At 49.4% G+C, this 103,391-nt stretch overlaps 4 protein-coding genes and 1 pseudogene across 6 annotated transcripts; 2 read left to right on the forward strand and 3 right to left on the reverse strand.

Annotated features, from left to right (window-relative positions):
• Window positions 1-28,465: 28,465 nt before the first annotated feature.
• Window positions 28,466-31,589, reverse strand: LOC133362087 (bromodomain-containing protein DDB_G0280777-like). Its single transcript, XM_061581051.1, has 2 exons — window positions 30,398-31,589; window positions 28,466-28,905 (listed from the first exon to the last, which is right to left on the reverse strand). The coding sequence occupies exons 1-2, from the start codon at window positions 31,400-31,402 to the stop codon at window positions 28,864-28,866; spliced, it is 1,047 nt and encodes a 348-aa protein (XP_061437035.1). The 5' UTR covers window positions 31,403-31,589; the 3' UTR covers window positions 28,466-28,863.
• A 5,924-nt stretch (window positions 31,590-37,513) lies between these two features.
• On the reverse strand, window positions 37,514-51,931 carry LOC133362090 (E3 ubiquitin-protein ligase COP1-like). 3 transcript variants are annotated; one of them, XM_061581054.1, is made up of 9 exons: window positions 51,804-51,931; window positions 49,120-49,268; window positions 45,623-45,682; window positions 45,298-45,395; window positions 43,868-43,929; window positions 42,592-42,711; window positions 41,445-41,594; window positions 40,703-40,816; window positions 37,514-38,613 (listed from the first exon to the last, which is right to left on the reverse strand). In XM_061581054.1, exons 2-9 carry the CDS (start codon window positions 49,254-49,256, stop codon window positions 38,452-38,454), a joined length of 903 nt encoding a protein of 300 aa, XP_061437038.1. In that variant the 5' UTR covers window positions 49,257-49,268; window positions 51,804-51,931; the 3' UTR covers window positions 37,514-38,451. The 3 variants fall into 3 exon arrangements, with proteins under 3 accessions (XP_061437038.1, XP_061437039.1, XP_061437037.1); XM_061581055.1 differs by having other exon boundaries at window positions 51,833-51,888; XM_061581053.1 differs by having other exon boundaries at window positions 49,120-49,291; window positions 51,804-51,848.
• LOC133362091 (oocyte zinc finger protein XlCOF6-like) lies at window positions 50,338-74,252 on the forward strand. The gene is made up of 7 exons (XM_061581056.1): window positions 50,338-50,793; window positions 52,105-52,195; window positions 62,110-62,172; window positions 62,502-62,625; window positions 63,716-64,568; window positions 71,065-71,070; window positions 73,087-74,252. The coding sequence occupies exons 1-7, from the start codon at window positions 50,719-50,721 to the stop codon at window positions 74,221-74,223; spliced, it is 2,349 nt and encodes a 782-aa protein (XP_061437040.1). The 5' UTR covers window positions 50,338-50,718; the 3' UTR covers window positions 74,224-74,252.
• Window positions 74,253-79,371: 5,119 nt separating this feature from the next.
• Window positions 79,372-89,110, reverse strand: LOC133362088 (tumor protein p73-like). Its single transcript, XM_061581052.1, has 9 exons — window positions 89,088-89,110; window positions 87,865-87,921; window positions 87,324-87,598; window positions 86,474-86,565; window positions 85,915-86,027; window positions 83,379-83,497; window positions 82,780-82,912; window positions 82,081-82,174; window positions 79,372-79,791 (listed from the first exon to the last, which is right to left on the reverse strand). The coding sequence occupies exons 1-9, from the start codon at window positions 89,108-89,110 to the stop codon at window positions 79,372-79,374; spliced, it is 1,326 nt and encodes a 441-aa protein (XP_061437036.1).
• A 3,388-nt stretch (window positions 89,111-92,498) lies between these two features.
• LOC133362092 (uncharacterized) lies at window positions 92,499-103,022 on the forward strand (annotated as a pseudogene).
• The last annotated feature ends 369 nt before the right edge of the window (window positions 103,023-103,391 follow it).

Raw genomic sequence — 103,391 nt, forward strand, 5'->3', positions numbered from 1 at the left:
TGTGTGAGTAGTATGTGGGTCTCTACTGTGTGAGTAGTCTGTGGGTCTCTACTGTGTGAGTAGTCTGTGGGTCTCTACTGTGTGTAGTCTGTGGGTCTCTACTGTGTGTGTAGTCTGTGGGTCTCTACTGTGTGAGTAGTATGGGTCTCTACTGTGTGAGTAGTCTGTGGGTCTCTACTGTGTGAGTAGTCTGTGGGTCTCTACTGTGTGAGTAGTCTGTGGGTCTCTACTGTGTGAGTAGTCTGTGGGTCTCTACTGTGTGAGTAGTATGTGGGTCTACTGTGTGAGTAGTCTGTGGGTCTCTACTGTGTGTTCTGTGGGTCTCTACTGTGTGAGTAGTCTGTGGGTCTCTACTGTGTGAGTAGTCTGTGGGTCTCTACTGTGTGAGTCTGTGGGTCTCTACTGTGTGAGTAGTCTGTGGGTCTCTACTGTGTGAGTAGTCTGTGGGTCTCTACTGCTGTGGAGTAGTCTGTGGGTCTCTACTGTGTGAGTAGTCTGTGGGTCTCTGTGTGTGAGTAGTCTGTGGGTCTCTGTGTGTGAGTAGTCTGTGGGTCTCTACTGTGGGAGGTAGTCTGTGGTTCTCTACTGTGTGAGTAGTCTGTGGGTCTCTACTGTGTGAGTAGTCTGTGGGTCTCTGTGTGAGTAGTCTGTGGGTCTCTGTGTGAGTAGTCTGTGGGTCTCTGTGTGAGTAGTCTGAGTCTCTGAGTAGTCTATGGGTCTCTGTGTGAGTAGTCTATGGGTCTCTGTGTGAGTAGTCTATGGGTCTCTGGTGTGAGTAGTCTGTGGGTCTCTGCTGTGATAGTCTATTGGTCTCTGTGTGAGTAGTCTAGGGTCTCTGTGTGAGTAGTCTATGGGTCTCTGTGTGAGTAGTCTTGGGTCTCTGTGTGAGTAGTCTATGGGTCTCGTGTGAGTAGTCTGTGGGTCTCTGTGTGAGTAGTCTATGGGTCCTCTGTGTGAGTAGTCTATGGGTCTGTGTGAGTAGTCTATGGGTCTCTGTGTGAGTCTCTGTGTGAGTAGTCTGTGGGTCTCTGTGTGGAGTAGTCTGTGGGTCTCTGTGTGAGTAGTCTGTGGGTCTCTGTGTGAGTAGTCTATGGGTCTCTGTGTGAGTAGTCTATGGGTCTCTGTGTGAGTAGTCTATGGGTCTCTGTGTGAGTAGTCTATGGGTCTCTGTGTGAGTAGTCTATGGGTCTCTGTGTGAGTAGTCTGTGGGTCTCTGTGTGAGTAGGTCTATTGGTCTCTGTGTGAGTAGTCTATGGGTCTCTGTGTGAGTAGTCTATGGGTCTCTGTGTGAGTAGTCTATGGGTCTCTGTGTGAGTAGTCTATGGGTCTCTGTGTGAGTAGTCTATGGGTCTCTGTGTGAGTAGTCTATGGGTCTCTGTGTGAGTAGTCTGTGGGTCTCTGGTGAGTAGTCTGTGGGTCTCTGTTGTGAGTAGTCTGTGGGTCTCTGTGTGAGTAGTCTGGGGTCTCTGTGTGAGTAGTCTGTGGGTCTCTGTGTGAGTAGTCTGTGGGTCTCTGTGTGAGTAGTCTATGGGTCTCTGTGTGAGTAGTCTATGAGTCTCTATGAGTAGTCTATGGGTTTCTGTGTGAGTAGTCTATGGGTCTCTGTGGAGTAGTCTATGGGTCTCTGTGTGAGTAGTCTGTGGGTCTCTGTGTGAGTAGTCTATGGGTCTCTGTGTGAGTAGTCTATGGGTCTCTGTGTGAGTAGTCTATGGGTCTCTGTGTGAGTAGTCTGTGGGTCTCTGTGTGAGTAGTCCTATGGGTCTCTGTGTGATGAGTCTGTGTGTCTCTGTGTGGTGAGTCTGTGGGTCTCTGTGTGGTGAGTCTGTGGGTCTCTGTGTGGTGAGTCTGTGGGTCTCTGTGTGGTGAGTCTATGGGTCTCTGTGTGAGTAGTCTGTGGGTCTCTGTGTGAGTAGTCTATGGGTCTCTGTGTGAGTAGTCTGTGGGTCTCTGTGTGAGTAGTCTATGGGTCTCTACTGTGTGAGTAGTCTGTGGGTCTCTGTGCGAGTAGTCTATGAGTCTCTGTGTGAGTAGTCTGTGGGTCTCTGTGTGAGTAGTCTATGGGTCTCTGTGTGAGTAGTCTGTGGGTCTTTGTGTGAGTAGTCTATGGGTCTCTGTGTGAGTAGTCTGTGGGTCTCTGTGTGAGTAGTCTATGGGTCTCTGTGTGAGTAGTCTATGGGTCTCTGTGTGAGTAGTCTATGGGTCTCTGTGTGAGTAGTCTGTGGGTCTCTGTATGAGTAGCCTATGGGTCTCTGTGTGATGAGTCTGTGTGTCTCTGTGTGGTGAGTGTGTGGGTCTCTGTGTTGTGAGTCTGTGGGTCTCTGTGTGGTGAGCCTGTGGGTCTCTGTGTGGTGAGTCTATGGGTCTCTGTGTGAGTAGTCTGTGGGTCTCTGTGTGAGTAGTCTGTGGGTCTCTGTGTGAGTAGTCTGTGGGTCTCTGTGTGAGTAGTATGTGGGTCTCTACTGTGTGAGTAGTCTGTGGGTCTCTGTGTGAGTAGTCTATGGGTCTGTGTGAGTAGTCTGTGCGTCTCTGTGTGAGTAGTCTGTGGGTCTCTGTGTGAGTAGTCTGTGGGTCTCTGTGTGAGTAGTCTATGGGTCTCTGTGTGAGTAGTCTGTGGGTCTCTGTGTGAGTAGTCTGTGCGTCTCTGTGTGAGTAGTCTGTGGGTCTCTGTGTGAGTAGTCTATGGGTCTCTGTGTGAGTAGTCTGTGGGTCTCTGTGTGAGTAGTCTGTGCGTCTCTGTGTGAGTAGTCTGTGGGTCTCTGTGTGAGTAGTCTATGGGTCTGTGTGAGTAGTCTGTGTGTCTCTGTGTGAGTAGTCTGTGGGTCTCTGTGTGAGTAGTCTATGGGTCTCTGTGTGAGTAGTCTATGGGTCTCTGTGTGAGTAGTCTGTGGGTATCTGTATGAGTAGCCTATGGGTCTCTGTGTGATGAGTCTGTGTGTCTCTGTGTTGTGAGTCTGTGGGTCTCTGTGTGGTGAGCCTGTGGGTCTCTGTGTGGTGAGTCTATGGGTCTCTGTGTGAGTAGTCTATGGGTCTCTGTGTGAGTAGTCTGTGGGTCTCTGTGTGAGTAGTCTGTGCGTCTCTGTGTGAGTAGTCTGTGGGTCTCTGTGTGAGTAGTATGTGGGTCTCTACTGTGTGAGTAGTCTGTGGGTCTCTGTGTGAGTAGTCTGTGGGTCTCTGTGTGAGTAGTCTATGGGTCTGTGTGAGTAGTCTGTGCGTCTCTGTGTGAGTAGTCTGTGGGTCTCTGTGTGAGTAGTCTGTGGGTCTCTGTGTGAGTAGTCTATGGGTCTCTGTGTGAGTAGTCTGTGGGTCTCTGTGTGAGTAGTCTGTGCGTCTCTGTGTGAGTAGTCTGTGGGTCTCTGTGTGAGTAGTCTATGGGTCTCTGTGTGAGTAGTCTGTGGGTCTCTGTGTGAGTAGTCTGTGCGTCTCTGTGTGAGTAGTCTGTGGGTCTCTGTGTGAGTAGTCTATGGGTCTGTGTGAGTAGTCTGTGTGTCTCTGTGTGAGTAGTCTGTGGGTCTCTGTGTGAGTAGTCTATGGGTCTCTGTGTGAGTAGTCTATGGGTCTCTGTGTGAGTAGTCTGTGGGTATCTGTATGAGTAGCCTATGGGTCTCTGTGTGATGAGTCTGTGTGTCTCTGTGTTGTGAGTCTGTGGGTCTCTGTGTGGTGAGCCTGTGGGTCTCTGTGTGGTGAGTCTATGGGTCTCTATGTGAGTAGTCTGTGGGTCTCTGTGTGAGTAGTCTGTGGGTCTCTGTGTGAGTAGTCTGTGCGTCTCTGTGTGAGTAGTCTATGGGTCTCTGTGTGAGTAGTCTGTGGTCTCTGTGTGAGTAGTCTGTGGGTCTCTGTGTGAGTAGTCTGTGGGTCTCTGTGTGAGTAGTCTGTGGGTCTCTGTGTGAGTAGTCTGTGGGTCTCTGTGTGAGTAGTCTGTGGGTCTCTGTGTGAGTAGTCTGTGGGTCTCTGTGTGAGTAGTCTATGGGTCTCTGTGTGAGTAGTCTATGAGTCTCTATGAGTAGTCTATGGGTTTCTGTGTGAGTAGTCTATGGGTCTCTGTGTGAGTAGTCTATGGGTCTCTGTGTGAGTAGTCTGTGGGTCTCTGTGTGAGTAGTCTATGGGTCTCTGTGTGAGTAGTCTATGGGTCTCTGTGTGAGTAGTCTATGGGTCTCTGTGTGAGTAGTCTGTGGGTCTCTGTATGAGTAGTCTATGGGTCTCTGTGTGATGAGTCTGTGTGTCTCTGTGTGGTGAGTCTGTGGGTCTCTGTGTGGTGAGTCTGTGGGTCTCTGTGTGGTGAGTCTGTGGGTCTCTGTGTGGTGAGTCTATGGGTCTCTGTGTGAGTAGTCTGTGGGTCTCTGTGTGAGTAGTCTATGGGTCTCTGTGTGAGTAGTCTGTGGGTCTCTGTGTGAGTAGTCTATGGGTCTCTACTGTGTGAGTAGTCTGTGGGTCTCTGTGTGAGTAGTCTATGAGTCTCTGTGTGAGTAGTCTGTGGGTCTCTGTGTGAGTAGTCTATGGGTCTCTGTGTGAGTAGTCTGTGGGTCTTTGTGTGAGTAGTCTATGGGTCTCTGTGTGAGTAGTCTGTGGGTCTCTGTGTGAGTAGTCTATGGGTCTCTGTGTGAGTAGTCTATGGGTCTCTGTGTGAGTAGTCTATGGGTCTCTGTGTGAGTAGTCTGTGGGTCTCTGTATGAGTAGCCTATGGGTCTCTGTGTGATGAGTCTGTGTGTCTCTGTGTGGTGAGTCTGTGGGTCTCTGTGTTGTGAGTCTGTGGGTCTCTGTGTGGTGAGCCTGTGGGTCTCTGTGTGGTGAGTCTATGGGTCTCTGTGTGAGTAGTCTGTGGGTCTCTGTGTGAGTAGTCTGTGGGTCTCTGTGTGAGTAGTCTGTGGGTCTCTGTGTGAGTAGTATGTGGGTCTCTACTGTGTGAGTAGTCTGTGGGTCTCTGTGTGAGTAGTCTGTGGGTCTCTGTGTGAGTAGTCTATGGGTCTGTGTGAGTAGTCTGTGCGTCTCTGTGTGAGTAGTCTGTGGGTCTCTGTGTGAGTAGTCTGTGGGTCTCTTTGTGAGTAGTCTATGGGTCTCTGTGTGAGTAGTCTGTGGGTCTCTGTGTGAGTAGTCTGTGCGTCTCTGTGTGAGTAGTCTGTGGGTCTCTGTGTGAGTAGTCTATGGGTCTCTGTGTGAGTAGTCTGTGGGTCTCTGTGTGAGTAGTCTGTGCGTCTCTGTGTGAGTAGTCTGTGGGTCTCTGTGTGAGTAGTCTATGGGTCTGTGTGAGTAGTCTGTGTGTCTCTGTGTGAGTAGTCTGTGGGTCTCTGTGTGAGTAGTCTATGGGTCTCTGTGTGAGTAGTCTATGGGTCTCTGTGTGAGTAGTCTGTGGGTATCTGTATGAGTAGCCTATGGGTCTCTGTGTGATGAGTCTGTGTGTCTCTGTGTTGTGAGTCTGTGGGTCTCTGTGTGGTGAGCCTGTGGGTCTCTGTGTGGTGAGTCTATGGGTCTCTGTGTGAGTAGTCTATGGGTCTCTGTGTGAGTAGTCTGTGGGTCTCTGTGTGAGTAGTCTGTGCGTCTCTGTGTGAGTAGTCTGTGGGTCTCTGTGTGAGTAGTATGTGGGTCTCTACTGTGTGAGTAGTCTGTGGGTCTCTGTGTGAGTAGTCTGTGGGTCTCTGTGTGAGTAGTCTATGGGTCTGTGTGAGTAGTCTGTGCGTCTCTGTGTGAGTAGTCTGTGGGTCTCTGTGTGAGTAGTCTGTGGGTCTCTGTGTGAGTAGTCTATGGGTCTCTGTGTGAGTAGTCTGTGGGTCTCTGTGTGAGTAGTCTGTGCGTCTCTGTGTGAGTAGTCTGTGGGTCTCTGTGTGAGTAGTCTATGGGTCTCTGTGTGAGTAGTCTGTGGGTCTCTGTGTGAGTAGTCTGTGCGTCTCTGTGTGAGTAGTCTGTGGGTCTCTGTGTGAGTAGTCTATGGGTCTGTGTGAGTAGTCTGTGTGTCTCTGTGTGAGTAGTCTGTGGGTCTCTGTGTGAGTAGTCTATGGGTCTCTGTGTGAGTAGTCTATGGGTCTCTGTGTGAGTAGTCTGTGGGTATCTGTATGAGTAGCCTATGGGTCTCTGTGTGATGAGTCTGTGTGTCTCTGTGTTGTGAGTCTGTGGGTCTCTGTGTGGTGAGCCTGTGGGTCTCTGTGTGGTGAGTCTATGGGTCTCTATGTGAGTAGTCTGTGGGTCTCTGTGTGAGTAGTCTGTGGGTCTCTGTGTGAGTAGTCTGTGCGTCTCTGTGTGAGTAGTCTATGGGTCTCTGTGTGAGTAGTCTGTGGGTCTCTGTGTGAGTAGTCTGTGGGTCTCTGTGTGAGTAGTCTGTGGGTCTCTGTGTGAGTAGTCTGTGGGTCTCTGTGTGAGTAGTCTGTGGGTCTCTGTGTGAGTAGTCTGTGGGTCTCTGTGTGAGTAGTCTGTGGGTCTCTGTGTGAGTAGTCTATGGGTCTCTGTGTGAGTAGTCTGTGGGTCTCTGTGTGAGTAGTCTATGGGTCTCTGTGTGAGTAGTCTATGGGTCTCTGTGTGAGTAGTCTATGGGTCTCTGTGTGAGTAGTCTGTGGGTCTCTGTATGAGTAGCCTATGGGTCTCTGTGTGATGAGTCTGTGTGTCTCTGTGTGGTGAGTCTGTGGGTCTCTGTGTTGTGAGTCTGTGGGTCTCTGTGTGGTGAGCCTGTGGGTCTCTGTGTGGTGAGTCTATGGGTCTCTGTGTGAGTAGTCTGTGGGTCTCTGTGTGAGTAGTCTGTGGGTCTCTGTGTGAGTAGTCTGTGGGTCTCTGTGTGAGTAGTATGTGGGTCTCTACTGTGTGAGTAGTCTGTGGGTCTCTGTGTGAGTAGTCTGTGGGTCTCTGTGTGAGTAGTCTATGGGTCTGTGTGAGTAGTCTGTGCGTCTCTGTGTGAGTAGTCTGTGGGTCTCTGTGTGAGTAGTCTGTGGGTCTCTGTGTGAGTAGTCTATGGGTCTCTGTGTGAGTAGTCTGTGGGTCTCTGTGTGAGTAGTCTGTGCGTCTCTGTGTGAGTAGTCTGTGGGTCTCTGTGTGAGTAGTCTATGGGTCTCTGTGTGAGTAGTCTGTGGGTCTCTGTGTGAGTAGTCTGTGCGTCTCTGTGTGAGTAGTCTGTGGGTCTCTGTGTGAGTAGTCTATGGGTCTGTGTGAGTAGTCTGTGTGTCTCTGTGTGAGTAGTCTGTGGGTCTCTGTGTGAGTAGTCTATGGGTCTCTGTGTGAGTAGTCTATGGGTCTCTGTGTGAGTAGTCTGTGGGTATCTGTATGAGTAGCCTATGGGTCTCTGTGTGATGAGTCTGTGTGTCTCTGTGTTGTGAGTCTGTGGGTCTCTGTGTGGTGAGCCTGTGGGTCTCTGTGTGGTGAGTCTATGGGTCTCTGTGTGAGTAGTCTATGGGTCTCTGTGTGAGTAGTCTGTGGTCTCTGTGTGAGTAGTCTGTGCGTCTCTGTGTGAGTAGTCTGTGGGTCTCTGTGTGAGTAGTCTGTGGGTCTCTGTGTGAGTAGTCTGTGGGTCTCTGTGTGAGTAGTCTGTTGGGTCTCTGTGTGAGTAGTCTGTGGGTCTCTGTGTGAGTAGTCTGTGGGTCTCTGTGTGAGTAGTCTGTGGGTCTCTGTGTGAGTAGTCTGTGGGTCTCTGTGTGAGTAGTCTGTGGGTCTCTATGTTGTTCCTCCAGTCTTGTAGGAGAGGAAGAAGAGGAGTAAGACCCGGTGCGGATCCCGCGGATCGGACTGCAGGAGCCGGGCTGACTCTGGCTCTGTGCTCCCGATCCGGATGCCGGAACTTGCCTGTGGAGAACAGCGACTGGGATCTGGAGTATTGCAGCAGTGAGTGTGTGGTACAGCACTGCAGGTGTGTGTACGTGTGTGTCTGTGTGTCTGTGTGTGTGTGTCTGTGTGTCTGTGTGTGTGTGTGTCTGTGTGTGTGTGTCCGTGTGTGTGTGTGTTGTGTGTGTGTTGTGTGTCTGTGTGTGTCTGTGTGTGTGTGTGTGTGTCTGTGTGTCTGTGTGTGTGTGTCTGTGTGTGTGTGTCTGTGTGTGTGTGTGTGTCTGTGTGTGTGTGTCTGTGTGTGTGTCTGTGTGTGTGTCTGTGTGTGTGTGTCTGTGTGTGTGTGTCTGTGTGTGTGTGTCTGTGTGTGTGTGTCTGTGTGTGTGTCTGTGTGTGTCTGTGTGTGTCTGTGTGTGTGTCTGTGTGTGTCTGTTTGTGTGTGTCTGTGTGTGTGTGTCTGTGTGTGTGTGTCTGTGTGTGTGTGTCTGTGTGTCTGTGTGTGTGTGTGTATTGACCTGGTCAAGGCCTATGATACCATCAATAGGCCTGGACTCTGGGTTGTTCTTCGTGCTTTCGGAGTCCCTGACCCTCTGCTCACGATCATTAAGGACCTTCATGATGGTGAGCGGGCCCGGGTAAAACTACGTGGCCGGGAGTCGGAGCCTTTCCCTGTATACCTTGGGGTGCGACAGGGATGTCCTCTGGCTCCCACATTATTTAACATCTATTTTGACCGCGTAGTTCGTGAAGCCTTCAATAGCTGTGTAGTGGGTTCGAATTAGGTGCACACACACGCAGCTTGGAGGCAACACTATTTATTAAACGGTAAGTAATATAACACTGTACATGAGGTGGTGACCACCTTCCTCAACTCACTAACACTCTGGAACGCGACACAGACTGGACCAGGCAGGCAACGGCCTGCCTGGTCCAGGACGACGACTCGGGACTTGACGACCGATGATGTCTTCACTTTGGAGTACAGTACAACAGCCTCGCTCTGCGTTCACACCACGCTTATATCTGCTTTGGCGTGGCCGGCTCCGTCCAGGCCACGCCTCCCTTCCCCCACCTCTGGGAAGGTCCGGATCCCTCCACCACGTGACCCCCCAGGCACCCCCTTGGGGCCCCCAGCCCTCGTACGTGCCGACACAGTAGTGACCGTTCTATGTCACTACAGTTGTACCGGGGGAATTTTCATTTGGTACAGATATAATGGGAGGCTGATCAACGCCCGGGTGCGATCAAGGGATGGCTCCCTATTGGTCAACCACGTTATGTATGCCGATGATTTGGTAATAGCTGCTCATTCAGAAGAGGAGTTGGAGACGCTGCTGCTGAGACTGGAGCGTGCCACTAAGAGGTGGGGCCTTACCATCAGCCCCACCAAAACTAAGCACCTGCCTGGGTAGTTTGTACCATCGGGCAGTCCACCCCCACAACTCCCAGTCGGTGATGGGGAAGTTGTGGAGAGAGTGGAGAGTTTCCCATACCTGGGCAGAGGTCTCACTCCGAATCAGTCGAGCGGCAATATCTTTTCATCGGTTGCGTAACGCTGTGTGGAAGCTACCTGGTCTGTCGCTCCGCACGAAGCTTCAGGTCTTCTCGGCCACGTTCATTCCCTCCCTTCTCTACGCTTGCGAAACGTGGACCCCCCTAGTGGAGCATCTTCACCGGTTGGAAACATTTAGGCTGGCCTGCCTACGATCCATCCTGGGTTTAACCAGGCTGGATTGTGTGAGGAGCTCACAAATCCTTGAAAGATCTGGGAAAAGTCCCATCGGTGAGCTCCTCCGGCAGGCAAGGCTGCATTGGCTGGGTCATGTAGCCCGCATGCCCAGCTACCGCATGCTTAAACAGCTTTTGTTCGGTCGGATCGAGGGGGCTAAACGGGCGCGGCACGGGCTAGAGAAGAGATGGAGTGATGTGGTACAGGAGGACGTGGAGGTGAGTGGACTTGCCGATGACTGGTACCAGCCGTGTCAAGAACGGGCTCAGTGGAGGAGGCTCGTGAAGGACGTTACTGGGCAGTTGGAGGCAGTCGCCCTCCAACAACAACGGAGGGCGGAGGAGCGACGCTCACAACAACGAGCGGAGCGCCGGGTGCGTCTGCCCTGTGACCTCCTGCCAGCGGGCGTTCGACACTTCACGTGGCCTCAAGGTGCACATGGCCTGGCACAAGCGTCGTGGTGACGTCACCGCCACTTAGTCGCGAATGGCGGTTGTTGTTGTTGTTGTTGTGTGTCTGTGTGTGTGTCTGTGTGTGTGTCTGTGTGTGTGTCTGTGTGTGTATCTGTGTGTGTGTGTCTGTGTGTGTGTCTGTGTGTGTGTCTGTGTGTGTGTGTGTGTCTCTGTGTGTGTGTCTGTGTGTCCGGCAAAACAACCTCCTACCTCCTCGCGGTGCCGGACGGGCAACACTGTCGTGGACATTGCTGTGGGGGGAGGGCCAATGCCCATTGGCCTCTCCCCTCATGGCGTCTGTGACCACCACAGTGGCTAAACGGGGGCTCTGGACGGGTGTGAGGGGCTGGTAACCCCTCCACCTTCAATTCATTACCACTAAACCACGAATTAAACATAAACCTGTAACAAATAAGCTTGTGCCGGAGGCCCCGGGGGGTCAGGCTTTTATGACGTCTCCTGGCCAAACCCCATTTGGCGGAGCCAGGAGATTGAATTTTCACCCTCGGGGCTCCTCCAGAAACAACAAAAAACCATTGCGGATGGCCACGTGGAATGTTCGAACGCTCACTGCGGAGGAGAGGCTGCCACTCCTCTGTCGGGAGCTGGACCGGTACCGCCTGGATCTCTGTGGCATTCAGGAGGTCCGGTGGACCGGTTCTGGCTCCTGCCACCATGAGGGGTGGACAGTCCTCTACTCGGGGCAGGAGACTGCCAAACAACAGGGTGTGGCTCTTCTTCTGAACAAAAGAATGAAGGGGGCGTGGGAGCGTGGCGGTGAGGTGTGGGAAGCTGTAAGCCCCAGGATACTTTGGGCTCGCCTTCCCATCAACCAGAGGCGAGGAGTGGTGGTCGTGGTTACTTATGCCCCCACCGAAGACGAACATCCGTGGAGGGATGCAAGCAAAGCCGATGAGTCAGACGCTTTCTATGACCTCCTGTCACAGGTGCTGGCTAAAGTGGCCACTCGGGACAGAGTCATCTTGTTGGGTGACTTCAATGCCCGAGTTGGTCATGATGCTGACACCTGGTCTGGAGTGATTGGAAGGCATGGGCCAGATCAGCTCAATAATAACGGTAGGAGGCTGCTAGATTTTTGTGCAGCCCATGGGCTTGTAATTACCAACACGCTCTTCCGGCATCGGCGCATCCACACAACATCATGGATACATGCCGGGTCCAAGCAAGAACATCTGCTGGACTACATAGTGACGGACCAGCGGATGCGAACCCATGTCCTTGACACCAGGACCTACCGTGGAGCTGATCTGTCCTCTGACCATCGACTAGTCATCTGTAAGATGCGCCTGCCTTTCTTCCACTCCGGTGGTGGGTGTACACCCAGGATCCCATTCCAACCAAAAGTGGCCTGGTCTCAGTTAGCTGATGAAAGTTGCAAGCGAGAATTTCATCATCGCTTGCAGCTGGGGTTGGCATCGTCCCCCACTCCACCTGATGTCGAGGGTAAATGGGCGAGGTTTAGGACTGTGACTCATGCAGCTGCAATGGCTGCTTTGGGTACGCGGTCCAGACCTCCCCAGAAACCCTGGCTGACAGAGGAGGTGTTCAGGTTAATTGAGAAAAAGCGACAGGCCCACTCTCATCGCCTACAGCATCCCACGTCAGAGAATGAGGAGGTTTACCGCAGCCTTCGCTCGGAAGTTCGGAGAGCCGTAAGGCGTTGTAAGGATGGGTGGTGGTCGCGGGTTGCTGAGGAGATGGAGTCTGCCTCAGTGGCCCGTGATCACAAATCACTATTTAACTCCATCAAAAAAGTAACCTGCAGCGCCACACCTATTACCATCATTAGAGGAAAAAACGGTGATCCAATCTCCGACCCCCAGGAACAGGTTTGCAGATTTGCTGAGCATTTCTGTGAGGTCCTGGGGGAGGGAAATTCTCTCAGCCAGGAAAACATCATGGCACAAAGTGGGGATAACCCTGCTGAGGCTGCGGTGCCTCAAATATTGGAAGAGGTCACCCCCTGTGAGTGGATGGCTGAGGTTCCAGCTGTTGAGGAAGTACTGAGGGCGATCCGGAGTCTGAGACCAGGGAAGGCACCGGGCAGAGATGATCTCCCAAGCGAAATGCTGAGGGAGGGTGGCGTTTGTGCACAGACTGCCCTATATGACATCATAACAACAGTCTGGACCACTGGACGGGTTCCGCAGGACTGGAAGGATGCCCTGGTGGTCCCCCTCTTTAAGAAGGGGGACCGCACAGACTGTAACAACTACAGGGGCATCTCACTCCTCAGTGTGCCGGGTAAGGTCCTGGCAAGGATTATTCAACATCGCCTTGCTAGGCACGCTGAGGAGGGGCTTGCGGAGCCCCAATGCGGTTTCAGGAAAGGGCGGTCCTGCACAGATGCCATATTTTCTGTCCGTCTGCTACAGCAGAGGTGTAGGGAATTCCAAAAAGACCTACATCTCTGCTTTATTGACCTGGTCAAGGCCTATGATACCATCAGTAGGACTGGACTCTGGGTTGTTCTTCGTGCTTTCGGAGTCCCTGACCCTCTGCTCACGATCATTAAGGACCTTCATGATGGTGAGCGGGCCCGGGTAAAACTACGTGGCCGGGAGTCGGAGCCTTTCCCTGTACACCTTGGGGTGCGACAGGGATGTCCTCTGGCTCCCACATTATTTAACATCTATTTTGACCGCGTAGTTCGTGAAGCCTTCAATAGCTGTACCGGGGGAATTTCCGTTTGGTACAGATATAATGGGAGGCTGATCGACGCCCGGGTGCGATCAAGGGATGGCTCCCTATTGGTCAACCACGTTATGTATGCCGATGATTTGGTAATAGCTGCTCATTCAGAAGAGGAGTTGGAGGCGCTGCTGCTGAGACTGGAGCGTGCCACTAAGAGGTGGGGCCTTACCATCAGCCCCACCAAAACCAAGCACCTGCCTGGGTATTTTGTACCATCGGACACTCCACCCCCACAACTCCCAATTGGTGATGGGGCAGTTGTGGAGAGAGTGGAGAGTTTCCCATACCTGGGCAGTGTGCTTATGACCGGCTCCAGTCTATCAGCAGAGGTCTCACTCCGAATCAGTCGAGCGGCAATATCTTTTCATCGGTTGCGTAACGCTGTGTGGAAGCTACCTGGTCTGTCGCTCCGCACGAAGCTTCAGGTCTTCTCGGCCACGGTCATTCCCTCCCTTCTCTACGCTTGCGAGACGTGGACCCCCCTGGTGGAGCATCTTCGCCGGTTGGAAACATTTAGGCTGGCCTGCCTACGATCCATCCTGGGTTTAACCAGGCTGGATTGTGTGAGGAGCTCACAAATCCTTGAAAGATCTGGGCAAAGTCCCATCAGTGAGCTCCTCCGGCAGGCAAGGCTGCGTTGGCTGGGTCATGTAGCCCGCATGCCCAGCCACCGCATGCCTAAACAGCTTTTGTTCGGCCGGATCGAGGGGGCTAGACGGGCGCGGCACGGGCTGGAGAAGAGATGGAGTGATGTGGTACAGGAGGACGTGGAGCTGAGTGGACTTGCCGATGACTGGTACCAGCCGTGTCAAGAACGGGCTCAGTGGAGGAGGCTCGTGAAGGACGTTACTGGGCAGTTGGAGGCAGTCGCCCTCCAACAACAACGGAGGGCGGAGGAGCGACGCTCACAACAACGAGCGGAGCGCCGGGTGCGTCTGCCCTGTGACCTCCTGCCAGCGGGCGTTCGACACTTCACGTGGCCTCAAGGTGCACATGGCCTGGCACAAGCGTCGTGGTGACGTCACCGCCACTTAGTCGCGAATGGCGGTTGTTGTTGTTGTTGTTGTGTGTCTGTGTGTGTGTCTGTGTGTGTGTCTGTGTGTGTGTCTGTGTGTGTATCTGTGTGTGTGTGTCTGTGTGTGTGTCTGTGTGTGTGTCTGTGTGTGTGTGTGTGTCTCTGTGTGTGTGTCTGTGTGTCCGGCAAAACAACCTCCTACCTCCTCGCGGTGCCGGACGGGCAACACTGTCGTGGACATTGCTGTGGGGGGAGGGCCAATGCCCATTGGCCTCTCCCCTCATGGCGTCTGTGACCACCACAGTGGCTAAACGGGGGCTCTGGACGGGTGTGAGGGGCTGGTAACCCCTCCACCTTCAATTCATTACCACTAAACCACGAATTAAACATAAACCTGTAACAAATAAGCTTGTGCCGGAGGCCCCGGGGGGTCAGGCTTTTATGACGTCTCCTGGCCAAACCCCATTTGGCGGAGCCAGGAGATTGAATTTTCACCCTCGGGGCTCCTCCAGAAACAACAAAAAACCATTGCGGATGGCCACGTGGAATGTTCGAACGCTCACTGCGGAGGAGAGGCTGCCACTCCTCTGTCGGGAGCTGGACCGGTACCGCCTGGATCTCTGTGGCATTCAGGAGGTCCGGTGGACCGGTTCTGGCTCCTGCCACCATGAGGGGTGGACAGTCCTCTACTCGGGGCAGGAGACTGCCAAACAACAGGGTGTGGCTCTTCTTCTGAACAAAAGAATGAAGGGGGCGTGGGAGCGTGGCGGTGAGGTGTGGGAAGCTGTAAGCCCCAGGATACTTTGGGCTCGCCTTCCCATCAACCAGAGGCGAGGAGTGGTGGTCGTGGTTACTTATGCCCCCACCGAAGACGAACATCCGTGGAGGGATGCAAGCAAAGCCGATGAGTCAGACGCTTTCTATGACCTCCTGTCACAGGTGCTGGCTAAAGTGGCCACTCGGGACAGAGTCATCTTGTTGGGTGACTTCAATGCCCGAGTTGGTCATGATGCTGACACCTGGTCTGGAGTGATTGGAAGGCATGGGCCAGATCAGCTCAATAATAACGGTAGGAGGCTGCTAGATTTTTGTGCAGCCCATGGGCTTGTAATTACCAACACGCTCTTCCGGCATCGGCGCATCCACACAACATCATGGATACATGCCGGGTCCAAGCAAGAACATCTGCTGGACTACATAGTGACGGACCAGCGGATGCGAACCCATGTCCTTGACACCAGGACCTACCGTGGAGCTGATCTGTCCTCTGACCATCGACTAGTCATCTGTAAGATGCGCCTGCCTTTCTTCCACTCCGGTGGTGGGTGTACACCCAGGATCCCATTCCAACCAAAAGTGGCCTGGTCTCAGTTAGCTGATGAAAGTTGCAAGCGAGAATTTCATCATCGCTTGCAGCTGGGGTTGGCATCGTCCCCCACTCCACCTGATGTCGAGGGTAAATGGGCGAGGTTTAGGACTGTGACTCATGCAGCTGCAATGGCTGCTTTGGGTACGCGGTCCAGACCTCCCCAGAAACCCTGGCTGACAGAGGAGGTGTTCAGGTTAATTGAGAAAAAGCGACAGGCCCACTCTCATCGCCTACAGCATCCCACGTCAGAGAATGAGGAGGTTTACCGCAGCCTTCGCTCGGAAGTTCGGAGAGCCGTAAGGCGTTGTAAGGATGGGTGGTTGTTGCGGGTTGCTGAGGAGATGGAGTCTGCCTCAGTGGCCCGTGATCACAAATCACTATTTAACTCCATCAAAAAAGTAACCTGCAGCGCCACACCTATTACCATCATTAGAGGAAAAAACGGTGATCCAATCTCCGACCCCCAGGAACAGGTTTGCAGATTTGCTGAGCATTTCTGTGAGGTCCTGGGGGAGGGAAATTCTCTCAGCCAGGAAAACATCATGGCACAAAGTGGGGATAACCCTGCTGAGGCTGCGGTGCCTCAAATATTGGAAGAGGTCACCCCCTGTGAGTGGATGGCTGAGGTTCCAGCTGTTGAGGAAGTACTGAGGGCGATCCGGAGTCTGAGACCAGGGAAGGCACCGGGCAGAGATGATCTCCCAAGCGAAATGCTGAGGGAGGGTGGCGTTTGTGCACAGACTGCCCTATATGACATCATAACAACAGTCTGGACCACTGGACGGGTTCCGCAGGACTGGAAGGATGCCCTGGTGGTCCCCCTCTTTAAGAAGGGGGACCGCACAGACTGTAACAACTACAGGGGCATCTCACTCCTCAGTGTGCCGGGTAAGGTCCTGGCAAGGATTATTCAACATCGCCTTGCTAGGCACGCTGAGGAGGGGCTTGCGGAGCCCCAATGCGGTTTCAGGAAAGGGCGGTCCTGCACAGATGCCATATTTTCTGTCCGTCTGCTACAGCAGAGGTGTAGGGAATTCCAAAAAGACCTACATCTCTGCTTTATTGACCTGGTCAAGGCCTATGATACCATCAGTAGGACTGGACTCTGGGTTGTTCTTCGTGCTTTCGGAGTCCCTGACCCTCTGCTCACGATCATTAAGGACCTTCATGATGGTGAGCGGGCCCGGGTAAAACTACGTGGCCGGGAGTCGGAGCCTTTCCCTGTACACCTTGGGGTGCGACAGGGATGTCCTCTGGCTCCCACATTATTTAACATCTATTTTGACCGCGTAGTTCGTGAAGCCTTCAATAGCTGTACCGGGGGAATTTCCGTTTGGTACAGATATAATGGGAGGCTGATCGACGCCCGGGTGCGATCAAGGGATGGCTCCCTATTGGTCAACCACGTTATGTATGCCGATGATTTGGTAATAGCTGCTCATTCAGAAGAGGAGTTGGAGGCGCTGCTGCTGAGACTGGAGCGTGCCACTAAGAGGTGGGGCCTTACCATCAGCCCCACCAAAACCAAGCACCTGCCTGGGTATTTTGTACCATCGGACACTCCACCCCCACAACTCCCAATTGGTGATGGGGCAGTTGTGGAGAGAGTGGAGAGTTTCCCATACCTGGGCAGTGTGCTTATGACCGGCTCCAGTCTATCAGCAGAGGTCTCACTCCGAATCAGTCGAGCGGCAATATCTTTTCATCGGTTGCGTAACGCTGTGTGGAAGCTACCTGGTCTGTCGCTCCGCACGAAGCTTCAGGTCTTCTCGGCCACGGTCATTCCCTCCCTTCTCTACGCTTGCGAGACGTGGACCCCCCTGGTGGAGCATCTTCGCCGGTTGGAAACATTTAGGCTGGCCTGCCTACGATCCATCCTGGGTTTAACCAGGCTGGATTGTGTGAGGAGCTCACAAATCCTTGAAAGATCTGGGCAAAGTCCCATCAGTGAGCTCCTCCGGCAGGCAAGGCTGCGTTGGCTGGGTCATGTAGCCCGCATGCCCAGCCACCGCATGCCTAAACAGCTTTTGTTCGGCCGGATCGAGGGGGCTAGACGGGCGCGGCACGGGCTGGAGAAGAGATGGAGTGATGTGGTACAGGAGGACGTGGAGCTGAGTGGACTTGCCGATGACTGGTACCAGCGGTGTCAAGATCGGCCTCAGTGGAGGAGGCTCGTGAAGGACGCTACTGGGCAGTTGGAGGCAGTCGCCCTCCAACAACAACGGAGGGCGGAGGAGCGACGCTCACAACAACGAGCGGAGCGCCGGGTGGCTAAAGCACAGCAAGTTGGCACAGTAGGGGGCACAGGTGGTGCATCAGCCAGTCATCTCGGTCATCTCGGTCAGTCGACCAGTGGCACCTGGGTCTGCCCCGTGACCTCCTGCCAGCGGGCTTTCGACACTTCACGTGGCCTCAAGGTGCACTTGGCCTGGCACAAGCATCGTGGTGACGTCACCGCCACTTAGTGGCGAATGGCGGTTGTTGTTGTTGTTGTCTGTGTGTGTGTCTGTGTGTGTATCTGTGTGTGTGTGTGTTTGTGTCGCCATGGCGATGTGCTCTGTCCGCAGGACGGTGTTCCTCTCGTGGCTGTCGGACCGACTCCAACGTGGCGCACCGTGATCCCATCGACTCTTCACACAGAGACCCATAGACCACTCATAGAGACCCATCGACTCCTCACACAGAGACCCATAGACCACTCATAGAGACCCATCGACTCCTCACACAGAGACCCATAGACCACTCATAGAGACCCATCGACTCCTCACACAGAGACCCATAGACCACTCATAGAGACCCATCGACTCCTCACACAGAGACCCATAGACCACTCATAGAGACCCATCGACTCCTCACACAGAGACCCATAGACCACTCATAGAGACCCATCGACTCCTCACACAGAGACCCATAGACCACTCATAGAGATCCATTGATTCCTCACACAGAGACCCATAGACCACTCATAGAGACCCATCGACTCCTCACACAGAGACCCATAGACCACTCATAGAGACCCATCGACTCCTCACACAGAGACCCATAGACCACTCATAGAGACCCATAGACTCCTCACACAGAGACCCATAGACCACTCATAGAGACCCATTGATTCCTCACACAGAGACCCATAGACCACTCATACAGACCCATCGACTCCTCACACAGAGACCCATAGACCACTCATAGAGACCCATAGACTCCTCACACAGAGACCCATAGACCACTCATAGAGACCCATAGACCACTCATAGAGACCCATAGACTACTCATAGAGACCCATAGACTACTCATAGAGACCCATAGACCACTCATAGAGACCCATAGACCACTCATAGAGACCCACATACTACTCATAGAGACCCATAGACCACTCATAGAGACCCATAGACTACTCACACAGTAGAGACCCATAGACCACTCATAGAGACCCATAGACTACTCACACAGAGACCCATAGACCACTCATAGAGACCCATAGACCACTCATAGAGACCCATAGACCACTCATAGAGACCCACAGACTACTCATAGAGACCCATAGACCACTCATAGAGACCCATAGACTACTCACACAGTAGAGACCCATAGACCACTCATAGAGACCCATAGACTACTCACACAGAGACCCATAGACTACTCACACAGAGACCCATAGACTACTCACACAGTAGAGACCCATAGACTACTCACACAGAGACCCATAGACTACTCACACAGAGACCCATAGACTACTAATAGAGACCCATAGACTACTCACACAGTAGAGACCCACAGACTACTCACACAGTAAAGACCCACAGACTACTCACACAGTAGAAGACCCCATAGACTACTCACACAGTAGAGACCCACAGACTACTCACACAGTAGAGACCCATAGACTACTCACACAGTAGAGACCCACAGACTACTCACACAGTAGAGACCCACAGACTACTCAGACAGTAGAGACCCACAGACTACTCACACAGTAGAGACCCATAGACTACTCACACAGTAGAGACCCACAGACTACTCACACAGTAGAGACCCACAGACTACTCACACAGTAGAGACCCACAGACTACTCACACAGTAGAGACCCATAGACTACTCACACAGTAGAGACCCACAGACTACTCACACAGTAGAGACCCACAGACTACTCACACAGTAGAGACCCACAGACTACTCACACAGTAGAGACCCACAGACTACTCACACAGTAGAGACCCACAGACTACTCACACAGTAGAGACCCACAGACTACTCACACAGTAGAGACCCACAGACTACGCACACAGTAGAGACCCACAGACTACTCACACAGTAGAGACCCATAGACTACTCACACAGTAGAGACCCACAGACTACTCACACAGTAGAGACCCACAGACTACTCACACAGTAGAGACCCACAGACTACTCACACAGTAGAGACCACAAGACTACTCACACAGTAGAGACCCATAGACTACTCACACAGTAGAGACCCACAGACTACTCACACAGTAGAGACCCACAGACTACTCACACAGTAGAGACCCACAGACTACTCACACAGTAGAGACCCACAGACTACTCACACAGTAGAGACCCACAGACTACTCACACAGTAGAGACCCACAGACTACTCACACAGTAGAGACCCACAGACTACGCACACAGTAGAGACCCACAGACTACTCACACAGTAGAGACCCATAGACTACTCACACAGTAGAGACCCACAGACTACTCACACAGTAGAGACCCACAGACTACTCACACAGTAGAGACCCACAGACTACTCACACAGTAGAGACCCACAGACTACTCACACAGTAGAGACCCACAGACTACTCACACAGTAGAGACCCATAGACTACTCACACAGTAGAGACCCACAGACTACTCACACAGTAGAGACCCACAGACTACTCACACAGTAGAGACCCACAGACTACTCACACAGTAGAGACCCACAGACTACTCACACAGTAGAGACCCACAGACTACTCACACAGTAGAGACCCACAGACTACTCACACAGTAGAGACCCATAGACTAAATTTCGATTTAAAGCTTTCGTGACTGCAGGGATTCATCTTCTTGGTTCTTTCGGTAAAGTCACGTAGAAGGGAAGTAATAAAATAATAAAAATAAAACATAATAAAACAATTCTCACGACGTTTCGGCCACAACGCAAGCAGCCGTCCTCAGGTGAAAACCAGGTCCGTCGAGGCGACAGAGTCTGAATGAAACAGCACACGAGCTTGGAGCATAGCAGCAGCAGCAACTGCAGCAGCAGCAGCAGAAACTGCAGCAGCAGCAGCAACTGCAGCAGCAGCAACTGCAGCAGCAGCAATTGCAGCAGCAGCAGTAACTGCAGCTCCCTTTGATGATGTTAATCCTGCATAATGCACATGCATATGCAGTACTAATCACATTCCTGCATTTCCCATAAATATGCTAAATTCCTTTTGATATGCAAATTCCTTTGTCAATGCGCCCAGCTTATATATATGCTCCAAGCTCGTGTGCTGTTTCATTCAGACTCTGTCGCCTCGACGGACCTGGTTTTCACCTGAGGACGGCTGCTTGCGTTGTGGCCGAAACGTCGTGAGAATTGTTTTATTATGTTTTATTTTTATTATTTTATTACTTCCCTTCTACGTGACTTTACCGAAAGAACCAAGAAGATGAACCCATAGACTACTCACACAGTAGAGACCCATAGACTACTCACACAGTAGAGACCCATAGACTACTCACACAGTAGAGACCCATAGACTACTCACACAGTAGAGACTCACAGACTACTCACACAGTAGAGACCCATAGACTACTCACACAGTAGAGACCCATAGACTACTCACACAGTAGAGACCCATAGACTACTCACACAGTAGAGACCCACAGACTACGCACACAGTAGAGACCCACAGACTACTCACACAGTAGAGACCCATAGACTACTCACACAGTAGAGACCCACAGACTACTCACACAGTAGAGACCCACAGACTACTCACACAGTAGAGACCCACAGACTACTCACACAGTAGAGACCCATAGACTACTCACACAGTAGAGACCCACAGACTACTCACACAGTAGAGACCCACAGACTACTCACACAGTAGAGACCCACAGACTACTCACACAGTAGAGACCCACAGACTACTCACACAGTAGAGACCCATAGACTACTCACACAGTAGAGACCCACAGACTACTCACACAGTAGAGACCCACAGACTACTCACACAGTAGAGACCCACAGACTACTCACACAGTAGAGACCCACAGACTACTCACACAGTAGAGACCCACAGACTACTCACACAGTAGAGACCCACAGACTACTCACACAGTAGAGACCCACAGACTACTCACACAGTAGAGACCCACAGACTACTCACACAGTAGAGACCCACAGACTACTCACACAGTAGAGACCCACAGACTACTCACACAGTAGAGACCCACAGACTACTCACACAGTAGAGACCCACATACTACTCACACAGTAGAGACCCACAGACTACACACACAGTAGAGACCCACATACTACTCACACAGTAGAGACCCACAGACTACACACACAGTAGAGACCCACAGACTACACACACAGTAGAGACCCACAGACTACTCACACAGTAGAGACCCACATACTACTCACACAGTAGAGACCCACAGACTACTCACACAGTAGAGACCCACAGACTACTCACACAGTAGAGACCCACATACTACTCACACAGTAGAGACCCACAGACTACTCACACAGTAGAGACCCATAGACTACTCACACAGTAGAGACCCACAGACTACTCACACAGTAGAGACCCACAGACTACTCACACAGTAGAGACCCACAGACTACTCACACAGTAGAGACCCACAGACTACTCACACAGTAGAGACCCACAGACTACTCACACAGTAGAGACCCATAGACTACTCACACAGTAGAGACCCACAGACTACTCACACAGTAGAGACCCATAGACTACTCACACAGTAGAGTGTGTCTCTATGTGTGTCTCTGTGTGTCTGTGTGTCTCTATGTGTGTCTCTGTGTGTCTGTGTGTCTCTGTGTTTCTGTGTGTCTCTGTGTGTCTCTTTAGGTCTCTGTGGGTCTCTGTGTGTCTCTGTGGGGCTCTGTGTGTCTCTGCGTGTCTCTGTGTCTCTGTGTGTCTCTGTGGGTCTCTGTGTGTCTCTGTGGGTCTCTCTGGGTCTCTGTGTGTCTCTGTGGGTCTCTGTGTGTCTCTGTGTCTCTCTGTGTGTCTATGTGTGTCTCTGAGTCTCTGTGTGTCTCTGTGGGTCTTTGTGTGTCTCTGTGTGTCTCTGTGTCTCTCTGTGGGTCTCTGTGTGTCTCTGTGTGTCTCTGTGTGTCTGTGTGTCTCTATGTGTGTCTCTGTGTGTCTGTGTGTCTGTGTGTTTCTGTGTGTATGTGTGTGTCTCTGTGGGTCTCTGTGTGTCTGTGTGTTTCTGTGTCTCTGTGTGTGTCTCTGTGTGTCTCTGTGGGTCTCTGTGTGTCTTTGTGTGTCTGTGTGTGTCTCTGTGTGCTACTACTACTGCACAGCAGCTCAGCGGTGTCTCACACACGCTGTGGTACAATATAAAGTAAGAAGTAAAGCTCACGCCCTACACGGAAACCTCTCTGGGTTAGATTCCCGACTGTGTTGAGTGGCGTTCGCTCTCCGCCTGCATTTGTGTGTGTGTGATGGTGTGTGGGTGAGAGTGTGTGATGGTGTGTGTGTGCGTGAAGCTTCAAGTCTTCTCGGCCACGGTCATTCCCTCCCTTCTCTACGCTTGCGAAACGTGGACCCCCCTAGCCTGGTTAGAAACATTTAGGCTGGCCTGCCTACGATCCATCCTGGGTTTAACCAGGCTGGATTGTGTGAGGAGCTCACAAATCCTTGAAAGATCTGGGCAAAGTCCCATCGGTGAGCTCCGGCAGGCAAGGCTGCGTTGGCTGGGTCATGTAGCCCGCATGCCTAGCCACCGCATACCTAAACAGCTTCTGTTCGGCTGGATCGAGGGAGCTAAACGGGCGCGGCACGGGCTAGAGAAGAGATGGAGTGATGTGATACAGGAGGACGTGGAGCTGAGTGGACTTGCCGATGACTGGTACCAGCGGTGTCAAGATCGGCCTCTGTGGAGGAGGCTCGTGAAGGACGCTACTGGGCAGTTGGAAGCAGTCGCCCTCCAACAACAACGAGCGGAGCGCCGGGTGGCTAAAGCACAGCAAGTTGGCACACTAGGGGGCACAGGTGGTGCATCAGCCAGTCGTCTCGGTCATCTCAGTCAGTCGACCCGTGGCACCTGGGTCTGCCCCGTGACCTCCTGCCAGCGGACGTTCGACACTTCACGTGGCATCAAGGTGCACATGGCCTGGCACAAGCGTCGTGGTGACGTCACCACCACTTAGTGGCGAATGGCGGTCGTTGTTGTGTGTGAGTGTGATGGTGTGTGGGTGTGTGTGGGTGTGTGTACCGGGTTCGATTCCCACTCACGGCCAACACCGCCAGTGAGGATTATCTGAACCGGTCCCGGGCCTCCCCTAGGTCGACTCAGCCTCAAATGAGTACCTGGTGTGATGTGTAAACAGCGTCACTAGGGAGACAAAGGCGGCCGGGCGTGATGTTGGCCACCCACCCCCTCGTGTGCCGTGCCGGCCTTCATAGGTGCTCGCTAACAGCACTTGCCCCTACAGTCTGTTAAGGCTACACGGGGGATCTTTGTGTGCAGTGAGTGTCACTGAGTATAATCATCATCAGCCTGGCACAGGAGTCAACCCATGTCACCTGCTGGGTCTGTCCCGTGACTTCCTCATGCACCTAGCCTGGCACAGCAGTCAACCCATGACACCTGCAGGGTCTGTCCCGTGACCTCTTCCTGTACCTAGCCTGGCACAGCAGTCAACCCATGGCACCTGCAGGGTCTGTCCCGTGACCTCCTCCTCCTGCACCTAGCCTGGCACAGCAGTCAACCCATGGCACCTGCTGGGTCTGTCCCGTGACGTCCTCCTGCACCTAGCCTGGCACAGCAGTCAACCCATGGCACCTGCTGGGTCTGTCCCGTGACCTCCTCCTGCACCTAGCCTGGCACAGCAGTCAACCCATGGCACCTGCTGGGTCTGTCCCGTGACCTCCTGCACCTAGCCTGGCACCGCAGTCAACCTATGGCACCTGCTGGGTCTGTCCCGTGACCTCCTCCTCCTGCACCTAGCCTGGCACAGCAGTCAACCCATGGCACCTGCAGGGTCTGTCCCGTGACCTCTTCCTGCACCTAGCCTGGCACAGCAGTCAACCCATGGCACCTGCTGGGTCTGTCCCATGACCTCATGCACCTAGCCTGGCACAGCAGTCAACCCATGGCATCTATTGAGAATAAATAAATATTTGTATTTAATGTATAATATTTGTGAACAAAATTTAAAATAAATCAAATGTAACATTTATATATAAAAAGATATATTTTTTTACATTGTAAATAGATACTATACCTAAAATATATTTTCGTAAATATTACAGCTTCCGTCCTAGGATGGGCAAACTGAGCTAGTAAAGTATAAGCTGACATATTTTTACATATTTTTTTTTGTTAAAATTAGGCGCGTTAGGTTGTCGTGAGGGACATTTACCTCAACTTTATCGGGATAAACGACGTGGCAACGATTAACAAGGGTTACTTTCACAACATTTACTTATACTTTCACGCGCGGAGTCACCCCAAGGCTTCCTGACCCCCACCGAATTGGCGGGAATTTTCAAACGTTTCGTAAAAAATTACCTGAAACCAGTTGCCCGTGTTTCCCTGTGCGACTGGTCGCCGGGGGGGACAGGACCTGGTTGCATTGTCCGCAGGTGCCGGTGGGCACACCTCCCACATTGCTGCCGCAACCGTGGATTCGGTTTGGTAAGCGGAGCTGGTTTGTACACCCCTCTCGCCGTGTGAGTTTGTCTCCTCTTTGTATCGCAGGGGCCGAGTGTGGGCTGTGCCTGGCGAGCCGGGCCGTGCGTCCGCTCGTGTCGGCCTCGCGTGCTCTGGACGTGAAGGACACGACGACCCGGTCGACTGCTCTTCGTGGGGAGTCAGCTTCCAGGCAGAGGTCGCAACCGGGTACCCGATACCCGTACCCTACCCGATAGCCGGCTACACGTACCCAGCCGGGTACGGGTAGCCGTTTGCGACCCTGGTGCGGCCGGGTACTGGTAGGCCGTGAGTCACTGGTGAGTCACCATTTGTCACTCATTTCCCAACGTCTTGTCTCTTCTCACAATTCAAGTTCATAGAATCAACCCACCCGCGCCTGCAACATGGCTTCATCCCAGAGGTCACAATCAGGTACCCGATACCCGTACCCTACCCGATAGCCGGCTACCCGTACCCGGCCGGGTACTGGTACGGGTACCCGTTTGCGACCCTGGTGCGGCCAGGTACGGGTAGGCCGTGAGTCACTGGTGAGTAACCGTTTGTCACTCATTTCGGGTAGGGTACGGGTACGGGTAGGCCGTGAGTCACCGGTGAGTAACCGTTTATCACTCATTTCGGGTAGGGTACGGGTAGGCCGTGAGTCACTGGTGAGTAACCGTTTGTCACTCATTTCGGGTAGGGTACGGGTACGGGTAGGCCGTGAGTCACCGGTGAGTAACCGTTTATCACTCATTTCGGGTAGGGTACGGGTAGGCCGTGAGTCACCGTTTGTCACTCATTTCGGGTAGGGTACGGGTACGGGTAGGCCGTGAGTCACTGGTGAGTAACCGTTTGTCACTCATTTCGGGTAGGGTACGGGTAGGCCGTGAGTCACCGGTGAGTAACCGTTTGTCACTCATTTCGGGTAGGGTACAGGTAGGCCGTGAGTCACTGGTGAGTAACCGTTTGTCACTCATTTCGGGTAGGGTACGGGTAGGCCGTGAGTCACTGGTGAGTAACCGTTTGTCACTCATTTCGCGTAGGGTACGGGTAGGCCGTGAGTCACCGGTGAGTCACCGTTTGTCACTCATTTCGGGTAGGGTACGGGTACGGGTAGGCCGTGAGTCACTGGTGAGTCACCGTTTGTCACTCATTTCGGGTAGGGTACGGGTAGGCCGTGAGTCACTGGTGAGTCACCGTTTGTCACTCATTTCGGGCAGGGTACGGGTGGCGTACGGGAACCCGTACCCGGCCGGGTACGGGTAAGGAATCAAAACCCGTTTGCGACCTCTGCTTCCAGGGCAGATGAGCCCGACCCGCCTGGAGGGCCGGCGTCACGGACTCGTTCGAAGACTCGACTCTCACGATCCCCGCGCGTTGCACGCTCCCACACCGCCGTGGCTTGTCGCGCTCGCGTGAGTCGTGGCAAGCGTTTGGCTGATCCTTTCCGCCATCGAGCTGACGGGCGTTGTTTACACGTTGTGGGTGGGAGATGTTTATTGTGGGGATTTTGTACGACGCGATTGTTGTGTTGTTCATTTCTCTCGCTGCAGTGGTTTCTTTTTCCTCTCTCTCGGTGTACATATTGTACAGTTGGGTTTGGGTAATTTATCGTGCTGTCTTGTTATTGTTGGAGCGCACCTGCTTGTTGTTCTGTATAATTGTACGTCGGTTGCTTACTTGCGGGGGAGTTGGCAGCCGGGACGGCTGGAAGCTACAGAGAGGGGGGTGATGTAGTGACTGTGAATGTCACCGTGTGCTGCCGGGCTTACGAAGCTACGGCGGATGATGTGTTGGCATTACGTGCAGCCCGCTCACTGGGCGTAGTACCAGCCCTAGCGGGGCTTCGGTGAGCGCTGGTCAGTGCGGAGGCACCGCGTGCAGTGTGCGGTGCGGGCTCCCGGTGAGGGAGCGTCAGCCAGCCAGGGTTGCGTTGGGGCACGATACGCTGATTGACCTGCCGACACGTCACCGGATGATATTGCAGGGGGGCCACCGGTGGACGGGGGCCGCTGGGCGGTCACGTGGTATAGAGAAGCCCTCGGGATCCTTCGGGAAAGAGGTGGGCGGGGCGAGGGCCGGAGCCAGCCCAGCCCAGGCCGATATAACGGGGGGGCCCGTGAGGCGGTCGTGGGTTCTTCGTGTGGCCGGTGAAGAAGATTCACGTCGGGGAGAAGAAGCCTCGAGCCACGCGCTCCGGGAGCCAGCAGCTCATGGTCCGGGCCGGGATAGCGAGCCGTGTCTAGTTGTGCCGTAGCGTGGGATAGATGGGCACTCAACATAGTAGTAGGTTTTTACCCTTTAAACTGGTACAAAACTGACACCTTTATACAAGGGGTCATGTTTGCAATAACCACAACACAAGCAGCCAAAATGCAAACAAAAAGAAACAACTCTGATGATGATGATAATGATATGCACTGTCCTTGAAGTTGATTGGTCCACACCCGAGACAACTTTTCTTAGAGCCTAGTCTCCATTGGTGTTGGACCAGATGACGCCAAAAGGCGCACAACTCAACACCCAAGTGTAGCTCGTATTGTGTTACGTTGAGTCGGTGAAACAGCGTTGCTCCCAAGACGTCTTCCGACTCAGTTGGATTCACTACGGGTGTCATATAAAACATGGAATTAAACAAATGCAACAAGCCTCCAGGAAAATTCTTCTTTAAGCGCGGTGAGAGAAAAGGCACAAATGTTTAAAGAGACGCAACATGTCATTTATTGCAGATAGTTTCACATCAATAATTTCATCTCAGTCAACATTCACCGTGTTTTTATTGATCCCCCCATTATTGGCAGACATTGTGTCAAAGGCAGAGGCGCAGCCCTGCAATTCCTGCTCGTGCCACCGCTGGCAGATGGGGCACCACTTGAGGCGGGGGGAGGGGGGGGTAATTTTTACTCTTTCACGTTGGCCAGACATCTTTGAAGAGGACTTTGTACGCGACATAAATACGTCATGAACCTGTGAGCAACTGTTACACTTCTAGCAGGATACTCGTAAGCTGTGCTTAGGCCGGACAGGAACTAAACGATGTTTGTCGTGAGTGTTGTACCGCAACATTTTCCAGCTATATATTTTCACACAGCTCTACTACTTAAGATTTATGTTCCATTAAAAGTTAAGATTCCGTTTAAAAATCACGACTTACGTCGGTAACGCTGAACACACAAAATTCATTATGAACGATCAAAGACAACAACTGTCTGACATTGCCACTCAAAAAGTGTTTTACAGAAATTCAGGCAATTTAAAACAACACGTCACCACAATTTCTTGGCTGTAAGTTTTGTTTCTGTGTAACCAGTTTTCAATACTTCAAGTCAAATTGTGTAAACGCACACAATCAACACGTATCCCACGACAATTGTTTGAACACTTTAGGTTGGTAGTTAGCACCTTTTAACGCCTCTGAATTTTCATCTGATTCAAACCCCGAGCCATTTCAATGTTTGCATCTCTCATTGCCACTGCCAAAAAATTCATTCCCTCAAGTTTAAAAATATTAACGATGCAGATATTACGATGCACTTTCTAAAGACGTGTACTATTTTACTGTTCAACGCCTGACAGAGGTCGGACCACACGTTAATGGAAGCCTCATTTTTGTAAAGAGAAAAGTAAAAAAATTGACATGGCTTGGTGATGGCCGTTCTCTCTTCTGAGGCGCTCTCTCGTCACCGTGGCGTGCGAGATGACCACCACCACCACAACCACCACCACCACGTGACTTTTATTTCGTGTTGCGCTGCATTTAGCGCCACAGCGTGCGGATTTACAGCGTTCATTCGTTTGTTTGCTGGTGACTTTGTGTATTTCATATCGGAATCGCCTCCAGTGCTGTTGCTGCTGGAGGCAATAAAAGTTGTGTACAAGTCCAAAGTCTCTGTCTCTCTCTGTCTCTCTTCTCGTCTTCACTGTCGCTGCCCGTCGGAGCTCGGCGTCTACGGCTCCTCTCCTAGGTGGGCGTCCCCGGCCCGAACGCTCGCAGGAAGCCCTCCTGTGTGGCAGCAGAGAAACAGAACGGAAAGAGAGCCCCACCACCACCATCATCATCATCACACAGCTTCTGCTGCTGCTGCTGCTCAGAGCCCCGAGCTGTAAATGCTCTGCTGATACGCGTGGCATTGTTCTTGTGCTGGTCGCCTTTTGGCATTGTTCTCTGATCTGATACTGGTGGTGAGTCACTGGGTAGAGAGACACTGGGTAGTGAGACACTGGTGGTGAGTCACTGGTACAGAGACACTGGGTAGAGAGACACTGGGCAGTGAAACACTGGGTAATGAGACACTGCTAGTGAGCCACTGCTAGTGAGACACTGGTGGTGAGACACTGGGTAGTGAGACACTGCTAGTGAGACACTGGGTAGTGAGACACTGCTAGTGAGACACTGGTGGTGAGACACTGGTGGTGAGACACTGGGTGGTGAGTCACTGGGTAGTGAGACACTGGGTAGTGAGACACTGGGTAGTGAGACACTGGGTAGTGAGACACCGGGTAGTGAGACACTGGTGGTGAGTCACTGGTACAGAGACACTGGGTAGTGAGACACTGGGTAGTGAGACACCGGGTAGTGAGACACTGGTGGTGAGTCACTGGTACAGAGACACTGGGTAGTGAGACACTGGGTAGTGAGACACTGCTAGTGGGACACTGGGTAGTGAGACACTGGGTAGTGAGACACTGGTACAGAGACACTGGGCAGTGAGACAATGGGTAGAGAGACACTGGGTAGTGAGACAATGGGTAGAGAGACACTGGGTAGTGAGACACTGGGTAGTGAGACACTGGTACAGAGACACTGGGTAGAGAGACACTGGGTAGTGACACACTGGGTGGTGAGACACTGTGTAGTGAGACACTGAATGCGTGGAATGTTCGAACTCTCACTGCTGAGGAGAGGCTGCCACTCCTCTGTCGGGAGCTGGACAGGTACCGACTGGATCTCTGTGGTGTTTAGGAGGTCCGGTGGACCGGCTCTGGCTCCTGACATCATGAGGGGTGGACAGTCCTCTACTTGGGGCAGGAGACTGCCAAACAACAAGGAGTGGCTCTTCTGAATAAAAGAATGAAGGGGGCGAGGGAGTGTGGCGGTGAGGTGTGGGAATCTGTAAGCCCCAGTCTACTTTGGGCTCGCCTTCCCATCAACCGGAGGCGAGGAGCGGTGGTCGTGGTTACTTATGCCCCCACCGAAGACGAACATCCGTGGAGGGATGCAGGCAAGGCCGATGAGTCAGATGCCTTCTATGACCTCATGTCACAGGTGCTGGCGAAAGTGGCCCCTCGGGATAGAGTCATCTTGTTGGGTGACTTCAATGCCCGAGTTGGTCATGATGCTAGCACCTGGTCTGGAGTGATTGGAGGACATGGGTCAGATCAACTCAATAACAACGGTAGGAGGCTGCTCGATTTTGTGCAGCCCATGGGCTTTCAATTACCAACACGCTGTTCCGGCGCAGTGGTGTTGATGGTAGCGGTGTGTAACCCCTCACCCAGCCTCCCTGTTCCATGAGCCAGGTCTTGCGTGTGGTCAACAGCACAGCGGCCACCGCGTCCGTCAAGGGCCAAGTCTCCTCCGAGTCGCCCAGACGACCGGAGGCCCTCAGGTTCTTGACGAGCAGCGCGCAAAACACCACCATGGACAGCACGCAGCCCCAGCTCATGGGCCCCGCGGTGAGAACCTGCCAGGCCAGGGTCATGACCAGCCGGCGCGGGTCCACTTGCTTCGCCAGCTCCTCCGCGCGCCTCACAAAGTCTGGGATGGAGGCTTCGAACTCCGCCAGCAACGCGTCTCCTCGGGTGTCGAGCGCCTCCTGCAGAAGCTCCACACGCATCCGCACCAGCCGCCGGGAGGTCTGGAGCAGCGAGCGCACCTCCCGCAGCTGCCGCTGTATTTGCCGCGCCTGCCGCTGCAGCTCCTGCCACTCCTTGAACTGCTGCAACTGCTGGAAATGCTCCTGCTGCATTTCGTGCAGCTGCTTGAACCGACGCATCAGCTGCACCTCCTGGAGCTGATACTTCTTCTGCAGCTCCTGCAGCAGCTGCTGCTGCTGCTGCACATCCAGGAGCTGCTCCTGCTGCTGCAGCTGCTGCACAAGCTCCTGTTGCCGCTGCACCTGCTGGAGCTGCTCCTGCACCTGCTGCATGTGCTGGAATTGCTGCTGCCAGAGCTTCTCCATCCACTGCTGCTGCTGCTGCTGCGACAGCAGGAGATGTTGCTGCACCGCCGGGAGCTGCTCCTGCAACTGCTGAAGCTGCTGCTGCAGCTGTTGCTGCAGCCCCTGCTGCAGCAGAGGCTGCTGCTGCTGCACAGGCTGCTGCTGCTGCTCCGTCTGCTGCGTCAGGTGAGCCACGTAGCCGGAGATGAGATCGCCGGTTACGATGGTCAGCAACTGCATCGCTTCATCCTCCTCCTCCTCCTCCTCGCAGCCACCGCCCCTCGCCTGAATCTCCCCCGCAGAATGCGACGCGGCTTGGGCAGAGACCGCAGGCTGCATGGCGGTGTAGGCCTCAGTGGCGGGTGTTGACTTCGTTGTTGCTGATTCCGCTGCCGCTGTTGCTGTGGGAGGGTCGTTGATGTCGCGAGGCAATTGAGGAGGTAGAGGAGGTAGAGGGGGTAGAGGAGGTAGAGGAGGAGGTAGAGGAGGTGGCAACTTCGCGACTCGATGGAAGCTGTTGGCTTCTACCTCCATTGCGATTTGGTTAACGGTGATGTCGTCGGATCGATCCGTGGATCGATTCCTCCATGCGATTACGTTAGAATCGACTTCGATTGCAAGCCGTCGGTCGATTCTGACCTCGATTCACGATCCTCACCGGGGGGGGGGTCACAGAGACCCATAGACTACAGAAGAGATAAATAATAAAAAATAATGTAAATAATAATAGAAATAAAATAATAAATCACGACGTACAGTTTTTTTTTTCTGTGCCTTTTTACACCTGATGAAGGAAGTTTGTGTTGCCTCCGAAACGTCGTGATTTATTATTTTATTTATATTATTTATATTTTGTATTTTTACCTACGTGACTTTACCGATAAAACCTACTCCTGGCAGTCACGAAAGCTTCAAATGTAGAATTACTGATAGAGACCCATCGACTCTCTAAGCTGTCTTGTGGTTGTTGTTGTTTGACTTGCATCCCACTGGGATGTTTGCACACAGCGTTGGTGTACACGGTGACTTTTGTCTGCAATATTTTGCTGTGTTTTCTTGGATTTTCTGTTTGCACTCAGTCACATAGTCACTTTAAGATGTTTTTTGTTCATGTTTTTGTTTTTTGTTTGTTTTTTCATTTTGCACGTAGTCACTTTAAGATGTTTTTTGTTCATGTTTTAGTTTTTTGTTTGTTTTTTCATTTTGCACGTAGTCACTTTAAGATGTTTTTTTGTTCATGTTTTTTTGTTTTTTCAGTTTGCACCCGATTCAAGAACCGAATGGCTCACAGGGCTCTACCTAGTACATGAACTTGAACTTGACTCACGCACAGAGACCCATAGACGACACCACGCAGACAGCCAATGACACCTGGGGGCTCTGCCCACGTGGTGCGTAAGCCCCGCCCCCTCCTGACACGTGACCCGCGCTGGGCGTGGCCAGACGCTGTCACGTGGGAGCTGCAGTGGTGCCACGTGTCTCTGTGCTGCTGCTGCTGCTACTTGAAGCCGGTACGGTTATAACAGCAATTGATTAACAGATCACTTGCCTTGACGGCTTAGCGGATCAATTTAGACTTAAAACTTTCGTGACTGCAGGAATTCATATTCTTGGTTCTTTTGGTAAAATCGCGTTGATGGAAAATAAAAAATAAGAAAAAAAAATGGAAAATAATAAAAGCAAAACACGCCATTTTTTCAATATTTTATTATAATTTTTTTCTATTTACGTGACTTTATAACAGAAAGAACCAATAATCTATAGAGGGTTAGCCGATTTAATTCGTTAATCGATTTGTTGTCTGTTGGGATTTTTGCACACAGAGTTGGTGTAACTGTGATTTTTTGTCTGCAATATTTTGCTGTCTTTTCTTAGATTTTCTGTTTGCACTCAGTCACATATTCACTTTAAGATGTTTTTTGTTCATGTTTTTGTTTGTTGCGGTTGTACCCGATTCAAGAGCCGAATGGCTCACAGGGCTACACCTAATACTTGAACTTGAAGTGGTGGTGACGTCACCAGGACGCTTGTGCACACACCACACACACAGTCACACACACACAGTCACACACACACAGTCACACACCACACACACAGTCACACACACTCACACACCACACACACAGTCACACACCACAGACACACACACAGTCACACACACAGACACACACACCGACACACACAACAACAACAACAACCCCCATTCGCCACATTTTCTGTTTGCACTTAGTCACATAGTCACTTTAAGATGTTTTTTGTTCATGCTTTTGTTTTTTGTTTGTTGCGGTTGCACCAGACTCACAGGGCTACACCTAATACATGAACTTGAACTTGCAGTAGTGCAGCTCAACAGGGAGCGGATTCAGCAAGTTGCAGCAGCCTCTTTCGAAGGCGCAGCGACGTCTCTCCAGCAGCAGTAGCAGCATCAGCAGCAGCTGCAGTAGCAGCAGCTGCAGTACACGTGCACAATTCATTCCAAGGTGGGTTTGTGTGGTGTGTGTGTGGTGTGTGTGGTGTGTGACTGTGTGGGGTGTGTGACTGTTTGTGGTGTGTGTGTCGTGTGTGACTGTGTGTGACTGTGTGTGGTGTGTGACTGTGTGTGGGGTGTGTGTGTGTGGTGTGTGACTGTGTGTGGTGTGTGACTGTGTGTGGGGTGTGTGTGTGTGGTGTGTGTGGTGTGTGACTGTGTGTGACTGTGTGTGGGGTGTGTGTGGTGTGTGACTGTGTGTGGTGTGTGACTGTGTGTGGGGTGTGTGTGGTGTGTGACTGTGTGTGGTGTGTGTGACTGTGTTTGTGTGACTGTGTGTGGTGTGTGTGACTGTGTTTGTGTGACTGTGTGTGACTGTGTGTGACTGTGTGTGACTGTGTGTGTTGTGTGACTGTGTTTGTGTGACTGTGTGTGGTGTGTGACTGTGGTGTGTGTGACTGTGTGTGACTGTGTGTGTGTGGTGTGTGCACAAGCATCGTGGTGACCCACCCCCCCGTGTGCCACAGTGCCGGCCTTGATAAGTGCTGCTACTCGCTGACAGCACTTGCCCCCGACAGTCTGTTAGAGGCTATATGGAGGATCTTTGTCTTTGGCAGTGGCGGTGCAGAAGGTGCGTGCAGGAGGTGCGTGCAGGAGGTGCGTGCAGGAGGTGCGTGCAGGAGGTGCGTGCAGGAGGTGCGTGCAGGAGGTGCGTGCAGGAGGTGCGTGCAGGAGGTGCGTGCAGGAGGTGCGTGCAGGAGGTGCGTGCAGGAGGTGCGTGCAGGAGGTGCTTGCAGGAGGCCGAACGGCGCCCGGAGGAGACGCGTCCCACGAAGAGCTTCCATGAAGAAGTGCGGGAGCGAGGCGAGGGAGGGATGGGACCAAGGAATTGTGCGCGGGAGGTCGGAGGGAGGGCAGCGAAGGGGGGGGGCAGGTGAAGGTCAGCGAGGGGCAGGAGCTCGGCCTGAGGGGCACGGAACCGGGGCGGAGTCGGGGAGCGGGAGGGGAAGAGGGGAGAGAGAGACGGCGCAGCAACAGTCGAGGGCCAGAGACGCGGCGAGCGAGAGACGCAGAGACGAGGCGGCGAGGGGAGCACGGCAAGAGAGAGAGAGAGACAACCATCAGAGGAATTTCATTCAACGGTTCTTGAGGCAGAGGCTAGGGGGGTCCGGTTCGGACGGAGCGAGAGAGACGGGGCGAGATGAGGGGAGGGGCAGAGACGTCGCGAGAGATCGGCAAAGAGAAGGGGAGGCGAGGGGAAGACAGGAAGAGAGAGAGAGACATCAGAGGGCGCCGAGCCTTCGTCGATTATAAGCGAGAGGTTAGGGGGATTCAGTTGGGAAGGAGGGAGAGAGACGGGGAGGCAGGGAGGGAGAGAGACGGGGGCCCAGGGAGGGAGGGAGATGGGGGGGCAGAGAGAGAGAGAGATGGGGGGACAGAGAGGGGGAGAGATGGGGGGGCAGAGAGGGAGAGGGGGGCAGGGAGGGAGAGAGACGGGGGGGCAGAGAGGGGGAGAGATGGGGGGGCAGAGAGGGGGAGGGGGGCAGGGAGGGAGAGAGACGGGGGGGCAGAGAGGGGGAGGGAGAGGGGGACAGGGAGGGAGAGAGACGGGGGGGCAGAGAGGGGGAGAGATGGGGGGGCAGAGAGGGGGAGAGATGGGGGGGCAGAGAGGGAGAGGGGGGCAGGGAGGGAGAGAGACGGGGGGGCAGAGAGGGGGAGAGACGGGGGGGCAGAGAGGGGGGCAGAGAGGGGGAGAGAGAGGGGGGCAGGGAGGGAGAGGGGGGCAGGGAGGGAGAGAGACGGGGGGGCAGAAAGGGGGAGAGACAAAGGGGCAGGGAGGGAGAGAGCTGTAGATGCCACTGGTTCTTCACATTCTGTAGATGTAGATGCCACTGGTTCTTCACGTTCTGCAGATGTAGATGCCACTGGTTCTTCACGTTCTGCAGATGTAAATGCCACTGGTTCTTCACGTTCTACAGATGTAGATGCAACTGGTTCTTCACGTTCTGCAGATGTAAATGCCACTGGTTCTTCACGTTCTGCAGATGTAGATGCCACTGGTTCTTCACGTTCTGCAGATGTAGATGCCACTGGTTCTTCACGTTCTGCAGATGTAGAAGCCACTGGTTCTTCACGTTCTGCAGATGTAGATGCCACTGGTTCTTCACGTTCTGCAGATGTAGATGCCACTGGTTCTTCACGTTCTGCAGATGTAGAAGCCACTGGTTCTTCACGTTCTGCAGATGTAGATGCCACTGGTTCTTCACGTTCTGCAGATGTAGAAGCCACTGGTTCTTCACGTTCTGCAGATGTAGATGCCACTGGTTCTTCACGTTCTGCAGATGTAGAAGCCACTGGTTCTTCACGTTCTGCAGATGTAGATGCCACTGGTTCTTCACGTTCTGCAGATGTAGAAGCCACTGGTTCTTCACGTTCTGCAGATGTAGATGCCACTGGTTCTTCACGTTCTGCAGATGTAAATGCCACTGGTTCTTCACGTTCTACAGATGTAGATGCCACTGGTTCTTCACGTTTTGTAGATGTAGATGCCACTGGTTCTTCACGTTCTGCAGATGTAGATGCCACTGATTCTTCACGTTCTGCAGATGTAGATGCTAATTCCCTTTGGCACGTGTTTCCTCTCTATTCTCTTGAAATACCTACTAAGAGATGTCTGCACAGTTGTTCTCTTCATCTCTGCACAAATCAACTTGTGATGGGCAATCGCATCGTTGAACTGCGGTAACGGGACATACGGACAGGTTTGTACGTATCTCTGAAAGTTCCCAAGTCGAATGTTTGTAAGTAGAGGTAGTCCCTGTACTACATCGGGCACAATCTGGGGGCAGGGGTGGGGGTCAGGGAATTGGGTGATGCAACAGATGTTCATTAGGGATAGAGGGGTTGGTTGTCCCTGTGGAGGCGGCATTGCCGAGGGGACAGGACAGGAAGGGTGGGTCACCCTTGACACGTGAAGGACACGGCTTCGAATCCCGTCTAGTGAGCAAAACGAACAAAGACGCAAAGGTCACCGTGAACCGATGTCACGACTCCCCCGCGCTGACGTCATATCGAGTTTCATTTAAGTGACGCCACTATATTTTCAAAACGAGTGTGATTTTTACAGTATTTTTGTTTTAAGACGCGAGGTTGCCACCCGTCCTTGCTTTGATGTAATATCCCTGCATTGATGCATTTCATTTCATTAAATTGATATCACTAGATTGCCACGGTTATCATTTGTAATTCTTTACGACGCGAGTTTGCCACCAAGATCATCCTCTTATGGAGGTCAGCTCCCGTGGGATATCTCCAAGTCTTCGCAGAAACGTGACTTGGCAAGTCCTGGTTTGTTGCCAGTCGCGTGAAAGTTTGCCACTCATTAGCGTGCATGTACACGCACAGTCATCCTCCCCCGTCTCTCTTATGCTGTTGTGAATACAGGGGGGGGGGGGTGCTTCAAAAACATGTGAACACTTCTTGGTTCTTTCGGCAGTCACGTAGAAGGGAAATAATAAAACATTAAATACAATTCTCACGACGTTTCGGCCACAACGCAAGCAGCCGTCCTCAGGTGAAGAACAGGTCTGTCAGGAAGACAGCGTCTGAATGGGCTGTTATTTTATTACTTCCCTTCTACGTGACTTTACCGAAAGAACCAAGAAGATTAATCCCTGCAGTCACGAATGAAGCTTTACATCGAAATGTTAACACTTCTGAGACTTTGCAACAACACCACAGGAAAACGTGGAGACCTGCACCTGAGAAGATTGCAGGCGCGCGTTGACAACGTTGGCGAAGACTCTTCGGCTTTCTGAAGCTATTAGGACGGAACCACGATTGACCTCTGACAGTGGCGATGATGTTCACAATGGGTGAAGGGGCTGAGTTGGTACCCGCGACGGGTTTCGCAAATTCACAACCTTTCCGAGTGTATTTCCTTACGTTGAATACAAAAAAAGGCACGGAATAGCTTGCGATTTTAAGCGCTTTAATTTTGAGCGTACACGCAACGAACAGAAACAATGAACGTTCACTTTACAATCAAAATGCAATCAAAATGTTTTTGAGATATCAAAGATTGCATTTTCAATAAAAACTGCAGAAGAAAAATATTAAATAAATGTGGATATCTACATAAAATGATATTATAAGCACACTATCCTAAAAATACAGCACCATATTTTAACACTAAAGCAGTCACTGACTCGCAACAACTTGCAATCAGAAGTGACAGAGTTAATTTCGGGTAAAATCGATGAAAATGGGGTATGCCGATAGCATAAAAAATTAACCCGTAAAAACAAAGTTTTTCACTATAAATCCTTTATATGCGTGGCATCGGGGCGGCTAGAGTCCTCTCGTCCTCTGGCTTGAGATGGCTGCCACCTATGGGTCAGATGAGTGTCTGCCACCATTAAACAATTGGTAATTAAATATTTAAATTTCTCTAAACTGTGTAAAATTTAGGAATTTTTTTTTCAGGAAAATGCATTGTCACGCACAACGAGTCTGTGTGCAAAATGTCAGCTCGATTGGATCACGGGAAGTGGGTTAAAAAACGACCGAAAGATTTGCACGGTCCTAAGCAAGCAAGCGAACTTAATATAAAGGATTAAAAATGAGATGTGATTGAGCAAATCTGAGATCAGATTTGGAATCGGCACCCTGAAATTAGTCTAGAACAGCTGCAAAAGTCCAGGCCAGAAAAACATGCTGTGTTGTTGTTGTTGACCAGTGTTAACGGCGAAAGTGTCCACCCCCCCACCTCCTCTCTGAAAATTGATGAAAAGCAGCGACTTAAAACTGAACACCCAAAACATTTGAACTGCGGTGGCTAGAAGTCTCCACCCTGGCTACCATTTCGCCAAGAACAATGGAATGTAGAACAACGTCGCTCAAAACAAACTCCGATTCTCTTTTAATCCTCCGATTCAGAAGTGGTGTCGACATCTGGACCCTCAAACCACTCAAAGGGTGAGTGTCGCCGTTTTGCAGGAAGCTTGATGGAAGGTGATGCAGAGGCCATCTTCCCTTGTTTGATCTTTGCTGTCAACGTGGTTTTTCTTGAGAACTCAATCGCCTGTAACAAATGAACACATCGAAGACAATTGGGCATCGTCAAGAGTCTAAAGTGGTCCTCCTGCTCAAGTGAGCGTGGCTTGGTGTTCGTCTCTCGTGACGAGGTGCACGGCTCCTGCGGTGGATCGTGAGAGATGGCGATTGCGCGGGGAGGTCTTCGTCCGGAAGTGGAATGATTGTGGCCGATGAAGTCTCAATGCCACAAAAACAAGAATGTGAACGTGAAAACGAGGGCTCAAAACATCTGACACGAACACAATATTATTGTAAACATTAAACAGCATTTACATAAGAGGGGGGGGGAGCACTCAAAATCTCCACACTGATAGAGTCAAGAATCCATGGCTACACTGCCATCTCCTGACCACCTCGTAGGCCAAGCCTGGCAGTCCCCGGCAGTCTCCCACCGACTCAACCCGCGTCATGTCCGAGATCTACGTTCATCAATGGGCCCATTGCAGATTGGTCAAAACAGTCGGCTTGAACGGGTGGGGTGACCAATCAGGTGACTGCATTGATGCCGCTACACGTGGACTGGGAATGAGAGCAACCGCCAGAAGAAATGCAGCGAGACACGTGGGAAAGAAAAGAAGTCACGTCACTGCAGGCAGAAGGAGCTCTGGTGGGAGTTCTACAGAGGGTGACCGCTGTACACGGCGTCTTGGAGGATGGTGGGAATACACCCGCAACTTGACCCCAGCACACACAAGCAGGCGAGCAATGAAACGGTGCGCCCATTTATAGAGAATGAGAAGATGTATTGATACTGGAGGAATGCGATGAGATATGAAGCTGTTTTCACAGATGTCCAGTACTATTAACTTTGTATTTTTATATGACCAGGTGAGGCCCACTGAGCTGTATAGCTCTTGTTCAGAAGTGTACTGGCCACAAATGACAGCTCAACTAAGTGGCCTATCACGAGGACATGTATAGCAGCCAAACGTGGAGGGGAAAATCGGAGAACCTGGAGAAAAATCCACGCGACCACGGGGAGACCTCCTGTATGCCAGGTGAGGTCGTTCACATTTCACAACAACAAACAATACAAAAACACAATAGGAGCGCAAAGTGTAGGGAAGGTAAAAAGTTTTTTTTTTTTTAAAAACCTAAACCATTTTTTTCTTAATTGTTTTTTTTACCCTTTTATCTGGCAACAAAACTGACACCTTTTTTACGAGGAGCCATGTTTGCATAGACCACAATACCTGCAGTCGGAATGCAAACAAAAAACACAACTCTGATAATGCATGCACTGTCCTTGAAGTTGATGTTTATCTTACCAGGCAAGGCCCACTAAACCATCAGCTTCTCTCACAGAAGCGTCCCGGCCACAAGCGCGAGCAGCTCTACGAAGCGGCTCACCACGTGAAAGATTGTTGAAGAGCAACAATGATATTTTGGAGTAAGAGAAAAAAGTGCGTGACATCATCATCATCTGCAGTCACGAAAGCTTTAAATCGAAATTTAACCGCCTCTACGGGGAGGGTTTCCACATAACTTTGAGATCCTTCAACAAGCTCCGTGATAAGAAGGCTCAGCTAATTGAGTCTCTCACCTTTCTGAAGAGATGCCGCGACTCTAAGGTAATACCAAACGCTTTTACACTAACATCTGCTGCTGTAACTTCTTCTAGTTGAGTAACTGCAGCTACATATCATTAACATTCCTTTCCTTTGTTACTGCTAATCCCTGCACCCCCCCTTGGTGCTGTTGATCCTGCATAATGCATGGGCATAATATGACTTTGAAACCCCCCCGCCCACCTCCTACGTATTTCCCATGAATATGCTAAATTCCTCTTGATATGCACATTCTTTTGTTAAGGCGCTCTTCTTCCACCTCCAACGCAGCTTATATATAAGCTCCTAGCTTGGCAGTGTCTCATTCTTCACCTGAAGACGGCTGCTTGCGTTGTAGCCGAAACGTCGTGAGAATTATATTATTTTATTATGTTTTATTTTTATTATTTTATTACTTCCCTTCTACGTGACTTTACCGAAAGAACCAAGAAGATCATCATCATCATCAGCATTGTTTAACCTGCCGCGCCGGGAGATCAAACGGCACTGCGAGTCTGGTGCACTCACCGTCTTGACACTCGTGACAACGACGGCAGATCTCATCTTGCCTGCTGCCCTGGCCTGTTCAGTTCGCTTGGACGGCATCACGCCCGACACACTTGCGAGCAGCTCTTCGTCGACCTAACGTATAAACGTGAATATTAATGAACAACAAATCACGCAAAGATCCTGCAATTTAAAACATTTATTCGGCCTTGCCGGAATACGAGTGCACTGTACGAGCAAATCTACATTTGCATTTTTTTTATTTTGGGAATTCAGAAACCCGTCCCTTGGTCACGGGCATGCTTTGTGAGCACTCTCCGTCTCTGGCACATTCATCCTACGTTCATTGAACAAATGCTCCAAGCTCGTCAAGATGTCTATTCCACCTTCCCACATCCAGTGACCCTTTGAATCTGATTGATGGTGATGGAGACTCGCATTAAACTGCAGAAGTGATTTTAGTTTTTAAATTGTAAATTTTTGTTTAATGTTATTGTCAAATGAATGGCTTAGATTACAATGACATAGTTTATTAGATTACAGCAATTATTTAATTATCTGGGAAAAACTCTCCCCCCAGTTGATGGAGCTCTGAGTTTGACAGCGCACCAGCACATTTGGAGAATGCTTCTATCCAGCGTGAACATCCACACATGACCCAATCATCCCTAGCGCTCAAGCGAGCCGCTTTGTCCCTACGAGAGTGGATCGAGTCCCATTGCATCGTCCAAAGAATTTCAATCAAAGCAGTCGCATTACTCACCGTAAAATCCATGCTGTCCGAGCCCTCAGAGTCCGACAGATGCAAAACTTTTCGCTTTTTCTTCACGACCTCCCCCGTGACAAGGGGCTTGGGGATGCCGCCCTTGTAAGGCGACTTGGCCACTGTCACCGGTGCGAGCAAAGGTGGAGTCTTGCAGATCGCACGGACACACAGAGATCCCCCAGTTAGGCCTGCAGGCTTGCGGGAGTGCCGTGCTGATCGCAAACAACTGACGTCAGCGCTTAGCCCAGCGGGGTTTATTGAACAAGACTGACTGATGACTAAGACCCGGCAGGTAAAAACTGGTCCAGATCTTGGTAGCTTGGATGAATACTATATTCTTAGGTTTTTTCGGTAAAGTCACGTAGGTAAAAAATTTAAATTAATAAAAGTAAAATAAAACAAAATAAAATAAAAAATCACGACGTTTCGGAAGCAACACAAGCCTCCGTCTTCAGGTGGAACCGTCACAGCCACGACAGCCGTATCAAGTAAATGAGAGATCACAAGAAATACCACTCCGTATATATAATGGTTGAGGGGGGAAGGGCCCGGAAAGGCACACTTTTTTATTAATATGGTAAGGTGAGGCTTAAGACTAAGAATACTCTGGGCGATTCTCAGCCGGAGTGAAATCGCCCAAAAAGAGGCGGTACTCCACAGAACGTGACATGACGCTGATTGGACTATATCCAGAGGCACAGTGACGGCTAGCGTGACTCTGTGGTTGAATGAGATTGGTGGTGCGTCGCCCAATCGCCCTAATGAAGAAACCGCCCCTGGTTGCAATCGAAGCGTCGTAATATGCCATTATTTAATTTACTATTTTATCTTTAGACATGACTTAACCGAAAGAACCAAAGAATAATTCCTGTAGTCACGAAAGCTCCAAAATTAAGATTGAATCATGTTTACATTAACCACAATACTTGTAGTCAAATGCAAACAAAAAAACAATACTCTGATCATTTATGCGTTGTCCTTGAAACTGATTGGTCCACACCAGAGACAGCTTTCTTTAGAGCCCAGTCTCATATGGTGTTCATCAGTTTTGTTGCCAGAAAAAAGGGGGAAAGCCCTCTCGACAAGCGAGCTCTGCGGCACCGCACTGCTCCTGACGCCGCCGTCACAAACAACGCCAACTCACCGCTTCCAGCTGCATCTTCTTCTGAGTGAGCAGCTCCAGAATGCGGTTCACGTCGGCCAGCTCCAAGCCATCTCGGTCCAGCGCCAGCAACTCCTGGATAGTCTGCCGCTGATGGACGCTCTGTGAGGAAGAGGGGGGGGGGGGGGCGGCAGGGTGGAAGGGTCACGTGACACGGTGATCAAGAGACGTGGCCGGTCACCTCCGTGAAGTGCGAAAAGCACTTGCCGGGAGTCGTCTCAGCAGGGTTCTGGTGGTACATGTTGTTTGTCGTTTATTGTGAAAATTCCATCACAGTTCCTATGTGATCACTGTTTCATTGCTTTATTTTGGTGATTTCGAAAAGTTTACTGGTTTGGCCATGTTTGTGTTGTTGTAGTACAGAGAAAGACTGATGGCCTTAATCTAAGTTGTCTGGTGGTGGTTATTGTTGTTGTTTGACTTGCATCCCACTGGGATCGGTGTACGGTGTTTTTTCTACAATATTTTGCCGTCTTTTCTTGGATTTTCTGTTTGCACTTAGTCACAAAGTCACTTTAAGATGTTTTCTTGTTCATGTTTTTGTTGTTTGTTGCGGTTGCACCCGATTCAAGAGCCGAATGGCTCACAGGGCTACACCTAATCAATGAACTTGAACTTTCAGCAAAGTTCATTGCGTTGTCCACGCGACACCGACAGACCGTAGCGCACGGCGCGTCTTCGGCCAGTAACCTCCAACCGTGGGCCATGTAGAGGACTATTTAACAAAAATGTTACATTTTAGTTTGGCCAGCTAAGGTCCACTGAGCTACATACCTCTTTCTCAGTAGCGATCTGGCCACATCTCCTTTAGCAGTGGCAAAATATAGTGATAGGTTTTTACCCTTTCAACTGGTACAAAAACTGACACCTTTATACAAGGCATCATGTGTGCAATAACCACAACACAAGCAGTCAAAATGCAAACAGAAAGACACAACTCTGATGATGATATGCACTGTCCTTGAAGTTGATTGGTCCACACCCGAGACAGCTTTTCTTAGAGCCCAGTCTCCATTGGTGTTGGACCAGATGACGCCAAAAGGCGTACAACTCAAAGACAATGCACTATCAGAGTATTGAGAGCTCGGGGTAAGCATTTACACTATGAGACATCTCCTTTACCAGTGGCAAAATCTAGTAATAGGTTTTTACCCTTTCAACTGGTACAAAGGTGACAGTTTTTGTACCAGTTGAAAGGGTAAAAACCTATTACTATAAAATGTGCCAGTGATGTTTTTCCCTGCACATCTCCAATCACCGGTTGTTCCATCTCGATTCGATTCTCTAGCCGCTGACGCTGCTTCAGGACCAGCTCGTTCACTGCGAAAAGACGCGTGTGGGGGAAAAAGCTGTTAAATATTAAACAACGCGAGCATCATACTCTTAGGTTATTTAGGTAAAGTCAGGTAGGTAAAAAATTAACCCGTAAAAACAAAGTTTTTCACTATAAATCCTTTATATGCGTGGCGGCTAGAGTCCTCTCATCCTCTGGCTTGAGATGGCTGCCACCTATGGGTCAGATGATTGCCTGCCACCATTAAGCAATTGGTAATTAAATATAATTAATTTTTTCCTAAAAAGTGTAAAGTTATGGAAAAAAATTTTCACTAAAAAAAATTGTCACGCACAACGAGTCTGTGTGCAAAATGTCAGCTCGATTGGATCACGGGAAGTGGGTTAAAAAACGACTGAAAGATTTGCACGGTCGTAAGCGCGCAAGCAAGCAAGCAAACTTAATATAAAGGATTTAAATAAAAAACGACCGAAAGATTTGCACGGTCGTAAGCGCGCAAGCAAGCAAGCAAGCGAACTTAATATAAAGGATTTAAAAAGGAGAGTACTGTTAAACGCTGGGGATGTCAACGCTCGGTAAAGTAGAATAGTACCTGTTAAATAAGATGGTCCAAATATGTGTCGTTAAATCTTTTTTGCATGGTTAATAACATCTTTCCCATTATTACTCAGCTTGTACCCATCATCACAGTTGAAGTTATTCTAGATTTGAAGCTTTCGTGACTGCAAGGATTCATATTCTTAGGTTTTTTCGGTAAAGTCACGTAGGTAAAAAATTAAAATTAATAAAAGTTAAATAAAAATAAAAGATTTTAATTTTATTTTTATTTTACTTTTATTAGTTGAAGTTACGTCTGTGTTTGTATATCTGGATGGCTTCGTGTAAAATTCCGTCACAGTTCCTATGATTGCTTTTTCATTGCTTTCATGGCTTTATTTTGGTGATTTCGAAAAGTGTATTGTTTTAGCCATGTTTGTGTTGTTGTAGTACAGAGTTAGACTGATGGCCTTAATCTAAGCTGTCTTGTGGTTGTTGTTGTTGTTGTTTGACTTGCATCCCACTGGGATTTTTGCACACAGCGTTGGTGTACGGTGTTTTTTCTGCAATATTTTGCTGTCTTTTCTTGGATTTTCTGTTTGTACTCAGTCACATATTCACTTTAAGATGTTTTCTTGTTCATGTTTTTGTTTTTTGTTTGTTGCAGTTGCACCCGATTCAAGAGCCGAATGGCTCACATGGCTACACCTAATACATGAAACTTGAACTTGAACAAACCTTTGATGGTAGCCAGGAGGTTTGCAGAGCATCAATCGTTGAAGGCCTGTGTTGCATTGCCGTGAAACAAAATTTGCGAAAAATGCAGGTGGATGGAAAATAAGTAAAAAACAACTCACAGAGGAAGTTTGGATATATCTGCTTTGAATTCTTAATGGCGGAACTGCACTTTGGGCAGCTATTGTTCTCCTCCAGACTCCGACGGATGCATTTGCAACTGAAACGCAGACAAAATGCAACGGCGAGTAAATTGGCAATCGCCGTTATCAGCATCATTGGAAAATTTACCAATCACCGAATATTGTCGCGCATTCGCCGGACGGTGGAAAGAAATGGAATGCAACAACAAAGTACAGTAAAACCTTGGATTGCGAGAAACTTGGTCTGCGAGTGTTTTGCAAGACGGAACAGAAGCAATTCTCCTCCGAGCAGACACGCACATACCAGAAGCTGTGGCCACACTTGGTCATGTACGGCTCTTCTATCGTGTCCAAACAGATGGGGCTGAACATGCAACAGCACAAGGGAGACGAGCAGACATTGGCAACAAAGGAAGAGTTTCCAACACAGCCCTTGTGTCGTGACATAAGAGGGGAGGGGCTGCTGGGGGCTCTGGGACCCTAGGCAGATAAGCCCTTGGCGACAGGCACTAGGATCCCAGGCTACCCAGACGCTTAAGCCCCTTGGCGCTAGGCGCTAGGATCCCAGGCACCCCAGACACTTAAGCCGCTTGGCGCCACCAACAGGGGGGGGCTGTGTGTGCTCTGTGGGATATCTGGGGGCGCACACAACGCCACCCCTCGTTGGGGACGAGGCATAAAAGGGCAGCTCCCTGGACGATTGGGGCCAGTTGTAGCTCAAGACCCAAGACCCGAGACCAGCCATCTCAGGACCCTGGGACACTGTGAGGGCCAGTGGTGGGACTCTGGAACTCCCGGCTCTACGTCCTTGTGAGGGCGAGTTCCAGAGCGTAGCCAGAGTAGTGTATCTAGGCTGTGTACCTAGGCTGTGTACCTAGGCTGTGTACCTAGGCTGTGTACCTAGGCTGTGTACCTAGGCTGTGTATCTAGGCTGTGTCGCTAGGCTGTGTACCTAGGCTGTGTATCTAGGCTGTGTCGCTAGGCTGTGTACCTAGGCTGTGTACCTAGGCTGTGTACCTAGGCTGTAACAGAGTATCAGGACTGTTGGAGTGTTGGATTGTAATAAAGAAGTTACCTCTACAAGTGTCTCCGGAACCCATTACATTTGCATCACAATGTCATGGTAATTTCAGCTCCCAATGCTGATGTACATTTGTTGATATAACTGATGCCACGTTTGCCAACATCAATCATTACATGTAGTCGCTGCCATTCATTTAAAGTAATTCCCTGCCTTCATCCATAACGCTTTAAGAAAAGATATGTTTGGATTAGTATGAAACATAATGGAACCACATCTCAATATCAACGCACTACTCTTCTCATTCAGGTGATCTAATCCATAGAACTCTTACAGCCCAACCAGCCTTCATAGATGTTCCCAAACAGCACTTTACCCAACAAACTAAAGAGGGCTATGGTGGGAGACGTATCTTGTTTTGTGTGTGTGCACATACACAAAGACAAATATCCCCCGTATAGCCAGTACAGACTGTTGGGGCAAGTGCTGTTTGCGAGCACCTATGAAGGCCGGCACGGCACACGAGGGGGTGGGTGGCCAACACCAGTGGCGATGTTTACACACTGCACCAGGTGCTCATTTAAGGCCGAGTCGACCTAGGGAAGGCCCAGGATTGGTTCAAATAATCGTCACTGGTGTTGACCGCAAGCAGGGAATTGAACTCGGGTCGCCAGGTTCGTAGCGCAGCGTAGCGCTAACAGCTGCGCCACCGCTCCCCACCCACTACACTATACACTACTATACACTACACTATACACTACACTATACACTAGTGCTGTACTAGTATACTATACTATACACTACACTATTATACACTACACTATACACTACACTATACACTACACTATACACTAGTGCTGTACTAGCATACTATACTATACACTACACACTACACTATACACTACACTACTATACACTACACTATACACTAGTGCTGTACTAGTATACTACACTATACACTACACTATACACTACTATACACTACACTACACTATACACTACACTATACACTAGTGCTGTACTAGTATACTACACTATACACTACACTATACACTACACTATACACTACACTATACACTACACTATTTCAAACACATGTGCACATACAAATTGTATGGACATGTATTTGTGTGTGGGTGTGCGTGTCTAATTTAGTCTGCGAGTACGTATTTTGTATCTTGTTTTTACGCATCCGTGTAATCTCTGCGTGTCTGCACGTAATCTGCATGGTGTGTGTGTGGTCTTTGTGGCTGTGCGTGGCCGCGTTTAGTCTGCATGTGTGCGTCTCTCGTCTGTGTCCGGACGCATTAGTAAGTCACATACGCGAGTCACCTCTGGCAATCACTTGCCTGCTCACTGCAGTGTGTGTGTGTGCGTGTGGGCCAACAGCGATTGTAGGGAGGGGGGAGGAGGTTAGGCCTAACTTCACAGGCTATTTCGTGTTTATCACAATGGGAATTTAAAAAAATTAACCCGTAAAAACTAAGTTTTTCACTATAAATCCTTTATATGCGTGTTCAATGCGCCACAACCCAGCCCACATTGGTCTTTGAAACGGGCGGCTAGCGTCCTCTCGTCCTCTGGCTTGAGATGGCTGCCACCTATGGGTCAGATGATTGCCTGCCACCATTAAGCAATTGGTAATTTAATATTTAAAAAAATTACCTAAAAAGTGTAAAATTTAGCAAAATTTTTTTCACGAAAATAAATTGTCACGCACAACGAGTCTGTGTGCAAAATGTCAGCTCGATTAGATCACGGGAAGTGGGTTAAAAAACGACCGAAAGATTTGCACGGTCGTAAGCGCGCAAGCAAGTGAACTTAATATAAAGGATTTTAAAAAACCTTAGCTTTTTTTTCAGGTACTCTCATTTCCTGGCACACGCAAAATCATTATTAAAACGGATTTGGTAAATTTAACACAAACGAAACAGCATTTCCCCACACAAATCCGGCTTGTCGCCTGATGAAGCCAGTTGCAACTACTGGAGAAACGTCGTACTCCGATTGTAAATGTTGTGGCTTGGCTCTCCAACACACCGGTTAGTGCTGAACTAGTACACTATACACTACACTACTATACACGACACTACACTATACACTACACTATACACTAGTGCTGTACTAGTATACTACACTATACACTATACTACTATACACTATACTATACACTACACTATACACTACACTATACACTAGTGCTGTACAAGTATACTACACTATACACTACACTACTATACACTATACTATACACTACACTATACACTATACTATACACTACACACTATACACTACACTATACACTAGTGCTGTACTATTATACTACACTACACTATACACTACTACACACTACACTACTATATACTACACTATACACTACACTATACACTACTATACACTACACTATACACTACTATATACACTACACACTACACTATACACTACTCTATACACTAGCACTGTACTATTATACTACACTACACACTACACTACTATACACTACACTACTATACACTACACTATACACTACACTATACACTACACTACACTATACACTACACTACACACTACTATACACTACACACTATTATACACTACACACTACTATACACTACACTATACACTACTACACACTGCACTACACACTACACTACACACTACACTTAAATCAGTGAAACCTGAACCAGCCCCCCCCCCGACTAAGTGGTCCCCAACACGCGGCGGCGGCGGCGAGCGGCGTGGTCACGTGGGGACCAACAGCAGCCGCGCACTGAACCCACCACGCCCAGTCGCTCTCCTCGACGAGCCCGCGGCGGGAGGGCGCCTGCGGCCTACTGCGCTGGCCGCCTCGAGGCGCGCCTCTCCCGGCAGCCCCGCTAGGCGAGCCCGAGGCTTCGGCCCAAGAGCAGGCCGACATCGCCGGGGGAGTCTGTGAGAGAGGCACGCGAGACGCTGGTGATGATGACGACGACAGTGACACGTTGTTTGTTGTTGTCATTCAAACGTCGTGAAGGAGGAAATAGAGAAACGTCGACACCACGGGGCCCGGATCTCCCCCACTCACACACAGTGCGCTAACAACTGCACCACCACTCCCCACACACACACACGGTGCGCTAACCACTGCACCACCACTCACTCACATACAGTGCGCTAACCACTGCACCACCACTCCCCACACACACACACGGTGCGCTAACCACTGCACCACCACTCATTCACACACAGTGCGCTAACCACTGGACCACCACTCCCCACTCACACCACGCGACAGCCGAAGTCACGTGCAGAGAAAATCGATTCAAGGTCAAATAATAAACTCGGATCGATTCCTATTGGGATAACAAGTGAATCGATTGTGGTCAAAAATGGAGCCGATGGAATCGATCCCTAGTGGGACTGCATTGGAATTGACAGTGGTGGTGAGTGCAAGATGGAATCGAATACATTTTCGATTACGTGGGAATCGATTATGGTGATTTGTTCTAATGAAATGGATTCACATTAGGATAACGTAGGAATCGATGTAGCTAGTGATTAGAGCGGATAGAATCGATTCCTATTGGGATACCATGCGAATCGATTGTGATAGAAACGGTGAGCGGTTTGAATCGATTCCTATTGAGATAACATTGTAGTCTATGGGTCTCTGTGTTGTGAGTCTGTCTATGGATCAACCTTCATCATCACCACCCAATATCACCCCCCCACTACCCCCCCCCACGCACCCATTTTTAATATTTTATTATTTACCTTCTACGTGACTTTACCGAAAGAACCAAGAAGAAGAAAATAAATCTATATATATAAAATCGCAAATCTGTCTGTGTGTCTGTGTGTGTGTCTGTGTGTCTGTGTGTGTCTGTGTGTGTGTCTGTGTGTGTGTCTGTGTGTGTCTGTGTGTGTGTGTGTCTGTGTGTGTGTCTGTGTGTGTGTGTGTCGCCGGACCATACGCAGTTTCATTGGACGAAATGTGAGGGATGTGCGAGACGCGATTGGTCCGTTTGGTTTTCCACGACGGTTGCCGCTGGCAACGGGTAGCGACGCATTCACCGCGGGGTGGACGCCATTTTTAATTCCCGTTAAAAATATGCGCATTAACACGCGACTCTGAGGTAAATTCATCAAAGTTTCACGTCCTCTTCACTCCCCCCCCACCCCAATGTGTGCAATTACTATTATAGGGTCGGTAGATAATAAAATTATAGCGATTAGACAGTATTATTGTAGCGCGGGGGGGGGGGGTAGCAGCCCATCTGTGTATATATGTAAGGTTATTAAGAAACATATTTTTCACCCGGGCAACGCCGGGTACTTATGCTAGTAAAATATAAAAATGTAATAAAAGACAAAAAAATAAATTAACAAATAAATAAATAATGCCCCCGTTGACAGGAAGAGGGAAAAAAATCCCCTCCCCCCACAATTTGGCGCCCTTTGCACGACGCGACCCGGTGAGCAGCTCAGTTCTAGCGGCGTGAACACGCGGGGCGCATCGTGGGTGATCACCATCAACATCAACAACATCATCATCAACAACATTAACTACATCATCATCAACATCATCAACATCATCATCAACAACATCATCATCAACATCATCATCAACACCATCATCATCAACAACATCATCAACATCATCAACAACATCATCAACAACATCATCACCAACAACATCATCATCATCAACATCATCATCAACACCATCATCATCAACAACATCATCAACATCATCAACAACATCATCATCACCAACATCATCATCATCAACAACATCATCAACAACATCATCATCAACAACATCATCATCACCACCACCACCATCACTATCACCACCACCATCACCACCATCACCACCACCACCATCATCACCATCATCACCACCATCACCACCACCACCATCATCACCATCATCACCATCATCACCACCACCACCATCATCACCACCACCACCACCATCATCACCATCATCACCATAACCACCATCATTACCACCACAACCATCACCACCACCACCTCCACCTCAACCACCATCACCAGCATCACCACCATCACCACCATCACCGCCACCACCATCACCGCCACCACCATCACCACCACCATCATCACCACCATCATCACCACCACCATCATCACCACCATCACCGCCACCACCATCATCACCACCATCATCACCATCATCACCACCACCACCATCATCACCATCATCACCATCATCACCACCATCATCACCACCACCATCACCATCATCACCATCATCACCACCACCACCATCATCACCATCATCACCATCATCACCACCATCATCACCACCACCATCATCACCACCATCACCGCCACCACCATCATCACCACCATCATCACCACCACCATCATCACCACCATCATCACCATCACCACCATCATCACCATCACCACCATCACCACCATCATCACCATCACCACCACCATCACCACCACTCGCCTTCTCTCTGTGTCTCTCTCGCTCCGCACCTCAATCCACTCCCTCCACTCGCCCTCACACCAACAAACTCCCCCCCCCCACAAGTAGCCACGTGACTGCCCCTCCCCCCATCACGTGACTGCCCCTCCCCCCCATCACGTAACTGCCCCTCCCCCCCATCACGTGACTGCCCCTCCCCCCCATCACGTGACCCGCCCTCCGCCAATCCCCCCCCTCCAGCCCTCCACTCCCCCTCATCCATCTACCCCCCCCCCATCCCTCCACCCCCCCATCCACCCCCCCATCCACCCCCCCTCCACAGGCTGAGAGTGACGCGTGGCGGGAAGAAGACAAGAGACCCCCACGCGCTTGGCATGCGAGAGGTGGCGGGATCGATTCCCGCATCTTCCAAGGTCAATATATTTTTTTAAATCAAATTTTAAATGGGGGTTAAATTTGACCCAGCGTCTTCCGGAAGACTCTGACAGCACGCACCGCACGTACACACGTACACGTGTGTGTACGTGTGTACGTGTACGTGTGGTCATAATACACACACGTACACACACACACATGTGTTCTTTCGGTAAAGTCACGTAGAATGGAAATAATAAAATAATCAAAATAAAACAAAATTATTCTTTTATTATACAAAAAATAATAATGATTTTATTATGTTTTATTTTTATTATTAAAATAATAAAAATTTAATAAAAATAAAGCATAATAAAAGAATAATAAAGTAAGTATTTTATTATACGTTTGAAATTTTTTATTTTATTTTTTTCTACGTGACTTTACCGAACGAACCAAGAAGATGACACACACAGCTTGCACGCTACCAACGACACTAGGACCCTCTCGATGCTACAGAGACATCAGCGCACCTGGTCGCGTGCTCACGCCACTTAATATGTTCAATTCTCCCATGTTTAGGTCGCCGGATCGATGCCCGCCTCCTCCACGGGGAATATTTTTTTAAATAAAATTTTAAATGTAACGCCCCAGCGTTATTGTTGGGGACATGTTCACATTGGTGAAACAGCTTTAGAAGACGATGACCTCTCGTCGCCCTCAATTTTGAATTAAGATTTGCAGTTTACTAAACCCGCATCTTAGTTGATGTAAAAGTGCGGCGCGAGTTGCTCGCTGCGCTGAAGACTCCCGCCTCTGGGCGGCAGGCGGCGCTCGTGAGAACGCGAGAGGCGCCAGCTGAGAGCTGCACCCCGAGGAAGCCTCTTGGCGGCTTGTTGTTGTTGTCGCAGTGAAACACGTTCATTAGCTTCAGCGCAATCGCTTCTCTGCTCGTGAATGTAAAAACGGAGTTTCCTTTTTGAAAAATGTTGTTTGCGTGGAGGATGCGGGGATCGAACCCGCGACCTCCCGCGCGCTGAACGAGCAGCGCCCCCATCTCAGCTGCTGCCCCAGACACGAGGAGTGGAGCGAGATTTCGGTAAAATCACGTGGAAAGAAAATAGATTTGATGATAAAAAAATATTATTAAACTCTTTAATTCCTGCAGTCATCAACTCAGATGGTGGAGCGCTCGCTTATTGAATAAAAAAAATATTTATAAAAAATATATCGAGACAAGGCAGGAGTTGAACCCACAACCTTGTAGCCCGCAGGCAGCCGCGTTAACCATTACGCCACAGAGCCTGTCTCTAAGATGCGGGTTCTTACTTTGATGCAAAGTCATCACAGATTATTAATGGAAATAATAGAATAATCAAAATGAAACATAATAAATTAATTATTTTATTATGTTTTATTTATATTACGTAGAATGGAAAAATTAAATAATCAAAATAAAACATAACAAAATATTTATTTTATTATAATACAAAAAACATATTTTATTGTTTCATTTTTATTATTTTATTATTTCCATTCTACGTGACTTTACCGAAAGAACCAAGAAGAAGACACACACAGCTTGCACGATACCAACGACACTAGGACCCTGTCGATGTTACGGAGAGATCAGTGTACCTGGTAGCGTGAGCACGCTACTAAGTACACTGATCTCCGTTTAGGTCGCTGCATCGATGCCAGCATCCTCCACGGGGAATATTTTTTTTAATCAAATTTTAAATGTAACGCGCCAGCGTTATTGTTGGTGACATGTTCACATTGGTGAACCAGCTTGACGTCTCGTCGCCCTCAATTTTGCTGTTTTGAAGCCCCTGTTAAGGCGAATGAGATGTGACGAGAAATAAAAAATATTTATAAAAAATATTATCGGGCCTGGCAGGAGTCGAACCCACAACCTTCTAGTCCGCAGGCAGCCGCGTTAACCATTACACCACAGAGCCCACGTGACGCTCAGCCTCCGAGGGGACCTTGAGATGACGCTCCCCACGTCGCTCGCTTCGCGTGCGAGAGGCGGCGAGTTCGATGCCAGCACAAGAGAAGTGACCTCATCTCAAATGCACGTCCAGTACAAGGACAGACGGTGTGAAATGTCCTACTAGCAACACAGAGCTCGCTAACACACACGACTGGCACACTAGTAAGTACACTAGGACCCCTCGCGATGTTAGGGAGAGTTCAGTGTACCTGGTAGCGTGAGCGCGCTAACAGTTGCACTGATCTCTGATGTTTAGGACGCTGGTTCGATCCCCGCATTCTCCACGGGGAATATTATTTTTAAATCAAATTTTAAATGTAACGCGCCAGCGTTATTGTTGGTGACATGTTCACATTGGTGAACCAGCTTGACGTCTCGTCGTCCTCGATTTTTGATTAGGATTTGCAGTTTAAGAAAAACGAATCTTTGTTGATTTAACCCACAACCTTGTAGTCCCCAGGCAGCCGCGTTAACCATTACACCATAGAGCCCGCTTGACGATGAGAGGATGTTCATTGTTTTATTTGACGATTACTTAAATGTATTTAACTCTTTAATTCCTGCAGTAATCAGCTCAGATAAGACGCCAAGACGTCTTCCTCGGGGTGCGAGCTCTCAGCTGGCGCCTCTCGCGTTCTCACGAGCGCCGCCTGCCGCCCAGAGGCGGGAGTCTTCAGCGCAGCGAGCAACTCGCGCCGCACTTTTACATCAACTAAGATGCGGGTTTAGTAAACTGCAAATCTTAATCAATAATCGAGAGCGACGAGACGTCAAGCTGGTTCACCAATGTGAACATGTCACCAACAATAACGCTGGCGCGTTACATTAAAAATTTTATTTTAAAAAAAGATTCCCCGTGGGGGATGCGGGAATCGATCCGGCGACCTTAACGGAGTGGTCAGCACAGTTAGTAGCATGTTCACGCTACCAACTACGCTGATCACTCCGTAGCATCGCGAGGGTCCTAGTGTCGTTGGTAGCGTGCAAGTTGTGTGTGTTAGCGAGCTCTGTGTTGTTAGTAAGACATTTCACACCGTCTATCCTTGTACTGGACGTGCATTTGAGTTGTGTTCACTTCTCTTTTCTCGAGCGCGCTACCATCTGAGCCAATAATAAAATTAATACATAATAAAATAATTATTTATAAAATAATTATTTTATTTTTATTTAAAATAATTATTTTATTATGCATAAAATAATAATTATTTAATTATGTTTTACTTGTATTATAAAACATACTAGAATTATTTAATACGTAGAATAAAATAATTATTTTATTATATTTTATTATAAAACATAATAAAATAATTTTTTTATGTTTTATTTTTATTATTTTATTATTTCCATTCTACGTGACTTTACCGAAAGAACCAAGAAGATGACACACACAACTTGCACGCTACCAACGACACTAGGACCCACTCGATGCTACAGAGGCATCAGCGTACCTGGTCGCGTGAGCACGCCACTAAGTACGTTGAGTTCTACGATGTTTTGGTAGCCGGATCGATTCCCGCCTCCTCCACGGGGAATATTTTTTAAAATCAAATTATAAATGTAACGTCCAGCGTTATTGTTGGTTACATGTTCACATTGGTGAAGCAGCTTGACGTCTTGTCGCCCTCGATTTTGCTGTTTTGAAGCCCCTGTTAAGACGTTAGAGATGTGACGAGAAATAAAAAAATATTTAAAATATATATATAGAGCCTGGCAGGAGTCAAACCTACACCCTTCTACTCCGCAGGCAGCCGCGTTAACCATTACACCACAGACCCCACGTGACCATGAGAGGATGTCCGTTTGGTGATATTTGTACATTTCATGCTCATTGTGTTACACATCTCGTGATAAAGCTTTCGTGACTGCAGGGATTCATCTTCTTGGTTCTTTCGGTAAAGTCGTCACGTAGAAGGGAAGTAATAAAATAATAAAAATAAAACATAATAAAATAATTCTCACAACGTTTCGGCCACAACGCAAGCAGCAGTCCTCAGGTGAGGAACATGTCTGTCGATAAGACAGAGTCCAAATGACACGTCTTAGGCTTGGAGTGTCTATTTAAGCTGTGAGGGAGGAGGAAGAGAGCCTTGACAAAAGAATTTGCATTTGAAGAGGAATTTAGCATATTTATGGGAAATGCAGGAATGCGAATAGTGCTAATTGTGAAATGCGTGGGAGGTGAGCGGGGGGTTTTCATAGTCATATTATGCCCGTGCATCATGCAGGATTAGCAGCATCAAAGGGAGGGGGCAGGGGCAGCGCCAACAAAGGGAGGGAATGTGAATAGTGTGCAGCTGCAGAAACCAAACAACCACGTACAAAACCAAAGTATAAACTGCATAGTATCATCAGCATACTAAATATACTCTCCAATAAGCTGAGCTACTAACAGTAAGTAATACATTACAATTCTATGTCGCAAAAAATATAATATGCTTCCAGCTAAACTTTTTTCCATTACATCTAACAGGTCTGCCCCGTACTATATGCTGCCATAGACAAACCCAACATTTGATTATCTATATATATAAAATCGTGAATCTGTCTGTCTGTCTGTGTGTCTGTGTGTCTCCGGAACATACGCACTTTCATTGGACGGCGGTTGCCCCTGGCAACGGCTAGCGACGCCTTCGCCGCTTTCATTGGACCTGGCAACGGCTAGCGACGCCTTCGCCAAGGGCTGCAGTTTCATTGGACGGCGGTTGCCCCTGCCAACCGCTAGCCACGCCTTCGCCACTTTCATAAGCTCCGTAATTAATTAAATAATAGCTATTACACAGTATTGTTGGAGCGCTGGGGGGGGGGGAAGGAACGCCACCCGTACCCTGCCTCTTCCAAGTCGACAATTTTAGGCGAGGCCGCAGGCTTTGCACGCTACTAGGCCCCGACACCCACCACGCCACTCTGAGGTAAATTCATCAAAGTTTTTCCTACTCTTCACTACACCCCCACCACAATGTGTGCTATTAATATTACTTTTAAACCCAACGCGCCAACAATCAATTACTTTAATGTTCACTGTACAAATACTCATTAAGCTGGGTGAGCGTACTGACAGTCTATTATGTACACTGTAGCCTGCTTATTAAGCTCTGTCAGCGTACTGCCACTCTATCATGTAGACTCTAGCCTGCTTATGAAGCTGAGTGGGTGTACTGGCAGTCTATAATGTAGACTGTAGCCTGGTTATTATAATCGATTCTTTAAATGTTCTTTGTACAAATAGTCATTAAGCTGCTTTAGCGTACTGCCCGTCTATTATGTAGACTGCTGCCTGCTTATTCAGCTGGCTGGGTGTACTGCCAGTCTATCATGTACACATTAGCCTGGTTAGGAAGTAAAGTTAGTCAATTTGTAACACGTACGCTTTCGCAAACATTATTCATAAACAACGTTATTGCGTTTAGATCGCCTTATTTATTAAGGTGTTGTCACCCTTATCCACCACCCGACACGCCCAATCAGGGTTGCGATTTCCGCATGGAAAATGCGGAAGGAGGGTTCAAATTTTCCCGCATTTTTGCTAAAGTCAACCGCAAACGGTGGAAAGACTACTCCTATGACCGCGCGCTTTTAACAACACGTTAATGCGTTCTATTGGAAAGGATACATGCAAGGCCCAGCATCACGTAGGGCTTTGAGTTACTGATTGGAATGAATATATGATTTCCGCATTTCCGCACAAGAACCACATACTTTATTCAAATGCGGAGCCGTGATTACGAGCACATGTACTTTCACTTCTTCGCATTCTTCCAGCGCTTCATGTCGTCTTCGGCGTGAAAGATGCTGAGTTTTGGCTTGTCGCGGGCGCAAACTATAAGCGCGTTCAACTGCTTGCACGAGAGGAGCAACCACTCCTCGGGCTTGATGTTGTTTTGCAGAGAGAAAGCCCTCTCACAGCCGACCGACCTGTGCGCCAAAGTTTTAATCGTTAGCAGTAAAGTGTATATATTCGCAGGAGGTATAAAGTAGCTACGACAGAGGCAAATGAGCGTACGCTGGACGAGGATATTACCTGAGCGGAAACGCGTGTGTATCTGAGCGTATCGAAAACAGCGTGGGTATCTGAGCGCTTGGCCAAAATTACCAGTGGATTTCCCAACGCGCTGCAATATGAGCGACTATGAATAGTTTTGCATATCGACAGAATATGAATAAAGAAAATGCTACAGTTTTTTGTTTTTCCTTTGTCGCTACGAGTACTGCGAGGGCTCCGAATGGCAGACGCTAGGAGACATCATGGGGCTGGGCAAAAGGGCCTGAGCACAGCGCCGGGGGTTGCGTCGATCCGGAAAGATGCAACCGTAGGGATTCCTATCGGCAACAAACATGTCAACGGTGGCGTCGTGTACTTGTGGCAAGTGTGCTTCATCGACGGCATTGACAAGTACTTCGACGCACAAGAGCTCGCGGCTCTCATTGATTTTTTCTCAGTTCGTGCGCACCAACAACGCTGTCTGAATGCAGGAATCCATAGTTCATATATACATATCGTTTTTTCCAGAAGTCAGCAGAGCCAAATGGGCATACGCAAGATATGTGCGCCAACCGCGCGAGTACGGCACCGAGAAAGGCGGGAATCGAAGTCACGATTTGCGGAAGTCTTCACAGGAATCACCGCAAATTGCGGAAATTTGTGCGGAAGAGGGTCACAGAAACTACCGCAAAATGCGGTCGAAAACAGCATGTTTGCGGAAATTGGTGCGGAAATCGCAACCCTGCGCCCAATCTGCACAAAATTGTCACGTTCATAAAAGACTAAGACTTGACTGCTTTAGCCCACCGGTGTGTTCAAGCGGAAAACCACAACAATTACCATTTCTCATGAAAAAACTACTGTATAATTATGTTTAAACCACACGCGCCAATAATGGATTTGTTTAAATGTTCACTCAACAAATACTCATTAAGCTGGCTGAGCGTACTGCCACTCTAGAATGTACAGTGTAGCCTGGTTATATTTCTGGGTGGCTGTACTGACAGTCTATCATGTACACATTAGCCTGCTTCTTAAGTAAAGTGAGTCTTTTTGTAACACGTACGCTTTCGCAACCATTCTTCAAAAATAAGTTTATTGCCTTTCGCTCGCCTTAATTATTAATGTGTTGTAACCCTCCACCACCCCACACGGCCAATCAGTCAAAAAGTGTCCCGTTGATAAAACACTCATAAGTCTCTGCTTTGGCCCACCGGTGTGTACAAGCGTAAAACCACAACAATTCCCATTTCAGAGTACGTCCTTTCGCTGATGCTGGATGCAATTACCAGCCAAACGTCGTACTGTTCAGTTGTCTGTCCATCTGTGTACGATCGCTTGCGAGGGATTTGCCAGGAGGCACGTCCCGTGCCCCGCGATGGGAATACGCATGTCACTGTGTATGTGTTTGTGTGTATGTATGTGTGTTTGTGTGTATGTGTGTGTCTGCGTGTATGTATGTGTGTGTATGTGTGTGTCTGCAGCAAGCGCGTGTATGTGTACCTATGGACGCGCGCGCGTGTGTTGTGTAGGGGGAACGGTAGTGTAGTGGTTAGCGTGCTGTCTGTGTGTGTCTGTGTGTGTGTGTCTGTGTGTGTGCGTGTGTGGTGTGTGGGGAGCGGTAGTGTAGTGGTTAGCGTGCTGTCTGTGTGTGTGTGTCTGTGTGTGTGTGTGTCTGTGTGTGTGTCTGTGCGTGTGTGGTGTGTGAGGAGCGGTGAGTGTAGTGCTTAACGCTACGCTGCGCTACCAACCCGGCGAACCCAGTTCGATTCCCGCTCACGGCCACCACCGGTGACGATTATTTGAACCTCCCCTAGGTCGACTCTGCCTCAAACAAGTAACTGCTGTGGCGTATTAACATCGCCACTGGGGAGACAAAGGCGGCCGGCCGTGGTGGATACAAGTCCCGGGCGAAGCCGGGTAGTACAGCTAGTTTAATCTAAAAACTTAAACTCCAATCCAGCTCTGTGACGTCCCCATGGACCACGCTCTTGTGCGTGACGTCATCTCCGCGATGGTCACTGCTGAATCTGTGGGAGGGGAGTGTCTTGTATCCCGGAAGTGACGTCATGTCACTTTCTGCTGCCGTGTGACGTCACGAGGTAACAGGAAGCTGCCCGCTCCTCGCTTTTTCTGAAACCTGAGGTGATAAATTCTCGTGGTGGTTGTTGTGGTTGTTGTTGTTGTTTACCTAGGTAGAGCCTCTCGTAGGGATGTCAATTGAGCAGCATTGGAATCGATGTCCAGGTTGGAACATCACAAGGCGCGGCCTGGCCACGCGGGGCCTTGCCTCCTGGCCTCGCCTGAGTTAGTTTAGTTTGTCTTGACGCGGCTCGCCACTTTGTAACTCTGTTTTATTGTTACAGTGAGGGGACAAGTATTTGATCCCCTGCTGATTGTGTACGTTTGCCCACTGACAATGAAATGATGAGTCTATAATTGTAATGGTAGGTTTATTTGAACAGTGAGAGACAGAATAACAACAACAAAATCCAGAAAAACGCGTCAAAATTGTTATAAATTGATTTGCATTTTAATGAGGGAAATAAGTATTTGACCCCCTCTGCAAAACATGACTTAGTACTTGGTGGCAAAACCCTTGTTGGCAATCACAGAGGTCAGACGTTTCTTGTAGTTGGCCACCAGGTTTGCACACATCTCAGGAGGGATTTAGTCCCACTCCTCTTTACAGATCTTCTCCAAGTCGTTAAGGTTTCGAGGCTGATGTTTGGCAACTCGAACCTTCAGCTCCCTCCACAGATTTTCTATGGGATTAAGGTCTGGAGACTGGCTAGGCCACTCCAGGACCTTAATGTGCTTCTTCTTGAGCCACTCCTTTGTTGCCTTGGGCTGTGTTTTTTTGGTCATTATCATGCTGGAATACCCCTTCCACGACCCATTTTCAATGCCCTGGCTGAGGGAAGGAGGTTCTCACCCAAGATTTGACGGGACATGGCCCCGTCCATTGTCCCTTTGATGCGGTGAAGTTGTCCTGTCCCCTTAGCAGAAAAACACCCCCAAAACATAATGTTTCCACCTCCATATTTGACGGTGGGGATGGTGTTCTTGGGGTCATAGGCAGCATTCCTCCTCCAAACACTGCGAGTTGAGTTGATGCCAAAGAGCTCCATTTTGGTCTAATCTGACAACAACACTTTCACCCAGTTGTCCTTTGAATCATTCAGATGTTCATTGGCAAACTTCAGACGGGCATGTATATGTGCTTTCTTGAGCAGGGGGACCTTGCGGGCGCTGCAGGATTTCAGTCCTTCACGGCGTAGTGTGTTACCAACTGTTTTCTTGGTGACTATGGTCCCAGCTGCCTTGAGATCATTGACAAGATCCTCCCGTGTAGTTCTGGGCTGATTCCTCACTGTTCTCATGATCATTGCAACTCCACGAGGTGAGATCTTGCATGGAACCCCAGGCCGAGGGAGATTGACAGTTCTTGTGTGTTTCTTCCATTTACGAATAATCGCACCAACTGTTGTCACCTCACCAAGGTGCTTGGTGAGGGTCTTGTAGCCCATTCCAGCCTTGTGCAGGTCTACAATCTTGTCCCTGACATCCTTGGAGAGCTCTTTGGTCTTAGCCATGGTGGAGAGTTTGGAATCTGATTGATTGCTTCTGTGAACAGGTGTCTTTTATACAGGTAACAAGCTAAGATTAGGAGCACTCCCTTTAAGAGTGTGCTCCTAATCTCAACTCGTTACCTGTATAAAAGACACCTGGGAGCCAGAAATCTTTCTGATTGAGAGGGGGTCAAATACTCATTTCCGCCATTAAAATGCAAATCAATTTATAACATTTTTGACGTGCGTTTTTCTGGATTTTTTTGTTATTCTGTCTCTCACTGTTCAAATAAACATACCATTAAAATTATAGACTGATCATTTCTTTGTCAGTGGGCAAACGTACAAAATCAGCAGGGGATCAAATACTTTTTTCCCTCACTGTAAATATTCATGCAGTTTCTATTTTTCATTTTTTGTTACCAGGCCAAGCCGGCTTGAGCTGCTCTACCGCTCTTGTTCTCAGAAGCTACCTGCCCACAACGCAAGGTGAGGCTTTGTGAACTTGCGTGTGAATGTGTTGACTTAAAACTTTCGTGACTGCAGGAATTCATATTCTTGGTTCTTTCGGTAAAGTCACTTAGACAGAAAATGTAATAAAAATAACATGATGAAATAAAAATTATTAAATTGTAAATAAAGAAAAAAAACACGACGTTTCGATCGCAACACAAGTGGTCTTTATTTTATTTAATTTTATTATCTATTATTGATATTTTCTACCTCCGTAACTTTACCGAAAGAACCAAGAATACGTGTGGAAATGTGTATCGGTCAAAGACGCTAAACTCGTGCTGATGTTGACTCTAAATGTGGAGGGCAAACCCGGGAGATCCGGAGGAAAATCCACGCGACCACGGAGAGAGAGACACGCAAACTCCAAATATACAGCAGCAGCAGGCGCCAAGGCCGGGATCGAACCCACGACTTCCTGCATACCAGGTGAGGTAGTTAACATCTCACCACGAAGAGAGAGAGACACACAAACTCCAGTTAGCCTCGGCTATGTTGATTGATCCTCAATTAATTACTTGGTGGAGTGAGGAATCATTTATTCTGAGCAGATGAAGGTGGCCAGGCATGGTTCTGGTCAAACCACTACTTGTTTACCCATGACAGTGTGTGACAGTGTAAAGTTTGTGTTCGCAGTAAAGTCGATTAACTCTGTTGAACACTGAGGTTATATCAAAACAATAGTTTATTTTTGTTTCCCTCTGGAAGCACATGCAGCTGAATTCGGATCAGTTCATCCCAGCATTCAAGGACATCTAAGTTGTGATTGAACGTTAATTTATGCATTTCTGCATAGCACAAATAGAATTGTTTTCAACACCCTTTGCAATGTCAGCTGAATTTAGCTTTTATACATATTCCTTTTGTAGCCAGACAGCCGAAATTGTGTGCTCGGAGTTTTGGGTTAACATTCATTTTTAAGATACGAGGGCTCCCAGGCATATTTTTGACCACTTGCCCTCTCATTGTGTGCCATCACAGCCCGTGTGATGAATTTGAGAAACGTTTTTACTACATCATGAATATATGAATAAGTATAGACGTGTAAGTCAAGTGTGACTGTACGTATGCGTTCTTCTGTGCCTCGATACCGGAGTGGATATATTCTTAGGTTTTTTTCGGTAAAGTCACGTAGGTAAAAAATGTAAATTAATAAAAGTAAAATAAAACAAATTAAAAAATTCACGACGTTTCGGAAGCAACACAAGCCTCCGTCTTCAGGTGGAAACGTCACAGCCACGACAGCTGTATTTTTTTTTGTATTTCTTTTTTTACTTGATACAGCTGTCGTGGCTGTGACGGTTCCACCTGAAGACGGAGGCTTGTGTTGCTTCCGAAACGTCGTGAATTTTTTAATTTGTTTATTTTTACTTTAATTTAAATTTTTTACCTACGTGACTTTACCGAAAAAACCTAAGAATATGAATCCTTGCAGTCACGAAAGCTTCAAATCTAGAATGGTGTGGACATTCCTATTATCTGTCTGCAGCTGACGCTTCCTTCGACGCTTCCTCTGCAGAATTGGTCTAATGGAGCAAAGGCAGTCAGCACAGCTCGGTACGGCAAGGCAACAATGCGACCAGAGTGCATACAGCACGGATCGCACTGGAAATTTGACACAGCACCAGAGAACACACACAGGAGAGAAACCCTTCAAGTGCACTGTGTGTGGGAAGGCATTTCCACTGTCATCTGTTCTTAAAAAACACCAGAGAACACACACGGGAGAGAAACCCTTCAAGTGCAGTGTGTGTAGCATGGCATTTTCACAGTCGTATCATCTTGAAAATCACAAGAGAACACACACAGGAGAGAAACCCTTCAGGTGCTTTCTGTGCGGGAAAACGTTTGCAAAGTCACAAACTCTTCAAAGACACCAGAGAACACACACGGGAGAGAAACCCTTCAAGTGCAGTGTGTGTGGGAAGGCATTTTCACAGTCACATAATATTGTAATACACCAGAGAACACACACTGGAGTGAAACCTTTCAGGTGCACGATTTGCGGGAAGGCGTTTGCACAAGCATCCGTTGTTCAGGCCCACCAGAGAACACACACAGGAGAGAAACCCTTCAAGTGCACTGTGTGTGGGAAGGCATTTTCACGGTCATCTTCTTTTAAAAATCATCAGAGAACACACACAGGAGAGAAACTCTTCAAGTGCACTGTGTGTAGCAAGGCATTTTCACAGTCATCTGCTCTTAAAAATCACCAGAGAACACACACGGGAGAGAAACCCTTCAGGTGCTTTCTTTGCGGTAAGGCGTTTACACGGTCAGAACATCTTCAAAGACACGAGAGAACGCACACGGGAGAGAAACACTTCAAGTGCCGTGTGTGTGGGAAAGCGTTTGTGGATTCATCTACTCTTGTAAGACACCAGAGAACACACACAGGAGAGAAACCCTTCAGGTGCACTTGGCGGGAAGGCGTTTGCACGGTCATCAAATCTTCAAGTACACCAGAGAACACACAAGCATCAGAAGATCTGCAAGGAGTGGAGTCTGAAATCAGCTTGTGAAAGTCAAAGTGCCGCAATGAGCCCATCCCTCATCAAACAATAACTGGAGGAAAATCCCAGCTTGGACACTTAAAGGTATCGAGGTGAAATGTGAAGAGGTGATGGTGAAGAGCAAAGAAGTGATGGTGAAGAGTGAAGAAGTGATGGTAAAATGTGAAGATGAAGATTATACTGCAAAATGGGACCTTCACATTGATGGAGGCAACGTGAAGCAGGAGGGGAATTCTGACTGTGAGGCAGAGTGAGGCAACTCCCAGCAGTTTGTGGAGGTGGAGGTGTGGATGAACTTCTTAGAAAACACAAAGTCAAAGGGAGACCCGGTAGATGTGTCAGCTTGAGACGTCGCTCCAATAGATGCTCCTTTGTCACGGGCCTTTAATGAAAATAATGTGAAGTTGAACACTCAGTTCCTGGGTTCAACCTGCAGAGTAAGAGTGAGCGGCCAGTCTTTGTGTTCCCTGTGGGTTGGGTAGATCCCTGTGTTACGATCTAAACTTCCTGATCTACTATTATTTTTGCTACTGACATGACTTTACTGAAAGAACCAAAGAGTGTGTGAACAAGAGCCTGTCAGTAGGGGGCGATGATGTTTCATCTCAGTTGTGTAATTTGTCGGTAATGTTGAGAATTTGCTACATTTTGACTCGAGACGCAAGCATGCAATGGCCTACTCGTTTTGAATGACACAATAGTATGTTTTACATCCACTGTTAAGCAGACGGTGCATAATTATTTGAAATAGCTTAACCTGGTGCAGTATATTTCACTGCAGTAATTACATTTTGTTAAAATGGAAAATGTCTGTCAATAATTTAGAATGAACACTGATTTTGTGTACATGCAACATTTTATTTATAAGGGTCAAACATTGAATAAGTGATGTTAGGACAAAGTTTGTGTTTTTGGAAGTAACCTGTACAGATCACTCAGGTGAGACCCGTTGTTCTTGTGATACAGGTCAAAGGGTAGTATCCACACATGCCCGTTTGCTTTTAAATAAATGTGTGCATCTTTTGATTGAAAGCTTTCGTGACTGCAGTGAACTATTTGTCTTTTGTCAACGTGACATAATCCTGTGTTGGGATCTTGAGAGATGACGATAGCTGGGGAGGCTTTCATTCAGCCGTAGATCAATCACGGCTGACAATGGTCATTCCAATTACGAGACTTTACCCGGTGTAAGAGGCCGGAGTATACCCAAATGCCGTAGTATACCCACAGGCCGTAGTATACCCACAGGTGTAGTATACCCGGGGTCTAAACGGCCTAGGCTAGATTATAGCCGGGTATATTATGGCCTAGGCCAAATGATGCCCCTCTAGGCCAAATCATACCCCCGTGATAGTAATGGCGTTGAGCGATATACACGTGAATTACTAAATTTTTCCAACATTTTATTTTAAACTGTAAACACATCGACTTTGACTGCTTCAACCAGAAAAAAACTTTAATAATAACCCCTGAACCCTAAAAATGCTTCAATTGATCAAATTTAGATTCTTACTTCCACGCGTACGCGTTTTAGATATCGATTGCAGTTCGTTGTCGCCTGTTCTCTGTCTGGATAATTGCCTTTGAACTTTCACATGGGCAGAGTCTGGCCTGGAGCGGTATGGTCTGGCCCAGTCGAGTTTAAACCCCCGGGGGGTCTAGTTTAGCCTTGGAGACTTCATCCCCCCCCCCCCCCCCCCGGGTATACTCTGGACTGGGCCAAACTATACCCGGGTTTAATCGGGGCAGGGGTTATTTTAGCCTGTCGGGATGGAACTCACGACCTCCTGTACACCCGGCGAGGTAGTTAACATCTCATAGCCACCGTGATGATGAGAGAGACACGCAAACTCCAAATATACAGAAGCAGGCATTGTATGTGTCGGGTTATGAAATTTTGATAAAAATAATAAAAATTAATAATTTTCCGAAAAATGCGCAAATTGCATTAATTATGATAGTGTGTGTATTAACATGCATAAATTATGATAATGCGTGTAATTTATATGCATAAATTATGATAATCGTAGTAATTTATGCGGAGGCTTGCGGTTATGTTAATGTGTGCAGTTGTGATAATTAGGCTCAGCTTCGTTTATCCAGAGTTATATCAATCAGGATAACACGATTATCATCGATTAAACGTTTACCGATTATCTTAGTGTGTGTTATGATATTTCAGGTCACCAGTTTCAGATCTCATCACAGGATACAGTTGTCAAGAATAAGACAGTTTTGCATGGACTTGGAAAGAAGCACTCGAACAGTTGGTGTGAAGCAATTTATTCTAACAAGCATGTGACATTCTATCATGCAGGTCAAACATGCGTCAATAATTCATGAATAACCAAACTCTTATACATTTGCGATATTATGCATTCGATTAATATGGATAACTAAAATTCTTATGCAATTACGATATTATGCATTTGACTAAAATGAATGAATAAACTCTTATGCATTTGCGAGACTATACATTCGATTAATATGAATAACCAAACACTTATGCATTTGCGAGACTATGTATTTAACTAAATTGAATAACTCAAAACCCTCCTAACAGTCGTAACCTCTACCTTTCCACCAGGCATTTCATTAGTTCACCCATGTATCGATCACAATCGGCGACTGGCCGAGTTTGATAACAAGCATGACACACTTCATATGGCGGTAATAAAAAGCACTTATTGTATCCCAGAGGCGAAAGTATATGTCAATAGATTCATCGGCAAGTCTAAAATCCTTTTTAACGAAATGTTTGAGACCAGGGTGGGTGGATGCGTGTGGTGAGAGGGAATATCGGCTCTGCTTTGATTAATTCCTCAGCGAGATTCTCTGACAAAGAAAACCGATTTGACAAGATATTCTCTCTATATATATATGGGTCGATTCGTAATGAGGATTCCGAGAGTTTGAGTTTGCCTCGACGAATCTATTGATCGCCTATGCGATGAACGGGACAAAAGAAAAAGGCAAGGAGAATAACCTCACTCTTATAACCGACGGACTCTTAATCACTCGATGGGCCGCGATTCCTCATGGCCAGCTGATGGTTCATGTAGTTGATAATCAGTCTTCTGATAATTGACTAGGGTTGATACGATGGTAAGGGTGAACTAGATGGGATAGTCTCACAGGTGAGTGGGGCGTCGATGCGTGCGTGGGTCTATTGGTGGGGAAAGTTGTGGGTACGAACGACTTTCGGAGAAGGACCCTCTGGCTTGCGCAGCTGCGGTGAGAGGGTGAGCGGCTCGCTTTCCGACTCCTCCCTCGGCTGACCCCGTACGATGACTGACGGCGCGGCCACGCTCGTTTGCGTGGTCAGGCGATGCACCTCGGCGTGGTGACACGGCAAAAGAGCTGGGCTCGTACACTCGTGTGCGGCAGGCGATGCACCTCGGCGTGGTGACACGGCAAGGGAGCTGGGCTCGTACACTCGTATGCGATAGGCGATGCCTCGGCACCGCGCGAACCTCGTCCTTCTGGATGACGAAAAGCTTCTTCGTTGGCGGCGACGAGAAGAGATGGAGCCGAAGCCCTGGAGATCTGTGATGGGGGCCAGAGCCCCTGACGATCTGAGTTGAATGGATTTTTCCCCGGCTTATATTCAGAAAATCCACTCAATCTTCCCGAGTTGTTTGAAGGCCGTCATATATCTTTCTGTGGGTTGAACACATCTGCGTTCGTGTGTTTCGTGTGTCGTGTGCGTGTTTATTAGTAAAGACCCAGCGGTGTAACCATTCTGGGAGGAGGGGTGGGGAATGTTATTTTGCTTGCGTGTGCAAATCTTGCTGTTTGTGCTCAAAACGCGATCACCCTCCTCTTTCTTTTGCGAGAGACAAACAACCTAAAACAGTGCGAGAATAAGCAGACATCACCGCGTCCCCTCCTCGTGACCTTCCTAACCCTCCAAGTATTCATGGGCCATCTGTTTGTGCTGCGGGGAGACAAAGACGGCCGTGCTTAACTCAAACACGCGAGCATCCACTCCTCTTTCCGCGTCTCTTGCGAGAGAAAACAACCAATGTCAGCACAAACCCCCCCCCCTTTGTGACCTTTTTGCTCCCTCCTTGCTTACCCTGGGTGGGTCATTCTGAGGTCAGACCCCGCTGGAAGACAAAGGTGGTCGAGGAGATGTTTGCAATACATGTATGTGGTCCTGTGTGTTACATTTATTCTTGAATTATATTTTATGAGTTCCTTCGGTCTTGGTATCGGGGTTATCATTCGTCTATGTTTAATGAATATTCGCCATGATCCTCGTCACATTATTATTTTGGGCTTCGCCAAGTTTAGTTCTCCAGAGATTGGTGTTTTATTCTGAGTTAATTTTTTTATGTCCTGAGGTTAAGTGCACATGCACTTAAGCTTTCTGGAATTCGTACTCTTTAGTTTTTTTGGAAGGTCGTGTAAGTAGGAAACATATAATAATAGTAAAAATATTATTGTTTGTTGGTTAATTATCTTTGTTAAGTTTCTACTTTTCGGTGCGGAAAACGTTAAGAAAACGCGAAGTTTCAACCGTTATTTACTCTGCACCTTATCTGTACATCTCCAGATGTCTTGGGAGGTTTAGTCCATACATCTTTTTGTCCGTCTGAATGTCTATGACCTCTTCGTGACCGAATTCCTATCATTTCAACCGCCCTCCATGTCTCATGGACTCCCGGTGTGCCCGTGAGGAGAAGTGAGCCGTCCTCATTATTAAAAAAAATATATATATAGATATAATAAAAACAAAAATAAATTTTTTTCTTAATTATTCTTAATATTAATAACGGAAAACAGGGCATAGATACAACAGGGGCGATGGTTGATCTGTCATCTCAGTTGTGGAGTTTGTAGGTAATGTTTAGAATTTGCTACATTTTTGACCCAGACGCCAACATGCAAAGGCCTACTCGTTTTGAATTGCACAATTGTGTGTTTCACATCCACTGTTCAGTAGAGGGTGCATTCTTTAAATAGCTCCTTGTTAATAAGATGTTATCTAAACTAAATTATTCAATTTTGGAAGAATGTAATCCACCAGGTAGGGTGTTGACTTGTGTTGGCTGACTCTTGTGTTGTGTTGCATTATATTTCTAAGTTCACTATGTTTGTTTTCTCATTCACTTGTTGTACCTGACGATGGTTGCTTGTGTTCCAATCGAAACGTCGTTTTCTATTAAATTTCGTTCTACATGAGTTTACTGAAAAAACCAGAGAATAAGATGTTATCTGATGCAGTATATTTCACTGCACTAATTCAATTTTGTGCATATGCCTGTCAATAATTTAGAATGAATACTTGTCTGATTGTGTGCGTACATGTAACACACACTGTACGTACACAATGTACACACACCGTGTACACACAGTGTGTACACGGTGTGTGTGCATTGTGTACACACACAGTGCACACACAGTGTACACACGCACAGTGTACACACACAGTGTACACACAGACAGTGTACACACACACAGTGTACACACACACAGTGTACACACACACTGTACACACACAATGTACACACACACTGTACACTGTGTGTGTGTACACACACTGTGTGTGTACACACACACAGTGTGTATACACACACTGTACACACGCACAGTGTACACACACACGCAATGTACACACAGTATACACACACAATGTACACACACACACTGTGTACAGACACAGAGTGTACACACACACACACACTGTGTACACACACTGTGTACACACACAGTGTACACACACACACTGCGCACACATAATAATGTCCACGTTGTAGTTGCTGAGCTCACACACCCAAGGGGTCTCTGTTCAAGAGATGGAGCAATGAAAATGGATCTAAATCAACTTAAACTCCAACCCCGCTCTGTGACGTCACCACTCAGCATTACGTCATCCGCGTGAAACACCAGGGGAGGTGTACCTCGCTAGTGACGTCATGTCGCCAAGGATGTCACCCCCCTCCCCCCGTCCCCCGCGCTCTTGAACGTGACGTCACCTCCGCCTCGGTCACTGCAGACATCGTTCCAGTTGCCAATCCTTATTTGGGCAAAGCCACGCCCAGTGACTGGCGGCTCATTAACATAAAGAGTTCGTTAAAGACGTCACCAGTATATTGCGACGGTCTCATTAACATAATTTATTCATACGTACCCAGGAAGTGACGTCATGTCACCTACTACCGCGTGACGTCACGAGGTCACAGGAAGCTGTCGCTCCGCGCGTGCAGTGAAATCCGAGGTGAGAAATTCTCATCGTGGTGGTTGTTGTTGTTGTGGTTGTTGTTGTGGTTGTTGTTGTGGTTGTTGTTGTTGTTTACCAAGGTAGAGCCTCGCTCTCTCTCTCGTAGGGATGCCAATAGAGCAGCAGCAGCAGCTTGTGAATCCCTGTCCAGCTTGGAGCTTGACTACGCGGGGCCTAGACACGCGAGGCCTTGCCTCCTGCCCTCGCCTGATCGCGTTTGCTTTAATTCTCTCGCTTAAGTTTAATTTGTCTTCACGCGGCTCGCTACTTTGTCACTTTGGTTTATTGTAGATATTTACGCAGTTTTTTTTTTCGTTTTTTTACAGCCCAAGCCCGCTTGAGCTGCTGTACCGCTCTTGTTTACAGAAGCTACCTGCCCACAACAACAACAAGGTGGGTGGGTGGAGGTTTTGTCAACGCGTGTGTCTCAATGTTTTGACTTAAAACTTTCGTAACTGCAGCAATTCATATTCGTAAAGTCACGGAGATAGAAAATAAACTAACAGATAAAGATATTAAATTAAATAAAAAATTGAAATTAAAGCAAAAAAACCCACGACGTTTTGACCGCAACACAGGTGGTCTTTCTTTAATTTAATTATCTGTTAATTGTATTTGCTATCTACGTGACTTTACCGAAAGAACCAAGACTACGTGTGTCAATGTCTGTCAAACACGCTGAGCGCGTGCTGATGTTGATTCTAAATGTGGAGGGGACAAGCCCTGCTGCTGTTGACCATGGCACTGTGACTGTGTGTGTGTGTGCCAGTGTGAAGTCTATTCACTCTGTTGAACACGCACGTTATGTCAAAACAATATTATATCTTCTTGCTTCTTTCGGTAAAGTCACGTAGAAGGGAAATAATACAAATAATACAAATAAAACATACTAAAATAATATAACAATATACTAAAATATTTAAATAATATGGTCATATAATATTATATTTCAATGTAAAGCTTTCGTGACTGCAGGGATTCATCTTCTTGGTTCTTTTGGTAAAGCCACGTAGAAGGGAAATAACAAAATAATACAAATAAAACATAATAATATAAAATATTGTATTAGTTTTATTTTATTATTTCCCTTCTACGTGACTTTACCTAAAGAACCAAGAAGATGAATCCCTGCAGTCACGAAAGCTTTAAATCAAAAGTTAAATTTCAGTTTAGTCTATGGGTCTCAACCATGTGTCTCTGTGGGTCTTTATGTGTATCTGTGGGTTTCTATGTGTCTCTGTGGGTCTCTGTGTGACTCTGTGGGTCTCTATTAATCTCCATGGGTCTCTATTCATCTCGCTGTATCTCTATGGGTCTCTATGTGTCTCTGTGGGTCTCTATTAATCTCCATGGGTTTCTATTAATCTCCATGGGTCTCTATTCATCTCGATGTATCTCTATGGGTCTCTATGTGTCTCTGTGTGACTCTGTGGGTCTCTATGTATCTCTATGGGTCTCTATGGGTTTCTATTCATCTCCATAGGTCTCTATTCATCTCGATGTATCTCTATGGGTCTCTGTGTGACTCTGTGGGTCTCTATGGGTTTCTATTAATCTCCATGGGTCTTTACTCATCTCGATGTATCTCTGTGGGTTGAAATGGAAACAGGAAGTTAACACAGCACACACGTGCAGCAGCAGAAGTCGGATCTGTTCATCCCCAGCATTTAAGGACATCTCAGCCTGGGTTCACACCTCTGAGTTACGATTGAACATTAATTAACGCATTTCTGCATAACACAAACAGTGTTGGTTTCAACACCCTTTGCGATGTCAGCTGAATTTTGCTCTCAGAAATATTCCTTTTGTAGCCAGACAGCCGAACTTGTGTGCTCGGAATTTTGGGTTCACATTCAGATTTATGACTATTTGCCCTCTCATTGTGTGCCATAAAAACACGTGTGATGAATTTGGGAAACTTTTTCACTACATCATGAATATATGAATAAGTATAGACGTGTAAGTCACGTGTGACTGTGTATATATGCATTCCGCTGTGTCTGACGTGTAGATGGTGTGGATTTTCTTTTTTTATGTCTGCAGCTGTCGCTTGGTCTGATGGAGCAAAGGCGCTCAGCACAGCTCGGTACGGAAAGGCAACAATGCGACCAGCGTGGATACAGCACGGAGCGGACTGTAAATTTGACACAGCACCAGAGAACACACACAGGAGAGAAACCCTTCAAGTGCACTGTGTGTGGGAAGGCATTTGCATGGCCATCAGTTCTTCAGATCCACCAGAGAACACACACAGGAGAGAAACCCTTCAAGTGCAGTGTGTGTGGGAAGGCGTTTTCACGGTCATTTGCTATTAAAACACACAAGAGAACACACACGGGAGAGAAACCCTTCAAGTGCAGTGTGTGTGGGAAGGCGTTTGCACAATCACCACATCTTCAAGCACACCAGAGAACACACACGGGAGAGAAACCCTTCAAGTGCAGTGTGTGTGGGAAGGCATTTTCACAGTCATCTTCTCTTATAAAACACCAGAGAACACACACGGGAGAGAAACCCTTCAAGTGCACTGTGTGTGGGAAGGCATTTTCACGGTCATCTTCTCTTAAAAAACACCAGAGAACACACACGGGAGAGAAACCCTTCAAGTGCAGTGTGTGTGGGAAGGCATTTACACAGTCATCAAATCTTAAAAAACACCAGAGAACACACACGGGAGAGAAACCCTTCAAGTGCAGTGTGTGTGGGAAGGCGTTTTCACGGTCATTTGCTATTAAAACACACAAGAGAACACACACGGGAGAGAAACCCTTCAAGTGCAGTGTGTGTGGGAAGGCGTTTTCACGGTCATTTGCTATTAAAACACACAAGAGAACACACACGGGAGAGAAACCCTTCAAGTGCAGTGTGTGTGGGAAGGCATTTTCACAGCCATCTTCTCTGATAAAACACCAGAGAACACACACGGGAGAGAAACCCTTCAAGTGCATTCCGTGCGGGAAGGCGTTTACACAGTCAGAACATCTTCAAGTCCACCAGAGAACACAGACGCATCAGAATATCCACAAGGAGTGGAGTCTGAAATCAGCTTGTGAAAGTCAAAGTGCCGCAATGAGCCCATCCCTCGTGAAACAAGAACCGGAAGAAAATCCCAGCTTGGACACTTTTAAAGGTAATGAGGTGAAATATGAAGAGGTGAAGGTGAAATATGAAGAGGTGAAGGTGAAGAGCGAAGAAGTGATGGTAAAATGTGAAGATGAAGATTCAACTCCAGAATGGGACCTTCACATCGATGGAGGCAACGTGAAGCAGGAGGAGAATTCTGACTGAGGCAGAGTGAGGCAACTCCAAGCATCTTCTTGGTTCTTTCGGTAAAGTCACGTAGAAGGGAAGTAATACAATAATACAAATAAAACATGATCAAATAATTCTCACGACGTTTCGGCCACAACGCAAGCAGCTGTCCTCAGGTGAAAGAACCAAGAAGATGAATCCCTGCAGTCACGAAAGCTTTAAATCGAAACTCCCAGCAGTTTGTGGAGGTGTGGCTGGACTTCCAAGACAACACAAAGTCAAATTGAGACCCGGTAGATGAGTAAGCGTGAGACGATGTCGCTGCATTAGATGCTCCTTTCTCACAGGCCTTTAATGACAATAACGTGAAGTTGAACACTCAGTTCCTAGGTTCAACCTGCAGGGTAAGAGCGAGTGGCCAGTTACTGCAACTACATACTATTAACACTCCTTCCCTTTGTTAATGCTACCCCTATCCCCTTCCTTTGATGCTGCTAATTCTGCATAATGCACGGGCATAAGTAGTACTAATCACATACCTGCATTTCTCATAAATATGCTAAATGCCTCTTGATATGCAAATTCTTTTGTCAAGGCGCCCAGCTTATATATATGCTCCAAGCGCGTGTGCTGTTTCATTCAGACGCTGTCGCCTCGACAGACCTGGTTTTCACCTGAGGATGGCTGCTTGCGTTGTGGCCGAAACGTCGTGAGAATTGTTTTATTGTGTTTTATTATTTTATTACTTCCCTTCTACGTGACGACTTTACCGAAAGAAGCAAGAAGACAAGTGGCCAGTCTTAGTGGACCTGTGGGTTGGGTCAATCTCTCACCAGGAGCGAGAGCCAATCAGCCCCCAAGCATTCACGATGTTCTCATCATAATTGCTGTTACATGGCGCTTGTCTGAAACACTCGAAGAGCATCTGCAAGTAGCAGCTGCCCCTGTGTGGCACACGATGATTGATGTGTAATCTCAGCTGTGTCGTTAGTAGGTGATCTTGACTTGAAGCTTTCGTGACTGCAGGAATCCACACCCTTTAGTTCTTTTGGTGACGTCACGTGGGTCGAAAAATTATAGATCGCGGCGTTTCGATCGCAACGCAAGCGATTGTCATCAGGTGTGACAACCACCATCATCATCACCACCACCATCACCACTTTCACCATCACCACCACCATCACCACTTTCACCACCACCATCATCACCAACTGAGGTAGACGCCTACTTCAGCAGTTATTGACGTGGTCCCAGCTGATGGCGATTGCTTGCCTTGCGATCGAAACCTCGTGATCTATTATTTGTAGGTAATGTTTACAATTTGCTACGTTTTCACCCAGACGCCAGCATGCAATGGACTACTCGTTTTGAATGACACAATAGTATGTGTTAAAATAGCTTCTTGTTAATACGTTGTTACCTGATGCAGTATGTTTCGCTGCAGTAATTCAATTTTGTTAATATGCCTGTCAATAATTTAGAATGAATACTTGTCTGATTGTGCGTGTACATGTAACAGTTTGTCTGTGAGGGTCAAACATGAAGTGTTCAAATCTAGAGTGATTAAGTGATGTTAGGACAAAGTGTGTGTGTCTGGAAGTAACCTGTACAGATCACTCAGGCGAGATCATTCATCAGTTACAAGGCATACCACTTTAAAGTTGCACGTAGAGGAGATACATTCTCTACAACACGAATTATAATTTTGCATTCACGCAAGCACCCGATGCTCCGTTTTGAAGTTTTAAAATGAAACATCTTTGAATTGTGTTGTGTTTTGAATTGTATTTCTTCATTAAAAGCTTATATTGTTTTACATCTGGAAGACTTCGTTGAAAAGGACATTCCGTGTGAATTTCCTCTCGTCGTTAAGTAGATGACTTTGCTGGGGGGTTCATTTCGCCGCGGACTGTCACCTGCTTGGCATCGCGGGATCGAGAGAAGGCGACACCGAGCTGCTGGCCGTGCGACAAGATTGCGGATCGATTTCACGGTCGAGTGTCTGTCCCTGCGCCTCCGTTGTCCGTGCAGGCGGCGCGTGGAGCAGAGGTCACACACGGGGTTTGATTCCTTACCCGTACCCGGCCGCACCAGGGTTGAAAACGGCTGGGTACGGGTAGCCGGGTATCGGGTAGGGTACGGGTATCGGGTACCCGGTTGCGACCTCTGGGATGAAGCCATGTTGCAGGCGCGGGTGGGTTGTTTCTAGAAACTTGAATTGTGAGAAGAGACAAGACGTTGGGAAATTAGTGACAAACGGTGACTCACCAGTGACTCACGTCCTTCCCGTACCCGACCGCACCAGGGTCGAAAACGGGTACCCGTACCCTACCTGATACCCGGCTACCCGTATCCGGCCGGGTATCGGATAGGGGTATCGGGTACCCGTTTGCAACCTCTGGGATGAAGCCATGTTGCGCGGGTGGGTTGATTCTAGGAACTTGAATTGGGAGAAGAGACAAGACGTTGGGAAATGAGTGACAAACGGTGACTCACCAGTGACTCACGGCCTACCCGTACCCGGCCGCACCAGGGTCGCAAATGGGTACACGTACCCAGCTGGGTACGGGTACCCGTTCCCTACCCGTACCCTACCCGAAATGAGTGACAAACGGCTACTCACCAGTGACTCACGGTTACCCGTACCCGGCCGCACCAGGGTCGTAAACGCCTACCCGTACCCGGCCGGGTACGGGTAGCCATGTATCGGGTAGGGTACGGGTATCGGGTACCCGGTTGCGACCTCTGACTTGGAGGTTTGAAGCGCCCCGTGCATGAAAACGATGGACAGTGCGGCGTCCATCACGGATGAAGGTTGTGCGCTTGTAATTCTAGTTGTGAAAGTCACGTGGGTGAAACAAATTAGAAATGAAAACAGCGAAATGAAATGACGTTTCGGGTGCAGCACAGGTGTGCTGAGCTTATAACGAATTGGCACGCTTTGTTTACGTGACAAACCTTGCTAATTGGCGGGCGGTGACGGGGTGGTTTAACGAGACATGTATATTAAAAAACACCGTCAGAAAAGATCGTGCTAACAGTTCAAAGAGAGTTGTTTTTATTGTCAAAACTTGTTTAAACAAATCAACACTGTGGCTATTCCAGGGAATTGCGCATTCGAATTGAACGTTCTCATGCGCTGTATGCACCTGGTACCAGTTTACATGAAAGGCAGTGATTGCTACAAAATATAAAGCACATTGCAAAACGTACAGGTTGGTTTTGGGCTCCGTATGCAAACTCAAACATTGGATATATTTTTTCCGAGTGGTTTATCCAGAAAAACAATTCCTGAAATTGTACTTTAAAGGTTTTTGGCTTTTAATCAAAGCTCAAGAATATCAACAGCCCTTGTTCAATCCACTCCAAGATGAAGGCAGTGACCAGACGGGTACTTCACCAGTGGTCAGCGCCCAAACAATCAGCAGATTGGATGTCACCCTCGAACTCGGGTTTCTGAATCCACAGCACAATCACGTTCCTTCACAGTGGCCAGCTAGGAACTTGGTTGGGCAGAAAGCTCGCGGTCACGTGACGCACTTCAACCAATCCGGGAGCGTGCTACACGGTGGGAGGGGCTATGCACGACAGACAAATAATCCCTGGTGGGCAGTAGGGAACTGTTGTTCCTACCTGTAACAAAAATTTAACCCGTAAAAACAAAGTTTTTCACTCTAAATCCTTTATATGCGTGGCGGCTAGAGTCCTCTCGTCCTCTGGCTTGAGATGGCTGCCACCTATGGGTCAGATGATTGCCTGCCACCATTAAGCAATTGCTAATTAAATATTTAAAAAATTCCCTAAACAGTGTCAAATTTAGGAAAAAAATTTTCACGAAAATAAATTGTCACGCACAACGAGTCTGTGTGCAAAATGTCAGCTCGATTGGATGACGGGAAGTGGGTTAAAAAATGACCGAAAGATTTGCACGGTCCTAAGCAAGCAAGCAAGTGAACTTAATATAAAGGATTTAAAAAACCCCACTGCATATATACGCTTAAGACAGTTCCATGAACACGAAGTGTAGACAGGTGTTGTTTTCTCTACATCTGCTACCAGCAGCAAAGTCTATAAAACTTTGCAGAATGGAACATGTCACAAATCAACTTTATTTAGGCATTTTTTGGGGTTTTTATCAAGTAGGTGAGAGCAGACAGGCCCCATACAACAATCTTCTGGAGTATGAGAACATCAGATTTTGCAAAAACCTTCCCACTTCGTGTTCATCCTTCCAATAGATGCAAATTTGAAACGATCTTTCAACAGTCGAGCAAATGCAACACAACAAAAAAGCACATTGCTCTGAACATGGCTATCTCCTCTGCACGGAAACAAAACGTGTTGTATATTTCAACTCCAGATGACTTAAAAGGCACGTTTAATCTTTATACGTGACTTTACCGAAAAAACCAAAGAATAATTCCTGCAGTCACGAAAGCTCCAAAATTAAGAAGGAACAAAACTGACAAGTCATTCACTTCTTTCTTGGAAGAGACAAGTTCCTGCCTTGGGTAGTAAAGCCAAGATGCTGCTTTATATTTTATTGACTGCATTCTGTAAAAAAAAAAACTATGCAAGCAAGCTCAAAGGAATTTCGATTTAAAGCTTTCGTGACTGCAGGGATTCATCTTCTTGGTTATTTCGGTAAAGTCACGTAGAATGGAAATAAAATAATAATAAATAAATAAAAACAGACTGTCTTCTCGACAGACCTGTTCTTCACTTGAGGACGGCTGCTTGCGTTGTGGCCGAAACGTCGTGAGAATTATTTTATGATGTTTTATTGTTATTATTTTATTATTTTCCTTCTACGTGACTTTACCGAAAGAAATAAGAAGAAGCTCAAAGGAAGTTATCGAAACTGCGAGTGAAACGACACCAGCTTATCTTCTTGGTTCTTTCGGTAAAGTCACGTAGAAGGAAAATAATAAAATAATAAAAATAAAACATAATAAAATAATTCTCACGACGTTTCGGCCACAACGCAAGCAGCCATCCTCAGGTGGAGAACAGGTCTGTCGACCGTGACTTTACTGAATAAACCAAGAAGATGAATCCCTGCAGTCACGAAAGCTTTAAATCGAAAGACACCAGCTTATTTACCCCAAGGGCTTTTCATACAAAGTGCATCCCACGGCCCACACAACCTCCCACCATCATCCATTTATCACCCCCCTCCTCTCCTCACTCCAGCCCCTCCTCTTCTTCGATGTCAGAGCATGAAGACAATTTTGGCATCTTGCTCCTGGGCACCTCCAGGCTGCTACTGCCTCCCCAGCTGCCAGCACGAGGAAAGTCAACGGCTTGGCGAGCGTACGCTCGCAAATTGTATTTGGCAATGCTGCTTTTGCGATACCGATTGCCGACAGAGGACAGATTCCTGCCAGAGGGCCGCAGCGCTGGGAACACTTTGGCACGGATGCCGTCCTTGGTGTCGATGCCGTCATCGTCGTCGTCCTCGGAGCTGAGGTGGACTGTCTCTTCACTGGACGAGCGCTGCAGCGTTGTCTCGCTGGAGATCGTGGTCGACACACGATGATGCTCTTCGATTCCACTCAGCAGCAGTCGCTTTTTGGCTTCTGGGACTCTCAGTTCATCCAAGTCCTAAAATCCAGCGAAACACAGAAAATATACACACACACACACCAAATTTTGTTCAGCGATACAACATTGATAATTGGTTTTTTACCCTTCTATCTGGCAACAAAACTGATACCTTTTTACAAGGAGTCATGTTTGTATAGACCACAATACCTGCAGTCATAATACAAACAAAAAACACAACTCTGATAATGTGCACTGTCCCTGAAGTTGATTGGTCCACACCCGAGACAGGTATTGCGGTCTATACAAACATGACTCCTTGTAAAAAGGTGTCAGTTTTGTTGCCAGATAGAAGGGTAAAAAACAATTATGATATTTTTACTGGCAAATGAGGTTCCCATAGTGTACGATACAACATTCTTCAAATTTCTGACGACGTGTATTCCTCAGAGTAATTAATGTACAAAATCAGTCGGTATTACCGGTAGGAACCACCTGGTTCCACCAGCCCACAGGGGATTATTGTGTCTGTCCGTCGTGCATCCAAAAATGGGAGGGGTGGGGCTGGGTGTGGAGGGGAGGGTGGGGAGGGGCTGGGTGGGGAGGGGAGGGTGGGGAGGGGCTGGGTGGGGAGGGGAGGGTGGGGAGGGGCTGGGTGGGGAGGGGAGGGTGGGGAGGGGCTGGGTGGGGAGGGTGGGGAGGGGCTGGGTGGGGAGGGGTGGGGCTGGGTGGGGAGGGGAGGGTGGGGAGGGGTGGGGCTGGGTGGGGGGTGGGGCTGGGTGGGGAGGGGCTGGTCACCCCGTGGTGCCCTTATAAAACTCAACGTTTAACCTACTCACGACGGCTTGTGCCCGCCCTCACAGTTGGCCATTGACCGAGCAACCCAACGTTCCTACCCGCTCTCTCCGCAGGAGGAATGTGTTTTTTTTGTACCCACTACTGGATCAGGACTCCTCAGCCTCCTCACTCGAGCTATGTGACGATCCATCTATCACCTACACACAAACTAATCTCACAACTCGAATCTCTGTGGTGGTCCTCCTCTTGGTGATGTGTGCTCTACTTTGGATGCCACTCCAACACCGGTCTTGTTTCCCAGCCACAATGCAGTCCAGTGATGTGCCCTTGCCCAAGCCCATCTACTTTTTTGCAGTTGTCAATGTTTCTTATTTGCATGTTTCGGTATCCACGTGTAATGGGTTCCGGAGAGACTTGTAGAGGTAACTTCTTTATTACAATACAACACTCCAACAGTCCTGATACTCTGTTACAGCCTAGGTACACGGCCTAGGTACACAGCCTAGGTACACAGCCTACGTACACAGCCTAGGTACATTGCCTAGGTACACTACTCTGGCTACGCTCTGGGGTCCTCCGGCTACAATCCCCCTAGGGGAGGCTACCTGACCCGACCCAGCCAAGGTGCGGGTCTGGACTCTGGCTTCCTCGGAACTCGCCCTCACAAGGACGTAGAGCCGGGAGTCCCAGAGTCCCACCACTGGCCCTCACAGCGTCCCGGCCCTTACAAGGACAAGCGGGACAAGGGGGTCCAGGGTCCTAAGCTGGCTGGCTGGCAGGTCTTGACCTGCGACTGGCCCCGATCGGCCAGGGAGCTGCCCTTTTATGCCTCGTGCCCAACGAGGGGTGGGGTTGTGTGCGCCCCCAGATATCCCACAGAGCACACACAGCCCCCCCGTTGGTGGCGCCAAGGGGCTTAAGTGTCTGGGGTGCCTGGGATCCTAGCGCCTGGCACCAAGGGGCTTAAGCGTCTGGGGTGCCTGGGATCCTAGCGCCTGGCGCCAAGGGGCTTAACTGTCTGGGGTGCCTGGGATCCCAGCGCCTGGCGCCAAGGGGCTTAACTGTCTGGGGTGCCTGGGATCCTAGCGCCTGGCGCCAAGGGGCTTAACTGTCTGGGGTGCCTGGGATCCTAGCGCCTGGCGCCAAGGGGCTTAGCTGTCTGGGGTGCCTAGGATCCTAGCGCCTGGCGCCAAGGGCTTCTCTGCCTAGGGTCCCAGAGCCCCCTCTTGTGGCTCTACAATCCTCACTACTCACCACTCACCCTCACCACTCACCCTCACCACTCACCACTCAGCACTCATGCTCACCCCTCTCCCTCACCACTCACCCCTCTACCTCACCACTCACGCTCACCACTCACCCTCACCACTCACCACTCACCCACACACGTATTAACTCTTTACAAGTTTAATTCCAACCTTCCATCTTCTCCAAGCTTCTTTGTGCATTTTTTATGTTGCAGAAAAACTTGCACAACTTAAAATAAATCCCAATCTTGTAAACGTTAAAAAAACACGCGTAGTTTGCATGGAAGCGTCCGTAGGAACTTGCCTGTAGAGTAACGTCCATCAGCTGTTGGACACTCGACAATCCACGTGAAGTGAAATTCTCCAAAAACTCCAAGCAGTCGATTTGTTTCAGGAAGCTTGAGACACGAAAAAACAACAACACACAAGGCTCCAAAATGTTAATACCAAATACAAGAAGCACGAAAAGTACTTTGTACGGCTGTATTACATTAACTTGCACATTTTTACTCCGTCAACATTGCGATTAGAAATAACATGTGAAGCAACACTTACATTGCTTGTACTGTATATCCCTATGGAAAATAATGACATTTTTTATTGGAAATCCAAGTGCAAAAATCAGCCCAAACTGCATTACGAACTTTGCGTTTCGATTTAAAGCTTTCGTGACTGCAGGGATTCATCTTCTTGGTTCTTTCGGTAAAGTCACGTAGAAGGGAAGTAATAAAATAATAAAAATAAAACATAATAAAATAATTCTCACGACGTTACGGCTGCTTGCGTTGTGGCTGAAACGTCGTGAGAATTATTTTATCATGTATATTATATTATTATATTATTTTATTATGTTTTATATTTATTATTCTATTACTTCTCTTCTACGTGGTGACTTTACCGAAAGAACCAAGAAGATGAATCCCTGCAGTCACGAAAGCTTTAAATCGAAAAATGACGACGATGTTTAAAGGTGGCGACGATGATGCACCTAAAGGGCACTTACTTGTAAAGAGCGTTGCCAGGCTTGCCGCTGTCCGGCAGGGTTCCAAGCCGGGCCCGTGGGTTGTCTCCGTCCGGTGGCCGTGGGGGACCATTGGATCCATTTGCTTCACCCGTCACAACATTCTGTGCAACGCCTGCAACCAGTGGATGAGCATTCGCAATAAAAACATTTACACCTCAACACATATACGAGTAATATTGAATTCATCCTCTTGGTTCTTTCGGTAAAGTCATCACGTAGAAGGGAAGTAATAAAATAATAAAACATCATAAAATAATTCTCACGACGTTTCGGCCACAACGCAAGCAGCCGTCCTCAGGTGGAGAACAGAGCTGTCGGGAAGACAGCGTCTGACAGACCTGTTCTTCACCTGAGGACGGCTGCTTGCGTTGTGGTCGAAACGTCGTGAGAATTGTATTTTATCGTGTTTTATTTTTATTATTTTATTACTTCCCTTCTACGTGACGACTTTACCGAAAGAACCAAGAAGACTGCGTATCACTTTGTGGCAAATTGTGTCGCGTCTTTCAATTCGCCCGCGTGCCGCCACGTCCCGTGCAGAGAAATGTGCTGCGCCGAGCAGGGAGAGCTTGCGTCACCTGATGAGGAACCTTCGCCGGCACTGGAGGGTCCCTGGCTGCCGGCCAAGACTTCCTGTGAACACTCGCTTCCGTGTCGGCTGAGGTTGGACGGCCTGCCACGCAATTCCGTCACGTATCTGGGAGGGAGAAAAAACCCCAAAAATTAACCCGTAAAAACAAAGTTTTTCACTATAAATCCTTTATATGCGTGGCATCGGTTTAATTTTATTTTTTCATTCTAGATTTGAAGCTTTCGTGACTGCAAGGATTCATATTCTTAGGTTTTTTCGGTAAAGTCACGTAGGTAAAAAATTAAAATTAATAAAAGTCAAATAAAATAAAAACAAAGTTTTTCACTATAAATCCTTTATATGCGTGGCATCGGTTTTATTTTATTATTCATTTCTGTTTTTCTTGAGTAAGAGTTTCATTTTAATCACATTGGTATTTTAAATTAAATATAAGGAAAGTCGTATATAAGGATTATAAGGTTTTCAGTTTTTGTATGATTGTTTATATTGTACATTTTTGTTGTTTTCTTGAATAATTTTCTGTGTTTAGGAAAAATATATGATTGTGTTAGTGAAACATTTTTTTTTCCTAAAAAGTGGAAAATTTAGGAAAAATTTTTCCACAAAAATTAATTGTCACGCACAACGAGTCTGTGTGCAAAATGTCAGCTCGATTGGATCACGAGAAGTGGGTTAAAAAACGACCAAAAGATTTCCACGGTCCTAAGCGCGCAAGCAAGTGAACTTAATATAAAGGATTTTAAAAGCCCAAAAAAATAGTGGTTGATGCACATGACAACTGCATCTTTTCTCATTGCACAACCTGATGTCAATGAACTACTGCTCAGTATTCATAACCAACATGGGAGTTATTTACATTACATAGACACTGAATATTGATATATTGCATAATTTTTGAATATGGAAATCTTTTTTTAGATATTTTCCATTTGGATCATAAGATGGACATGTGCTTAAAGTTAAAATATGAAGATATAATCCACATTCCAATGAGTTAAACTCTGATAATGCCCCACATGCTTATCACAACATCAACTGCAATGCATCTGATCTCATAAGCTAGGTTGGGTTCAGCGTGGGTGACCATCCTATATACATTGCCCACAGCGAGCCATGCACAAATCTCCACGTATGTTGATGCTTCACACCTTTACCAACTCACACATACCAGTCGGGAATTATACAGAAAGTTCAGTGTCCATGCATCTGTCATGCTCAGCATCTCCCATATAGTATGTCAGAGGAAAATATTAATAAAATACAAAAATGTGATCTTGCAAAGCATTGCCTTTCCAACATTTCGAATCCAAAATAAAAAAATTAACCCGTAAAAACAAAGTTTTTCACTATAAATCCTTTATATGCGTGGCGGCATCGGTTTTATTTTATTATTCATTTCTGTTTTTCTTGAGTAAGAGTTTTATTTTTATCACATTGGTATTTTAAATTAAATATGACAAAAATGTTTTCCTAAAAAGTGGAAAATTTAGGAAATTTTTTTCACGAAAATAAATTGTCACGCACAACGAGTCTGCGTGCAAAATGTCAGCTCGATTGGATCACGGGAAGTGGGTTAAAAAACGACCGAAAGATTTGCACGGTCGTAAGCGCGCAAGCAAGCGAACTTAATATAAAGGATTTAAAAAGCAACACTTTGGTGCATCCAACAGGAAGCCGTTTGTCAATCACGTCAATTGGAACAAACTTCGCAACTGCATTGCTCTAACCGGATGGCAATGACTGCTTGAAAGTAGGTGAGCAAGTGTCACTGTGAAACCAATAGTACCTTCAAATTCAGATTTGTATGTAACATGTCAGATTTGTATGTAACATTATGTAGTTGTGCAGTGTATAATGGAGTAGCAGCTGGAAAATCAAGACAGATTTGCATCAGCATGAACATGAATTGAATAATGGCTGTTTGAAAGTCGAACAGTCAACAGGCAAACAAATAACAGCTTCAAATTAAAATTTCGGTGCAGGATGTCAAATTTAATAAAGCGTTGTCAAATGTATTTCGTTGCAATAATACAAAACATTCTCTGTGAATGATTTAAAATTAAAACGATTCTTCCAGGAGAAAACATTATTCACTAATAATTTGCATATCAAGAGGAATTTAGCATATTTATGGCAAATGCAGGTATGTGATTAGTACTACTCATGCCCGTGCATTATGCAGGATTAGCAGCATCAAAGGGAGGGGATATGGAAATATGCTAAATTCCTCTTGATATGCAAATTATTTTGTCAAGGCTCCCCCTTTCCCCCCCCCTTCCAACCCAGCTTATATACATGCTCCAAGCACGTGTGCTGTTTCATTCAGACGCTGTCTTTCCGACAGACCTGGTTTTCACCTGAGGACGGCTGCTTGCGTTGTGGCCGAAACGTCGTGAGAATTATTTTATTATTTTTCTTTTTATCATTTTATTACTTCCCTTCTGTTGCTACCATTTAATTACAGCAGCAATCGGGAACTTGTCTCGCACGAGCAGCGATGTGTCTATTTCGTGTTCACGTACCGTTGTTGCTGCAGGTTGCGCAACACACTGACAACATCCTTGGGCAGCATTCGGACCAGCTCCAGGCTTTCCTTGATTTTTTTTAATATTTCAAAATGTTCTCTCCCGTGCACCTACATACATACAGACCGCAGAGCAAATTCTTTAAAACATCAAATGCTTATTGTGAATTCTAGATTTGAAGCTTTCGTGACTGCAAGGATTCATATTCTTAGGTTTTTTCGGTAAAGTCACGTAGGTAAAAAATTCAAATTAATAAAAGTAAAATAAAATAAAAATCACGACGTTTCTATTGCAACACAAGCAATCATCATCAGGTATAAATGAAATAGCAACAAAAAATTCTAACCAGAACAACTATAGACAGACATATGAGCAGACAGATATCACCAAGATACATAGAGAGAGAGTAACACAGGTACAGAGAGGGAGATCGTCTCTGTGGAGTGGCCTTAAATAGGCAGAGGGGGCAGTGGCAGAGAGAGGGAGGGGTTAGAGACAAAATGTACATGTCAATGAGTACGGAAAACGAGGAATTTAAACGAAAGCAGGTAACTACCAGGAGGTGAAATATGTCTTCTTGGTCGGATGGCCAATTGCTGCCACAGTTGCTTGAAGTCATCAGCATGTCGTGCACCACTTTCACGCAGCCTGAGGATTTGGTTAAGTGGCAAAAAGCGGACAGGTAAGGCGAGTACACGCAGGGACAATTTCTTTTAGAATAATACATTGAAATTATGTCATCATGGGACCTCCCTTGCCAGTAGCAAAATATACTAATAGGGGTTTTCACCTTTTTTCTGGCAACAAAACTGATACCTTTTGCAAGGAATCATACTTACATTAACCACAATACTTGCAGTCAAATGCAAACAAAAAACAATACTCTGATAATTTATGCATTGTCTTTGAAACTGATTGGTCCACACCAGAGACAGCTTTCTTTAGAGCCTAGTCTCATATGGTGTTCGACCAGATGACGCCAAAAGGCGTCATCATGGGACCTCCTTTGCCAGTACCAAAATATACTAAAATATAGGGGTTTTCACCTTTTTTCTGGCAACAAAACTGACACCTTTTGCAAGGAATCATACTTACATTAACCACAATACTTGGCGTCATCTGGTCGAAAACCATATGAGACGAGGCTCTAAAGAAAGCTGTCTCTGGTGTGGACCAATCAGTTTCAAAAACAATGCATAAATTATCAGAGTATTGTTTTTTGTTTGCATTTGACTGCAAGTATTGTGGTTAATGTAAGCATTATTCCTTGCAAAAGGTGTCAGTTTTGTTGCCAGAAAAAAGGGGAAAACCCCTATTAGTGAAATTATATAATTTACAAAAACCTCAAATGTTATTAATAGCTAGACAGCACGTGTGTGTGAACAAGGGGCAGTCAAAGTGATCACCTTGGGAGTTCGTATCAGAAGCCGCCTCTCCACTCGGTCGCTGACTGCTGCCAGAAGACACCTTAGGCACTTGTGGGGTGTGCTCAACTGGCTGAGCCTGTGGAGACTGACAAGTCTGGGTTGCTGCCTCTGCCAAGGCAGGATGATACTGCTGCACAGACTGAGCTGCATTCTGCCTGGTGTGTGAAGGAGCCTTCCAATTGTTTGGAGACTGCTGCTGCTGCTGCAGCTCCTCATCGTCCTGATGCATGCACCGCTCGTCCATTTTGATATCTTCGAGATTTGAAGCTTTCACGACTGCAAGGAATCATACTCTTAGTTTTTTTCGGTAAAGTCACGTAGGTAAAAAATGAAATTAAAATAAAATAAAAATCACGACGTTTCGGAAGCAACACAAGCTTCCGTCTTCAAGTGATACAGATATTTGGCTGTGACAGTTTCACCTGAAGACGGAAGCTTGTGTTGCTTCCGAAACGTCGTGATCTTTATTATTTTATTTTTATTAATTTTTATTTCATTCTTCACCTACATTTTTACATCTCTCCCCGGCGAAGCACACACTCGGGTCTCGCAGCAGAATCGGCCCAGTACCTGGCCACTAAAACAAATAGGCAGAAAACAAATGCATTAAAACAATTTTTTTATGGGCAGCCATTGTAAGGCATGTTTTTACTTAACCCGCCAAAACAGAATTTCAAGAAATTACAGGAAAAGATAAAATAGTTTAAAAACATTACAATGTCTCTTCAACCACGACTATAGAGACATGGTAATCGCAATAATTGTACACTTAGACATTTTCAATGTTCAGCCCTATAAAACTGGCAGCAGACATTGTATGTAGCTAGGGTTCCCAAGTTTCGTACATAACAGGATAAACTCCACACCCTCAAAATGGGGGGTTCCCCAAGGCTCTGTACTAGGTTCCCTGCTCTTCACAGCCTACACTTCCCCGATCGGCCGGCTCATTGCAAGCTTCGGTGTTAAGCATCACTCATACGCGGATGACACGATTATATTCACCGCCATCGATTCTAGCAATGCATCTGGATTCGAGAGGCTCTCGGAATGTACCACCGCCATGCAACAATGGTTCACTGCACACAACCTAGCCCTTAATCCGAAAAAGTCAGTGGCCATCATGTTAGGTACCAAGTGTAACGGGTTCCGGAGACACTTGTAGAGGTAACTTCTTTATTACAATACAACACTCCAACAGTCCAACTCTCCAACAGTCCTGATACTCTGTTACAGCCTAGCTACACAGCCTAGATACTCTACTCTGGCTACGCTCTGCAACTCGCCCTCACAAGGTCGTAGAGTCGGGAGTTCCAGAGTCCCACCACTGGCTCTCACAGCATCCCAGGGTCTTCAGATGGCTGGTCGTGGGTCTTGGGTCTTGAGTTACAACTGGGCCCTGATCGTCCAGGGAGCTCTCCTTTTATGCCTAGTCTAACGAGGGGTGGGGCCGTGTGCGCCACCAGACATCCCACAGAGCACACACAGCCCCCCCCCCCCCCGTTGGCGGCGCCAAAAAGGCTTAAGCGCCTGGGAACCCAACGCCTGGCGCCCAGAGGCTTAATAGTCTGGACCCTCTGGGAACCCAGTGCCTGGCACCCAGAGGCTTAAGCGTCTGGACTTGCCTGGGATCCCAGAGCCCCCAGCAGCCCCTCCCTTCTTATGTCACTACACAAGCAACGTCTCAATTCAGCAGCACTCCCCACACACATACACATCTTCGGTCACATCAACAAGTTCACCGACCACTTCAGGTACCTCGGTATCATCCTCGATTCAACTTTATCCTTCGACCGTCAAACCAACCATATCATCAGCTCATGTAACTTTCACCTGAAGGCTCTTAGACACATACGTCCTCTCATCTCTACTGAAATTGCCAACACTTTGGCATGTTGCATAGTTGGGTCTCGCCTTGACTATTGTAACTCCGTCCTTGTCCGGACCTCCGCTGGCAACCTAAGGAAGCTTCAAAGACTACAAAATAACCTAGCACGCGTCGTCATTGCCCACACTCATCCCCGCCTCGACTCACTAGCTCGTCTCCGCGCTCTCAACTGGCTCCCCATTGCCAGTAGGGTCACATACAAGACCGCCTGCCTCTGCCACAATGCCTTCATATCCGCCTGCCCGCCATATCTTTCTTCATTACTGACAACTTGCAGCTCAGCACACGGCAGATGCCTGCGCAGCGCGACTCACGACCTCCTCTCGATACCAAGATCCAGGATGGTCATCGTGTCTACGCGCCGCTTCTCGGTGGCAGCCCCAACAGTCTGGAACGATATCCCTCTGCACATTCGCAGCATCACCTCAATCGCCTCCTTCAAGAGACACTTAAAAACTCACCTCTTCAACCACGTGCTTTTGAGTGACTCTGAGCTTGGCTCCGCGCCTCTGAGTTGCGGCCACTACGTCTGCAAATTTGCGCGCGTTACAAATTGTACTATTATTATTATATTATTACCCACCCACTCACCCACTCACTCACTCACACACCCACTCACTCACCCAGTCGCTCACCCACCCACTCACACACCCACGCACACACCCACTCAATCACCCACCAACTCACACACCCACTCACTCACTCATCACAGTCGCTCGCTCACTCACACACACACTCACCACCCACTCACACACTCACCCACACACTCATCTACCCACTCACCCACCCACCTACACACTCACACACTCACTCACCCACCCACTCACACACCCACTCACTCACACACCCACCTACACACTCACACACTCACTGACCCAATCGCTCACTCACTCACTCGCCCAGTCGCTCACACACTAACCCACACACTCAACACCCACTCACACACTCACCCACCCACTCACTCACCCAGTCGCTCACACACTCACCCACACACTCATCCACCCACTCATCCACTCACACACCCACTCACTCACCCAGTCGCTCACCCACCCACTCACCCAACCACTCACACACTCACTCACCCACTCACCCAGTCACTCACTCACCCACTCATTCACTCATCCACCCACTCACACACTCACCCACACACTCATCCACTCACCCGCCCACTCACCCACCCACTCACTCACCAAGTCGCTCGCTCACTCACCCAGTCGCTCACACACTAACCCACCCAGTCGCTCACACACTCACCCACACACTCACCTACCCACTCACACACCCATTCATCCACCCACCCACCCCTCACCCACTCACTCACCCAGTCGCTCACTCACTCACCCAGTCGCTCACACACTCACCCACACACTCATCCACCCACTCACTCACCCACCCACTCACCCACCCACCCACCCACTCATCCACTCACCTACTCACCCACCCACACACTCATCCACCCACTCACCCACACAGGAGCAGGTGATGATGAGAGGCTTGGATGATAGAGGTACCAGCAACAGCACCACAGCAGCAGCAGCAGCAATGGTGCAGCAGTAGCAGCAGCAGCAGCCCTGCAAGATGCGAGTCAGCACGCGACTTGACCGAGAGTGGAGGTCTCTGCTCTCCAACCCACCCACCCCGCCCGCGTCTGTGTTGAGGACTCAGTGTCCTTAGTGTTGACTCAGTGGGCTGTTGACTCGACACGTCACTTATTAGCAAGGGGTGGTGGCTTAGGCTCTGGCCAAGAATCGATTGTGGCCTCTAAGTTGTTTATTTAAGCACATTCCTTGGATGTCTTTCTCAATACTCACGTCTAGAGTCAATATCGCGTAGGGTAGACTCTATCCACTGCTGGATGAGGGGTGCAGGAGGGGTAGGGGGGTACAGGGGTGGTGGGAGGTGTACACATATTAATGTTTAACCTATCTAGGTGACTCTTAGCGAAAGACCAAAATAAAATGTAACGTACCTCGTGTGGCTAATTCAGTGACGTGATTCCTTGCGAAAGGTTTCTGTTTTGTGTTTTAACATCTCAACACAACTCCTGTTTCATGTGCAGACACACACATGGACTTACACACAAACATTGACCCACACGCACAAAGACATCGACTTTAGACACACATACATGGAGTTACACACACATATGGACTCACACACACACACATAGACTCACACACACACACATAGACTCACACACATGGGTGTGTGTGTACACACAGGTGAGAGGGGGAGGGAGGGGAGGTGGGAGGGGGAGGGAGGTGGGAGGTGGGAGGGGGAGGTGGGAGGGGGAGGGAGGAGGTGGTGGGTGGGGGAGGTGGGAGGAGGAGGGAGAGAGAGGGAGGGGGAGGTGGGAGGGGGAGGTGGGAGGGAGGGGGAGGTGGGAGGGGGAGGTGGGAGGGGGAGGTGGGAGGGGGAGGGAGGTGGGAGGGGGAGGTGGAAGGGGGAGGGCGGGTGAGGTGGGAGGGAGGGGAGGTGGGAGGGAGGGGGAGGTGGAAGGGGGAGGGAGGTGGGAGAGGGGGGAGGGCGAGGCATGGAGGGGGGGAGGCGTCTGCCAATGGAAGGAGACGGAGGGGGCAGCTGCTGCCCAATGAGCGATGTTCACCAGGAGGGGGGGGGGGTGACGCCGGTGACCGGCTGTCTGACCCCCACCCACCAGCCCTCAGCACCTCCCAACAAACCCCCCTGAGCCTGACCCACTCACCCCACCACGACACCGCGTCACGTACACTACTACTACTACAGCTACAACTACTACAACTACTACAGCTACTATTACAGCTACTACAACTACTACAGCTACTACTACAACTACTACTACAGCTACAACTACTACAGCTACAGCAGCAGCAGTGGCTCTGTCGGGAGTCGGTGGCTCTTCCCTCCCCTCTCCTGCTGCTCCTCCAGTGCGCGTGTGTACACGGACATTCATCGATATTAGCAGCATCACCATCACCACCAGCACCATCACCATCACCACCATCACCTCCACCAGCACCATCATCACCACCATTACCACCATCACCACCATTACCACCACCACCACCACAACCACCACCTCCACCACTACCACCATTACCATCACCACCACCTCCACCACCACCACCACCATCACCACCACCACCACCATCACCACCACCATCACCACCATCACTACCACCACCACCACCTCTACCACCACCATCACCACCACCTCCACCACCTCCACCACCACCTCCACCACCACCATCACCACCACCACCATCACCACCACCATCACCACCACCACCATGTCCAAGGCACTCTGCGTGTCCGCTCCGCCGGAGAGAATTCGCGAGCGGCTGGAGTTGAGCGTCGCGGCTCTGCGGGAACTGCGGCTCCTGCGGGAGCAGCACGAGGCGACGGTGCGACAGGCGCTCGCCCTGACACCACCGCCCCCGCAGCAGCAGCAGCAACAGCGGCTGCAGCAACAGCGGCAGCAGCAACAGCAGCAGCAACAACAGCGGCAGCAACAGCAGCAACAGCAGCAGCAACAGCAGCAGCAGCAACAGCAACAGCAGCTGCTGCAGCAACATCGGCAGCAACAGCAGCAGCAGCAACAGCAGCAACAGCAGCAGCAACAGCAGCAGCAGCGGCGGTGCTATGGCCGGGGCCCAGGACGGTCGGACGGGAAGGCGGATGATGATCCGGAGGAGGATCAGCCGGTGAGTGAGTGGAGCGAGCGAGTCGGGAAGAAAGAGTGAGAGAGAGCCGTGCGCGCACGCGTGTCGTGACGTGTGTGTGCGGTGTCGTGACGTGTGTGCGGTGTTGTGTGTCGTGTGTGTGCGGTGTTGTGTGTCGTGTGTGCGGTGTTGTGTGACGTGTGTGTGCGGTGTTGCGTGTCGTGTGTGCGGTGTTGCGTGTCGAGTGTGTGGTGTTGTGTGTCGTGTGTGGTGTGTGCGGTGTTGCGTGTCGTGTGTGCGGTGTTGCGTGTCGTGTGTGGTGTGTGCGGTGTTGCGTGTCGTGTGTGTGGTGTTGCGTGTCGTGTGTGGTGTGTGCGGTGTTGCGTGTCGTGTGTGCGGTGTTGCGTGTCGAGTGTGTGGTGTTGTGTCGTGTGTGGTGTGTGCGGTGTTGCGTGTCGTGTGTGCGGTGTTGCGTGTCGTGTGTGGTGTGCGGTGTTGCGTGTCGTGTGTGTGGTGTTGTGTGTCGTGTGTGGTGTGTGCGGTGTTGCGTGTCGTGTGTGCGGTGTTGCGTGTCGTGTGTGGTGTGTGCGGTGTTGCGTGTCGTGTGTGCGGTGTTGCGTGTCGTGTGTGGTGTGTGCGGTGTTGCGTGTCGTGTGTGCGGTGTTGCGTGTCGTGTGTGGTGTGTGCGGTGTTGCGTGTCGTGTGTGTGGTGTTGCGTGTCGTGTGTGGTGTGTGCGGTGTTGCGTGTCGTGTGTGCGGTGTTGCGTGTCGTGTGTGTGGTGTTGTGTGACGTGTGTGTGCGGTGTTGCGTGTCGTGTGTGTGGTGTTGTGTGTCGTGACGTGTGTGCGGTGTTGCGTGTCGTGACGTGTGTGCGGTGTTGCGTGTTGTGTGTGTGCGGTGTTGCGTGACGTGTGTGCGGTGTTGTGTGTCGTGTGTGCGGTGTTGCGTGACGTGTGTGTGCGGTGTTGTGTGACGTGTGTGCGGTGTTGCGTGACGTGTGTGTGGTGTTGTGTGACGTGTGTGCGGTGTTGCGTGACGTGTGTGTGGTGTTGTGTGACGTGTGTGCGGTGTTGCGTGTCGTGTGTGCGGTGTTGCGTGTCGTGTGTGTGCGGTGTTGCGTGACGTGTGTGTGCGGTGTTGCGTGACGTGTGTGCGGTGTTGCGTGACGTGTGTGTGGTGTTGTGTGACGTGTGTGCGGTGTTGCGTGACGTGTGTGCGGTGTTGCGTGTCGTGTGTGTGGTGTTGCGTGACGTGTGTGTGCGGTGTTACGTGTCGTGTGTGCGGTGTTGCGTGACGTGTGTGTGCGGTGTTGCGTGTCGTGTGTGCGGTGTTGCGTGACGTGTGTGTGCGGTGTTGCGTGTCGTGTGTGCGGTGTTGCGTGACGTGTGTGCGGTGTTGTGTGTCGTGTGTGTGGTGTTGTGTGACGTGTGTGCGGTGTTGCGTGTTGTGTGTGCGGTGTTGCGTGACGTGTGTGCGGTGTTGCGTGTCGTGTGTGCGGTGTTGTGTGTCGTGTGTGCGGTGTTGTGTGTCGTGTGTGTGGTGTTGTGTGTCGTGTGTGTGGTGTTGCGTGACGTGTGTGCGGTGTTGCGTGTCGTGTGTGTGGTGTTGTGTGTCGTGTGTGCGGTGTTGCGTGTCGTGTGTGTGGTGTTGTGTGTCGTGTGTGCGGTGTTGCGTGTCGTGTGTGTGGTGTTGTGTGTCGTGTGTGTGGTGTTGCGTGTCGTGTGTGCGGTGTTGCGTGACGTGTGTGCGGTGTTGCGTGACGTGTGTGTGCGGTGTTGCGTGTCGTGTGTGCGGTGTTGTGTGACGTGTGTGTGCGGTGTTGCGTGACGTGTGTGTGCGGTGTTGTGTGACGTGTGTGCGGTGTTGCGTGACGTGTGTGTGCGGTGTTGCGTGACGTGTGTGCGGTGTTGCGTGACGTGTGTGTGGTGTTGTGTGACGTGTGTGCGGTGTTGCGTGTCGTGTGTGCGGTGTTGCGTGTCGTGTGTGTGCGGTGTTGCGTGACGTGTGTGTGCGGTGTTGCGTGACGTGTGTGTGCGGTGTTGTGTGACGTGTGTGCGGTGTTGCGTGACGTGTGTGTGGTGTTGTGTGACGTGTGTGCGGTGTTGCGTGACGTGTGTGCGGTGTTGCGTGTCGTGTGTGCGGTGTTGCGTGACGTGTGTGTGCGGTGTTGCGTGTCGTGTGTGTGCGGTGTTGCGTGACGTGTGTGCGGTGTTGTGTGTCGTGTGTGCGGTGTTGTGTGACGTGTGTGTGCGGTGTTGCGTGACGTGTGTGTGCGGTGTTGCGTGACGTGTGTGCGGTGTTGTGTGTCGTGTGTGCGGTGTTGCGTGACGTGTGTGTGCGGTGTTGTGTGACGTGTGTGCGGTGTTGCGTGACGTGTGTGTGGTGTTGTGTGACGTGTGTGCGGTGTTGCGTGACGTGTGTGTGGTGTTGTGTGACGTGTGTGCGGTGTTGCGTGTCGTGTGTGCGGTGTTGCGTGTCGTGTGTGTGCGGTGTTGCGTGACGTGTGTGTGCGGTGTTGCGTGACGTGTGTGCGGTGTTGCGTGACGTGTGTGTGGTGTTGTGTGACGTGTGTGCGGTGTTGCGTGACGTGTGTGCGGTGTTGCGTGTCGTGTGTGCGGTGTTGCGTGACGTGTGTGTGCGGTGTTGCGTGTCGTGTGTGCGGTGTTGTGTGACGTGTGTGTGCGATGTTGCGTGTCGTGTGTGCGGTGTTGCGTGACGTGTGTGTGTGGTGTTGCGTGTCGTGTGTGCGGTGTTGCGTGACGTGTGTGTGCGGTGTTGCGTGTCGTGTGTGCGGTGTTGCGTGACGTGTGTGCGGTGTTGTGTGTCGTGTGTGCGGTGTTGTGTGACGTGTGTGCGGTGTTGCGTGACGTGTGTGCGGTGTTGCGTGTCGTGTGTGCGGTGTTGCGTGACGTGTGTGTGCGGTGTTGCGTGTCGTGTGTGCGGTGTTGCGTGAAGTGTGTGCGGTTTTGTGTGTCGTGTGTGCGGTGTTGTGTGACGTGTGTGCGGTTTTGTGTGTCGTGTGTGCGGTGTTGCGTGACGTGTGTGCGGTTTTGTGTGTCGTGTGTGCGGTGTTGCGTGACGTGTGTGCGGTGTTGCGTGACGTGTGTGTGGTGTTGCGTGTCGTGTGTGCGGTGTTGCGTGACGTGTGTGCGGTGTTGTGTGTCGTGTGTGCGGTGTTGCGTGACGTGTGTGCGGTGTTGCGTGTCGTGTGTGCGGTGTTGCGTGACGTGTGTGCGGTGTTGCGTGTCGTGTGTGCGGTGTTGCGTGACGTGTGTGCGGTGTTGCGTGACGTGTGTGCGGTGTTGCGTGTCGTGTGTGCGGTGTTGCGTGACGTGTGTGCGGTGTTGCGTGTCGTGTGTGCGGTGTTGCGTGACGTGTGTGCGGTGTTGTGTGTCGTGTGTGCGGTGTTGCGTGACGTGTGTGTGCGGTGTTGCGTGACGTGTGTGCGGTGTTGCGTGACGTGTGTGTGCGGTGTTGCGTGACGTGTGTGCGGTGTTGTGTGACGTGTGTGCGGTGTTGCGTGACGTGTGTGTGCGGTGTTGTGTGACGTGTGTGCGGTGTTGCGTGACGTGTGTGTGCGGTGTTGCGTGACGTGTGTGTGCGGTGTTGCGTGTCGTGTGTGTGCGGTGTTGCGTGACGTGTGTGTGCGGTGTTGCGTGACGTGTGTGCGGTGTTGCGTGGCGTGTCTATGGTGTTGTGTGGCGTGTCGTGTGTGTGCGGTGTTGTGTGACGTGTGTGTGCGGTGTTGCGTGACGTGTGTGTGCGGTGTTGCGTGTCGTGTCTATGGTGTTGTGTGGCGTGTCGTGTGTGTGCGGTGTTGTGTGACGTGTGTGTGCGGTGTTGCGTGTCGTGTGTGTGGTGTTGTGTATCGTGTGTGTGGTGTTGCGTGACGTGTGTGTGCGGTGTTGCGTGTCGTGTCTGTGGTGTTGCGTGTCGTGTGTGTGCGGTGTTGCGTGTCGTGTGTGCGGTGTTGCGTGTTGTGTATCGTGTGTGCGGTGTTGCGTGTTGCGTGTCGTGTCTGTGGTGTTGCGTATCGTGTGTTGCGTGTCGTGTCGTGTGTGCTGCACTATGAACCTGGCGCTCACGGCCAACACCGGTGACGATTATCAGAACCGGCCCTGGGCCTCACCTAGGTCGACTCAGCCTCAAATGAGTACCTGGTGCGGTGTGTGAACATCGCCACTGGGGATACAAAGGCGCCCGGGCGTGGTGCTGGCCACCCACCCCCTCGTGTGCCGTTCTGGCCTTCATAGGTGCTCGCTAACAGCACCCTACAGTCTGTTAAGGCTAGACGGGGGATCTTAGTCTCTTGCAGAGTTGTTGTCATGTTTGTGCAGAGGATACAATGGGAGTGGTGGCGCAGTGCTTAGCGCACTCTACCAGTTCAGATGACGTCTGCGGGCCAGGAATCCCAACTCGGGTGAGCGGATTCGTACAGCGCAGTTGCGCCAACCGCTGCGCCACCGCTCTCCCTTGGAAGGTCGTGTAGGAAGGTCGTGTTTGGAAGGAAGGCCGGGCTCCTACAGGGGCGAGTGTGAGAGGAGAGAGAGGGGGCACGCATATGGCATTGACGCGAGCGTGCGCGCGTGTTGCGCTCGATGCCAACCAATGTCTGCTGCTGGACACGACGAAAGGGCTTCAGCAGAGAGAGAAGAGAAAGTTCGTGTCGTGTCGCTGTTTCCACCTCCTCCGTTGAAGGAACGCAGCGGGTTCACTCTGCGGTCCGTAGCTTGGGTCGCGTGGCTACAACCTCAACGCTGTGGCTTCTCTTGAAGACATCTCCGTGTGTATTTATCTCGACGAGTCTCTGTGCATCTCTGTATACGAGACTCTGCCTGCCACCGTGTGTCTCTGTGGGTTCACTCTGCGGTCCGTAGCTTGGGTCGCGTGGCTACAACCTCAACGCTGTGGCTTCTCTTGAAGACATCTCCGTGTGTATTTATCTCGACGAGTCTCTGTGCATCTCTGTATACGAGACTCTGCCTGCCACCGTGTGTCTCTGTGGGTTAACTCTGCGGTCCGTAGCTTGGGTCGCGTGGCTACAACCTCAACGCCGTGGCTTCTCTTGAAGACATCTCCGTGTGTATTTATCTCGACGAGTCTCTGTGCATCTCTGTATACGAGACTCTGCCTGCCACCGTGTGTTTCTGTGGGTTCACTCTGCGGTCCGTAGCTTGGGTCGCGTGGCTACAACCTCAACGCTGTGGCTTCTCTTGAAGACATCTCCGTGTGTATTTATCTCGACGAGTCTCTGTGCATCTCTGTATACGAGACTCTGCCTGCCACCGTGTGTCTCTGTGGGTTAACTCTGCGGTCCGTAGCTTGGGTCGCGTGGCTACAACCTCAACGCTGTGGCTTCTCTTGAAGACATCTCCGTGTGTATTTATCTCGACGAGTCTCTGTGCATCTCTGTATACGAGACTCTGCCTGCCACCGTGTGTCTCTGTGGGTTCACTCTGCGGTCCATAGCTTGGGTCGCGTGGCTACAACCTCAACGCTGTGGCTTCTCTTGAAGACATCTCCGTGTGTATTTATCTCGACGAGTCTCTGTGCATCTCTGTATACGAGACTCTGCCTGCCACCGTGTGTCTCTGTGGGTTCACTCTGCGGTCCGTAGCTTGGGTCGCGTGGCTACAACCTCAACGCTGTGGCTTCTCTTGAAGACATCTCCGTGTGTATTTATCTCGACGAGTCTCTGTGCATCTCTGTATACGAGACTCTGCCTGCCACCGTGTGTCTCTGTGGGTTCACTCTGCGGTCCGTAGCTTGGGTCGCGTGGCTACAACCTCAACGCTGTGGCTTCTCTTGAAGACATCTCCGTGTGTATTTATCTCGACGAGTCTCTGTGCATCTCTGTATACGAGACTCTGCCTGCCACCGTGTGTCTCTGTGGGTTCACTCTGCGGTCCGTAGCTTGGGTCGCGTGGCTACAACCTCAACGCTGTGGCTTCTCTTGAAGACATCTCCGTGTGTATTTATCTCGACGAGTCTCTGTGCATCTCTGTATACGAGACTCTGCCTGCCACCGTGTGTCTCTGTGGGTTAACTCTGCGGTCCGTAGCTTGGGTCGCGTGGCTACAACCTCAACGCTGTGGCTTCTCTTGAAGACATCTCCGTGTGTATTTATCTCGACGAGTCTCTGTGCATCTCTGTATACGAGACTCTGCCTGCCACCGTGTGTCTCTGTGGGTTCACTCTGCGGTCCGTAGCTTGGGTCGCGTGGCTACAACCTCAACGCTGTGGCTTCTCTTGAAGACATCTCCGTGTGTATTTATCTCGACGAGTCTCTGTGCATCTCTGTATACGAGACTCTGCCTGCCACCGTGTGTCTCTGTGGGTTCACTCTGCGGTCCGTAGCTTGGGTCGCGTGGCTACAACCTCAACGCTGTGGCTTCTCTTGAAGACATCTCCGTGTGTATTTATGGCCACGGTGGGACTATTTGCGGCTTGTATCGTTCGTTTAGCAACCTACGTGGCCAACCGTGTTCATCGGAAGTGCGGACAGTGATGAAATTAAACGGAACCACGGCTTAAGTCGGCTTAACACGTGGCAGGCTTTCGCGACCCAATATCATCCATAATACAGGTTTTTTTGGGGGGTTAGATTGCGTAAATATATGCTGCGTATTTGGAGTTTACGTGGTCGCGTGGATTTATCTCCGCGTCCTCTGTTTTTTTCCCTCCACATTTAGGAGCACGCCTTTAGCGGATTTGCCTCGCCGCTACATTTGCACGTGATGGAGAGGCGACTGCGTCGAGCTATCAGTTGTGGCCAGGTCGTTTCTGTCAAAGAGGCTTACCTGGTAAAACAAATAAAAATGTTAAATTAAGTAAAATAATATTCTTGGTTCTTTCGGTAAAGTCACGTAGAAGGGAAAAAATAAAATAATATAAATATAAAACAATAAAAATTCTCACGACGTTTCGACTGCAACACAAGCAATCATCATTAGGTGATGATTTCCCTTCTACGTGACTTTACCGAAAGAACCAAGAATATGAATCCTGCAGTCACGAAAGCTTTAAATCGAAATCAAATAAATGAAAAAGCAATGAATTAACTTGCATCTTTATTACAATTAATGATGGAAGAATGGCGGCTGCTACGCTATTCCAATGCAACGGGGCCTGACGCTCCACGCGGGGTGAGAGGCTTCGTGATTCCTCCTCCGGAGCGGTGGTCCTGGGCCTCCCCTAGGTCGACTCAGCCTTAAATGGGTACCTGTTGGGGCTGTGTTTAACCTCGGTCTCGGAGACACAAAGGTGGCCGGCCGGTCGTGGCGCTGGCCACCCCCTCGTGTGCCGTGTCGGCCTTCATAGGTGCTACTCGCCAACAGCACATGCACCCGACAGGCTACACGGGGGGGGGGGGGGGATCTTTATCTGGTTGTGTTTGCTGGCAAACAGCGCTTGGTACAGAAAAGTTTCAAACTTGACCTCACTTCGCGTTTAGCTGCCCACCACCAGGTATGGAATTAACCCAGCAGCTGTCCGCCCGCCCGTCCGTGTCTGCGTGTACCCGTCCGTGCGTGTGGCTCGTCCGTCCATCCGTCGGTGCGCGTGTGTGCGCGTGTGTGTGTGCGCGCGTGTGTATGCGTGTGTGTGCGTACCGCCTCCCCGCAGTGTGGAGTGGGCAAGCGGTGCGCTGTGGAGCGGCCTCTGAGCGAGCTGCACATGGACAGCAGCAGAGACAAGTCCGGTGAGCGCCGAGCGCGGGACGTTGACGTGGGCTGAGCTGAGCGTCTGTGTGCCCTGCGTTTTTCGATGTAAAGCTTTCGTGACTGCAGGGATTCATCTTCTTGGTTCTATCGGTAAAGTCACGTAGAAGGAAATAATAAAATAATACAAATAAAACATAATAAAATAATTCTCACGACGTTTCGGCCACAACGCAAGTATCCGTCCTCAGGTGAAGAAACAGACTCTGTCTTCTCAACAGACCTGGTCTTCACCTGAGGACTGCTACTTGCGTTGTGGCCGAAACGTCGTGAGAATATTTTATTATGTTTTATTTTTATTATTTTATTATTTCCTTCTACGTGACTTTACCGAAAGAACCAAGAAGATGTGTGCCCTTCGTTGCTGTTTTGCACTCTCAATCGCCATGACGCCTCCCGTATGTTCGGCAGCCCCAAAGATTTTTCCTCACTGGCCCAGTTTGGTGTTTTTTGGATCCAGCTCACGATGGGCCAACTAGATCGCGCATCGTCACGTCACAACGGCGAGCTACGAGTGCCGCACAGTTTGTCACACAGACTATTGAACTCAACTTAAATGCCATTGGGACCGCATTTGCCAGTAGAAAAATATGATAATTGTTCTTTTACCCATTTATGTGGCAACAAAACTTGTCAGATAAAGGTACAGTGCATACATTATCAGAGTTATGTTTTTTGTTTGCATTACGACTGCAGGTATTGTTGTCTATGCAACATGACTCCTTGTGAAAAAGGTGTCAGTTTTGTTGCCAGATAAAAGGGTAAAAAAAATATCATAAACTTAAATAACTGCCCGTATCCCGAATTTGGCCCGGTGTGTTTACGAATGGCCGGGCCGATGTTAGTCCCAGTCCACCATCACCGAAGACGCCGAATGTTTATTTGTTTATTGACGTAATCACCGTCGCCTTCTCAAGCCCTGGGGCTCTCGACCACCGAAAGCCGGGCCATGTAGGCCTCAGTTGTCGTGTGAGTTCTTCGATCCTTCGGACCGGAGACCACTTGAAGTGGTCTCAGAAGTGGCTCGTGATCATCTCCGCCGCCACCACCACCGCACAGACAACCGGCGCGGCTCCACCTCGTCCGCGTTCCGCATCTCATCTTCCTTCCTCTCGTTCCGCAGACGACCTCGGCGGCGGCTCAGACGCGCGGACGTCCCCGGTCGGGCTCGCCGACCCCGTGACCTCCGCCCCGGGTCGTGACCCCGACCCGCGTTTCCACTGCGACCTGCGCTCGCGGGACGGCTCCGAGGTGTACCGCTACCCGAGCCCGCTGCACGCCGTCGCCATGCAGAGCTCCGCATTCCTGCACCGGCGAGGCGCCGGCGACGACCGCGACGCCGCCGCGTCGCCCGACGGAAAACCTCCTCCGATGAGCGATGGCGCCCGCCGCCACCGTCGCCACGACGACGCCGGCGCGGACGACGAGGTGACCGCGACCGTAGCGGCGCCACTCGGCGCCGACAAGGCGACCGCCTACATCGCCGCGCTGCTGCAGAGGCGCGAGAGGAAGGCGGAGGCTGCCCGCGCCAACCTGAGCGTGCGGTATGAGCCAGCAGTGCCCGTCCCGGCGGCCACGGCGTACGGTGTCGGCGGGCGGGGCGGGCGGCGCGGTGGGCTCGGCGGTGGGCGGCGGCGGCGGTGCGCTGCCCGCGCTGGTGCGGCCCGCGTCCATCGCTCACTATGACACCTCGCGCCGCCACCACGACGACGATGACGACGACGGCCATGACGGCGGTGACGATGCCGAGCGGCGGTGGAGAGCGTCTGGCCCCCACGTCCATCCTGGCGCCGGCGATCGTCGCGGGAAATCGCCAAACCTGCAGCAGCAGCAGCAGTCCACCAACGGGGAGCACGAGTTCCGGCGCCGCGCCCTGACCTCCGTCTCCACGGACCTGCGCCCGCAGCGCGGCGCCGGCCGGTGGAGCGCGGGCGGCCGAGCCGACGGCCGGCGCCCTGGGCTGGCGGCCGGGGCGAGCTGGGCGGGCCCCGGTACCAGCAGCGGGAGGCGCGCAATCTGCAAGCTCGGCCACGGCAGCTGGGCCGGCTCCCTGCACAAGTCGGCGGACCTGCGGGGCGGCCACGGCGACGACGGCGACAGCGCCTCCTCCGACCAACGACGGCACCCGAGGAACGCAGCTCGGTCGTCGTCGCCCAAGGGGCACCGGCTGCGCGAGGGCGTGGAGCTCGTGCGGCAGCGCTTCCGCTTGCCGGGGCGGCGCCGGGGCGCCGGCGGGGAAGGCGCCGGCTCCGAGCCGGACGTGTCGGGCGGTGGACGCCAACTAACGGAACGGGAGGAGGTTGCGGGCGGCTCGTCGGTGTTCGATTGCCGCCGGCGATTGGTGCCGCATCCGTCCGAGATCCGCGGCATCGCGCCGGTGCCGCGGGGACCGGAGCCGATGGATATCGCTGGTGGTGGCTGGTGGAGGTGCCGGTCGGTTCGTGTTGGTAACGGTGATTCCCAGGTCCTGTTCGGACACCACTCGCCACTGACGCTGTCCGTGACCAGGGATCTGACTCGGGTCAGATCCCTGGTCACAGTGCGCTGACTGCTGTGTGGGGGGGGTTCACAAAGCCATCGATATCTCACGCGCGTGATCCCGCGTGTGTTTCATGAGCCTTCACAATCGACGTTGAGCCATTGGTCCGTATCGTTTTTACCTGTTACAGCTCCTCCGGGAAAGTTCGATCATCAAAATAATAATCATCACCAGGTGTTCGTTTTAGCGGCGAGCCCTTTGTGTGTGTCGTTCAACGACTTTGTCTTGTGCGGTCTCTAGCTCTGGCCACACACGCAACAGGC

Source organism: Lethenteron reissneri, unplaced genomic scaffold (assembly GCF_015708825.2).
Source record: "Lethenteron reissneri isolate LAM-NWPU_2019-01 unplaced genomic scaffold, ASM1570882v1 scaffold_1361, whole genome shotgun sequence".
NCBI lineage: Eukaryota > Metazoa > Chordata > Hyperoartia > Petromyzontiformes > Petromyzontidae > Lethenteron > Lethenteron reissneri.

What these genes read in the sequence shown, in the direction of transcription:
- LOC133362087 (XM_061581051.1), bottom strand. Translation starts at nt 31,402, where the DNA reads ATGCAGCCTGCGGTCTCTGCCCAAGCCGCGTCGCATTCTGCGGGGGAG. An exon ending in TCATGGAACAGGGAGGCTGG is followed by an intron (nt 28,906 to 30,397) that starts GTGAGGGGTTAC and finishes GCTGCCACACAG; the next exon opens with GAGGGCTTCCTGCGAGCGTT.
- LOC133362090 (XM_061581054.1), bottom strand. Translation starts at nt 49,256, where the DNA reads ATGTCGGCCTGCTCTTGGGCCGAAGCCTCGGGCTCGCCTAGCGGGGCT. An exon ending in GAGGAGAGCGACTGGGCGTG is followed by an intron (nt 45,683 to 49,119) that starts GTGGGTTCAGTG and finishes TTGCATGTTCAG; the next exon opens with CCCCATCTGTTTGGACACGA. An exon ending in TTGTCACGAGTGTCAAGACG is followed by an intron (nt 38,614 to 40,702) that starts GTGAGTGCACCA and finishes CATTTGTTACAG; the next exon opens with GCGATTGAGTTCTCAAGAAA.
- LOC133362091 (XM_061581056.1), top strand. Translation starts at nt 50,719, where the DNA reads ATGCCCCCGTTGACAGGAAGAGGGAAAAAAATCCCCTCCCCCCACAAT. An exon ending in CGATTCCCGCATCTTCCAAG is followed by an intron (nt 52,196 to 62,109) that starts GTCAATATATTT and finishes TTTTGTTACCAG; the next exon opens with GCCAAGCCGGCTTGAGCTGC. An exon ending in CTACCTGCCCACAACGCAAG is followed by an intron (nt 62,173 to 62,501) that starts GTGAGGCTTTGT and finishes CTAAATGTGGAG; the next exon opens with GGCAAACCCGGGAGATCCGG.
- LOC133362088 (XM_061581052.1), bottom strand. Translation starts at nt 89,110, where the DNA reads ATGATACCGAGGTACCTGAAGTG. An exon ending in CGCAACCTGCAGCAACAACG is followed by an intron (nt 83,498 to 85,914) that starts GTACGTGAACAC and finishes TCTCCCTCCCAG; the next exon opens with ATACGTGACGGAATTGCGTG. An exon ending in CCTGGCAACGCTCTTTACAA is followed by an intron (nt 82,175 to 82,779) that starts GTAAGTGCCCTT and finishes TCGTGTCTCAAG; the next exon opens with CTTCCTGAAACAAATCGACT.